Genomic DNA, 122300 nt, shown 5'->3' on the forward strand with positions numbered 1-122300 from the left:
ATTGTTCAGCCCTAATCAATACTGTTATCAAAGATTTCAGCAACAGAATGCAGTTAAATAAATAAATACAAAATGTCCAGGTCTCCCAGTGTAGACACGTCTGAAGCACTAAAAGGTCCTGGTTCGTGGGAAAACGTATATTAGTGGTCAAGAAAAACCCTTTGTGAAAGTTACACTCTGCCACAACAAAGGAAATAAGATTATCTGCCAACGGAATAATATTTTCGCACTTAAAATAGGAACAATTCATCTTCACCATCTTATTTCAAGTGCAGTACATCTAATTATGTTATTTTAAAAGGTCAAATTCTTATTCCATTGGCAAATAATCTTATTTACCTGTTCAGATCAAGGACAAGTACAATAATTTCAAGAAAACTTTACTGAAAATTTTACTGAACTGTCACTTGTTTAATATATTTGTACTAAAAGGGTGTATTGTTACACCTCCTAAAAGATGTGCATGAAGACACCAGTCTGACAGATAATCTAATGACGTAATCTGAATCTATAAAGAGGGAGGGGGGGGGCAGGGTGGAGGTGCTATGGTCAGGATCACGACTTCAGCTGACTGTCCTCACAATGGCACAGTCACTTTGCTATAAATATTACGGTGCAGCTTCAATTATCAGTTTGTGAAAGTGATCTTCTGATGCGACTTTATGGACCTCTACTAACTTTCCTAACTAACTTCATTTAAATGTGAACTTTGTGCTCCAGAAGGCTTAAAAACAGATTAACTTTGCAGGAAAACAGAAAAAATAAAAAAAACAGAGTGTGAACCTTGAACTGAAATGATTCTGCTCCGCTGCTCTATCATGATGAACTGAAAGACTGGAGTTCACTTTTGCATAAAGTAGCTAAAATAATGAGGATTTGTGAGGAAAAATAAGCTAGTTAGAAAAGATTCACAAAAGAGAAAAAGGGCGTTTTGTTAGTTCAGCCCAACAGCCGTCGGTGTCGCAGCTGCAGTGACGGAAAATGATAAGGATTATTTCAGCGTTGTGTGCGGATAAGACAAGGAAAGGCTGCTTGGCTGTCTGCAGCAGAGGCAGACATTCCCCTGTCTGTGTCGTCAGTGATAAGCAGCCTGCAGTGACATTCGCTATTCTTAGAAACCCCGCTTCACCCAGGGAAGATGGAGATGCCTGAAGAGTAATCATTCAGAGAACACTGGAGGAGACACTGCCTGCTACAGGTCAGAACGACTGTGACTGCGGCTGGGAAACCATGTAAGAGTAAAACAGGGAGCCACCGAGTCATAAACAGAACCGCCTCTACTGAGGAACAGTCTCACAGAGACTTTCTTCCCATGCTGAGTCATAAACCCCACATTTTCCTAGGGGATATGGCTCTAATAGCGTCCATTTCCCTGTTACAAGTTATTTTACAGTAATTTAATTTAAGGACTATAACACTCACAGGATTATAACTCAGTTTAAAGATATCTGTACTTTTAGTTACCAAAGAATATTTACAAAGCAATATTTTTTCTAATTCTGTACAGTACTGCAGCAGTTCCTGTTTGAAATGCTTAATATTAGAGCCTGTCTCTTTGTTCAGATTTCATTAACATATTTAATTTGAGTTAAATAATTTAACTATTCCCAATATTACAATGTTTAATGTTTTTTTGTTTTATCAATTCAATTCTCTCTTTTGTCTATGAGTATCAGTGATACTTGTATAAATGGTCAAATAAAAACTTTAAGAAATACAAACACGGATTCTTTATAAAATTATCATTATTATTATTATTAATTTTTTTTTGAAATTCTGAGTCTGGCACTATTTCAGGCTGTTACAGTAACTTACAAAAGAATTCATACACTTACAACTATTAATCCCAATTTTGTCAGATTACATCAAAAACGGTTAGGTTTTTATGAGGATTTCACTCAACATAAAATACGCTATACCTGTGAAGCAGAAGTAACATCATTTGTGGTTTTTAAAATGTTTTTACAAATAAAAATCTCACAAGTGTGGTCGGCATTTGTGTTCAATCTCTATGTTCTAATACCCCTAAATAAAACACAGATTAACCAATTGTCTTCCAAAGTCCCCTGATTAGAACCAGTCTCAGTTTTAATCCGGCTGTCTTGGTTTTTAGAGATTAGTGAACAAACAGCATCAAAGATGCAAAGACGTTTAAACCAGCGGTAGGCTGTGAAACAATATCCCAAGCTTTAGAAATTTTACAATAATCACCTTTATAATGGAAAGAGTTTGGCACAGCTGCAAACTGACTAAGACATGGCAGTGACCCAAAAACTGACATGCTATAGAAATGTAGCATTAATCAGAGAGAGTGGAGTGGAGGTTTGCCTTTCATAGGACAACACTAAGCGTACAGCAAAGACAAAGCTACCCACAATGATTTAGATCAAACTGTATTCATGTGCTAGCACGGCCCAGGTCTTCACCCAGTCTGTCACAACGAAGAATAGACAATCATTTCAGTGCAAACCCCAAACCAATTGCATCTGCAGCAAAAATGTGCAAAATAGGAGCTCACGTGAACTTCACTGTTGTGGGCTGCTTTGAGTTATTCTCCCACATTAAATCCTAACAAAATACATTGAAGATGCATTTTTGTACCATGAGATAAAACGTGGACGGGTCCAAGAGGCAGGAACAACTTTTATAAGCCTTTGTAAACAAAAAGTACACACAACCTCACAAAACATGCTCAAATACAGGTTCCCAAAAAAGATGGCAATTAGTTTTAGTCCTCTTGAGGTGCCTTGAAATTGGGGCCGGCCCACCAACATTAGTTTAAATAATGAACATTTGAAATCTGAACACACCATCAGTAGACAGCCGTGGGGCACAAATACTACGGCCCCAAGTTTGGATCATCCAATGAAAATACTGGAACTGCACACGTTACGTTTACGCTCTTGTTGGATAGTGTGCAGCCATCTAATCTTGGTTATCCTCGCTAGCTACCAAGATGGCAAAGAGTTAATAAAGTAGTAGTGACAGGAGCGCAGGAGCTAGAGAGTTGGCAGGTTGCTGGTTCGATCCCCCACGCTGACCGCCTCAGTCGTCGTGTCCTTGAGCAAGACACTTTGGCCAGTTTGCCTGCTGGCTAACAGCTCACCACCGCCAGGGTGTAAATGTGAGTGTGAATGACTGATTGTGGTGTAAAGCGCTTTAGGGTCGTCGGACTTGTTAAAGCGCTTTACAAGTACCAGCCATTTACCATTTCTGATGTAGGGCAAACATAGCACTTTGCCACCTTAACAAAAATTTTAGATTAAATGTTTAGGACCTCACCCGCTATAGCTGGAAGTCCACCGTATATAGTGAACTTTCACGTCCTCAAGCTGGGAAGGTGAAAACTCACTCTTTAAATACAGAGAGGTTATTAAACAGTTCGCCCGGATAAAAACCTCAACGTGCATCTGTTCTGTTCAAGAATTGAACAATTTCCCTCGAGTCATCACAGAAGAATTAGTTGCTGCTAATAGGAGTTTTTGTGCCCCGCCTCACTTATTATGGCAGAGACGAAGCAGGTCCTTCTGCAAATCACCCACCGAGTCAGGTGCTATTTACAGCCCAAATAGCAGGGTGGCGAGTTGATTTTACGCCGAAGTGGCTCCACTGCTGTTTGCACGTTTGATCACATTGTGGATGTGGGTGTAGGCGCAACGGGGAGGCTTTAAGAGCAGGATTAGTCTCCTGTCCCTGTAAGCAGATGGTCCAGATGGACCAGGCGGGGACAGTCCATGCATGTTAGATGACACAGAGCATGCAGCTTTCTTATAATGGTTCCTTCAACACAATGGAGCTCCCTGCAGCTTCACGGTGCTGGTACGAATCAAACACAACAAAACGGACGGCTTTCATAGACAAACTCGTCTGTCAGATGTCACAGGAAATGTGGAACTCATCGATGGCTTCATTGATCAGATTTTTTTTTTTTTTTTTTTACTTCCGATCTAAATGACACTGGCGTGAATCACCCTGCATCTGCATGAGAGGACAACCAGGCAGGCAGGAGCCTGGAGAAGAGGACGCAAACATGTGCGCAGAGCGTCCTCATCAAATACAAGCTGGAGCAGGTTAGAGATTGTTCACTCACTCACACACACGCACGCACACCACAGCGGGAGACGCGTCCCCGTCTGACACGGCGCACAGCTGGAGGAAACAACTGCATCTGAGGGCGCAAACATGCCAGCGCTGACCTGACAATGGGACCGAGCTGCAGGATGTGCAGCAGCAGGACGAGCGGTCTGTCTCTGCCCAGGTCCCGGTGGATGAAGGTGAGAGTCAGCTGCACCAGCACGGACGGGACGAGCGCGAAGAGGAGAGTGAGTCCCTGCCAGATCTGGTCCCCGGCGGAGCGGTACGTGGTGCTGAGGTACAGCGCTGCCGTGGTCTCGGCCGTGAACAGAGACACAGACACAAAGATGGAACTGGGGAAGCGCATCCTCGCTCACTCCACTCCGCCATCTGGGGGGATGCGACGCGCTGCTTCGCCCCGGGTCCTCGCGTCCATAACGGGAACCACCGAGCCGTGTGGACGGCGTCGAGCCACCATACGGGCACGCCGCCTCAGCAGCTGCTAATCAGCGAACCGGGGGAAGAAAGGTTTCCTCAGCCGAGGGGGCGTTCCGAGGAGAGGCGGCAGGGGGCGCTGCGCCCTGCACGGTGCAACAAGGCAGGCGGGATGCACACACACTGCAGTGATGTAGTCTGTTTTCTTTATCAAGAAAAAAAATCTACTAATTTAGGTTAAGTTTGAAAAGTAAAGATCTTTATTGGATTAATTACTCAGAGAGTGATGCGTCGTTTTGATTATTGTGGGTTACAGCAATGAAAACCCATATTTCAACTTAAAAAAATAGCATATTACAGAGGACCAGTAAAAAAGGAGTTGTATTACAGAAATGCGTACTGAAAGGCATCTGCATGTCAAAGCATGGAGGCATGATCATCCAAAGGGATGCGCCACCTCGAAAACTATCAAAACGGAGAAGCAGCGGCTCTACTCTGAGCTTCCCCAAGATGATGAAGTTTCTCGTCTCTAAGGCTGAGTCCAGCCACCCTCTGGAGGATGCTCGATTTGGCCGCTTGTTTCCAGGATTTCGTTCTTTCGGCCATGATTGTGACCATAGGGGGGAAAGTTAGAACGTAGACAGACCGGTAAATAGAGAGCTTGGATCTCTGGCTCAGCTCTTTCATCACCAAAGCAGACAAGAGCAGCTCCCACATTACTGCAGACGGAGGCCCCGGTCCGTCTGTCCATCTTCCGTTTCATCCCTCCATCTCTAGTGAACAAGACACTAAAGTACTTTAACTCCTCTGCTTGAGGCAGAGACTGACCCGCTACCCAGAGGGAACCGTGGTTAAGAACCATGGTCTCATAATTAGGGAAGCTGTCTGTCATCCTGGCGGCTTCACAGCAAACCCCGTCATCTGTGAAAAGCAAATATAATATAAGATTGTGAGGTTTGCCACTCCAGCTGTGCTGCTTGGTCCATCAGTGTTGCATGGAGAACCATGGAGGATGATGATGGTATCACAAATGTCTCTAGAGCCTTTAGAATATGTGACCTAATCTCCTCCACTCCTCTCATTTTCTTTTTGATAATACTCCATGGATTATCCATGAGGCGTTTGGTCAGGCCAGCTTTTTGGCCAATCAAGTACACCGATATCATGGTCTATAAATCAGTTAATTAATGGAGACAGTTTTCAAGAACTGCTGGAAAATTAAGTCCCCTTCTCCTTAAAGCTCGTCAGCCGTGCCTGGGTTACATCTGGTGAATGGTGGCTCTTTAAGCACAGACTCCAGCTTGAACCCACCTCTTGTGAATATACCCCAGACAGTTGAATGTACTTTACAACCATCTCAACACTGCACTTACACCGGTGGCTTTTGATTATATTCTCAGCCACTGTTTGTCCTTCCACTCAACTTTCCATTACAATGCTTGAACACAGCACTTTATGAACATTCATTAGAAATGGCTTTTGTGACTTATAGCCTCTATGCAAAGGGTGTTGGTGACCGACAGCGAGAAATAAATTTAAAGTAAAAAAAACAAAAAAACTCTTTTTTACATTTGCAGTCTTGCAACAGATTTAGACATTTTTCCACCAGTTTAATAATGAGGAAAGCCATAATCTTGTGTGTGTTTCCTTTCATGCAGAACTGTCTGTCTCTGACAGCAGTCTGAGCTAATTTTCTTTGCAGTCTGAGGTCCGCTTAACCCACACACTGAATAGATTCAGATTACACAAGAGCATCTACATGACTGGAGGGTCCTGGAGAAGGTGGTAAGGGCAGGAGAATAACTATCAAAACACCACTCCCTCTGATTCAAGAAAGTTGCACAAAGATGCAGCCTGACCAGAGCCCAGAATATGATCAAGGATAGCTCCGACCCCCGAACTGTTCTCACTCCTGGGGTCTGAGAAGAGACACGCAGAACAGCTAGGTTTCATAAATGCTGCTCCCACCATGCCATAAGATTGCCTAAAGTGCTTCTCCCTGTTGCTGGTGCACCTTTTTCTACTACACTTCTTCCTTCCACCCAATTTTCTGCTAATATACAGAACTCTGTTTACAACCAGCTTCATCAACAATGACCTGTTGTAGCTTCCCTCCATGTGAAAGGTTAGGGACTGTCCTCTGGACATCTGTCAAGTCAGCAGTGTTCCCCATGATTGTGTCGCCTACTGACTCAGAGGGAAAGAGCGTTTAAAGATTCAGGAAACCTTTGCAGGTGCTTTGAGTTAGTTACCTGATTAGGGTGTGACACCTTTATCACAGTATTCTAATTTTCTGAGAGAGATAGTATTTTTTTTTTTCATTATCTGTAAGCTATACTCATCAAAATAACAAGAAACAAAGGCTTGGAATATTTCACTCTATGTGTCATGATTGTCACATAGAGTGTCATCATTGTCATAATGTATGAGTTTCACTTTCTGAGATGACTGGGAAACGAATATTGCACTTTTACGTAATATTCATATTTTTTCTGCCAATTTATTGACAGCATTGTGCCTGAAGATGGCAAGGGTTCCTTTCTTGCTCTTGTTTGTCCTCAAGTTGCCGGTCATGTTCATGCGCCTGGATTGTTTTCACCTCTCCTCGCCCACGATGTACATCTACTTTTTTTAATTTTATTTTTTTAAAATCTGAATGTCTGGATGTTCTGATTCTTGGCCACCAATTCTGGTCTAATCCTGTTGTTCAGTATCCTGACATTTGCTATTCGGTGTTTGCCTGTTTGATGACTGCATATCTGAATTTTGTATTGTGCTTTAACTGTGGAGTCTGTTCAATGTACTGAACTCAAACTTTTTCTGGGTTACCTCTTCCGCCTTGGTCACCAACAGCTGTCATTGTCAGCATCTATTATGCTGTAGACTGAAAAGGTGTAGGAAAAATCTTCAGTTTAAATGTCTCCTCACCACATGATCAGGCTGTCACCCCACAGTCCCCCACCAACCACTGTTCTCTCTAACACCTCCATGGCTGCTTTAGCCTAACAACCATTCCTTTGTGAGCACAATCACAGCGGGTTATCTTGCTCCAAGAAAAGTATCTTTAGCTTTAGGACCTAAGGTGAAGAATACAATTCATGACCTGCTGGAAAAAAACAACAACAACACAGCACTCCTCTCCTGTAAATGTTTGCATATTGGATAACAGGATAGATTATTTACAGCTGAAACTACACATGCAACACATCCAACCTAGATTCACAGTCCTACAGGCTCACACCAGGATCATGACACTTTGGGATTCGAACCGAGAAACTGGCAGCTATCCTAGGACGCAAGTTCCTCGCCACTCTTATTTCTGACTAAGTCTGAGGATATACAAGCAAGTAGCATTCTTCTGTGTAGAAAACAACCAAATGAGTCTGCTGCAAAACCATTTTTTAGGCTGTGGTGAACAATTGAGTTAGAGAGCATTTATGACCTTAAAAACACTTCTTTCAGGGTAAGGGGGGCAATGAACCATTCACCATTTCTCTGCGTTAAAGACTTGGTTCCAGCTGTCTCAAAGGGGTGAGTTTATCATCTTCCTTCAAAGAAGCCCTTGCGAGCCTTAAATTCTCTAGTTCTCAGTAGGTTTGCCTGCAGTCGTCTCTCTGTTTTAGTTTTGTCCAAAGCTTGTGTCTGGAGAACATTCCCTCCAAATCCATCCGAGTACAGTATATCTACAAGTTGTTTTTGGAAATCAAAGTGAAGACACCAGATTAACCTGAGGGAACACTTCATAGGAAAAAGAAAATCTTGATGGAAAATGAGATTGCACCAGGACCAACCCAAGTGACCAAGAAAAGAAATTGGAAAAGAAGAGCAGTAGTGTAAAGCACATGACTAACAATAGAACTGAGATATATCCTGAACTTGAATTCAACAAGATTTGTGATTTGTCTATAATATTTTGGTATTTTTTGGCAATAGCTCAAATAGGGTCTTGCATGCTAACCAACCATCAACCATGAGATATTGACATATTAAGCTCTTCTATTGTCATCTGTAACACATGCATGATTATGATATATCAGAACAAAGCAAAACATTCAATGTATTTTGTTAATTTGTTTTCTGATCTGGACACTTAATAACAATAATCCTGTGGCTCTTTCGAACGTCTTGGACAGCAAACACAAAAACATTGAGTCACTCATAGAGCCTATAAATATTCAGCAACAGGCACACATAGCATCAGAAGCTGCTTTGGTTTGCTGTTGTTTACAGGCCTTTTTTTTATCTTTGAGTTGTTGTTTTTTTTTAACAAAGTGAGCCACTTGATCATACACTAAATGCTGGCCAAAGCATCTTCCTTAGTAATTACTTGCAAATGTTTCTGCAAGGCCACATTATAACAATTTATGAAAAGATTTCAATCATTGACTGTTACTCACAGAACTTGGAAAAACAATTATCTTCTTGAATCAACCTAGAAGAAAGAATATTGGGATACCAGGCTTTGCTCTTTTGTTCTTTTCTCACCACAAAGCTACAGTCTAAAACAGATTACTGTCATTTTCCACATGGTGAAACAAATCACAAAATACCAACACAGAGGCTCGCAGAGCTGAAAACACCCCAAAAAAGGAAAAATACAGCAGCCACACAGGTCAAACAGGTGCGCCATAACACTGAACAAAGAGAGTCGGTTACAAGTATTCATCTCAACACTTAACCGCTTTAAAGGATATCAATGACTCTGAAAGCTTACTGTCATCAATCAGTCTTTTATATTTATCAAATATTTAATGTTTTGACAACAGCAAATTGAGAGATGAAGCATTTTGTGATTCTCAGATGGTGAAAACTTTAAAGGCATCATGTATTTTTTAGATTTTAGTTTAAACATAATGCAGTTATGATTCCATTTACTTTATTCTGTCGATAGTGCACATGTCTGTCCTAGTCATAAGAGCAGCGTCCTGGAAGATTTATAGATGCACATTCAATAAGGGTATACAGACTTTTAAAACTTTCCCTTTCCTTCAGTGGAGGACCTTTTTGTGAGCTAAAACTCTGAAAGGGGCTTTGAGAGATAATTGCAGGAAGCAAATATAATAATTAAAAATGTTAATGGGGTTGGTGAGTATTTTTCAGCTGATAGGACATACAGTAGCCTATGTCATACAATTTATTAGCAGCATGTAATTTAACCTTTCATGCAACGAGCGTGAGACACAAATTTTCCTGACCTCACATGCAAACATGCCATATATGACATTCCTCATGCTAAAAGCAAAGCCCATACTGAATGGGCTGCGAATGATCCATTCAGAGCCCAGTCCAAGCTCTGCTTCCTACTGAGCTGCTTCAGCCTTTTTTCACAGCTTTGTGGGCCTCTGTACTTCCGTCTGCTACTGTTAGTGTTAAAAGAGTTAACAGAGTAATAGAAGAGCCGATGGCCGATTGTGTACATCCACACAAAACAAGGCCGTTCTCTACTGCAGCCGGCTTCAAATTTGATTCTCTAACCCCTAATTGAAACCCAGCTCTCTACTGTAACAATATTTATTTGTTTTTTTTATTTAAAGATCCCTATTAGTCCCTACCACAGTAAGCACTATTCTTCCTGGGATCCATTGTCATTATAAAAACATCAGCGAGGAAAAAAACAAACTGTTCATCTCATCCTAACACCAGGCTTACATCCCATTTAAAAACAAAGATTTAAGCTAAAAAAACCCAACAAAAATAAGTAAATATTTAACTATACCTACATTATTATTTCCTTACTAATTTGTGACTTCTTGAGATTTGTTTTGAAAGAAACATGATTATGTGTGTCAGTCTAATATCATGCTGCAAACTATTCCAATACAAAACAGCTCAGTATATAAAGGTACTTTTCAGTGCATTAGTTCTTGGTAGGGGCAAATTAAATGTCAGATTAGAGGGTTGCCTCGTGTTCAAGCCATGTCTGCAATAGGTAGGCGCTAATTTATAAAGCAGGCTAAATGGTTTGTATTGCGTCTGATCAATGGAATATTTCCACTCGTTTTAGCCACAACATTATTAATGTGTGTTGGATCAGAGCCATGACAGGCTTTGATTTCCTTTACTTGCTCTCATGATTGCTTACGCAACCAGAGTGTCAACTTTGTGGTTTCTCTTATAGTCTGTTTAGATTCCAATAGCATACATTTATAATTGTACAAGGTATAATTTAGAGATAAAACTCATAACATTTGTTCAGGTCAGGTGACAGTGCTAAGCTGGATCCATTCCATTCAATGAGGGAGGGAAGAAGCATTGAACACAATGGGTAAAAGGTGCAAATGGCATAGAGAGCCAAGAAAATCAATGAAATCTGTCTATATTTACAAAGCAATAATGCTACCTACTACTGCAAATACTATCAGCAGGTTTAGTTCTAACTGATGACAGCAAAAAAACATTCATCCTTATCAAGGGATAACACAAAGGCATGTCCTGATGGATAAATTCTAACTTTTTTCAAGACCTTTGCAACCTTGATACAGAAAAAAAGTTTTATTCTCATTTCTCCAGAGAACCAGTAACACTGCATTGTCTTTAGAGCAAACAGTTTCAACTTGTCTCCCCTCAAAAAAGTAAATTAAAAAAAAAAAAATATGATGAAAATGTAAAAATTTGCTGATTAGTTTTTCCTGCGTTAGCCTTTCTTGTTATGCTTTCATTAGCACAAGACTAACAAAGCTATAAAGCTTCACATTTAAGACGGCTTGATGTCATTACTCCTATGATTAAACATCAACATAGTAGTGTATAAACTCAAAGTCTCTTAAAAGATATTTTTTTGAACACATATTCATATTGATTTTAATACAAAAATATTTTTATAATGATGTATTATGGCTTCATTGGAAATACAAACCACTCATCCACAAAGCTCAATCTTCAGAGGCAATTGGGCTGATTACACAATACAGCCTCACAAACCCTCTTAACATCACAGCACAAAGCAACATTTAGGTTCCAAACGTACACAGAGTCAACAGTAGTTGCTTTTTGAGCGGTCTGTCTTGGAAAAATGAAAACATCATTGGCTTGCACTTGAAAATTAAGTTTAATTGTGCTGTTTTCTTTAATGTAGTGTAGTCAATTAATTTGTAGTGTGAAAAAGTAAAAAATAAAATGTAAAAAAAAAAAAGTTTAATAATTTTATATCTGATCTGATGAGCAAGCAGTTCCTAACATATTGGGGAAATCAATTTTACTGACATCTTTGGACACGACCCACACCTTTTTCATCTTACAGTACAGGTTATGGGCTGTGGACTTCAGCCCTATGGGAACCAGGGAAAATTATTGCTTGCCTTTGTGCACGGTTGAGGTACTCTGAATTGCCTGTGAGGCGATAAAGCAGGAGGAAGACGTCTGCTGCCCCATGACAAATGCCAGGCCCTTTCTTCAGGAGGCCTTTCTGCCAGACAAGCTCCCCACTGCGGATACACGTGTCTAGATGTTGTGGCTTTTTGTTGATCAGATATGCCTTTGCAAAAAGATACGCTACACCTGCAGGACGAAATGGAAACATTATAGTAACCGTGATATACAGCAGGGAACTTGATACTGTGCATCAATAACAGGGGTTGTACCTGGGGCTCCAAAACCTACCAACTGAAGTGATAGAGAAATAATTTAGAGAGTGGGACAAAATGACTTCTGGATATGTTTGGCAAGGAATAAGACGGGGGATTAAATATAGAACATTGCAACTAATAAAGGGAAAGGGAGGGCTTGATCTGCCTTGCCCTAAAATATACTGCTGAACGTATTATTGAATATGCGTGACCCTAAGGATTCAGCAAAATGGAAAACTGTTGATTAGAGATCATTAGAAAGAATTCAAATACAAGCTATTATATGTGACAATAAACTAAGCTGTTCATTAAAAAAGGAAAAAGCGCAAAGCTGTGAGTACCTCTAGATATTTGGATAATAATTGTTATGTTCGGGCTCGGCTGACTGCATGTGAACGCTATTACACTGAGATGATAAACTGGACTATCTATACTACCATATGGTCCATTCATGGTTGCAATACGTCCTGCTGCTACATGCACTATTCATTTTGTCTTACACATAAGTTTTCTGTATATATGGGGGAAAAAAAGTTGTTTGCTGCTACATTCCTGACAAATGACAAATACTAACAATCTATAATGGCTGTCTTTTTGTCTTCTATTTTTGTTTGGCGCTTAGCAACAAAATTTTGCTCAAATGTACATTGTGAATGTACGTTCGAAATACAATAAAGTTTGTCTGAGTCTTCCTGTCTCATTAGTATACTGCAAATAAATAAATATATAAAGTCAAATGGAGAGATATTGAAGTAACTTTAGATTAAAAAAAATCATGCTGCATATCCACTCTGATATGGAATGGTTAATGCTTTTAATGTGTTAAAAGCAAAATGATGCCGCTTCATTTGGTGAAAATAAAAATTATCAAACAATTGTGGTTTCACCGATTGAATTCTGAAACCTGCAGCTGTACAAAATTTATACTCAAAAATATTGACCGAAAACCTTGATAAATAAAATTATAGGAAACTCTTACGTTATTGACTATATATCAGCATTTTGCTTTATTCATGTACATGTTTAAACATGAACCCCACTTTTCTTTTCTTAGTGATTGAGAGAAAAATTCCTTTTTATATAAGTATAGGCTACTGTGTTCTGTACATTTTACTTAGTACTAATACTGTAGATGCCTATTTTGACAGTTTAAGGTAATAAATTCAACCCAACACATATGGGAGCAGTAAGATGGAAAACAGTTTACTATGTATGCAACCTCTTTTTCAGACAGATGCAATTCTTACTTGCCAATATATCTAAAGACAGACAACAAACAGGATCATTTACATCTAATGCTGCAAGTTTAGATCTTGAGAAGGAGGTATATATCTCCTCACTCACCACTAGGTCGCACTGTTTTACCGTTTAAGTTGATGGGAGCATTTGAACCGGGGCCAACTTTCACACAGCTGTTCAGGGGTGCAAACCTTAATTTTGGGCCCCGTGACAAAAACTCTCAGTCATATATATATATATATATATATATATATATATATATATATATATATATATATATATATATATTGCTTTTGAGATGATTGAGATTTTTTGTCACGGGCCCAAAATTCCTGTACATTCAGGTACTCTACAACTCTAGACTACAACTTTAGTCTAGAGCACATCTGCGTCTTGTCTTGCTTTCCGACCATGGAATTGCCTCATTAGCAATTTAATTCAATTTTATTTATATAGCACCAATTTAATTTATATAGCGCCATGATACATGTATTCTCAAGGCACTTTCCAAAGTCAAATTCAATCAGATTATACAGATAATCAGATTAATCAGATTTCCCAGATTATCTAAGGAAACCCAGTAGATAGCTTCAAGTCTTCACAAGCAGCATTCACTCCTTCTGAAAGAGCGCAGGGCCACAGGGAGAGTCATCTGCGTTGTCCATGGCTTTGCAGCAATCCCTCATACCGAGCAAGCATGAAGCGACAGTGGAGAAGAAAACTCCCCTTTAACTGGAAGGAAAAACCTCCAGCCGAGCCAGGCTCAGTGTGAACGGTCATCTGCCTCGACTGAGGTCTCCATAATTCATTAAGTAATCTTGATCAAGAGATGGTTTCTGAAGTAAAGGTTTAATAACAGCTACTTTAAAAACCTGTGGTACATATACAACTACTAAGGATAGATTAATCATGTCTAAAACAGGGGCATTAATCAAAGGGAATACCTCCTTAAATAACTTGGTTGGGATTGGGTCTAACATACAGGTAGAAGGTTTAGATTAAGCTAAAGTTTTAGATAGCTCAGAAAGCTCTACTTCTTCTAAACAGTTTAAACACAGATCAGGTTCTAAAGATTCCTCCAACTCTGCCTCATTTACTGAGGAAGGGGTAATCATGTTTGGGAGAATGCCAATCATTTTATTTGTAATGGAATCAATTTATTTATGAAGAATCCCTTAAAGTCATTACTGCTAGGAGCTGAGGCAATAGATGGATCAACAGAGCTATGACTCTGGGTAAGTTTGGCAACTGTACCAAAGAGAAATCGAGGATTATTTTTATTCTCCTCTATTAATGAAGAAAAATATCATAAAAGTTATTAGTTATGCATCTTTCCTGTTTTCTCTGTCTCTCGTCATGATCTGTTGCGGATTGGGCCAGCTTGCTGTTTGTACATTTGTAACATATTAAGAAGAATCCGTCTTTGTAAAGCCGTTCTAGAGGTTCTAGAAAGGTTCCCAGAACATAGCAGGTCTTCTTTATAAGCTTGTTGAGCTTCTTTGCTCAATAAACTGATGATGGCAGAGATCACACTCTGCAAAACAGACTTATATAAGATCTGCAGCATTTTGCTGCAACCCATGAAGGACCTAGGCCTCCTCAAGAAGTACAGTCCGCTCTGTCCCTTCTTGAAGACAGGTTCACAGTTGCATGTGAAACACGAGGAGTTCCCAAACGTGAAGTGCAGCAATAAGAGAATGTGTTTTAAAGGCATACTATGCAACATTTTTCAGTTAATTAATATGTTCCATACCGTTTTGGATGATTAAATGAGTCATTTCAGGTTGAACTAAGGTTTTCTCGGCCGCCCTGGTGGTCTGTACTTGGGTAAAGTTAGAAAGATATTCACAGATTCGGCTTTTCCGGATCAATAACTCATCGGCGGATGATTTATTCTACAAAACAGACACCTCTCTGTAACCACAGCAAGGCAGACAGTCAGCTACAACCGTAGTTTCCTCAAAACGAGTCTCCCACCGCGCAGGGAGAATTACATTGGACCCAATGCAGAGCTCGCGGCTCCGCAGATACTTAGGGACCGTGTGCAAGTTGCTACCCCAGAAACATAATCATAGAGAAATATTCAACAGCGTCACCAAGGAGAGGTGGATTATTATCAAATTCATTTTATATGTATCTGATCTCATGTATATCACACCACATTTATTGGATTTGAAAATAATACATTTTTTGAGGAATTTCCCAAAGCCTGAATGACAAATGGCACCTCTATTTTACTATTAGACTAAGTATAAAATGAGCAATGACTACACCTTATATCATTGTAGTGCCACCAAACTCATCATACACATAGATAACCTAATGTAGTTTATACTACAACTCTTACTTTGGGAAAATGTGCTAAATTAAATTTTTTAAGATTTTTTAATTGTTATTACAAGCATATAATAGCCAATAGGTACAGTATAGATCCTTGTAGTGCCACCAAACTCATCATACACATAGATAACCTCATCTAGTTCATACTACAACTCTTACTTTGGGAAAATGTGCTAAACTCTATTTTTTGCTATTTTTTTATTGTTATTACAAGCTTATAATAGCCAATAAGTACAGTATAGATTGTTGTAGTGCTACCAAACTTGTAGTATACATAGATAACCTCATCTAGTTCATACTACAACTCTTACTTTGGGAAAATGTGCTAAACTCTATTTTTTGACATTTTTTATTGTTATTACAAGCATATAATAGCCAATAAGTACAGTATAGATTATTGTAGTGCCACCAAACTTGTAGTATACATAGATAACCTCATCTAGTTCATACTACAACTCTTACTTTGGGAAAATACGCTAAACTTTATTTTTTGACATTTTTTATTGTTATTACAAGTATATAATAGCCAATAAGTACAGAATAGATCCTTGTAGTGCCACCAAACTCATCATACACATAGATAACCTCATCTAGTTCATACTACAACTCTTACTTTGGGAAAATGTGCTAAACTTTATTTTTTGACATTTTTTATTGTTATTACAAGTATATAATAGCCAATAAGTACAGTATAGATCATCGTAGTGCCACCAAACTTGTAGTAAACATAGATAACCTCATCTAGTTCATACTACAACTCTTACTTTGGGAAAATACGCTAAACTCTATTTTTTGACATTTTTTATTGTTATTACAAGCATATAATAGCCAATAAGTACAGTATAGATTATTGTAGTGCTATCAAACTCATCATACACCTAGATAACCTCATCTAGTTCATACTACAACTCTTACTTTGGGAAAATGTGCTAAACTCTATTTTTTGACATTTTTTATTGTTATTACAAGCATACAATAGCCAATAAGTACAGTATAGATTATTGTAGTGCCACCAAACTTGTAGTATACATAGATATCCTCATCTAGTTCATACTACAACTCTTACTTTGGGAAAATACGCTAAACTTTATTTTTTGACATTTTTTATTGTTATTACAAGTATATAATAGCCAATAAGTACAGAATAGATCCTTGTAGTGCCACCAAACTCATCATACACATAGATAACCTCATCTAGTTCATACTACAACTCTTACTTTGGGAAAATACGCTAAACTTTATTTTTTGACATTTTTTATTGTTATTACAAGTATATAATAGCCAATAAGTACAGTATAGATCATTGTAGTGCCACCAAACTCATCATACACATAGATAACCTCATCTAGTTCATACTACAACTCTTACTTTAAGAAAAGACGCTAAACTTTATTTTTTGACATTTTTTCTTTGTTATTACAAGTATATAATAGCCAATAAGTACAGTATAGATCATTGTAGTGCCACCAAACTTGTAGTATACATAGATAACCTCATCTAGTTCATACTACAACTCTTACTTTGGGAAAATACACTAAACTTTATTTTTTGACATTTTTTATTGTTATTACAAGTATATAATAGCCAATAAGTACAGAATAGATCCTTGTAGTGCCACCAAACTTGTAGTATACATAGATAACCTCATCTAGTTCATACTACAACTCTTACTTTGGGAAAATACGCTAAACTTTATTTTTTGACATTTTTTATTGTTATTACAAGTATATAATAGCCAATAAGTACAGAATAGATCCTTGTAGTGCCACCAAACTCATCATACACATAGATAACCTCATCTAGTTCATACTACAACTCTTACTTTGGGAAAATACACTAAACTTTATTTTTTGACATTTTTTATTGCTATTACAAGTATATAATAGCCAATAAGTACAGTATAGATTATTGTAGTGCTACCAAACTCATCATACACATAGATAACCTCATCTAGTTCATACTACAACTCTTACTTTAAGAAAATGTGCTTAACTTTATTTTTTGATATTTTTTCTTTGTTATTACAAGCATATAATAGCCAATAAGTGCACCATAGATTATTGTAGTGCTACCAAACTGGTAGAACACACAGATAACCTCATCTAGTTCATACTACAACTCTTACTTTGGGAAGATGGGCCACAGATATTTCTAATATTCTCCATGTAACATTAAGGGTAGAAACTATTATCCATCCATCCATCCGTCCATCCATTTTCTGACCCGCTTAATCCCTCATGGGGTCGTGGGGGGTGCTTGTGCCTATCTCCAGCGTTCACTGGGCAAGAGGTGGGGTACACCCTGGACAGGTCGCCAGTCTGTCGCAGATAAAGTATTACCATCATCCACAAAGTAAGTTTTATAAGTTGTAGGATGACAAAAATCACATCTACACCTTATCAGATTTATTTACACAGCAACACTTGGCTTGTGAATTTTGACTCTCAATTCTGAGGAATAATTTCACATAAAAAATAATACAAATCTTTCTCCATCGTTTTTATTAGCAGTACTCAGTTTGAACTGCAGGAATCTCGAAGCCAACACTCTTGCCCTGGAAACCATTTTCACAATTTTTTTTTTCTTTACAGGTATAACATTAACTAAAAGTCAACATGGAGTCTAAAAACATGACATTTTCATGTGTTGTCATTGATTTTTACTTTATTTCAAAGATGTTTGAGGTTTGGTTAGTTATTTCATTTATTTGATTAAATGTGCTGGTATTGAGTTTTTACCTCATGGCTGCCTCATGGCCACTGCCGTGCAACCATACCACCAGACACAATTAGACCAATTAGATGCTTAGTGTAATGAAGTCCCAGCCAATCATGATCAGCCATCAATTAAGGTCAGTAGAGCAATAATCTTTTACAGTTTAGCGGAAAAAGAGATTATGAGGAAGTTGAAATATGAACAGAATTTCCACGGTAAGTCAAACCATTTTTCTTTTCCTTGTCATTTTGATAGTTGTAATGAATGATACATGTTTATATGCCAGGTTAAATTCAGTTTCGATTGTGAGCTGAAGCTTTTGACCTGATTCAATGCTACATTAATTTAACCTTTCTTTAGCTACATCCGTAACTGTTGGCCATGTTAGACATTTTAGATTTAGACTTCAACAAGCTCGTTTTCGTTTCACTTGTATTTGGATAATATTTTTAGTAATATATATTTAGTAAAATATTTAAGTACTTTATAGTCTTTGATATCGTACAGCATTCTTGTAGGGCCTCAGCTTTGCATTTTACTTTCCTTATGTTACAAGCTTTGTGGACAATGGGTAAGTTAGGTTAAAAAAAAGGTAAGACTGCTGTAAATTTCTTTATGTCCAAAGTTTTACAATGACACACATGTTTATCCCGATGCTGTAGATTCAATTCAATTTCAATTCAATTTTATTTATATAGCGCCAAATCATGAAACATGTCATCTCAAGGCACTTTAAAAAAATCAAGTTCAATCATATTATACAGACTGGGTCTGATTATAGAGATTGGTCATAAATTTCCTATATAAGGAAACCAGTTGATTGCTTCAAAGTCCCAACAAGCAGCATTCACTCCTGGGGAAGCGTAGAGCTACAGGGAGAGTCGTCTGCATTGTCCATGGCTTTGCTGCAATCCCTCATACTGAGCAAGCATGAAGTGACAGTGGGAAGAAAAACTCCCCATTAACGGGAAGGAAAACCTCCGGCAGAACCGGGCTCAGTATGAACGGTCATCTGCCTCGACCGGCTGGGGTTACAGAAGACAGAGCAGAGACACAACAAGAGAGACAAAAAAGCACAGAAGCACACATTGATCTAGTAATCTGTTCTACATTAGATGGTAGTAGCGGGTGAGCCGTCTTATCATGCCGGAAACAAGAGATAAAGCGATATTCAGTAAACTATGTATTCTACAAGTTTGGTGGTACTATAATGATCTATAGTGTACTTATTGGTAATTATACGCTTATAAGTAGTAAGTATTCTCCCGAGCACCCGAGCCTTGGTTCTGTGTAAATATTATTTGGTTAAACTGGGTTCTCCAGTGGTTAACACCTCAGTGTGGGGACATGCTTGCACCAGTCGGAGAGCTAAAATCCGGGATTTTTGCTGTCTGAGCTCTAAGGGTCATGCATATGTCCGCCTGTTTTGGTGCAATTTATGTTTTATTACATATTTGATAAAAGCAGAAAATCCCTTCGGGCAGATGATTCCATACACTTTAGTGTGAATAATAATCTGCATGCTTTTCCACTAAAGCTACTTTGCAATAACATCCCAGGCTTTAAGATGCTTTTTTTTTAGTATGTTTGGTTCTTAATGACTAACATTTTGTTTCAATTTTGACAGTTGACTGGAGCAAAAAGCAAAACTTTTTAAATTATTGCATTGAAGCAAATCTTAAAAGAGCTTTAAAAAGGCTTCAAACATAAAGAATACATGGCCAGCTATTCTTAGTGTATTTAAAATGATTCATAATTGTGAGTTTCAGGTACTTTAAGCCTTATTGCCTGTAGTTGTGAATGAGTGAAAGTTCCTATACTGTCTTGTAGAAAGTGCAATACTGCATGCATACTTTCTGTTAATAGAAATGGATTTTATTTCCTTTTTATATAGGACATTTTTCCACCAATCTGTTTAATGTGACTCAATCTGATTGAATTTGACTTTGGTAAGTGCCTTGAGATGACATGTTTCATGAATTGGCGCTATAAAAAAAGTGAATTAAATTAAAATAATAACAAAGAAAAAATCTCAAAAAATAGAGTTTAGCACATTTTCCCAAAGTAAGAGTTGTAGTATGAACTAGATGAGGTTATCTATGTATACTACAAGTTTGGTGGCACTACAATAATCTATACTGTACTTATTGGCTATTATATGCTTGTAATAACAATAAAAAATGTCAAAAAATAGAGTTTAGCACATTTTCCCAAAGTAAGAGTTGTAGTATGAACTAGATGAGGTTATCTATGTGTATGATGAGTTTGGTGGCACTACAAGGATCTATTCTGTACTTATTGGCTATTATATACTTGTAATAACAAAGAAAAAATGTCAAAAAATAAAGTTTAGCGTCTTTTCTTAAAGTAAGAGTTGTAGTATGAACTAGATGAGGTTATCTAGGTGTATGATGAGTTTGGTGGCACTACAAGGATCTATTCTGTACTTATTGGCTATTATATACTTGTAATAACAATAAAAAATGTCAAAAAATAAAGTTTAGCGTATTTTCCCAAAGTAAGAGTTGTAGTATGAACTAGATGAGGTTATCTATGTATACTACAAGTTTGGTGGCACTACAATAATCTATACTGTACTTATTGGCTATTATATACTTGTAATAACAATAAAAAATGTCAAAAAATAAAGTTTAGTGTATTTTCCCAAAGTAAGAGTTGTAGTATGAACTAGATGAGGTTATCTATGTATACTACAAGTTTGGTGGCACTACAATAATCTATACTGTACTTATTGGCTATTATATACTTGTAATAACAATAAAAAATGTCAAAAAATAAAGTTTAGCGTATTTTCCCAAAGTAAGAGTTGTAGTATGAACTAGATGAGGATATCTATGTATACTACAAGTTTGGTGGCACTACAATAATCTATACTGTACTTATTGGCTATTATATGCTTGTAATAACAATAAAAAATGTCAAAAAATAGAGTTTAGCACATTTTCCCAAAGTAAGAGTTGTAGTATGAACTAGATGAGGTTATCTATGTGTATGATGAGTTTGGTGGCACTACAATGATCTATACTGTACTTATTGGCTATTATATACTTGTAATAACAAAGAAAAAATGTCAAAAAATAAAGTTTAGCGTCTTTTCTTAAAGTAAGAGTTGTAGTATGAACTAGATGAGGTTATCTAGGTGTATGATGAGTTTGGTGGCACTACAATGATCTATACTGTACTTATTGGCTATTACATACTTGTAATAACAATAAGAAATGTCAAAAAATAAAGTTTAGTGTATTTTCCCAAAGTAAGAGTTGTAGTATGAACTAGATGAGGTTATCTATGTATACTACAAGTTTGGTGGCACTACAATGATCTATACTGTACTTATTGGCTATTATATACTTGTAATAACAATAAAAAATGTCAAAAAATAAAGTTTAGCACATTTTCCCAAAGTAAGAGTTGTAGTATGAACTAGATGAGGTTATCTATGTGTATGATGAGTTTGGTGGCACTACAAGGATCTATTCTGTACTTATTGGCTATTATATACTTGTAATAACAAAGAAAAAATGTCAAAAAATAAAGTTTAGCGTCTTTTCTTAAAGTAAGAGTTGTAGTATGAACTAGATGAGGTTATCTAGGTGTATGATGAGTTTGGTGGCACTACAAGGATCTATTCTGTACTTATTGGCTATTATATACTTGTAATAACAATAAAAAATGTCAAAAAATAAAGTTTAGCGTATTTTCCCAAAGTAAGAGTTGTAGTATGAACTAGACGAGGTTATCTATGTATACTACAAGTTTGGTGGCACTACAATAATCTATACTGTACTTATTGGCTATTATATACTTGTAATAACAATAAAAAATGTCAAAAAATAAAGTTTAGCGTATTTTCCCAAAGTAAGAGTTGTAGTATGAACTAGACGAGGTTATCTATGTATACTACAAGTTTGGTGGCACTACAATAATCTATACTGTACTTATTGGCTATTATATACTTGTAATAACAATAAAAAATGTCAAAAAATAAAGTTTAGCGTATTTTCCCAAAGTAAGAGTTGTAGTATGAACTAGACGAGGTTATCTATGTATACTACAAGTTTGGTGGCACTACAATAATCTATACTGTACTTATTGGCTATTATATACTTGTAATAACAATAAAAAATGTCAAAAAATAAAGTTTAGCGTATTTTCCCAAAGTAAGAGTTGTAGTATGAACTAGATGAGGTTATCTATGTATACTACAAGTTTGGTGGCACTACAATAATCTATACTGTACTTATTGGCTATTATATACTTGTAATAACAATAAAAAATGTCAAAAAATAAAGTTTAGCGTATTTTCCCAAAGTAAGAGTTGTAGTATGAACTAGATGAGGATATCTATGTATACTACAAGTTTGGTGGCACTACAATAATCTATACTGTACTTATTGGCTATTATATGCTTGTAATAACAATAAAAAATGTCAAAAAATAGAGTTTAGCACATTTTCCCAAAGTAAGAGTTGTAGTATGAACTAGATGAGGTTATCTATGTGTATGATGAGTTTGGTGGCACTACAAGGATCTATTCTGTACTTATTGGCTATTATATACTTGTAATAACAAAGAAAAAATGTCAAAAAATAAAGTTTAGCGTCTTTTCTTAAAGTAAGAGTTGTAGTATGAACTAGATGAGGTTATCTAGGTGTATGATGAGTTTGGTGGCACTACAATGATCTATACTGTACTTATTGGCTATTACATACTTGTAATAACAATAAGAAATGTCAAAAAAATAAAGTTTAGTGTATTTTCCCAAAGTAAGAGTTGTAGTATGAACTAGATGAGGTTATCTATGTATTCTACAAGTTTGGTGGTACTATAATGATCTATACTGTACTTATTGGCTATTATATACTTGTAATAACAATAAAAAATGTCAAAAAATAAAGTTTAGCACATTTTCCCAAAGTAAGAGTTGTAGTATGAACTAGATGAGGTTATCTATGTGTATGATGAGTTTGGTGGCACTACAAGGATCTATTCTGTACTTATTGGCTATTATATACTTGTAATAACAATAAAAAATGTCAAAAAATAAAGTTTAGCGTATTTTCCCAAAGTAAGAGTTGTAGTATGAACTAGATGAGGTTATCTATGTATACTACAAGTTTGGTGGCACTACAATAATCTATACTGTACTTTTTGGCTATTATATACTTGTAATAACAATAAAAAATGTCAAAAAATAAAGTTTAGCGTATTTTCCCAAAGTAAGAGTTGTAGTATGAACTAGATGAGGTTATCTATGTATACTACAAGTTTGGTGGCACTACAATAATCTATACTGTACTTATTGGCTATTATATACTTGTAATAACAATAAAAAATGTCAAAAAATAAAGTTTAGCGTATTTTCCCAAAGTAAGAGTTGTAGTATGAACTAGATGAGGATATCTATGTATACTACAAGTTTGGTGGCACTACAATAATCTATACTGTACTTATTGGCTATTATATGCTTGTAATAACAATAAAAAATGTCAAAAAATAGAGTTTAGCACATTTTCCCAAAGTAAGAGTTGTAGTATGAACTAGATGAGGTTATCTATGTGTATGATGAGTTTGGTGGCACTACAAGGATCTATTCTGTACTTATTGGCTATTATATACTTGTAATAACAAAGAAAAAATGTCAAAAAATAAAGTTTAGCGTCTTTTCTTAAAGTAAGAGTTGTAGTATGAACTAGATGAGGTTATCTAGGTGTATGATGAGTTTGGTGGCACTACAATGATCTATACTGTACTTATTGGCTATTACATACTTGTAATAACAATAAGAAATGTCAAAAAATAAAGTTTAGTGTATTTTCCCAAAGTAAGAGTTGTAGTATGAACTAGATGAGGTTATCTATGTATACTACAAGTTTGGTGGCACTACAATGATCTATACTGTACTTATTGGCTATTATATACTTGTAATAACAATAAAAAATGTCAAAAAATAAAGTTTAGCACATTTTCCCAAAGTAAGAGTTGTAGTATGAACTAGATGAGGTTATCTATGTGTATGATGAGTTTGGTGGCACTACAAGGATCTATTCTGTACTTATTGGCTATTATATACTTGTAATAACAAAGAAAAAATGTCAAAAAATAAAGTTTAGCGTCTTTTCTTAAAGTAAGAGTTGTAGTATGAACTAGATGAGGTTATCTAGGTGTATGATGAGTTTGGTGGCACTACAATAATCTATACTGTACTTATTGGCTATTATATACTTGTAATAACAATAAAAAATGTCAAAAAATAAAGTTTAGCGTATTTTCCCAAAGTAAGAGTTGTAGTATGAACTAGATGAGGTTATCTAGGTGTATGATGAGTTTGGTGGCACTACAATAATCTATACTGTACTTATTGGCTATTATATACTTGTAATAACAATAAAAAATGTCAAAAAATAAAGTTTAGTGTATTTTCCCAAAGTAAGAGTTGTAGTATGAACTAGATGAGGTTATCTATGCATACTACAAGTTTGGTGGCACTACAATAATCTATACTGTACTTATTGGCTATTATATACTTGTAATAACAATAAAAAATGTCAAAAAATAAAGTTTAGCGTATTTTCCCAAAGTAAGAGTTGTAGTATGAACTAGACGAGGTTATCTATGTATACTACAAGTTTGGTGGCACTACAATAATCTATACTGTACTTATTGGCTATTATATACTTGTAATAACAATAAAAAATGTCAAAAAATAAAGTTTAGCGTATTTTCCCAAAGTAAGAGTTGTAGTATGAACTAGATGAGGTTATCTATGTATACTACAAGTTTGGTGGCACTACAATAATCTATACTGTACTTATTGGCTATTATATACTTGTAATAACAATAAAAAATGTCAAAAAATAAAGTTTAGCGTATTTTCCCAAAGTAAGAGTTGTAGTATGAACTAGATGAGGATATCTATGTATACTACAAGTTTGGTGGCACTACAATAATCTATACTGTACTTATTGGCTATTATATGCTTGTAATAACAATAAAAAATGTCAAAAAATAGAGTTTAGCACATTTTCCCAAAGTAAGAGTTGTAGTATGAACTAGATGAGGTTATCTATGTGTATGATGAGTTTGGTGGCACTACAAGGATCTATTCTGTACTTATTGGCTATTATATACTTGTAATAACAAAGAAAAAATGTCAAAAAATAAAGTTTAGCGTCTTTTCTTAAAGTAAGAGTTGTAGTATGAACTAAATGAGGTTATCTAGGTGTATGATGAGTTTGGTGGCACTACAATGATCTATACTGTACTTATTGGCTATTACATACTTGTAATAACAATAAGAAATGTCAAAAAATAAAGTTTAGTGTATTTTCCCAAAGTAAGAGTTGTAGTATGAACTAGATGAGGTTATCTATGTATACTACAAGTTTGGTGGCACTACAATGATCTATACTGTACTTATTGGCTATTATATACTTGTAATAACAATAAAAAATGTCAAAAAATAAAGTTTAGCACATTTTCCCAAAGTAAGAGTTGTAGTATGAACTAGATGAGGTTATCTATGTGTATGATGAGTTTGGTGGCACTACAAGGATCTATTCTGTACTTATTGGCTATTATATACTTGTAATAACAATAAAAAATGTCAAAAAATAAAGTTTAGCGTATTTTCCCAAAGTAAGAGTTGTAGTATGAACTAGATGAGGTTATCTATGTATACTACAAGTTTGGTGGCACTACAATAATCTATACTGTACTTATTGGCTATTTTATACTTGTAATAACAATAAAAAATGTCAAAAAATAAAGTTTAGCGTATTTTCCCAAAGTAAGAGTTGTAGTATGAACTAGATGAGGTTATCTATGTATACTACAAGTTTGGTGGCACTACAATAATCTATACTGTACTTATTGGCTATTATATACTTGTAATAACAATAAAAAATGTCAAAAAATAAAGTTTAGCACATTTTCCCAAAGTAAGAGTTGTAGTATGAACTAGATGAGGTTATCTATGTGTATGATGAGTTTGGTGGCACTACAAGGATCTATACTGTACCTATTGGCTATTATATGCTTGTAATAACAATTAAAAAATCTTAAAAAATTTAATTTAGCACATTTTCCCAAAGTAAGAGTTGTAGTATAAACTACATTAGGTTATCTATGTGTATGATGAGTTTGGTGGCACTACAATGATATAAGGTGTAGTCATTGCTCATTTTATACTTAGTCTAATAGTAAAATAGAGGTGCCATTTGTCATTCAGGCTTTGGGAAATTCCTCAAAAAATGTATTATTTTCAAATCCAATAAATGTGGTGTGATATACATGAGATCAGATACATATAAAATGAATTTGATAATAATCCACCTCTCCTTGGTGACGCTGTTGAATATTTCTCTATGATTATGTTTCTGGGGTAGCAACTTGCACACGGTCCCTAAGTATCTGCGGAGCCGCGAGCTCTGCATTGGGTCCAATGTAATTCTCCCTGCGCGGTGGGAGACTCGTTTTGAGGAAACTACGGTTGTAGCTGACTGTCTGCCTTGCTGTGGTTACAGAGAGGTGTCTGTTTTGTAGAATAAATCATCCGCCGATGAGTTATTGATCCGGAAAAGCCGAATCTGTGAATATCTTTCTAACTTTACCCAAGTGTGGTCTGTGGGGGAAATACCGCACTTGCAATTGCAGGAGCAGTCGGCCCGCACTCACAGGCTCAGAAGTCTCGTGTGCATCGCGAGAGTCGGTCTTGCTTTACGGCGAGAACTGCTACACGCCCCCAGTGAAAGGCATGCTCGTTGGTAGCGCAGTGGCGATATTTGTGCAGTTATCATGGCGGAACCAGCGAGAAAACAGCGAAAGCCCATGTTGGAGCAGGCAAGAAAGAGGAAAAGGGCTCTGGACAGAGAGAGGAGTCGTAGACGGGTGAACATAGAAGGCTGCAAGGCTGACGCGGACCTCGCGTTTCTGCTGATGCGATTGTAAGTAACATTGTAGGGTTTCCCTCACGCTACCGCCTCGCCGACATCCAAAAAAATAATAATAAAAAAATAAAACTAACTCGATATGCGCCTTGCTCCGCTCAGCCGGTCAGCGGCGCAAAGTTTGTCTCCCCCCCCCCGCTCCGCCGGTCAGCGGCGCAAAGTTTGTCTCCCCCCGCTCCGCTCAGCCGGTCAGCGGCGCAAAGTTTGTCCCCCCCCGCTCTGCCGGTCGTCCCAAATTCCTAGGGGAAACACTGCATTGGAATGGTTTCTCTCTCTGTGTGTGCATGTTCATACTTTCACTGTGTTAGTCATTGTTTGTACTGACGTTTTTTCGACTTTTGTATTCGTTGTGTTCGCCTGTCTGCTAAGCTCAAAACAACCGCGCCTGGCTTGACGGACAAACCAGGAGAACAGCTGAGCATATTTACGACAGTGCACTTTTACTTTCGCCCTCTGGGGGGAGCCTCGCTGGAAAATCAACCCCGGTTGCATAGTATACCTTTAAATGTGCTTCTGTGTTATATCTACAAATAGATGTCATAGCAGAGAGATTAAAGATTCTGGACAACCAAACCACAACCCACAGCGCAGCAACAGAAAACAGAAAAGCAAAGCAATACGCCTTACCGCAAACAGGAAGTCACAGAACTGTGACTTCCTGAATGGGAGCACACATGTTAGTATCATTTGAAACATAATTCAAAGGGCATGAATGCAGGGGCAATCTAAGACCCCTGCTTTGCTCAACACCTAAAGGAAGAACGAACCACTTGTATTAGTCTGACAAAGCAGGCAGACAAGATAGACTAATTGAAGTGCTCAGAATGATGGTCCCTGCGTTCTTCCTGTGGAGGCCGAATTTTCTGATTCTGCTAGGTATATTTCTGCATTGTGGTGAGTAGGACATTCCGTTGTTGTTGCTGTTGTGATTGTTTATGAAGTTATAAACAAATTTGTTGTTTGAACCAAATATGTATACCGTGCAAAGCTGACAGTTTCTCTATATCAGACACTTCCACAGTCCTCCCTTCACCTCAGGTCAATTTTGAGTGTCATCCTTGATAGGACTCTCGTTTACCTCTCACATCAATAATATTACTCGCTCCCTTTTCTTGCATAGCCTTGTCACCTCATATATGGATTCCTGTAAGTCTTTTCTCTTTAGTCTTACTCAAAAATCCTCTGTGAAAGTTTTGAGTGGTTCTGTCTTCAGCTGCTAGTATTAGATAGGCTATTACCAAAACCCTTCATTTCATCACATTACTCCACTCCTACAGCAGCTCCACTGGCTCCCTGTTAAATTTAGAGTAGAATACTACATCCTTCTTTAGCCTACACATTCAAGGCCATCCATAATCTTGCTCAAACCCTACCTGATCTCCTTTACATTGCAACTCCCCCCCACACACCCTTAGATGCTCATGTTCTATTCACTTTATTGTGGCTTCTGCTCGCCTCAGTTTCATTTTCTCCCTCTAACATCTGCAATCACCTACTGACGCTCTTTCCCTGTTCAAGTCTAAACTTAAAACCAACTGTTCAAGAATGCTTACTCACCGTGACTACCCTGGTACATCTAACTTGAAGGACACTTTTAAATAAGACATATATAATTATTATTAACAATTATTATTATTATTATTATTATTAGTATTATTATTACTAATATTATGATTAATATTATTATTACTAATATTATTGTTACATTTGTTCAACTAGAGGTCAGACTGTAAAAATACCCTTGGAGCTTTTTAGTAAGCTGTGAGAATAACTTAAATTGACTGGGTCCCTAGGTAAAAACAGGCACTCAAGTGGGCCTGATTTGTTGAAAGACATGTCCCCACTGGAAAACCATGCCTGAAACCTGAGACCAGAGTCAAATACAGAAAGCCTTTTCCTTGGGTGTGCTATTTTTGTCACTATGTTGATGCAAAAATTGTATTTTACTTGAGGCAAAATAAATAATCATTCAGTCTATCAAGTTTCAAAATCTATATATTTATAAAAGCTTTAGTTACTTGAGCCATAAAAATAATCCTAGTATAGTTCATCCTAACCTGATTTTGCCAAATTTTCATTTATTAAAAAAAGAAAAAAAAAGAAAAAAAGAATTGGTTTTGTGAGAATACATTTTAGGAAGTTTTTTCTGGACAGGACCTTTATAGTAAATCAGAAACAATGAATCAAACTCTTTCACTGTCACCACTCTAATTGCTCGATTTCTTTCTGTCTACAGGAGTCCCCACAGAAACAGCAGGTCAGTTTTTTTTTATCAAGCTGTAGTTTCATGAGAAATTAGGATTTTATCTTTTATAAATGGGTTTAGAATGGCTCAGGGGTTTTGCTAAATTGGCTCATTAACCCACCGAGTTTCTGCAGATGTAGAAATAGCATTTTAAGCAGATGTTGTGGAAATAAAATATGTTTTCTATAAATAATAAATAAAGAAGTAATGATTAAATTGGTTTGTGTTTAGAGTTGTTTTTTATTGAATGGAAGTCTGTGTTTATATTTATCACTCATTATTGTTGTCTTCTGTTACAGATGAGGTCAATGATGTTCCAGGTTTTGAAGGGGGCGACGTCCTTCTGCCATGCAACTGTGTGGATAGAGACTTGAAAGAAGTATTTAAGTGGCAGACTGAAAATCCAGCATCACTGATTTTCAGAATTGTACCACCTGAAGAAATGTATGGAGAAAACTACAAAACCAGGGTTGAGACCTTTGTGAATGAGAGCAGCAGTAACTGCTCTATCCTCCTGAAGAAAATCACAGAGGATGATAAAAACACCTACACATGCCGTTTTATAAGGAATGGAGTGCGCAAGGCTTATGAAGTAAATCTGAGTGAGTCAATTATTTACTCAGTAGTCCTGTTAATGTTAACGATTATCACTTAATTTAACATCGTAGTCTATCTTAATAGCTTTTCTCACCAGAGCTAAAAACTGTATTTCAACTCACCTATTTTTTGTAAATTTTCTTGACAAGTCTGCAAAGAAAAGATTCAATATTAATTGTTCCAACCAACAATGTATCAAAACTTTAACTGTTATGTTTCTGTTTCTGTTTCCAGAAGTCATCCAACGACCAGCTACAAGATTAACAGGTCGATTTTCCTCTTAGACTATGGATTTATAAAAGCTAGAGATATAGGTGTATAGGTCTGTTAGTGATACTATTGTAAATGAGTTTAAACAACAAACACAAACTTAGTACCTGCACCTAGTTTGTGTTTGTTGTTTTATTTTTAATTAACCTTTTAAGTGCAACTCCATGTCTGGCTCAAATGTTGGGTTCTGTCTGTCAGATCAGTACAGTAGTTATTGTATACTATTTTGTAACAAGACACTAAAAAGGTGGTGACAGGTGGGTGCATTGAATTCATATGTCTTGCAGCCACCGGGAGGAAGCTGTAGTTGAGTTCCTGTGTTCTTCATTTTATGCTCCTTAGCCGCCTGCCTCTGGGTGATTGTTTGTCAAACGATAGAATGCTGCAGTACTTCCTGATGTGTCTGAAACCCTCAATTTAGGAAACTCAGTTATTTTTTGGAGGGGTGATCAAATTACAATTCTGTTCGGTGTTGTAGGAATTCTAAATAATACCTGACTTGCCAGAGTTATTGAATAAAGAAACGGTGGAGCGATGAAGTTCCAGCACTTTTATTGAGAAACAGAGCAGAGAACACATAGATGGAAAGTAATCGCACCCCACAGCACCACCGCCAGCATGTCTGCCCTGTCTCTGAATCTGCCGCTTTACGCCTCTCCCCTAATACTCGACAGTGGCCTTGACTAAACAAAGACAGTCTATCGTAGGCAATCATCATCCCGCAGAGTAGCTACGCAGCATTTGGCCTTGGCAGTCAGAAGGGCCGTGCTCACATGTCCGAGTAGCGTGAGGCCATATTGACTTCATAATAATATTCCCATAACAACAGTCCAGGTAATCTTAGGCATTTTTATACGGTAGGTTGAAAGATATTTACTTACATGCCAAGCAGTCTTTTCTTTAACATGCATTTAAAGGCTGGTGAAGATTCTCAGTCATCCAGGTCATGGTCATTCCAAAAAAAGTAAAAAACAAAGTAACTGGACTTGTTTTCTGTAGTTGAAGACGTTGATTGAACTTGCATGTTATCTAAGCCATTACAAGGCCTTTGTTAGGTAAAGGTATAAAGCTTGTTACTCATCATTACTCCAGACTTTTTGAATTGAGAAAGCTTCCGGGAGAGGAAGCGGAACGTCTTCAACAAACAAACAACGTCACAGACAGTATATCGAACGTGTTTAAATCATTCCCTTATGCACACTGTCCTAATTCTTGCTACTGTTGTTTTTGGTTTATATTCAAATTCCTTCTTCCAGACCACTTCTCTACAGACTATCCAATAAATTACACTGAAGAACCACCAAAGCCTTTCAGGCAGTACTTCCCAATCATTCCAGTAGTTACTCTGTTTCTCCTCGTGGGTCTCCATGGACATTTTTATCTGTGAGTTTTGTTTGGTTTGTTTTGTTTCATACTATTTAGATGTTTATACACTGCTCATTTACTTGTCATGTATATTGTTGGAATGTATGTATATTAGTGTTTTTATGAAAAGGTTTTTACATCCTCCCTGTTTGAAGTAATACAATTTAGTATTTAACCTCCATTGTACTATTTAAAAAAAGATAAAACCATAGGCTTAAAAACTGTGCCTCAACTTCAGCACTTGAAAGTTAGTTTATGTCTGCAAAGGAAGCTACACTCATACACTACCATGGCTCAAGGTTTCAATTCAGTTCAAAAATACTTTATTAATCCCAAAGGACAATTAAATGCTGCTGTAAGCCATGGTTTCTAGAGATAGAAAAGTAAAATGATAATCACACAGAAGCAGAAGGGTCCATGGCTGAGGTGGAAGATATAAACAGCTGAGGGATGACACAGAAGCTTTGGAGGGCGGATTGTCTTTTTGGCTGTTGGAAGGAGAGGGGGAGGCCAACCTGTTGAAGAACGTGTTCAGCTCATTTGTTCCTTCCAGACGTCCTTCTGTCTGATCCTTCTGCTAGAAGCCTGTGATATTCTTCATCCCTGACCCCACATCTCTTATATCGTTCTGCTGGAGCTTGCTCTCCAGCCTCGCTGTACGTCTCCTTGTTGTTTCTGTATATTCATCATTCATTTCCTTCCTCCCTTTCTGAAGGCTTTTTTTTCCTTTTAGCTGTTCCTTCAGGTCAGTGGTGATCCAGGGTTTGTTCTTGGGAAACCATCTTACTGTTCAGGCGGGGATGGTGTTGTCCACTCAGAGGTTTATGTAGTCAGTCACACACTCAGTCATGGCATTAATCGCCTCTCTATGTGGCTGGCACATGCATCCCAGTCAGCTGCTTCAAAACAACCCATAAGGGCTTCATCGGCTTCCTGTGACCATTTTCTCAGTTCTCTTTATTGCAGGTTGCCTTTCAAAAATAGGCTTATATTCTGAGCAGAGAGTCACAAGATTGTGATCTGATTTGCCAAGAGGTCTTGCCTTAGAGATGTACGAGTCTTTGACATTTGTGTAAAATAAACCCAGAGTTTCTTTTTCTCTAGTAGAGCAGGAGACAAACTGTTAAAAAGTTTGAAGTGTGGGCGAGAGTGAGGCCCGATTAAATGAACCAGATATTACCACAAACCCCTTGAGTGACGTGTCTGTAGCTTAGCAGCAACTGAGCTGATGACGTTAACACGCAGTGTTGGCAACAGCCGATGGTGGAACGTAAGCGATTGCTTTAGATAATACTGCCTTCTGGGTAGATAATATGGATAAAAACGCACTACGCTTCAATTTCTGGTCTGCAGAGGCATAATTTCACAGTAACAAGTCCTGGATGACACCATCTTTTATTTACAAGCACTTCCAATCCACCACCTTTGCTCTCGTCCCTCTTCTTTAAATCTCTGTCTGCTCATGTGGTCAGAAAGTCCGGCAGTGAGACGCAGCTCTCCCTTCTTCTTGCTCCTGCTCTGCCTCCTCGTCACCTCCTTTACAGATCATCTGGCATTTGGGGACTCAGTTGCTTTATTATTTCAGCTTTTGAGATGTTAATCAGTAGGCTACGATATGGACTTTGAATGTTATCACAATATATTGCGGTACTATTGTGATAACTTTAAAAGTGATGATAAAATACCATTACCAGCTTCTTGTAGCCTCTTTAGGTAACTTTGTGGCTGTGACTTCATGTCAATTACAGCCACTTGAATACAAATACTGTTCTTAAAAAACACATTTAATAATGTAACAGTCATCAAAACAAAACTCTAAATATGTTGCAGGACACAAGTTACATAAGGAAATGCGATTATCATTAAACGGCACACAGTAATGACATTTAATTGTATTTTTGAACTTACTGACATTTATTAATGCTCAGCAGTGGAGAAAATAGCTAAAATAACCTATATGCCTCTAAATAATCTAAATGCCACTGAGAAGCTGTTTTAGTGCATCCTTAGAAATTCAGTGCATCGAGAAAGCTGAGAGCAGCTGAGAAAGTATTATTAAGTACTACTGAGGCATCGACTAGAACTGAATCAAGTGTTTGAAATGTTATTGTAAATTAGTTAGAATTAAAAGTGAAATGATTAATATTTATTTATACCTACACGAAAGGTAGGTATAAACATGTAGATACCTACACGTCTACCTTCACCAGACTATCTGTGTCTGCAAACATTGAGTTAAATTCTTATCTTCTAAAGCAATCAGATCTGTGGCATATTAACCACCGTGTGTTCTTGTCAGCCTGTTAATCTAGAGTCGCACAGTTTTTGACAACAGTTGTGGAAAGTTTTGACTGGTTGCAATAGCATCTGTTGAAATATGTCGTTAAAATGTATCCTTTTCATTTTTATGATCTACAGCAAACAGAGAAGGAACTGGGGAGCTCCTAACTAAAGGGAGACACTGCTCTCTTCTGAGGACGTTTTCTAATACAGTCGTGTCTTCGTTGCCATGACTGCAACAGGCATTTTGCAACCTGAACATTCACACATAAAGTGAAAGTTCAATGGCAGGTGTTTTCCATCTCATCACCTCACTTCAAACCTACTCAGACACATTTATTCTGATCTGCCGTTAAGAAGAAAACCACTAGCAGATAAGGTTTAATCACGCTGATAACATGAACATACTGCCTGGTTCTGACAAGAAGCCTTGGTCCCCCTGCAATCAGTTAAATGTAATCTTTACCTAAAACTCCAGTGCAGTCATTCTCTCTGAAGACAGCAGCACGACTTAAAGCTTGCAGTCATCTCCAGATGGTTTTTGCACTCATTCTGCCTTCATTAGGATTTGATAAAAAAAAAAAAAAAAAAAAAAAAAAATCATCCAGATGCATCTGGACAAACCCAATGAAACGACTGCCGATGCAACTCTCTACACACAGGAGGCAACAAGGCCTCTGCCAGCATCCCGCTGCTAAACATCTAATTTCTCAGAATTTTTGGGTATTTTTTCATGTCTCAAAAGATTGTTACACAGGTTTTTTTTTTTTTTTTTTTTAAGTTTTACAGCATTAAACTAAGCTGATACAGTAATAGCCAGGTGCAAAAATATCTAACTCTGAGCGTTGTAATGAAAATGTACATAAAGAAGAGAAATGTAAAACAAATCTATTATAAAAAAAAAAAAAAAAAAAAATTGCAGTGGGTTTATTTTTATCTGTGCATACATGTAAAAAATGTAATAGGCAATGTGTGACTATTGGATGATTAATGCTTTTTTCAGGCATTAAAGATTTTTGATGCCTTAAATTAATCCTCACTTCAAAAGAAGAACATTTGGATTTTTAATAATTTTAGAGAGGATTTTATAAATGGGGGGTTGGACTCTTCACAAGAAAACAGTAGATTAAAATGTTATTGCGTCATCAGGGTCATCCAATAAACTGCTGATTCAGACCATGGAGGGTTTTTTAATGGAAGTAGTAAAAAAATGGAAATAAAAGATCAGGGTTAGCAAAGTCTTGAAAGGGAGAAGCCCATCATGACTCCTGCTCAGCGACGAAGGAAAAATTACCTTTCTGCCCCTGAAATATTCTGTACTACGTTTCTTTTGTTTTTTCTTTCTTGTTTTCAACATGTCTCGGTGGCTGAAATCCCTGTATAACCTGGAATCCCTGTAATGTCCAGCTGTCACAGCATACTGGAAATAATGTTCTAATGGGTCCATAAAGCCGAGGAAAGGTGCAAATTAAGGTCCAGTTATAGAAAGTCTGACGACATTCAGCTCTCTGTGAGCAGCTGCGGCTAGCAGCTACAAAAAAAGTGCTGCGAGTCCATCCACCATTAAATGTGGTCAGACGGTTTTCTGTTCATTTCCTTGTTTGCAAGAATCTGAGACTGGTGTGATATGTGTGTATGTAAGCATATTTTTAATAAATGGTAATGGGAAAAAAATATGGTTACTTTTAATCTTACTTCCTTTTGCAATATTTAATTTCCTTTTTTATAAACCCACAAAACATACAGTAAGGAAAGAGTCAGATCCTTTATTAGGTGACACAAGAAAGACTTATTGGCAAATTGTATTAAAGCACCAAAATAAGTATTCTGCTACTAAAAGGTTTCACAGATCTCTCCTGTTGGGAAAATGATACACATATATTTATGGTCAGACTTCTTCAATCTTATACCCCTAAACATTACACAACACAATTATTTGCTGCCATATGTCTCCTAAATTGTAAACAGAGTCAATCTGTTTCACTGACGGCCAAACAAGCTTTAGATGCTGCATGAAATTTTCAAAACATTTCCCTTATGCAGCATCTCAGAAATACTTTGGTTGATTCTGTAAAGCTTGTGGTGGACTTTTGTCGCATATCTGCTTCCATAGAGAACAACTTTAGTGCTCTCCTTCATTCTCTGACTTGGTCTACATCTCTCTCTCCTGATGACCTTGCAGGACACAATGCTATTGTGGTAATAGTAATAGTTTCTAGTAGTAGTTCTCTTCATTTTAGATGGAAAAGAAAAAAACATCTTAACATTATAAGCAGGTATTTCAGAGGCATTCCTTGAGAAAAAAGTATAAAAATAGCATTGTTTTTTTTCTTCTAAACAGCAGTGACACTAAAACTGTTCACACATTTTATGTAAAAGTATCTGCAAGATGGTCACTTCTTTTCTCACCATTATTCCCAACACTTTTAAGTCTTTGTATTTCTTTTCCAAAAAAAAAAACTAGTTTGCCTTGCTACACCTTACAGTGTTGCATAACAATATATTTAGCTTTATTGATTCTCTAGCCTCAGTTAACTAATGTTTAGTCAAATCAAACAAATTCTATTTGCTGCATTTTCTCACAGATACAAATGAGTCCATTGAAAAGAAAGAGAAGGAGATGAATGTAAGCATTGCAGAGGATTTCTCCTTCAGCATTGAAAATGTTGCTGTAAGATATGGCCATGCCCTCCGTGGCCAATTCAAACTTACAGTTTTAAAGACTAATGCTGAAAACAGCGGCTTGTATTTCTGTGAGGTAGAGGAGAGGCTTTTCTCTGTTGCTCATGGGTAGAAGAAGCTTGCATTTGAAAAGTCTTGGAATCTGACTGGGAATATTGATACACAGGATAACCTCTCTCTTCACCGGTGCGACAGAGGTACAGGACCTAGAGAGTTCGTCCTGTAACCGGCGGGTTTGATCCCTCACTCCGACCGTCTCAGTTGTTATGTCTTTACCCACATTGCCTGCTGCCGGGGGTCAGAGGGCCTGGTGGCACGATCTATGGCAGCCTCACTTTTGTCAGTCTGCCCCAGGTTACATTGTAGCCACAGCTGCCGGCTCCTGCAATATCCCAGGAGCGTATAAATCTGCTGCTGCTGCTCCCCACTTTGGAGCATCAGCTCACATCTCGGTGGAGCTGATACCTGCCTACAAGCCACTGATCTGCAGAACCAGACCTGTCACCAAAACCATCCAGGTACTGAGAACTGGATGTCCCAAAAAATTCACGGAAGGTCAGGAGTAAACTGATCAGGTATGCTGTCAAGAGGCCTACAGCACCGTTAAGGGAGCTGCTAAAACTGGCTGTGTAATACATGTAACTATGATCTTAGTAGGTAGGGTGGCACGATGGAATACTTTTCTAATAAAAAAAAAATAAATAAATAACTAATATAAAAAAAACAACCACAAGTTTTTTTTTTATTATGCTTAAATGCATGTGGAAGAAATTGATACAGTCACAGATTAACCTTCTTGGAATTGATTTAAAACACATTTTTGGTGCAAAAAGAAACCCTGCGTGTTACAAGAAGAACACCATAACCACAGTGACGTATTGTGGTAGCAGCATTAAGCTTTGGGGCTGATTTTCTTTAACTGAAACTACTGCTTAGTCGATGCAGAGGGAGTTTTGAAGAGTCAAAGTCAGTACCAGTTAATGTTGGCACAACCCTTAGGCTTTGGAAAGAAAGCTAAAGATGAGGAGGAACGTCACCTTTCAGTGCAAAAATAACTAAGCACTTAAATGCAAATTAAAAACAATGGCTTCATCTGAAGAGGATCAAAAGTTCTGGATTGAACCTATATCCAATTCAAAATCTGCATTAAGAGATGCTCCTTTAACTTGACCAATCTGTAGCAATTTTGCAAAGAAGAGAAATAAAATACTATAAAATAAAAGATGTGGCATGCTGTTAGATGCCCACCTAAAACACTGAAAGCTATGTTAAATTAAAAAGGTTTCCAACATAATACAGGTATGCAACCCCATTGTTTTGTTTTTTATTTTACCTTTAATCTTCCAAAATTTCAGTCTTAATTAATTCTGCCCAGCCACATTCCCTTCTTAGTCCGATAAAAAAAATCTACTTGATCTGGGAAGTGAATCCCAGGCCAGCCCTTTTTTTCTTCTGTTGTGACAAATGTGACCTTCTGGGTTTATACTAGATTTGTATGGAGATGCTGCATATTTTGACACATACATTTACGTTAAAGGTAGAGTGGACGATTTTTCCAGAAATGTAGGTAAGAAATGCCCAAGTCCCTTTTTGAATAACTGCACACGCTCAAGACTGACCGCCTTACCATGTTCTTCCGCTCCTCAGGGGAATCGTGTGAAAGAATTTCCAGAATGCTTGTCTTATTTCTTTCTTCTCAGGTCTTCCTCTTCTTTCATAAACTTGTATGTCTGTGAATCAGACATCAGCAGCTTTCTCCTTGAACAAAGAACAGCAAGTGAGAAAACAACTAAGTCCAGTACAACTGGAGCCTGTTAAAATTAGGTGTGCAGAAAAAAATGACACAGAAAGACACTTCTATGTCACTAAAAGATGACTTCCACTAGACTATAACAGGCAAAATGGTAGACCCCTCTGTGATCCCAACAGAAAACTCAAAACCTCATTTAGCCCGGACCCCATCCCTGTGCTCAGCACCTTCAAATCACTTCACAGTGATATATGCTGGGCCCCAGTGGTAATTTTATCATAAGTGATCATTTTCGTTAAAGGTTTGAGCCCTCGATGGCAGATAATTATAAAATCTCTTTGGCAGAAGGAACAAAACGAAAAGGAAAAGAAACAGTAATAAACAAACATACTTAAAAGCCATAAATTGCCATGTAAAATCAGCCACTGTCACAACATTTTAATTTTCCCCTATATTATCCCCATATTTTCCCCTATTCTCGCCTCCATTCTACATGATCAGCTTCACCTGCTGTTTCTTATTAGGCTCAAGCCAATTTACATGTGACTCTGCCTATTTAAACCTGCCTCCCACTACCACTGTCCCCAAAAAATAGGAAGGGAATGGAATCTGAAAGGCTTAATAGGAACAACAGGAGAGGGGATAAAGGAAATACAATAAGATTTAAAATTTTGTAGGTATATATATATATATATATATATATATATATATATATATATATATATATATATATATATATATATACTGCTCCCATTGCTTGTGTGCCAATTTTTGTCTTATTTCTATTTTGGTTTGTCAATCATATAACTTAACCAATCAAACTAACAAGTGAAGGCAACATGGTAGCCAAATACAGCTAGAGGGGGGCAGGTCAGTCATATATTTGTAGCATAGCCTACTTATTCAGAGGCAGCTGTCGCTAGTTTGGCTGCTGCGGCATGGATAGTCAGACTTATTTCCAAATACAAGTGACTGCAGGAATCAGCCATTAATTTCTGCTTTAGACATAAGCACTGAAGTAAACTTTCAGGAGGGTTAGCTAAAGCAGCTAGCAGTGCTGCTCCTCCATGTTCTTGTTTGAGCTAACATCTGAAGAGAAATATTAACTCCTCAAAGACAAGAGGATATTACATATTTTTTCATCAATATGAAATTACGATAACATTACTTGTTACAAGAAATCTCCATGCTGAATAAATTAGGTTGGTAAATGTATAACAATTGGATCAGCTGCTGGTTTATATGGATGACTGAAAAGGTTTTGAGTGTAATAATCTGACTAAAATCGAGAAAGACAGAAACAATTCAGCGAGTTTGCATAAAATGACAAACAAATGTTTAATTTTCAACTCTACGACAAAAGTGTGAGTATAGTTTTAGTAAGTATATTTTTAATAGTCCTATTGATGCAAAATATACACCTGACACAAAGCAGTCAACAAAAACTAGTTGTTATATTAGTTTTAAATTAAGTTTTGTGTAAAAGGCAGAATGATAGAACAAAGAAGCATTGAACACATGAATAAAAAAAAAAAAAAAAAAAAAGCCCATTCATGTTTTTATTCGATGAACCGTACGGAAACATATTTTGACAACGGGATACCACAGCTTTTATATTCCTTAGCACATACACATGTCGCGTTTTAGATTACATGTCTTTTCAGGATAAAGCAAAGCATTCAACATCTTTTGCTCATTTGTTTTATAATCTGGACACTTAATAACAATAATTCTATGGATATTTTGAAAGTCTTGGACAGCAAACACAAAAACATCCAGTCACTCATAGAGCCTATAAATATTCAGCAACAGGCACACATAGCATCAGAAACTGCTTTGGTTTGCTGTTGTTTACAGGCCTTTTATTTTTTCTTTAAATCTTTGAGTTTTTTAAACAAAATGAACCACTTGATCATACACTAAATGCTGGCCAAAGCATCTTCCATTTTTATTTTAGACTTAGTTATTACTTGCAAATATTTTGGTAAGGCCACATTATAGCAATTTATGAAAAGACATCAATGACTGTTATTCACATAACTTGGAAACAAGAGTAACTTCTAGAACCAACTTGGAAGAAAAAAAATTAAGAAGCCAGGCTTTGCTCTTTTGTTCTTTTCTCACCACAAAGCTACAGTCTAAAACAGATTAAAACAGTCATTTTCCACATGGTGAAACAAATCACAATGTCTCACAATTGCAAAACCCCAACACAGAGGCTCACAGAGCAGGAAACACCAAAAAACAGCGGCCACACAGGTCAGACAGGTGCGTCATAACACTTAACAAAGTGAGACGGTTACAACACTTAACAAGTATTCATCTCAACAATTACCAGTTGTACCTCTAAAGGATATCAGTGACTCTGAAAGCTTAGTGTCATTAATCCGCCTTTTATATTTATCAATTATTTAAGGTTTTGACAACAGCAAATTGAGAGTTTATGTTCCTAAAGATGTAAACCGACTGCATTGTATGATGCTTAGCTGGTGAAAACTTTAAAGGCATTATGTGACAATTTTTTTTAGATTTATTTTAGAGTATGCATGACACAGTTGTGATCCCATTTACTTCATGCTGTCGATAGTGCACATGTTTATCCCTGTTATAAGTGCAGCATCTTGGAAGATTTAGATGCACATTCAATAAGGGTATACAGACTTTGAAACTTTCCATTTCCTTCAGTAGAGGACCTTTTTTGTGAGCTAAAACTCTGAAAGGGGCTTTGAGAAATAATAGCAGGAAGCAAATATAATCATTAAAAATGTTAGTTGCGTTGGTGAGTATTTTTCAGCTAGTATGTCAAGCAATTACTAGCAAGTAATTTATTCTTTTTAGTGGCTATTGTGCTTTACCAGTAATCTGACATAAAAAGCCTCAACAGAAAATGTTTACCAATTTACAGAGATGCCTTAAAAATAAAAAATGCCAACAGCTGAGACAGATTCTTTTTTAAGTCGTTTCTGTTTACGTACAGACTTGCGTTGTCACTGCAGCACAGCTAGCCTCTAGCTATCACTAGTTTTTTCTGCAATTATTTACATGCAGCCAGTGTTTGCAGATTGATTGCATTCTGCTTTTGGTATATATAAATATATTTAACAAGATATTTAGCTGTTATATACTTTTACAGAACGTTAGTGCTAAATTAACCCACAGACCGCCCTGAGAAATGCTTCTTCCTTTGTGCATGTCAGCTGCTGTCATTTTTAATGCTGAAGCAAATTTGATGAGAAATTTGATAAGCAGATTTCTACAAGTAGCTTAAGCTTCAAACGCTGTGAAAACTCGTCTTAGCTCTACACTGAAACGGATCAAGTTACAAGGGATACGGTAAATCTGATAACGCCCGCAAGGTGTTACATCCACACAAAACAAGACCATTCCTCTGTACTGCAACTGACTTCAAATGACATTTCTTAACCCCTAATTGAAGCCCACCCATCTACTGTAACAATAACAGCATCTGTCCTGGTTTTACAGTTTCTGTCAGTCTCTCTCTTGAAGGAATTTAGGGTAAAACTCATAACATTTGTTCAGGTCAGGTGACAGTGCTAAGCTGGCTCCATTCACACAAAAACACTGAACAGAGGGAACTCTGACTCGTCTGGCTGCAGGAGGTCAACCAGGAAACAAACGGTCCCAGAAAGGCCCTCGAACAGACTGTAGATGCTGGTGACCGAGAGAGAGCCTGCCTTAAACTCCTCGGTGAAGATGAACTCTGCAAACCTGTGAGAGAAAGAGAAGAACACAGAAACACATGGACGATGAAATGATTGGACTTCAACAGTAGTTGCTTATTGAGCTGTCCTGGAAAAATTCAAACATTATTGGCATGCTGTACCTCATTTTTAATATGCATGTTTTATTTCCTGTACATTTGAGATTCAAATACAGTTATGCTGTTTTATTTAATTCGGTTTATTAATTTGCAGTGTGAAAACAAAAAAACTACCTTCAAATCACTTCACAGTGATATATGCTGGTAATTTTATCATAAGTGATCATTTTTGTTAAAAGTTTGAGCCCTCGATGGCAGATAATTATAAAATGTCTTTGGCAGAAGGAACAAAACAAAACGGAAAAGAAACAGTAATAAACAAAAATACTTAAAAGCCATAAATTGCCATGTAAAACCAGCCACTGTCACAACATTTGCTCATTGTTTATGGTTATTTTGAGATGGCTGGCTGTTTTTCCCCTATTCTCTCCTCCATTCTACATGATCTTTACCTGCTGCTTCTTATTAGGCTCAAGCCAATTTACATGTGACTCTGCCTATTTAAACCTGCCTCCCACTACCACTCTCCCCAAAAAATAGGAAGGGAATGGAATCTGAAAGGCTTAATAGGAACAACAGGAGAGGACAATGAAATAAAAAATAAGAGTTTACTTATTTCACGATCCGATATGTTGAGCAATCTGCTCCTAACATATTGGATAAATCAACTTTACTGACATCTTTGGACACGATCCATGAATTTTTGATTTTGCAGTGCAGTTTATGGCTTGTGGACTTCAGACCAGTGGGAACCAGGGGAAAATTATTGCTTGCCTTTGGGCACGGTAGAGGTACTTTGAATTGCCTGTGAGGCGATAAAGCAGGAGGAAGACGTAAGCGCTGCCTGCTACCCCATGACAAATGCCAGGCCCTTTCTTCAGCAGGCCTTTCTGCCAGACGAGCTCCCCACTGCGGATACACGTGTCCAGATACTGGGGCTTCTTGTTAATCAGGTACGCTTTTGCAAAAAGATACGCCACACCTGCAGGACGAAATGGAAACATTATAGTAAGCGTGATATGCGGCAGGGAACTTGATACCGTGCATCAATAACAGAGGTTGTACCCGGGGCTCCGTGGCACCAGTGCACCAGCTCATTTTCCCTCTCGATGATAGCTCCCAGCTCTGCGGGCCAGTTGCAGTTCTGCTCCTGACTCATGAGGAAATCAACGCTCTGCCACACCAGGTCCCTCTCGGCCCCGCTGAGCATGTCCTGGTAGCTCAGCAGCATCTGCAACACCGAGGAGAGGCCGTGGGCTGCACCTGACAGGAGGCGGGACGGAGAGTGGGTCACAGATGCACCTTCCAAACCAGGCATGCAGGCCAACACCATGCCAGGCACACAGACACAGCCTTTTTTTTTTTTTTTAAAGATACGAGCACGAACGTTCACAACAAACTGCGTGTAGACTTCTTTTTTGCCTCTTGCAGCTCACTGACCTTGCTCAACACTTCTACCTGGCAGCAATTAGAGAATTTTGGAGAAAATCTGCGAGTGAATCAAGCACATCTGGCGTCAACATCAGAAACAACAGCTGCTACAAACAAATAGGCTGACAGCTGTTTCATTGCTGAAAAGCATCAAAGATTAATGTATTAACCGGCAATAAAATGATCTTGTGTCACACGGAGGCAACTCTTGTCTCAAGCGTCCTCTTGCAAACTGGAAGAAGGGACGTAAAGGACACCAAACCTTGTCTGTTCGTTAAGACAGAAAATTAAAGATGAATTGTTCGTTGAACAAGCCCCAGCAACTTAAGTGTATATGTTCAATATTTCAACTTCCTGTTCATAATTTTGTAGATGACCACAAAGTTGAGCCCAAAATTATTCATAACCCCAGGCAGATTTAGAATAAACAGTCATTTACTGTTTATTTGACCAAAATGTTTCTTCTGACTTGAAGAGGTATTAACATTTAGAAGAACGCCTTGCCTGACTTGAGTTCAATCCAATTAAATTTTCTTTAAAGAACACCAATTCACAACACGTCATCTCAATGCACTTTACAAAGTCAGATTCAATTAAATCATACAGTCAGATTGGTCAAAATGAGTCCTATGTAAGGAAACCCAGCAGATTGCATCGTGTGTTGACAGAATCAGAAAGAGAATCTGTGGAGGGAACTAAAGATTAGGGTGAAGGCAAAAAGTCCTGCCAACCTCAGAGACTCAGAGCTCATCACCAAAGAGAGGTTGTCTAAATACCAGTGGGAGCATTCAAAAAGCTGGTCAGCAATTATAAAAACACTTATATGGCAAATAAATATTTTCCTTCTGATTATACAGAAGTGGATAAAATATGCTCAGCAAACCATTTTAGTCAAGTGAAAATACTTACATTTTTATTTGATTTTCAAAATCAATACTAATTTGTCATTGCATTAAGATTGTTTGAAAAAGCACCTGTCTTGTTTCCTAAAAAAATAGAAAAAGAAGAAAAAAAATATAGATAGATAGATAGATAGATGTATTATTTCTTTCTTAGTTTAGTCACTGACTAACAAACAATTATAATGTTTTTTGTTTCAGAATTGAGCACCCTTACTTTTCCTTACTCACTTTTGTGTATTTAATTTAAAATAAATGCTCATTTACTGAAGGTGACTCTGACCTACAAATCCTAAACAGAGAGTCATAAACAGTGCCGAACACATGCAGGCCAACTCTGTGGGACGATCCAAACTTCATTCAGATCTGAGACCTGCACACGGTAAACGAGGAGCAAATGTTTCGGGGCAGGCAAAGTTGTACACATGCAGATCCTTAAACACGTGTCTTCATCAAACCAGAACTCAACTTTTTTCACCCCTTTGAGACCCATCGATGTTGAAACCATGCAGAGGGGACCAGCAGGGCTATGCTTACTATGAACTCTGTGCTTGTCTGTAAGTTACTGAGGATCTCCAGCCCTGATGCTTCTCTTCATCCGATGCAGTCAAGGAAAGCACAGTTAGCTTTACACATGTTAACACAACAGCTCTACAGCCAGAGATACAGACGTGTGAAAATTAGGACAGCCTATGCTAGCCTGTGTGTTTTATCGCACATCTGGATATTAGACAGCAATTTTAACAATGGCAAAACATTTTATTAATTTAATTTAAAATATGCAATTTCTGGGAGGAATGACTTCAGACATCCCCACATTTATTCCCACTTATGATGGATAAAATTATCCATACTCTATATTGCCAAAGGTACTCACTCTCCTGCCTTGACTTGCATATAAACTTAAGTAATATCTCATGTTTAATCCATAGAATTCAATATAACGGTGGGCCATCCTATGCAGCTGTAGCAGCTTCAGCTCTTCTGGGAAGGCTGTCCACAAGGTTCTGGAGTGTTTAATCACTGACTAACAATCTTTGACCATTATCCCAGAAGAACTTTTGTGAGGTCAGACACTGATGTCTTCACTTTAATTCATCCTCAAAGGTGTTCTGTCGGGTTGAGGTCAGGACTCTGTGCAGCCCAGCCATAGTCATCTACATCACACTCTCTCATCCATGTCTTTATGGACCTTATTTTTGTGTTGTGGTGCACAGCCATGTTGGAAGAGGACGGTGACATTTTCGAACAAAGTTGGGAGCAGGGAATTGTCTAAAACCTCTTGGTCTGCTGAAGCATTCAGAGTTCCTTTCGTTGGACCTAATGAGCCAAAACCAGCTCCTGGAGAACAACCCCACACCAGAAACCATGAAACAGATGCCTCCTAATCATCTGATTGTTTAAGTCAGGTGTGTGGCAGCAAGGAGACACCTAAAACATGCAGGACAGAGGTACTTGAGCACCATGGTTTAGAACCACTGCTTTACACCAATGTATCCAACACGTTGTGCTACACTTGATGATGTATGGCTTGGATGCTGCTGCTTGGCCATTGAAACCCTTTCCGTGAAGCTCTCTGTGCACTGTTCTTGGGCTAATCTGAAGGCCACATAGAGGTCTGCAGTGATTGATTCTGCAGAAACTTGGCGACCTCTGCTCACTATGCAGCTCCCTCCACTCATCAGTTTACGTGTCCTATCGCTGCGTGGCCCAGTTGCTGCCTCAGCCTAGAGGCCTGATTTTAAACTCCTGTGATCATGAAAGTGATTGGAATGTCGGATTTCCATTATTTGGATGAGTGAGTGAATACTTTTGACAATATAGTATAGGTGTATCACATTAGATGCACATGCTCATGGTATCATTATCTGAGGGTCTTTCTGAGATCACTGACAGATTACAAAAAAGCCCAACTCCCTGGAGGGAAGATAAAAAGAAATTAGGGGTGATCTAAGAATTTTGCACAGCACTGTTCAAGAGTGAATTAACCAAGAGAAAATGTCATGCTCTTACCGAGGTATTCTGTTCCATAGTATGAATACATGAGCGGGAAAGGCTTTCTCTTCCTCTTGGCATACTGTTTTCCTGACTCGATGATGGCCTGGCAAATATATTTGATCTGATCTGCGCTCAGGATCTGCAGAATGAAGATCACACAGATGCTAAATGCAATGGAGCCATTCATTATGATAAAGGCACGTTTGATCATTTTAATTAATCAGTCTGCAGTCAAAAGCTGTAAAGCACCACAAATGATTTGTTTTCCTTCTGCTGGTAAATTACAGACTGAAATCTGACTTTCTGATGCGCAAGATTAATTTAGACGAACTGATGGTAACATTCATCTTGAGAAGTCAAATCCAGGAATTGTCCCTGGAGAGACGTATCAGTACTGACTCAGTTTTCTGGCAAGACCAGAAATAGAAGAGAATAAAAGTGTCTGAGGTCACCTGAGGTAGCAAACTAACAGGAATGTCAAAAGTATACTATCTCTTGTCGAGTCAGGCTACAGGGAGGGGAAGAGATGACACTGAATCTCTTGCCCAACACAACCGCAAACAGAACATCTGAAGAAAACAAAGCTGCACAAAAGATTCTTTGTCAGATAAGAACTAGAGAAAAACACGGTTATTACATTAAAAATTGCTGCTTGTCTGTTGGAAAACTCAGTCCTAATTAAAACTAGTTTGTTTTCTTGTGATCATAAGATTAGGATGATGCGGAAACAACTGTACTGATATCTGGAAGATTAATAGCAGTAAGGTAAGTCTTCCATGTGAAAGAGCCACATGCTTCATGAAGGTACATTTTCAGCTTGGATTAGTTACACTCATAACAATGTCAATCCCTAAAAGTATTTTACACATTTTTTTTTCACTTTACAAATCAAAAACCTCAATGTATTTTGTGGGATTTTATGTGAAGTTAGACCAAGAGAAGACTATTTATTGTTGTAAAAAAAAACAAACAGAAAAAGGAACAAATGTGAAAGAAGGTCTACAATGTGATCTGTTTTATATTTATATGGAACATCCAGTCACTCTATGAAAGGGACAAATGCAGATTCCCGGATGTTACAAAGTGCTTTATGGACTCATCTTAAAGCTTAAAATTCCGTGTTTAGATTTTACTAATCGCGTTGTTTGCAAACTAAAAATCACAACCAAGAAATAGTTTTTTAGAGGAAAGGCAGTGGCGTGTCAACTCCATTTTACTAAACTTAAAAATGGGCTGTCGTTTACAAAGCTTAGATCACGCTGGTTTTTATAAAACATTGTTAGCAAATGAGACAATCCTCAAAGGCTTTTTTGAAATCAAAAATTACATCAGGATGATTGCTTCCCTTTTTAAACATTAGTGCAACACAGATATTGTTTTGTACTGATCTCCGTCTGAATTTAATTTGATGGAATGCTGTTTGAAGACTTGTTCGCATCAGCTATTTCATCTTTTAATATAACCCCTGAAGGTGTTGCAGGTGTGCTACAGATGCCCCATTACTTGTTGGCAAAGACAATGCATCCCTTGGGATAAGAAAATTAACACATTTAAGCCTTGAACTCTACTAAGGTTCTCACAGTAAAGATTTTTAACCACACTTCTGAAAATGTGACTCATTAAATCTTTTCACTAAGAATCATTTGTACACTTATGAATACACAAGACCATGAGTTTAATTGCAGCATACATCCATGTCAAAACTGGGAAAGGTTAAAGAGATGCTTTTGGTCACTTTGCTCTACTCTGTGTCATGTTTATACTAATATGTCAGCAACTGATCTCAAATGAGCCTCTTGAGACCATTTACCTCCCTCTAAAACCACAAGAGACCAGGTGTAAGTTTTTCCACCTGTGCAGTACCATAACTCAGGACCTGTAAACAACTGATGTGCAATAGGGGGAAAAGGTACAATACCTCCCTCCTTACACATTTCATTCATGTTCACATTTAGTATTAGTCAATGATAACCAAAGGTAAATAAAAAAATGCAGTTTTATAATGATGGTTCCATCTTTTAAAGGAAAAAAAGCTATCCAAACCAATCTATGTGAAAAGAATTGACCCCTAAACCTAATAATTGATTGTACTATATAACATAGTTTTGTATTTATCTACTCATATGGCAGTAATCAAGGTGTAGCTTGTGATTTTTTTTTACACAGCTATCCAGAAATCTGCTTAATCACAGTTAATGCATTACCAAAGGAAGCAATTATATTTTACAGATAGGGTCTGGTTGGTTAGGGTACAAGCTTTTTCACTGATAAATTACATCATCATATAAAAACTTTTTTTTACTTATTTATTCAAGTTAACTTTGTCTGATATCATTTGTTTGAAGGTCTGAAACATTTAAGCTTGATTTAAAGAGAGATACTGTTTTGCAGCGCTATGGCTCCTTTTTTAGAATCTCTGATCATGTTAAATTGGTGAATTTGGGTATATTGACACATAATTTGGGACGGGATACGTTAAAATCATTTCATAGCTGCCTTGGTTTGACGTCCACCAAAGTCACAGGGCAAACATCAGGTGTCATCACTCAGAGAGGAGTGGTCACCATCAAAGTTCAGAAGAACGAGAAACAGCATGTGCAGCAGATTCATCTTAATAGAAGGTTAAAAAATGTTGTATCACTGTTTTGCTACAAACAATAATGATTCAAAATGACTATCTATGCAACAAAAAAGTGTTATGTTAAAAATAAATTTTTGTAGAGCTTTAGATAAATGTAAATTCCCTCCTTGTCTCAAGACCAAATGGGAGATGATTAATAGGGACAGCATATTTAAGGTATTTTGCGAGCGCATTTAAAGGGGTATAAATTGAAACGGCTCACTGGTACACATACAGCCCGACTTCAAGTTGGAAATTAACACACTAGACCCAAATAGAACACATTTGTTTTCATCAGGTCTTAAAATGTTTCACATTTTCACTTCAGGCAAGTCAGCGTGTTCAATAATGAGACTGTCTGGGGGCTTGTTCACGTCACATAGTTATCTATTTATTACAGCGCTCACATGTGACTTTAGACCTTTTTTGATCACTTGCTCAGTCTTCCCTTTTTTTTTTTTTAGATATTCCTCAATCCACTGTAATGGAAGTTTTCATGCAAGTCTTTTTTTTTTTTTTTTTTTTTTTGCTTTTCTCTGTTTTCATAGGTCTGAGATCATTTTATCCGAGCAGCCGATGATTTTCTGCATTTCATAATATGTTTTCCCCTCATTAAATAATTTTTAATCAACTGTTTCTCTGAGCAATGTCTGCAATGACAACAGCCTGTTTTCCCAGAATGAATGGCCTCCCTAATCAAACACCACGTTTATATTACTTTGAACACCTTCAGAATCAGTGAGTTTCACAGAATCAGCTGCATGGATGCTGGAAGTGGAGAGGGTTTTCTATAAGGCCTACAGCACCTTGTAGGAAACAAATTACCACGTATAAATATAATGTCTACCTAAAGCAATGATGGATTTGGTTAATGACGTTAGATTACTGTTACTTGAACGCAACAAATACCACTGATATATAAGTAAACCTTTAAACAACAGCAGCTATGGGTTCCCCGTGTTTCTAGGTCGGTGTGTGCTATTTGTATTCAGTCTGGGTGTAATAAGGCATTTCATGATAATGATGATGTATCGCTTGATGGGGGAAAATACGTGTCTGTCTCACCTCGATGCCCAGCTTCTGTTTGAGGACCAGGGCGGCGCACAGGTAGCCCGCCCGCCCCACAAACAGCTCGTCCGAGCCGCACTCCAGGAAATTGATGGGCGCACACACCTCCCACAGGTTCCGAAACTTGGCCAGCGGCTTGACGAAATCGGCCAAGCCCAGGGACTTGTATATCATCGCGGCCACGGCGTAGATGCCCGCCCCGCCGAGCAGAAAGGCGGCTCGCATGTTCTTGTCGGGCTCCGCGTCCGCGTACCTCACCGACACGTCGATGATCTGCTTGGCCGTCTTCAGGTAGACGCTCCGCTGCTCGGCGAACAGCGGGCACTCGCTGACGTGATACAGCATGTAAGCCACCCCGGCCGGCCCGTCGTACAACCCCCCATCGCAGTCGCTGATGTCGACGGGGACCTTTTTTAGGATCCTGTCGATTTTGGCCACCACGGCTGGGATGACGGCCTCGGCGTTCTGGCCCGGCAGCAGCGCGCCTCTGTAGTCGGAGAAGCGGTTGGCGAAGCAGCGGGTGTTCTCCATCACGCCGATAGACGGGGCACCAGGAGCTGCAGGGCCACGGCAAAGAGGCAAAGCTGTGCTCTCCGGTCAAGGTGTCCAAGGATGTGAGAGGAAAAACACGCTGGCTGCACACCAGGTCCCATCAGGCCGCAGCTGATTGGATGCGACCAGTGATGGATGGATGGTGGGACGTGCATCCCGTCCGCCTCCCAGAGCTGCGCCAACCCTGGAGCACACAGGTGGAGGAGCTGGTTTACCAAAGGCTACACTCATTTATGAGACTCTGGAATATTCTAGGAGGAGATTATACACGGTTTTCATAAGTTCCCCATATAATTCCCCAACCCCTCTTTTGTTTCATGCCCCTAAATAAGATCCCGAGTCCATCTGTGTGCATATTAATCTACATGTAAGTCCAGCTGAGAAGGTCTTGGAGGTTTGTTACAGAACATTGGTGAACAAACAGCATCAGGGTACAAATTAAAAGAGGACGGCACAACAGCAAACTTAGCAAGACATGCTATCCATCTAAATTGATGTGTCAGGTGAGGAGACCATAAATCTGAAAAGCAGCAAAGAGGCCCAAGGTAACTCAAGAGCTACAGAGATCCACAGCTCAGTTGTGAGAATCTGTTTAGCAGGATAACTCTCAGTTGTGCACTCCACAAATCTGTCATTTATAGATGAATGCCCAGAAGAAAGGGATAGAAAATTGATGTACGTGAAGCAGGAAACATGTGGATGAAGGCACTCTGGCCATAGGAGACCTGAATGGCCCTTTGTTCTTGGCCTACATGTGCAGCAAAGCTAAAATCGCACGTCAACCTGACTTGGAGCTGTGATTGCAGTGAACAATAGATTCTACAGTTGAGAAGTATTGACTACAGGGGACAAAATTTAAATACACATTTTCCAGATTTTTATCTGTAAAACATTTTGAAAATCACACATCACTTTTCTTCCACCCAAACAATCATGCACCACTTTATGCGAAACTATTGCATAAAATCCCAATAAAAATACACAGAAATTTGTAGTTGCAACAAGAGTAATGTGGAAAAGTTCAAACGGTATAAGTTTTGCTCAGCTCTGTTCATCTGTGGCATTATTTCCTGTCCATGGGCCATCCTGTTAGAGTTCATTTATTTTAAGCTCTAATGCAAACTTGAACCTGCCACCCCTGGATGTTCACTCAGTTTGTCTTTTGTAAAGAACAGTGATCTGCAAACTATAGTTTTGTCCATCAAACTGAAACCAGTGAACCAATAAAGCCCCTACGTGACATTTGTAAAAGGAAGATCTTTTTAGAATACAATTCATCTGCCCAGAATTTCAGTAACGTTGTCCTTTCCACTCCGCTTTCTTTCTAGCATCTAACACAATTATAATTTTAGATAACCACACGTTTTCTTTTTAGACACACTACAAGTTACGGCTGCATTAAGCATTGTGAAGACCAGCAAATACAATGGCATTTGAAATATATCTGGGATCCCCAGCTGTAAGCTGCTTGCAACAGATCAATAACGTGTTTAATATAAGGTGTCTGATATTGTGGATTTTACTGCCAGTTGCCGTTGTCTCCCTGTTTTATTGTCTGTTGCACGTTTCTTTTGTCTGAGACCTTTTGCAGGAGTTTTTTTCTCCTGTTTCCTCAGTGAGACTGCATTGTAGCAGCTGTGGCTTCCCTTCACTTCTAACACCTGAACATACTCCATAAATTAAAACTTATTCTTAGTTAAACCACTTGTAAGTATTTTCCCCACTAACCAGTTCTACGATTTGCAATGTATTTTCTGTTCACATTCATGTTGTTTATTTTGTGTGTATGTATGAGGGACTCATTCTCCATTAGGTTTTGAGCTATGCTATAAGAAGATTTTGATGTATTTCTACTAAAAACAAATGATTCAGTTTCAGGTGGTCCCCTTTTGTTGTTCTTTATTTATTACTGTAATATAATAACGATGGTTTGAGTTGAATTTGTGTACATTTCTTGTGTTATTCTATCTACCGCAGCCCAAATAATAACCACCAGCCGGTGGCGCCAGAGGTCTGCGGGCTCGGCCTGCCGCTGTCCATGGTGCTGAATGTAAAACGGCTTTGTATGATCAAAGGGGGATAGGCAATTTTCTCCTAGAGAGCGCTGGGTCACAGCTGGACAAAATGTTGCTTTTGTATACTTTGTTAGATTTGAAAGCTACAATACACTTATTGAAACAGCATAAGCAATCCCCAATCAAAATATTCAATATTTCAAAAATCAATTACTATGCTCAAACTAAGCTCTTGAAAAAGATCGGATGACTGGTGTCGTCCCCTTTTATTCCACAATTGTGAAGCTTGAGTTTAGGCTCCAGTCAGCTTCGTTTGCTCAGTTATAATCTGTTCTCGTTTACACAGTCTTTGAAGTGAATGATGTCAAACTGAACTCTGAATAGTGCAGAGTACATGTTCCCTGCACCTCTTAATCAAACACCTATACTATAACAAACATGAAAAAACAGGGTTGCTCCCAGATAAACAAGTACAAAACAAGACAGCACATGTAAGGGGGGAGTTTTTAGAAGGCAAAGAGAATATCTCAATGACTTTGGATGTTCCCAATAAAATCACCTTGCGCTCAGAATGCAGATTAGATGTTATATTGTAGTTGTTAAGAGAAGAATGTCAGGCCTCTTGTTAATTGTGCTGTACTGTCTGTAAATGGATCTGAATCTGAATATGATATTGAACTGGAAGGAGTTGCCTTGATTTGAATTAAATTTAGACCAAACTGGATTCTAGTGATGATATCCAGGGATTTGGACCTGTTCATCTTGTAATTACATTGTGATGATATTTTTTGTGATTTGGTTTCATATAAACAAACTGTGATGAAAATAAAACTGAACGTTACTCGATTTGAAATTAAATATTTGCACTGAATTGGATTGACTATAGTTGCTGATTACTTTCTAAAGTCTTTGAAAAGGCTTTTCTTCTGAATCTCATTAAAGAGATAAATTAAATTGAGTGAACTTTACTTATTTTGACCCTGCACAAATAAGTGGGTTTAGATGATTGATTGATTGATCGATTGATTGATTGATTTTTGTCATATTCCAGTTGTGCTTTGACATTAATTTGTGGCAGCAGCTTTAACCAATAACTTTAAATTCTTTCTCTGACATGGGGATCTGTCACAAATGTTAAAAAAAAGTTGAAGTTCAAGCTGTTATGAAACATCTACTGTGGTATCTAAGGACCAAAAACAAATGTTTTATTTACCCAGTTAATTAATTTGGTACCAAATTAACCTAAATCTCACCCAATATGTAGCCCTGATCTAAGATGACAGTGAGGCTAAAAATGTGAAATGAAATAGACTAAAATAAGCGCTTCTCATCATAAATTAGCATATTAATGCAATTAGATTTTGAACTGCTTCTTGTGCTGATCACTAGACCCTTGTTTTGAATGCATTTGTGTAATTTTTACTGAAAGATTGAAATTAGTTCTTCCAGTTCTTAAATATAATTTAACCCCAGTGCTGCCATCGTGATACTTATTTCATGTACATGAGATCATCTGTATGTCATATATTTCTCAGAAGAAGTTTTCTGCAACTAAATTATCTGATATTTCTTATCAAGTTGTGTTTGTTTTCAATAACAATTAAAAGGTTTAAAGTTTCCACACTTTCCTTGCTCACTGTATAAACGTGGTTCCAATTATTTGGCCTATTCAAAACCAACCTATAACACTAATAATACAAGGTTTATTTGTGAAAAATAAATCTGAGAAACATTTTAAGGTAATTTTACAATAGCTTTCGAAGGTTTTCCTACCATGAACATTTATTCCATATTGCAATCACAAACTAGGGATATGTATTTTATGGGATAGACCCACAAAATCTGGTGTATAATTGTCAAGTGGAAGAAAAAAGATGTAGAACTTTGTACAGTTAAAGAAATAAAAAATGTGGCATGTAAAAATATTCATCCTGAGAGGAATCTTTGAATTAGATACCAGCATGAAGTCACATGGAAGCCAAACGCATTAGGACGTATATATACACACTCATTTCTCTGGCGTCCCACACCACAGTAAAATCAGGAGGTGTACACAAAATAAATAAATAAAAGGAGTGGAAATGCTTAAAAAAAAATCAAAAGTGAGAAACATTTTATGAGTGAATCCATGTGATAATTACTTTTTACTTTGTGATTTATGTTTACTTTGTCTACTATTTCTTTTAGCAATCTTGATGGGGGCGGTGTTCTAATGCCCCCTTTTGACAATCTGCCACTAGATATGACTTTATGCAGTTTGGATGTCTAGAAATTATGATCCTAGTTCTTCTTTACAGAATAGGATGGATTGAAAATATGTGCATCAATTTATAAGTCTTCAGTGGATTTAGATATGGACATTGCACTATTCTGATACAGGAGTATGCTTTGATCATCATCATTCTATTGTAGCTCTGACTGTGTATTTAGGCTCGTTGTCCTGCAGGGAGGTGAACATCCACACGATTCTCCTGATTCTTTAAGTCTCTAACAGGTTTTCTTTAAGGATTGTCCTGTATTCAGCTCCACCCGTCTCCTCATCAACTTTGGCAAGTTTCCCTGTCCCTGCTGAAGTATCCCCGCAGAATGATGCTGCCACCACCATGTCTCAGTGGGGTTTGTGTTGTCAGTTACACGCCGCACAATGTTTTGCATATACAGCAAAAGTTTCATTTCGATGCCATCTGACCAGAGCACATTCATACACATTTGCTGTATCTCCATCTCCCATGTGTTGCCATGGGCAGGTTTAACAGGACTCCTTATGGCTTGCCTTCATCAATCACCTCTTAGTCATAAGGTGTGATTTATGAGGTGTATGACCATTAGTTGTCATGTTAATATATTCACCCACCTTAGCTGTGAATGCCTGCAGCTTCTCCAGAGTTAGCATTTGCCTCAAGACTGCGTCATTTATTAAGGTGGACAGCCATATGTTGGTACTACCACAGATAGATTTTCACACAGATGGCACTGGATTTTCTGGATGCAAAAATGTGAAAAAATTGCAGACCTCTGCAAGACGCTGCATCTCACACATTATCCCGTTGAACTTTTATCCTAAACATACAGCAATCAAATAAATAAATCAGGGTCTGTTGATCTTTTTTGACTAACAGACAACACATATTCTCAGTTATTACAACACTTTGTCTCACTCTGCCTTTTCCAACATGAATCTATCTGAGCCAAAGCTATGATTGTAAGAGACGCTTTGAACATTTTAATTTGAAAGCAGCTTCTGTTTGAAAAGACAGCGATATAAAAGGAGAGGATGAATGCCATGCTGATATAAAGGTGTTGGCAAAGGTCGCCGTATGAATACAGAGGTAATTACAAATTTCAAGGCTAAGTGCAATTTCTCTGCTCCAAAAATGTTACTTTGCAACAAAGCAATTTAAAGAAAGAGTATTTATGAAGTTCTTTCTGAGAGCTGTAGTTTTGGTTATTAGTGGAAATAAGTGGCGGCGGATCAGCATCAGTTTCTGAGGCGTGCCACCATTTGTCAATTCAGATGAAAATCTCCTTAAAGTCTTACTTTAATGCTTCTCTCCCCTCAGACTCACATCCAAACAAGTTAGAAATTTTCACTTTTCTTTGAAATATTATTATTTTTTTTGGCAATTGTGAGTAAAAAGTTCTCAGATGTGGCCAACAGAGTCGGGCAAATTTAAATAGTTGGAGTCATGCTTGGAGATGCGTGTTTTCGTCGGTCTTATCTGCAGTGATAAAAAAGAAGAAAAAAAAAACTAATTTGCATTTATATGAGAAAATGATTTGGGACTCAACTGGACCCATCTGATGCTGCAGAAAATAATGCCTATACATGCCTTCGGTTTGAGATGCACAGGGCTCGAACAATGTGAATGTAGACGGAAACATGGGAGGAGTGATCTGTTTCGGCCGTGACAAAACATATGGATGGAACAAATGAGGAAACTAATTGGGCTGTTTCAAAATAAACCTCTGATGTACAGTGTGTTGCGTGAATAATCACATCACTTTAGTATTTTGCATTTTGCTACATCACAACCACAAACCTAAATGTATTTTACTGGGATTTGACACATAGTAGCGCATACTGTATTTGTAAAGTCAAAGATTTTGTTACAAATACAGAGTCAAAAAGGTGTACTGCGCTTTTCTCTTTACCCCCGTTTGCTGATTCCCTTACCCAGTTGCCTTCAAAAGACACCTTATTACTAAGCAGGATCCATCAGTGTGTAATTTAATCTCAATATACCCCCAGCTGTTCTCTGAAGGCCTCAGAGGTAATTACAGAACATCAGTGAATAAACAGCATTGTAAAGACCAAGGAGCACAGCAGACACGCCAGGGAGAAAATAAAGCTGTTTAAAGAAGAGTTAGGTTCTAAAACAATATCCAAAAACAAGTTATAGAGATGGCCATGGTCCGCATTAACCAGAGCAGCAGCCAATAGGCCCATGGGAAACTCTGGATGAGCTGCAGTGATCCACAGCTCAGGTGGGAGAGTCTGTGAGCCGGACAGATTATTGGTCATTCACACCACAAATCTTTCCTGTTTGCAGTTTGGCAGAAATGCAAACATGTGGAATGAGTTGCTCTGGTCAGATGAGACTTAAATTGAGAAAAATACTCAAAAGAAAAAGCATCTTCATGTTGAAACATAGAAGTGGCAGGTAATGCTGGCAGGTTATTTCTCTTCAACAGGGTCAAAGAAGTTGATAAGAAGGTGGATAGATCTAAACATAGGGCAAACTCAGAAGACAACTGTTAGAGGTGACAAAAGACATGAGACTGTGACATTGTCTTGGGAAGACTAAATAGAAACGAACCCCACATTTTCCAGATTTAAAAAAAAATGAAAATATGTCCTTTCTCTCTCTCTCTCTTTATATTTCTGTTCTACTGTGTGTTGGTCCATTGCAAACAAATTGTTGACATATGGGGTGCAACTAAATGCGAAAATGGTGAATGCTTTGCAAGGCAATGGATGGCAAAAAACGAATTGGTTTATCAGCTCATAATTTTATGCAAGTAAGGATAACAACGATGTAATTAGTTTTGATATTTTGACATAAAAAGCTTCGACAAGTCCAACTATGTAAATGAGATTGATGTAGAGGGAGAGTGCTCGCAGACATCAATGGATGTTGTTGTTGTTGCAGCTGGTTGACTGGCAGAAAAAACACCACCCCAGCAGGAGAGCTGTCGGTTAAAATGTAGGAAAGCATCATGAAACTCCTTCAAGAAGGTCATTCAGCATGAAAGCCATGGTGGAACATGTTAGCTATTCCCAGACAGCTGTCTGAAATATGGAGCGTGTGACAAAAAAAATTAAGATAAGAAAAATAATCCTACAATGGTAAAGATGTCAAAGTGTTAGAACAGAAAACAGAAAGTACCACACTTAGAAAGTAAGCTTAAAAAGAAAGAAAACCAAGTTTTTGGAAGGAAGACAGATAAGAACTTCAGACAGAAAAGAGAAATATTTGCCATCAATAAGAGCCAAGCAAGAGTAAAAATGACAAACGAGAAGCAGCCATGAACTGTGAATCATTGGAAAGAGAATGAGTCACTGCTCTGCATGTTGTGCGGAGATGATGCCAGAACATAATAACGACAGTCTGGAGAAAACAAGAAGGTCTCAACAGTCATTGATGAGTTTGCAGACAAGGTAAACCAACAGAGCAGATGGCCTTCATTAACTCTGCAATAAATCAACATGCATTTGGCAAGTCTCAAACATTTCTTTCTGTCATCGTGAATACACAAAGCAACCCGGACATTAATTGATATATTAGGTAGAGACGATATATTGTAGCAGTTAATGGGAGTGGACTTCCTGTTATTTCCCAGGATGCATCTGTGTCCTCTGTGGCACCATGAGTGAGATGGAAATGTGATATGGAACGGCCTCTTGGGCACTGTTAGAGTTTTCTGTTTGCTGGTGTCATTATTGATCCTAACCCACACGTAGTTATAATATATATCATGTATTGTTGTGCCAAAGTCTCTCATTGAAATCTGCAGTAGTAAAAAAATCCCACTGTAAGAAATGATTGCAAGCTCTGCTGTAATACTCTGTAATTGTGAAGCTCCACATCTGCCTTGCGTGAAAGGCAAAAATAAGTTGGTTTATCAGTTCATAATTTTATGCAACATTTTAAAATTTTTCCCTGTATTTACCCATATTTGAAAGTGATTTATGTTCCTCTTAGTCCTCTATATATCAAGGGAAACAGAAAGACACTGTTACAATATTAATTTTAAAGAGCATAAATGATTATGGCATTTCAGTAACATTTATTCATGGGCATTCAAACTCACACATTTATTCAGAAAAGAATTGTTTTTAATATGGGACTTTTAAAATCTGACCTTTTTAAAATGCTATTACAATAAAAGAGGAGTTTAGTTTTAGGGCTTTTTACACATTTATCTTCTAGTGCTAATAATTGGGTAGGATGATGCACAGACAAAAATTCTAACCCACTATAAAGAGTGCTCAGAGAAATCTCCCACAAATAGGTAGAATACACTTTAAATACTATTATAATAATGTTATATACAGTGATGGTTTCCTGGGAAATTAATTTCTAAAAGATTATCATTATTTTCTTTTTTTCTTTTTCTTGTTGTGTCATTTTTCTAGAATCTACACGCAAATTTAGAACAAAATCTTCCATTTCAACATCATGTTTGCCCTGGGCATACAAATCCTCTGAAGCAGAGCTGGAGCTAATCTGAGGCTTCTGAGAGCTCGACTTTGCCAAATCCTCTGGACGTGCTCCAAAGTGACAACCTGATTTGATAGAAAATGACAACAACTTGCAGGCAAAATGTCACGACACCTGTTGGAGAGGAGAAGCGCATGAAGGCAAGGACCCAGATTACATCCTTTACAATTGTTTTCTGCCTCCTTTCTTCAGCTTAGTAAGAAATTCAGGTCCAGTGAAGATCTTTGTGGTCTTTATGAAATCTTATTTTTTTTTTTAAAGAAACGCTCCCAAAACTGATGTCACGTGTATATGGAAGTGTTTCTTTAAGAAAAAGTGGCTGAATCCCTTCATTAATTCTGCTTTAATGTAAGAGACAAGTTACACTTTAAACACATCACTAAACCGATTACTTCATGCAGAATTGATAAGCAAATGCTCCTCAAGCCATTCAGCATCTGGAATGGCTCCACAAGGGATCCAAATGTCTTTTTATTTAAGAAAACACAATAACAAACTCTAGTTCCCAAATGCTCACAGAGTCCTGTTAATATCAAGATGCTGATGTTAAATATCAAGATAATGATGTTGTATGAGTCAATATTTATTGCGCATCCGTCTGACATCTGTGGAGCAATATATTTGCCAAAATCATAAATTTATGTAAAATAACACAAAGACTGCTTTACTATAGTATGCTAGTGATTTCTATTAAAATTCAATATATATTCTTCAAATGGCAATCTTGTATTTGTTTATTGTGTTTGTTTCTATTGTGTTATTGTGATTATGTCACCAGTATTTACTTTACAGTTTGATATAATAATTTAGTAATTTATTATCACATTAAAATGTTTTTTTTTTTTACTACTATTTACTGCGTTCAGTCAGTTCAGGCAGTGAGCTCATTTACTCTGTGAACAAACAGGGGTCAAACAGCCCGGCCGTATATAAGGACAGAGGCAGCAACTGTCGTACATGCTGGCTATCGTACTTTTTTTCTTCTGAAAACCTGAGTAAAGGTGCTCCTTCCAGACACTGTTTGGAAGAATAGTGTATGCCGATTCAAAATATATACACACATAAGTGCAAACAAAAAATAATAAACTGCTTTGCTAGAAGCTCTTTTAGTGGGCGCATGGTAATGCCTCGTTGTTCAGCTGAACGCTTCAGAAGCTCTTTTATTGCTGCTGCAGTGCGCTTTCATAAAGATGGCTTTGTATGATCTAACTTTTCATAATGTTATTGACACTGGTGTTGTTATATCATAATGTTGTGGCACTTTTGTTGTGGTCTATAGCAGAGTCCATTGTTGGTGTTTTTCGCCTGTATAAATGTTTTTTTACATGTCAGTGGCAACTCAATTTCCCCCTTGGGGATTAGTAAGGTAAACCCTTAACCTTAGAATGATCTCAAAACCAAGAATACTAGAAATAAAACAAAACTACAATTAAAATTGACCAAAGATTAACCAGAATTAAGAAGGTTTAAATAAGGTCTAGGTTTCCAGTGAGCAGTGGAAAATATAAAAGACACCTATGAGAAGTCATGCTAGAAATGTCTAAGACCCCACTGTTACAAAAACAACATTAACACACAAGAATGAACATATTTTTGCTGTTGTATAGAGAAACGGTGCATCATTTTGTGGATCGATAAAATAAAGATTGTTCTTTGTGGGTCTTGAGACTGCGGGCAGTTTTTTCGGACAAGCCCCAATTACTGAATCAAAGCCACATCTCACTGTGATGCTTGGGGCTGACTGGGGGATCATGGTATGCAGAGTTTCTCATTACGTTTTGGCTATTTGTCACATACCAGGGATTAGGTCATGTTGCCTTATGCTGAGGGGGAGATGCCCTTGAAATGGACGTTTCAACGAGATGATGATCCTAAACACAAGAAGCAGCATCTTGGTTCTAAACCAGCAACATTGAACTGTATCTGTCGGCAGAATTTGTATTATTGAGTCGATTTCAGCCTTGTATAGTTCGCTATGTTATCTATTTACTATTGTTTTAGTGAGACAAAATTTACATTTACAGGGACAACGGATGAAAAATAACCTTTTGGCTAATTCTGCTGAATTTACCAAAATGTTAATTAATGTCCATTGTCCATGCCAAATAAACCAATAATTTAAATTAAATAAATGTTTATGGATTTTTTTTCTAGATTATCCACTAAACATTTGCTTGCGAAAAAATTAAAATTTTTTAACAAGTTTATACTCTGTTGCTTCCCTCCTACTTTTAAAACCTATAAGTCATGACTTATTTTCAGCTTGCAAATATATCTATTTCTAAATTTTTATCTGGTGTCTCTTCTGACTCAGTTTCGGTTCAACTTATTCACAGCAACTCCTGAACAGGAATGGTAAAATAAGGATGTCTGCAGCAGCAGCTGGTTACAGATTTGTATTTTCATTACGAGGGTGCTGAAGGAGGTGCGGCGGTAAAGTTGTTAGCTCGGATAAAAGCAAGAAGGTCCTGGGTTTGAATCCTGGTCAAGGCTTTTCCACATGCAGTTGGCATGTATGCGGTTTCTTCAGGTAACCTGGCTTCCTCTCACAGGACTAATTCGACACTTTAGTTTGTCCTTGAGGGCGTGACTGTTTATCCTGTATGTCTCTGAAATAGCCTGGTGACCTCTCCTATACCTCGCCTATCGCCAAATGACCACTGATGACAGACAGCAGCGTCCTTTCAGCCTTCAATAACTCAGCAGGCATGGAATCAGGATGAAGTGTAGTGCATAAAGAAAGATCAAAGCTGAAACTCCATGTTTGGTCAGTCTACCTTCTAATTTCTGCTGTTTCTCATGAAGTCCTGGACTTTTTCCCCCTAACTGAATCATGTTGAAGGCACTGAGTTCATCGCAGGTAAAGAATTTCATGTGATCTATAATAAAACATTCTAATTTTACTCTCAGCTTTGGGAAAAATTCTGTCCACAGGGAAATTTCAATTTAAAAAAATGCATCAGCGTAATGTTTATATTAGTTTGTGACTCTGGTAATGTATCTTTGCCACTCTCATGCCCAAATTTACCTATTGTGGGACAACGAGGGTATTTCTATTCTATTCTATTCTATTCTATTCTATTCTATTCTATTCTCCACTCACTGTTGCTATGCTTTACTCAACCACATGTGTCCCTAACATAAATGATTCTAGAGACACTTTTATCCAGCGTCTATAAGTGTAACAATGATAGTCACCTCTGGAGCAGAAATAACTATATCTCCCCAAAAGCTGACAGAATTGTAGTTCCTTCATTTACAAATATGCAAACGTCTCTAATCAAGCTGCCAGAAATGCCTAATGCACACAGAGAAATTGACATTATGAACTAACACTGCAGTCGGAGACTTTTCTATCAGTTTTTTTTTATGTTGGGTATTGATGCCAAGTCTGATGTTTCACTCATACAGTAACTCCTCATTTGGCAACTCTGCTTTGTTCTTGGTTTCTTTATATTATTTGTTTTTTTTAAACATTTCTAAAGCCTAAACAATTGAAAAGCAAAAAAATATTTGATATGCCCAAGCAAAAAGCATGTTTCTCAAAGTAGACTTTATAAACTCTTAAATTACAGGTTATATATATTATGCTCAAAAGATAAAGGGAACACTCAAACAACACAATGTAACTCCAAGTCAATCATATTTCTGTGAAATCAAGCTGTTCACTTAAGAAGCAACACTGATTGACAATCAATTTCACCTGCTGGTGTTCAAATGAAATAGACAACAGGTGGAAACTAGAGGCAATAAACAAGACCCCCCAATAAAGCAGTGGTTCTGCAGGTGGTGACCACAGACCACTTCTCAGTTCCTCTGCTTTCTGCCTGATGTTTTGGTCACTTTTGAATGCTGGCGGTGCTTTCAGTCTAGAGGTAGCATGAGACGGAGTCTACAACCCACACAAGTCGCTCAGGTAGTGCAGCTCATCCAGGATGGCACAGCAATGCCAGCTGTGGCAAGAAGATTTGCTGTGTCTGTCAGCGTAGTGTCCAATTCATGGAGGCGTTACCAGGAGACAGGCCAGTACATCTGGAGATGTGGAGGAGGCCAACAACCCTGCAGCAGGACCGCTGCCTCAGCCTTTGAGCAAGGAGGAACAGGAGCACTGCCAGATCCCTGCAGAATGACCTCCAGCAGCCACAGATGTACATGTGTCTGCTCAAACAATCAGAAACAGACTCCATGAAGGAGGTATGAGGGCCTGACGTCCACAGGTGGGGGTTATGCTTACAGCCCAACACCATGCAGGACGTTTGCCGTTTGCCAGAGAAAACCAAGATGGGCAAATTTACCACTGGCGCCCTGAGCTCTTCACAGATGAAAGCTGGTTAACACTGAACACATGTGACAGAGTCTGGAGACGCAGTGGAGAACGTTCTGCTGCCTGCAACATCCTACAGCATGACCGGTTTGGCAGTGGGTCAGTCATGGTGTGTGTGTGTGTGGGGGGGGCATTTTCTTTGGGGGCCACACAGCCCTCCATGTGGTCACCAGAGGTGGTCTGACTGCCATTAGGTACAGAGATGAAATCCTCAGAGCCATTGTGAGAGCATATGATGGTTCCTCCTAATGCAAGACGATGCTAGACCTCATGTGGCTGGAGTGTCAGCAGTTCCTGCAAGACAAAGGAATTGATGCTATGGACTGGCCCACCCATTCCCCAGACCTCGATCCAATTAAGCACATCTGGGACATCATGTCTTGCTCCATCCACCAACGCCACATTGCACCACAGACTGTCCAGAAGTTGGCAGATGTGTTAGTCCAGATCTGGGAGGAGATCCCTCAGGAGACCATCCTCCACCTCATCAGGAGCATGGCCATGTGCTGTAGGGAGGTCATACAGGGACGTGGAGGCCACACACACTGCTGAGCCTCGTTTTGACTTGTTTTAAGGACATTACATCAAAGTCCTGTGTTTTTCCAATTTAATTTTGAGTTTTACTCCAAATCCAGACCTCCCTGGGTTAATAAATGTGATTTCTATTGATAATTTTTGTGCGATTTTGTTGTCAGCACATTCAACTATGTAAAGAACAAAGTATTTAATAAGAATATTTCATTTATTGTTATTTATTGTAATGTTTTTTTAGTGTTCCCTTACACACACACACACACACACACACACACACACACACATATATATATATATATATATATATATATATATATATATATATATATATATATATATATATATATATATAAAACTTTGGTCAACAACCCTATACCACTGTTAAAATCCTTAATGTGCTCAGATAATTAAGGATATCCATTTCAAAACTGGGATGACCGGCTTTATTAGCATTTTAATTTGTAAATCGGGTTTTAGCTCTTTCAGTCTGAACAAAAGAATGTGATTTAGGTTGAGCCATATTTGCTCCTAAATATCTTCAATCCATCTCTTCTGCATTCCTCTTGCGCTCCATGGAGTGACGCACGACCCTGTAGGAGGGCAGATAGTTTATAAGGCTGTCAGAAAACCATCAGCACCCATCAGTCCGTGTCCTGCACTCCACAACTGTTATGTCCCTGGAGGATGAGTTCATTTTAACCCTGGAGGACAGCAGAGCTTTGCCCCGCAACGTCTCCAAGGCGCTGTGGGACTCCGGCGCGGAGCAGCACCAGTACGCGGTCTGGCTGCCCGGCATCGGGATCGCTGCCGTCTACGGGATCATCATCGCCGTGGGTCTGGTCGGGAATGTCACTCTGATGAAGACGTGTCTCCTGGTGAAGTCCATGCGCACCGTGCCCAACCTGTTCCTGTCCAGCCTGGCTCTGGGGGACCTGCTGCTGCTGGTGACCTGCGCCCCGGTGGACGCCAGCCGGTACCTGGTGGACGAGTGGCTGTTCGGGCGCGTCGGCTGCAAGCTGATCCCTTTCATCCAGCTCACCTCCGTCGGAGTCTCCGTGTTCACCCTGACTGCGCTCGCTGCTGACCGGTAAACCTGCTGCACAGACAGGAGCAGCCGAGGGCTGCGTTGAGTTTACAATATTCTCCTGCATGACGGAAATGTGAAAATGTACAACATCAAAGTAAATATTATTAAGGCAGCAGAATTGGAGGAACGCCTCCAGAAAGTTTTGAGATGGACAGATGAGGACGAGATTATGGGTTGGCAGTGGCACACCAAAAGCCTGAAGGCAGGATTTCAGGTTCATGTTGGTGTGACTGAACTTAATAATAATAATAATAATAATAATAATAATAATAATAATAATAATAATAATAATAATAATAAATACAGTGTGGCAAATATATATATATACATATACATACATATATATACATATACTATATATATATATATATATATATATATATATATATATATATATATATATATATATATATATATATATATATATATATATATGTATATAAATATAAGAATGTTACTTTTGGACCCAAAGGACGTGTGAGTTATTTAAAAAAAAAGCAGGAAAACATCCTTGAATTATGTGTAATTTAACCTCCTAAAATTAAACATCAAAATAAAATTGTGCTAAAGAAACTGGACAAATTTGACAAGGATGATTAAACATCTACTAATAAAGGGGAGATGTTGCAACCTTTCAAGGTTTGTCCACTCCTCTCCTCAATGCATGCATAAATAATACAGTTCTATGCATATACAATTACAGCATTAAACATGGGGGAAATCTTCCACTTTTCTGAGCCCCTGGCCCCTGCATCCGTCCCCCAGAGCCCCACAGTAGATTTGAAGATTAGCAGACTCATATTCATCTGCAGTCCCTGGCAGGGTGGTTATTATTAATCTTAAAAAAACATAATGAACAAATTATTTGATTTCATATCAACAACGATCTCACAGAGACCTCATTAAAACACAGAAAAAAAAAACGTAATAATCTCTGTTAAAATACTGCAATATACTTCCACTGGTTTAGAGATTTTATTACCACTGAGCGGACAAATCCAACCACCCGAAGGTGCAAGTTCTTCCCTGGGTTTTACAATCCCCTCTGATTACAGCTCTACTGGTAAATGTTTGATATTGTTCAGCAGAAATCGTTCAATGTTAAAGTTCCAAACATTGCAGAAATCTTCTAAGCAAATAAAACTTGCATATTTTTTTCATGCATTTCCAGGTTACAAACTTTGTTCTGCTCAGATTTCCGTAATGATCATATAAGTTTGACTTTGTCTAACACTTTTAGATTCATCTCATCTATTTCTTCTTGTGTCCAATTGGTCCAACAATAATTTATTTATGCTGTTTAATCTGTATTGTTGTGCCTGTTTTAAATACACTTTTACTGAAGATGATCTCTAAATTACGATACTCTTTAAACCAAATCAATTAATTGGTGATCCCAGATCAAACTCTCAATGATTTAATCTTTTTTTATTCAGTTGAGTTCAGGGTATCTTACTTATACAGTAACAGCTTACAACAAATGCCATCTCATGGCACTTAAAAGACAAACAAATCCACTTATTATCCAGAAATAGATTGCCATATCAAACCAATCCAATCTGTATTTAAATGAACCTTAATCTATACAGATTAAGATTCAATTAAAAACATCCCAGTCCAATTCTAGTTTTAACACCATGTTGTCAGATTAACTTTACCATGCCTATTTGTAGAATGTTATCTATCAAAGGAAGCCCAGCTAATTGCAACAAGCCATTTCCTTTGCAGCAATCCCCTATCATGAGCATGTGGTGAGTGGAAAGGAAAGAGTCAGATCTAACTGGAAGAGACCTTCAGCAACCAGGTGGCTTTTGGTAGTGACCGACTTTTCTGTAATGATCTGGTGAATTGTTAAGATTCATTCAGGAGTACTTTCCGTCACGATGTGAAGGACTTCAGAGGTTTTTATTCATTAGGTCTTCCAGTTTAGTCCTGTATTTGTTCTATGTTTGGGTTTTCTTGTATTTTCTATCAGGCTTTGTTCCTCCTGTTTCCGTCTGTCCAGTTTTGTAATCTTACATCTGTTGCCCTCATCCATTCCTGTAGCTACGTTTAGATGTTCATTTACATTTGATAATAACAAGTAAAAGGTGATTGATAATGTGTCTCTGAAGTTTGACTTATAGGCAACCAGACATCAGATTTTCTGTTCTAAATGGTTTGTTTTCAATGGACATATATGTGGTTTAATTAGCCAATCCCAATTTTTGTCAATATTAACATCATAGAATTGTTGTAATGGGAGGGGGAGTACTTCTACTTTAATACTTTAAGTAGTTTTATATCTGGTACTTTATACTTTTACTTGAGTAAAAGGTTTGAGTTGATACTTCTAATTCTACAGAAGTGTTTTCATACCCTAGTATATATACATCTACTAGAGTAATATTTAGATGTGAGTACTTTTGACACCTCTGGTGACAACAATGGGAAGTGTTATAAAATAATTCAACCTTTACTATTAAGACTGCTGCTTAGTTTGGGATTCTGTGGTTCAGAAATACACCATCGATTTACAAAGAAGAAAAGAACGGTGAGTACTTGTTTACTCAAAAAAAAAAATAATTGAAGAGTACAGTTTGGTGCTACTTTGAAGTATCAAGTGCAGAGGTAGATTGTGGATTGTGGAGTTCAGATGTGGAATGAACACACGCATCTGTTATGGCAAACAGAGAGGATACAGATAGAGCTTTTAGTGGAGATAAATGTCAATAATGTGTCAAAAGCCTTTAGAGTTTTCAAGCTTTGATTTTTTTTCTTTTATTTATTTGCCATTTTGTGCTCTTGAGAAGAAAACAGCTCAGATATCAAACTGAGCGTAGTAGGTGTGTTTGTGTTGGACGTTTAACAGCATTCATGATTAATCTGATGATCTCCACATGTAGTTTAGATAACCCACTGTTCCCTTTCGTTCAAAGCTTGCTTTGATTTTTGTCTGTTGTGAAGTCGAAGTCTTCAGAGACGTCCATGCTTACAAATGAGCTCTCCTTCTTCTTTGGTGAAATACCAGTTTTATGCTGATGTTTGGTTATGTTATGGTTGCGTTTAGAAAGCCTCCTTCTCCTTCCGGCTCTGATTACATGCACAATGAAGAAACCTTCAAACTGTAATGCATGCAAACATCTCATATTTGATCTTTAAGGGCCTCACAACATTGAACCTGAGGGTTTGTACTCGGAGATGTAAGGCTTGGATGCCATGGAAACCGACTCCATGAAGCTCTTGATGCACTCTCGAGTTAATCTGACTCTGTTGAAAGTTGGTAACCTCTGTACATAATGCAGGTTCAGATGGTTCGGATGCTTTGAAATGATTTTCCATTTTGGCTCTCCCCTCTTTAGTGAAAGTAGGTGTTCCAACTTTGAACTAGTCAGTAAAATCCTGCTGTTTAGCATCCTGAGACCCACATAGATGTATTAAACATAGACTGCTTGCCTTGGATGTTTGTTTTATCTAAATAATTATCAGTGGATCTTAACGGGACCATTCTACTTCATTGTTCGTTTTATCGATCGCTATCTCTCATTGTTTGTTCTTATGATTTTCAGTGTGAAGGTGAGTTTTCAAATGAATTATTAATAGCTATTTGCTCTGAGAGATGTGCAGAAATTCCCTCACTTAGTTTGTGTTTTGTATTTCTTTACTGCTCATTGCAAAGGTCAAGAACATTTCTGTAAGGCCAGTGTTTTCCATCCCTGGTGCTCAAGGCACGCTGCCTTGCATGTCGGAGATGTTTCTCTTCTTTAACGCACCGGATTCAGATAATTGAACTTCGACAAAAGCTTGTTAATCAGCCATCGACTGAAATCAGGGAAACATCTAAAATATGCAGGGCAGAGTGACTTGAGGACCAGGGTTGATAAATGATTTTGGATAAAAACAGACTGATTTGGTTACGAGCCGTCATACCGTTTATCATAATCACACTACAAGACTTCTTTTTTTGTTTGTTTCTCAGGTACAAAGCTATCGTCAGACCGCTGGACATCAACAGGTCAAAGGCAACACTTGGCATCGGCCTGCGTGCGGGGACGATCTGGCTGCTCTCCATCACTCTGGCCGTTCCCGAGGCCGTCTTCTCCGACCTGCACACCTTCACCACCAGCTACACCAACGAGACGTTCGTGACGTGCGCCCCCTACCCCCACGCTGGGGAGCTGCATCCGAAGATCCACTCCACCGCCTCCTTCCTGATCTTCTACATCATCCCCTTGCTCGTCATTTCTGTTTACTACTTCTTCATCGCTCGCAGCCTGGTCAGGAGCTCGGCGGACTTCTCTGCAGAGGGACACCCGCATCTTCAGAAACAGGTGTGGTGGGTAGGACGCCACGATGAGGCTGGAACGGTTAGATTGATTTACCACACCAAAACAATATCCAGAATAGCAAAACAAATACAGTTCTCTCTTTCGTTTCTTGACAATACAACTCCCTATATAACAGATACTGACAACTAACAGGAAAAAAGTAAGTCTTTCAGTAATAAAAAAAAGCTTGTTCAGAACTTTCTTGATTTACACAACACAAAGAAATAAACACGTAAGACCCACTATAATAGACACTCTCACAAATTTGTTCAAACCCCTGACAAAGGCTTATATAGATAAGACAATAAATCCCTGCGTTCACCATCTTGTCTGCACTCAGACCCTTCACTCACCCACACAACATGACAACGACTTGGTTTTCTTTATGGAAATTCAGCAACAAAAAATCTTTCCTGGTGCTTTATTTTGCATTATACAGGTCATATAATTAGAATATCATGATATAGTAGATTTTTCTTCAGTAATTACGTTCAAAAAGTGAAACTTGTATATTATATTCATTCAATACTCACAGACTGATATATTAAATAAGTATTTCTTTATATAATTTTGATCATTTTAACTGGCAACTAATGAAAACCCCACATTCGGTGTCTCAGAAAATTAGAATAATACTTAACACCAAGACAAAAAAACAGGATTTGCAGACATTTTGGCCAACTGTCAAGTATAAACATAAAAATAATGAGCACATACAGCACTCAATACTTTAGTTGGACCACTCAGCAGCAGTCCAGTCCTTTTTGTCTTTAGCCCGGACGAGATGCTTCTGACGCTGACTCTTGTTCCAGAGTGACTGGACACCAGGAAAGCGGCAGCTGAGACCATGTCCTTCATACGTCTGTCTGGTGGTTCTTGAAGCTCTGACTCCAGCTGCAGTCCACTCTTTGTGAATCCCTCCACAACTTTTAATGTGTTTTGTTTCACAATTCTCTCCAGGGTTCAGTCATCCCTGTTGCTTGTACACTTTTTTTCTACCACATCATTTCCTTCCCTTCACATCTCTATTAATGTGCTGAGCTCTGTGAACAGCCAGCCTCTTTAGCAATGACCTTCTGTGTCCTGCCCTCCTTGTGCGATGTGTCAATGGTCTTCTTTTGGACAACTGTGAAGTCAGCAGTCTTCCCCATGATTGTGTCGCCTACAGAACTAGATGAAGAGGCCATTTCAAGGCCTTTGCAGGTATTTTGAGTTAATGATCTCATTAGAGTGTGGCACCAGATGTCTTTAATATTGGACCTTTTAATAATATTCTAATTTTCTGAGACACTGATTTTGGGGTTTTCATTAGTTGTCAATTATAATCATCAAAATTAAAAAAAATAAACACTTAAAATATATCAGTATGTGTGTACTGAATGAATATAATACACAAGTTTCACTTTTTGAATGGAATTACTGAAAAAAATAAAACTTTTTCATGAAATTGTAATTGTATGACCAGAACCTGTATACCCAGTTAAATCACCACAGGTCCAGTTTCATCTTATCTTAAGCTGTTTAGAGACCAAGCAGGTCACCAAATTGCCCTTTATTGATTTTTGAATGACTGTGTATTCAGCAAATTAGTGAAAAACTAAAATACTGAAGGAAGAAACTACAAAAATCACCATGTGATGACACAAATCGGACTAACCATGCACATATGATATAAATATGCTGCCAGGCGTATACTTTTTTTTAACAAAAAATAAAACACAAGAAAAAAAATGAGTATTGAAAATCAAGTTTTTCATACTTATCGAGACCTAGAAAATAGGAAAATAATCAAATCCCATACTTTCCCAGATTTTTCAAGACCGCACAGGAGCCTAGAGTGTGAGATTGTGCAGCGGGAAAAAAAACAGATAAATTCATTTCAAACAGCTTTGTCAGATAAATAAATGTGATAGTTTTCATTCAGTCAGACAATCCTGCGGCTCTTTGCACAGCCTCTTCCCTCCTTATTATATAAAGCAGCCATAAATATGAAAATATAAACCTCCAAGGTTTAGCTGCTTGACTCTTTTGTTATTGAGTTTGAACCCTTCTGTGGAGTGGAGCTACTTCTTTAAATACTTGAAAATATATATAGTCTTAACTTTACTGCAGAGAAGAGTCCTTTCCCATAAAAACAAGCCAATTATAATAGAAGCATCCGCTAGATGAATGCAGATTTATCTGCCTTCTATTAGCAGTGCAAGAGTACGGTTGATCATACAAAAGAAACAACTCAATACAAAACAAAATAAAAACGGATGTCTAAAAGAAAAGGTATGTCATTCTGTTTTTTGATTTTTATTTTTTATCTCATTTACCAACAGTGAAACTCAGATTATTTACTAGCACTTTCTGACCAACAATACCTATTTAACAGCTAATCAATAAGGATTAGGAACTGTTTTATTTTACTTATCAGTGATAACAAACAATGCTTTTGTCACTGTATTTTGTATACAAATGAGGAGATTATGGGCATTTTCTTATCATTATAGCATACCTAAATTACAAATCTAATAAAAGGAAAGTATCTCTTAGAAATAGTCCTGAGAAATTTCTATTCCCAAGGTTATCTCTGTCAGGGTCCTTTTAGTGCTCTGGTTGCTCCACAACGCCCCTCAATCTGAAAGGATCAAGGTTAAACTGCATTCCTCTTTATACTCTTGATTATGTATAGATCATACAAAGACGTCATGATGTCTCATTTCTGAAGGTGTAAAGCAGATTTGGTCGTTTTTCTAAGCTATATCACTAAATCTCTCTATTGAAGAGCTGTGAATAAATTTGTCCCCTTTCAAAAACCTGCATGGCATTGGCCTGTGTCTTACTAACAATATACTTTCCGGTTGTAAATAGTAGTATGAAGAGGTAATTACCTGGTACAGCCCTGTTTACATCACTTGAAACTTTCCACAAAGGTGTCCCTTTAAAAATGAAAGCTTTGAGTATTATATTGGGACTTTCTGTGACAAACCATCACAAAGTAGGTAATTGTGAAGTGAAAAGAAAATAATATACGTGGTTTTCAAATATATTTTGAAAGAAAAACCTGAACATGTGATGTACATATTTTATTCACTTTTCTGAGTTCTAACTTTGTAGAACCACTTTCACTGTAATTATAGGTAGCTCCGAATCAATTGGGGTATGCCTCAGCTTGCTCTACTGCTATGTTCCTCCAGACCAGGGGTCACCAACATGGTGGCACCAGGTAGCCCCAGAGGACCACATGTGGTGCTCACAACCCTGTTGAAAAAAATAGCACAACCCTCCAGTGAGCTGCCTTTAAATCACTATTTTATTTAGTTGCTCTTCCTTTTTAATCATACTTGTATTTACATATATTCTAAATGACAAAAGCATTAAGAACATATTTATGTTACATAAAGTTAAGGTGAGCCTGGACTCTTGCTCAAAGGTCAGTACTGGAAGCCCTTCGTATGACACGGTACCGATGAAGTAGCTCTCCGTTTGAAAAAGGTTGGTTATCCCTGCTATAGAGACTGAAAGTTCGGCCGTTGTTTTTTTCTTTTTTTACATAATCTCAGTCAGATTGGAAGAAAAGCATCTGTAAACATCAGATTTTAAGCCTTACGGTGTGTTCTCAGTAGAGTTATCAAACCCATATATCTTCTTACACACTTCCTGCTAGGAGGTTACTCTCTGTCCTTTGTGTCCTTGGCCAGGTTTTATGCTGCACCCCCCCCCCCCCCACCCCATGTTTGAGACTTAGACTTTATTGTCGCTGAACTGCACATTCACAATGTACATTTAATGAAATGTAGCACCAAAACATGGCAAAACAAAAAAGAAAGTACAGAAAAGTTATGTTTAGGACAATAAGATTAGTGCAGGTGTACCGTAGCAGCAGGATTCATTGCAACAATGAACAGCCCATATGATAATGCAGATAGTACAGTTACTCAGTGCAACAGTGTTCAGTGTCCATGTAAAGAGACTAGTGTATGTGTGTGTGAGCGGGGAGTATTAAGAGTTTAACCTATTAAAGCTGTTGTGGGCAGCAGGGTGAACAGTCCATTTTGTGGGACAAAGGGGTCTTTTGTGGTTGTCTGAGCCCTGGGCATGCAGTGTCTGCGAGCAGTGTGATGGATGGAGGGAAGGGCTGTCCTGATGATTCTTTCCTCACTACTGTCGCTACACATTTCCAGTCTGAAGCATTGTAGGCCCCAAACCAGACAGCAACAACTTGGCTGATTTTTCCTGAAGTCAACAGGGATCTGTTTTGTTTAGCTGGCATTCAGGATCAGATTGTTTTTGTAGCACCAGTCCACCAGATGTATCACCTCCTCCCTGACCACTGACCACGGAGGACCAGTTTGCTCACCAGGTGCTGGGGGATGACTGTGTTGAATGCTGAGATAGCAATCCCTGTTGAATTCGAGTTTGCATTTGAATTTGGAAATGGTAATTTCCATATGATATGCGGTTTCCTGCCTCACCAATTTTTTTTATTTTATTTTTTGCATGGACGCTGAAACATTCTTTAAGTTCATTATGACCAAGAAGAAGAAACTATGTGGTAGCATTTTTATCTACTTCACAGCCTTGATCACCTGGTGTAAACTTAAATTGGCATGAATTTATAGCCTATCTTTTGGAGGAATGCTCGTTCACGTTGACTTCAAAATCAAGGTCAAATAAAAATGTTCTATCAGGGGGTCTCCTCGAGAGCTGGAGGACATCAGGAAATTAAAGTTTTATTCCATGATTTGTGAATCACTTTGTGAATTACTTATTCATCCCTTAAAATTGTACATCAGGCATAAAACACTTTCCTTTGTTTGATTTTCAGAGAAATAATGTGGCGGTGTTCTTGAAATTAAAATAAATTACCCCAATTTTCAGCAGAGTGTCATCTGGGGTTTACTAGTATTTCAGTGAGTTGGCAAATATTTAAACGTAACTGATTAAATCTAAATTAGCACACTTTGAGAAGACATTTAAACGTAATTTCTCCTTTTTCCTGTTCTGTCAGATCAAGTCCAGGAAGCGTCTGGCCAAAACCGTGCTGGTGTTTGTCGGCTTGTTTGCGCTCTGCTGGCTCCCCAGCCACGTCCTCTACCTGTACCGCTCCTACCACTACGACCAGGTGGACACGTCCCTGGCCCACTTCATCGTCAGTGTGTGCGCTCGCATCTTGGCCTTCACCAACTCCTGCGTCAACCCGTTTGCCCTGTACCTGATGAGCAAGAGCTTCAGCAAGCACTTCAGGAACCAGCTGCTGTGCTGCAGATCCCCCAGACGGCTGAACGGCCAAAACAGCGCCAACACAAACATGACGTCCGTCTAAAGAAATCCTGCCTCACCCAAACACAACGTGGGCTTCACAAGGGCTCTGCTACATTGGATCACATTGGACATTTCTGCAACCTGTTCTTAGTTTAGTGGAACAGAAGAGTGATGGGGATGTAAAGCTCATTTTAGGTGATGATTGGTAATCTACAGATTATGATGGGAATGGACCATTTTTGTTTGGTAACCATTCTCTACATGTTAAATATAAAATCGTATCTAACATCGTAGTTTGTAACAATCGTGGTTTCATGGGAGATTTAAATTATCTAAACTCCAATGCATTGCTCAAACAGTGTTAAAACAGTATGTAGTGATCATGTAAAAAAGCTTAAAGTGCATTTTTCAGCTCCTGCCTTGTTGGAGCCTGAATGTAAATATTCTGCTATTCTGAACCCTTTCCTCCTCAAGATTCATGGCCGCTCACAGTTTGCACGTCCCAAAGACTGCGCATATATCCATCACTCCAAGGATGATCTTTGCTAAACTGCTCATATTTAGGGGACGATAATCACAAAATGATCTATATTTTCCAAATGTGGGTGATGGAGTTGATGATTTATGCTGGGAAAATTTGCAGGGGAGGTTCAAACAACTTTGGGATGAGATCTTTTTATTTTATATATATTTAAATGTTTGCAGTTACTTAGAAAAATCTCAATTAAAAACAAGAATAAAAACAGTATATGTCTTTCTTCCTTGCAACTGAGATGTAGTATTCATGACTATATGTTCTGTATTTTAAAGCTGACCATTCTGGACCAATATTGTGTGGCGGTATATGATGTTGTTGTTGGCGTTGCTTCTGTACATATAGTGTATAAATCTTCTGAATAATTTGTCATTTCTGCATTCGATGTTTAAAATAACACATATTAATAATTTTTCATTTGATGTGAAATAAAAAAAAAAGACATAAAAAATGCCTGACTGATATGTTGGTTACACTGACACTAATAAAGGTAATCATGTAAAAGCACATATATATCTTGAAAAAACATATAATTCGGTAATACAACAGAGTGATAAATTTAAACCATATGATCAGCCTGACTGAAAAAAATATTTGATGGTCTTACAGCTTGGTGTGAGAGTGGGGATGGGATAAAGGGGTGATAAATGCTCAGAAAATCCTCTCGGCAAAGCTGTTAACTGCTTATGTATGCCTAATTTTTAAGGAAAGGAGATTATTAACATCTGAAAGCAGTTATTTAAATAAATTCAATCTACTATAGTGTAGTCTGGAAATACATCCTTTCAGTTTGGAGCACAAATCTTCTCAAAAACACATTTATGGAAGAAAGCTGAGACATTTTAGATTTGCATTGCTCAGGTGATATTTCATGCTCAGGGATTTAATGTTTATTTGTAAAGCACCATTCATACACAAAATGCCTGAAGGTGCTTAACAGGACAATAAAGACCAGAGATACAAGACTCACACACACAAAAAAAAAACATGAGCTATGTTGAAAAATGAGGTTAGAAAAACACTCAATACACAAGTAAGAAGCCCTATATTAAAACAATAAAAACTACATTTAGAAATGACCTGAAACCAGCATCTCACAGGGTGTCAAATGCCAGGGTAAAACGATGGGTTATCAGAAGATACTTAATACACACCGGTGTGATTCCCAAGGGCTGATTATGCCACAACATGGGAGCTGCTACAGCAAAAGCAACGATCTCTCCTAAGTTTATGCTCAGGCCTAGGTACCTTGAGGAGCAACTGGTCAGCTGACCTAAGAGAACGGGAAATATAAGGCTGCAACAGTTCGGCGAGATAGGATGGGGCAAGGCCATGTAGAGCCTTAAAAGACAACGGTTGAATTGGAAAATGAATCCTAAAAATAACGGGAAACCAGTGAAGGGAAGCTTAAAGTGGAGGAAATGGGCTCAAACTTGTGAGTGCCTGGTATGCAGCATTTTGCACTCTTTGGAGACAAATGATGGAAGAAAGCACTGACCCCCACATAAAGTGCACTAGAGTAATCCAGCCGAGTGGCAACAAATGCGTTGATAACGGTCTCAAAGTTGCAGCTTGGAGAGAAATGGTTTTATTTTAGCCAGCTGCCTCAACTGGAAAAAGTTTGATTTAACAACGGGCTTAATCTGAGCGCCAAATTTAAGGTTGCTTTAGGGTTAAGATTGGCGACAACCAGCTTATTATACTGGACCAGGGAACCTATAAACCCATTAGGGGTCTCAGTGTGGTTACCAAAAACCAGAACCCTTTTCTCTTTTTCTAATTGAATTTTAAAAACATTAAATGCCATCCAGGCTTTAATTTGATCAAGACATTGAAGTGTTGGCTGCACAGCGTATGTGCCTTTTTTCTCAAGAGGGATACAGATCTGACACCCATTTGCAAGAAAAAAAAATGCAAGGCCTTGTTTTGTACATATAAAACCAAGTAGGAGCAAATACATGGAAAAGATGAGCGAGCTTAGAACTGAACCCCGTGGGAACGCACAGCAGAGAAGCAGAGGAGGGCAAGTGGTCACCGAGACTGACGCAAAAACTTGTCCTTGATGCCCACCCACTACTGCTTACAAGAAAGTAAAATGGCACGATCCACTGTACTAAATATAGCTGTCAATTCTAAAAGCACAAGAACAACTCAGTCACCATGATCAGTAAAAAATAGGCCATTAAAAACTTTTAAAAGGGCTGATTTGGTGCTGAGCAAAGATTTAAAGTCATATTGTTAAAAACATTTTTACTTTCCAGAAAGGCCATTGTTGGCTGTGTACTTTGAATGGAAAACATAGTTTGGAGATAGGCCTGTAGTTAGCAAGAACTGTGGGATTAAGGGGTGATTTTTTAATAAAAGGTGGAACTACCGCATGTTTGAAAACCCTAGAAACTCCTGACAAGAGTCTATGATTCACCTGAAGCAAATGTCCAATTGTGGGAAATGTTCAATTTATCTCTTTAACTAGCTGAAAAGGGGCAGCATCATTTAGTGACCTTGCAGGCTTCAAACAACCAATAATCTCTTGTAGTGCAAAGAAGGTCACAGACTCAAACTTGTCAAAGACAGGCAGAGTAAGAAAAAAAAACTGAGGGATTGTGAGCAAAAGGAGAGTTTAGAGCTCCAGCTGAGGAGACCTGAACACAAAAGTGCAAAAAGCCTTCACAAGCTGCAGGGGAGAGATGCAATTAGACTGTGGTAGATTCAGAGAACAGTCTAAAATAAAACACGTGGATAGTGACAGCTGGACAGAACAATGTACAGAGAAGTGCTTTAACATCTGGAAAGTCGCTCGCGCTCAGCTGTCACTACTGATAGTTCAGGTCGAGTCGTTCATCCATGGCTCAGGTTTTGTTTTAGGCTGTCTGGGTTTTGATGAAGCCACAATGTCCAACTAAGTCTGACACATTGAAGGAAACCATAAACTAGGCTCCTCAGTCAGTTAAAAACACAGCTACATTCAGCAGCGGCCCGATGTCTAACTGTGGTCATTATAGTGTGTACAGTCGTGTCACAAGTCAAGACCGGCAAGTTGCAAGTCAAGTCCAAGTCCTGTGATTTAAATTTCAAGTCATTAATCTTACATATTTCCCTTTATAGTCCCACAGAGGGGAAATATGTCTCTGTGTTTATCCCATCCCTTAAGCGGTAATGCTGCAGCTCTGTGTTTGTGTTTTTTTCATGCCTGCTCTGTCCCTGACTGATCTGCTCCCTCGTTAGCTCCAAGCAGCAACACTTGTCCCCACTAATTAGAGGTAGTGAGGGCACCTGCGCTCCGCCCTATACATACCCGTCTATCCCTGCATGTTGGTGCCAGATTCTTGAAAGCCTTCTGTGTAAGTAGACCATCCACCTTGCCTCAATCGCCTTCCTGTGCCTGACCCAATTTTGTTCTGCGGATTACTGCCTGTTTGCCTTGGCCCAGTCAGACTCTCCCTCTGGCTTCTGATTCTCGACACTGAACCTCCTGCACGGTACCTGACCAAGCCTGACCGCCTAGCCCTCTGGTACCTCCGTCCGACTCTGATACACCGTGTATGACCCTGGACTGCTCCTCGGACGGCCTGCTCACTGCTACACAGCTTACCAACAGAGCCCATTGGCTGTGCTTCCACACATAAGCACCAAGCAGGTGGAGACCTTGGAGCCACGGATCGGATCCAGTCACCTCTCGGATACTGAGGTCAGTGCCTTTTATTCAGCGCTCTCCACATTACACTGAGTTTATTACAGCAACTAACCTTACTCTCTCTGTTGCAGTGGTTTCTGAGTGCTCTCCAGCCTGTTTCCTGCCTTTAAACAAACCTTTTAAACCTGCTCCTGTGTATCGGCTGAATTATCGGGTCCACTACTTGTTGCATTACACAGGGAGCAGAATGCTGAGTGGCGCACGGGGAGCAATCTGTGGTCAAGGGTCTTGCTCTGGGACCCAGAGTGAGAGACAGGTCATGATGAAACATAATGCGGCAGGAGAGTATGGACGGATGAAGGAAATCATAAAACAACATCTGAATACCAATAAAAAAGCATTTCTTAATTGTGCCATTATTCCAAACACCATTAACTATTTAGAGAAACAGTAAAATGCTTTCCCAGTGTTTATTTTCAACCTTTTGTTTAGGTCAAACTATAATCAGTGACCCGTCAACGCAAAAGAAAACCATGCTTCAGCTTTGCTAGAAACAGGCAGTCCTAAGAAGCCATACAAATTTCAACATGAACTAAAACATAAATGAGAGATAAGTTCTGAAACATCGATCAACACTATTTGTCACTGTGTGTGGATGAGATAGAACACCTTTTAAATTTAGTAAAAGAACGCATTTAAAGATTCACTAAACAGCTTGTTTGTCTTTTCTTTCTTTTTTTTTTAAGAAAAAACATTAATGACCTGAGGGCAAAATGGTGCAGATTAATCTTATCTTTACTATCATTATTTTGTGTGGTAATTTTTTTACTTTACCACGAGTCATTTCAAGTAAAGACCCTCAGGTCACAAGTTATTAGTATTTAACTAAAGGTAAAGTTGGAAATTTTTTCTAATATAACCAAATCAATTCTCAAGTCATCAAATCTGTGTCTGACTTGAGAGAGAGATGACCAGGTAACGGACTTATAAATTATCCATTTAAACAATCTTAGTTTTAGTCCGTTCTTATCTAATTAATGATAGAGTGAACGTCGAGCATATATTGACAAAACGGTTGCCTTTCTCAGAGAAGGCAAAGGAAGTGCCAACAGATGCAGAGGGCAGGGATTCCTAAAGTATTTGACTTATTACATCTTCCACAACAGACGGGAAAAATGATAGGGACTGGATGATAAACAGCAGCTCAAAAATGCTCTATTTTGCCTAACATGCTGGCAATTCTATTACAAAATCGAGAAAAGCTAAACTAGTGCAGTAAATTACAGAGAATGTATCCAACATAAAACATAGAAAGCTTTGTGAGAGATTTCCAGAGCAGGAAAGAAACCTTGGACTCAAACATTGTGTTTGTGTGTGTGGTGGTGGAGGAAGGGGCCCAAAAGGACAGTGTTGTCCTGGGCCCTAACAAAGCTGTCGGCTGTGCAAAAAAACACATATGAACAACAACAAGTATAAAAAATTAAAAAAAAATGAAAAGTTGAGTCTAAAAATGTCCCAGATTACCACTAATTCATTCATAACTTCAGCATTTTGAGGATGGGCCTCCAGGCATTTCCAGCGTTGAGACCCACACATGTGGAACAAACAGAGTAAACACTTAAACCGAGGTATCCAGGAGGTTCCCTTGAGCAGATCCCTGAACCGATGCAAACAGAACCACAGTAAAAATGTAGCGTGCAGGTTCCCAAACAAACCACCCTACTCTTGGTGACTATGTATTGAGATCCTGTCCATGCACATCATAAGCAAGATGAGAAGTTGTCTATCCACTGGAGTCCAACCTGAACCTAGAAAAAGTTCAAATATGTGCATTATATATTTTGTATGTATTTTTCTTTTTTTTAATTCATGTTATTTACAGAATTGATATTACGGCCTGATTTTTGCTCTTATAGTAAGAGCAGTCTGATTTAATATAATGAAATTTCTGTCAAATTTAACTTTATTATTTTTGAACTGTTGTTTTTCACAGAAGACAGGCCCTCAGGCCTCTTGTCTAATCTTCTCCAACAGAGAAGCACATCTGAATGGATTCGTAAACTAAAGAGTAAACCCATTCTTGGGAATAAAAATGGCACACACTGACTGGCTGGACCTTCTTCTTGTTACTACCATCAGGGTAACCTCTCTGTGAGAGGTACGTAACACCCTCAAATTGATTTGAGCCAACAGTGAAAAGCAGGGCTTTTTGCTTCAAATGCTATTCCAGCAAAGGTTACAGAAACAGACACACACACAGAAACACATAACATGGCGGTGTATATTTCTTTCAGACAGTTCTTCTGAGGACTGAGGTTTTTCTTCGCTGTTTAGCCAAAGCCTTGTCCATTCAAATCTGCCCAGACAGCATTTTTTAGGTCTCTGCTGAGGTGACCTTTCAGAGTGGCATTTGGAAATTAATTCCCCTTGAGCAACACCAGCCACCGAACGCAGCACATCCAAACATAGTCCACCCTTCACTTCTTTATAAGCATTACTCTGGTTTCTGATTCTTCATTCAGAAATCTTTGTTAAGGAAGGTGGATCTGAATAAAGCCATCAGACATCGGAGAGGTACCAGGTCTAATGAGAAGACGGCATTTGAATTTTCACATCTCATGAGACAAATAAATGAAGCAGGGGGAATAAAGCTAATTGCATTACTAAACTGGCCTTTACTCTTTTTAAGTTCTATGGTACCTTAAAAGGTGAATTATAATTTACTCAGTAAGTGGAAATATGATAAATATTATCTGATAATAATGTAGAGCCTTGCATTTTTTTTCTTGCTGAAATCAGAAACTTCCAGTTATTATTATTATTTTAAGTGATATACCAGCACAACATGGTGAATAATGGAGGTGAAAGGATGTTTTACAAATAACATTCTGAAAAGTGTGGAGTGCATTTGTTTTATGCCCTCCTCTGTCATTAGATCGTAGAGCCGCCTAGCTGCAAGCCTTTAGAACACGTGTCAAACTCAAGGCCAGTGGGTCGAATCCAGCCCTCAAGGCAATTTATCCGGCCCTCAAGCTCCATAATAGGCATATCATGTCATAAAGTAGAGGCATATATCCTTTTAAATTGTATGAAAAGATCTCTGCTTTTTTGTTTGTAAAATGGGTCAGGACCAGTCAGATTGGGCGAACAGCAACTGTGAACAGAGGTTTTCAAGCCTTACCACAGATTCTTTCTTGGATTTAGGTTTGGACTTTGACTGGGTGATTCTAACTCATGAATGTACTGATCTACACCCTCCCATCGTAGGTCTGGCTGTAGGTTGAAGGTCGCTGTCCTACTGGAAGTCTGACCCAGTTTCAATGCTTTTGAAGCCACTAAGGCTTTTTTCCAGGAGTATCCTTTTATTTCACAATCCAACATTGTGTTTGTCTATTTCCTACAATCCTGAGGAACTGCATTAAAGGTTGTAAGGTGACAAACCTGGAAAATGTTTCAGACCATGGGAATACTTTGAGGGACTGTTCATGTAGTCAAACTGATCTGAGCAATAAATCGTCATCCAAAGCTTTAGACTTGTTTCAGACCTTTCCTAATAATAATCCCTTTTAGATTACACCTCTACAGTCCAAAACAGCCAGAAAAACTTTGTTTCTTTCTGAATTTACCCTTGAGACATCACCCACCCATCCATGTTTAGTTAGATCTAATTTCATTTCTTAATAAATGGAGCAGCCTGTTCCCAGACTACAGCAGCAGCACAATTAATACCCAGAAAATTAATATTAATCACATCTGTTTCTGTCCAAAAACACCATATGCAACAAGAATTTCCTAAAATGGTTGGTCACACCAATACAATAACCGGCTGCTGAGGGTTTCAGTCGATCCCAAGGGGAAAAAGAAAACTTCATGACTTAGACTTGCATACTTTTATTGCACATTTGTCGTTTGACAGGAATGTAGCGGCAAACCAAAAAGGACATTGTATATGTACAGAAAGGTTGTGTCAGTCAGCTTCACATGATGTTTGGCTCTTGTCAGAACTCTGATTTATTCCCAGAATTTCATTGTTTGGTTTAAAAGCTCTCCTTGGTTTGGCTCTGAGGCATTGAGTCAAGTCCCTTTCTGACAGACCTCAGACATACAGATTTCCATCCCTCCCTCAATCATTGTCAACCCTTTCAGGTGAATTTGTGTGAAAGGTCTCCGTTTTCTTCTCCTGCTTTTACTTCTGTGTGAAGGGCTGTAAGGACCACATCAAACATATTTTATGACCCATTATTTAATGTTATATGTAGAAACTTTTATTGAGCTTTTTAGAATCTTTTTACATCTGATTGTATAATTGTATTGTTGCGTTGGTAATTTTTGTTTGGAGGTGTTTGCATCCTATCCAAACCCACATTTATTACTGAATTTAACTGCCTGTATACTCCAGTATGGACAGCACTTTACAAACATGTATGTATTAGTTCTGTTATACTAACCTGTGTATGTTGTCTGTAGATACACCATTTTAGGTCAATACTGATCCAAGCTTTGTTCAATTCTGAGAAGATATAATACGTTATGTTCTATCTAACTAAGCCAGGCTTCTACGGCTTTAAAAGAGTAAAACCTTTGCAGCTCAGAGCCACCCTATTTGAAGCATACAGGTACAGTTGTACAGATTTTATGTAAATACCTCATAATTGCTGCAATTATGAATGTACTTAATATCAGGTTACACTATGCAGACGCTCCCACTGCCCCGATGAAGATGAAAAGTTGCTGACATGGCAGCGGAGTTCAACTTATTTTCTGATTAAAACACTTATCTCTCGGTTTGGGGGCACTCATACATGTATTTTCTTATGAATAAAGCATTGAACCATTCAGCCCAAGCTGGTCAAGCAACAGTAAAGCATGAAAGACAAATGAGACTGCGACAGTGACTGTTTCTTTTTTTGGGGGGGGAGGGGCGGGGCTTGCACAACAGTGGCGCAGTGGGTAGCAGACCCCTTGCATCTGACGTCACGGTCACGTGATCGGGGGTGCGCGCCTCCATCTTGGTGGGCAGGCTAGCCTGACAGCCCGTCTACTACATGACAAAACGGGTGATTTAGATCGTACTTTTAGTTAGTTTATTTTTGGAATCTAAACAATGCCTACGACTTGTTGTGCTCCCGGTTGCACAGAGAGGCATTCCAAATCGTTGGATGTACGTTTCTGTCGTTTACTGAAGGAGGAAGGACGAAGAAAGAATTGGATATTTTCAATGAAAAGAGCGCAGGCAGACCCTCCCAATGGACTGGGGGAGCCATCATACTACGAGAGAATTTGCAGTCTACACTTCATCTCCGGTAAATTACAACTTAATTCTGCTCTAGTCATTGTTCTACTTAAATAGCGGCGGAGGGGAGGTAGCTATCGCTACACAGGCCGGAGAAGCGGCCCGTGTAGCGATAGCTACCTTCCCTCCGCCGCTCTCTGAAGCAGCAACAGCGGCTTCTCCGGCCCGTGTAGCTGTTGCTGCTTCAGACAGCGGCGGCTCTCCGGCCCGTGTAGCGATCGCTACACGGGCCGGAGAGCCGCCCGTGTAGCTTCAGACAGCCGCCGCGACGGCGGCTGTCTGAAGCTACGACGGCCGCGACGGCCGCGACGGCCGCCGGCTCTCCGGCGGCGGAGACAGCGGCGGCGGAGGCAGCAGCCGCGGCGGCGGAGGCGGCTCTCCGGCCCGTGTAGCGATCGTTACACTGGCCGGAGAGCCGCCGCTGTCTGGAGCAGCACCCGCTTCCTGCTGCTCCAGACAGCGGCGGCTCTCCGGCCAGTGTAACGATCGCCATCTCCCCTCCGCCCGTTCATGGGCGCTAGTACTTCTGTGTTTACGCTGCAATGTCGCCGACACCCCCACCCATTTTAACAAGACAAAAACACCTAAATAATCCGTAGTGAGTGATGTTTTTTTAACCTACCGGGCGGGTCTTCCTCTCTGCTTTGTGCTGTTGCACAAACATGTCTGAACATCCATCCATCCATTTTCTACTGCGGTCAAGTGAGCCCTCACTTGATTTTGTTGGTCTCGCAAACACTAAGGATTACGGCAGAGGCGGCTGAGACTACTTTTCAAAATAAAAGCAGTATGTTCGCGGTTTATCGACCACGTGTTTCCACACATGTTTAAATATATTAAAAATGTTTCCATGCTTAATGCAATACTTTATGTGACACTCTTTAGCCTAAAAAACTCTCAAAACACTGTTTTCTTTCACAGCTGACTACTTTTACTTACAGATGACAGATGATGTTCTTCAGAACTTATTCATCAAACTGCATCTACATCATTTGTGTTTTAAAAATAAAGGCATTTAAAAATCTCTAGATTGACTACATTTTTGCTGTTTTATACTACCATGCTGAACACCTCAGCATGGTAGCAGAAAACCTCCAGATGTGGCTCAATAAGTTTCAGACAATTCTGATGTGGCATTTCAAAATAAGAGCAATTTGAAATTGCTATATATTAACTAATTATTAACAAAGTTGCTGCCACTGCAGCAACTAAACCGTAGATAATCAGTGGATGCAACCACTTCAGCATGACAGTAGAACACCTCCAGATGTGGCTCAATAAGTTTCAGACATTTCTGATGTGGAATTACAAAATAAGAGCTAATTGAAATTGCTATATATTAACTAATTATTAACAAAGTTGCTGCCACTGCAGCAACTAAACCGTAGATAATCAGTGGATGCAACCACTTCAGCATGATAGTAGAAAACCTCCAGATGTGGCTCAATAAGTTTCAGACAATTCTGATGTGGAATTTCAAAATAAGAGCCATTTGAACTTGCTATATATTAACTAATTTAGACCAAAGTTGCTGTAGCTGTAGCAACTAAACCGTAGATAATCAGTGGATGCAACCACTTCAGCATGGTAGGAGAACACCTCCAGATGTGGCTCAATAAGTTTTAGACAATTCTGATGTGGCATTTCAAAATAAGAGCCATTTGAAATTGCTATATATTAACTAATTATTAACAAAGTTGCTGTAGCTCTAGCAACTAAACCGTAGATAATCAGTGGATGCAACCACTTCAACATGATAGTAGAACACCTCCAGATGTGGCTCAACAAGTTTCAGACAATTCTGATGTGGCATTTCAAAATAAGAGCCATTTGAAATAGCTATATATTAACAAATTATTAACAAAGTTGCTGCCAATGCAGCAACTAAACCGTAGATAATCAGTGGATGCAACCACTTCAGCATGACAGTAGAACACCTCCAGATGTGGCTCAATAAGTTTCAGACAATTCTGATGTGGTATTTCAAAATAAGAGCCATTTGAAATTGCTATATATTAACAAATTATTAACAAAGTTGCTGCCAATGCAGCAACTAAACCGTAGATAATCAGTGGATGCAACCACTTCAGCATGGTAGGAGAACACCTCCAGATGTGGCTCAATAAGTTTTAGACAATTCTGATGTGGCATTTCAAAATAAGAGCCATTTGAAATTGCTATATATTAACTAATTATGAACAAAGTTGCTGTAGCTCTAGCAACTAAACCGTAGATAATCAGTGGATGCAACCACTTCAACATGATAGTAGAACACCTCCAGATGTGGCTCAACAAGTTTCAGACAATTCTGATGTGGCATTTCAAAATAAGAGCCATTTGAAATTGCTATATATTAACTAATTTAGACCAAAGTTGCTGTAGCTGTAGCAACTAAGCCGTAGATAATCAGTGGATGCAACCACTTCAGCAGGTAGGAGAACACCTCCAGATGTGGCTCAATAAGTTTCAGTCAATTCTGATGTGGAATTTAAAAATAAGAGCCATTAGAAATCTCTACATATTAAGTAATTTTCACCTAAGTTGCTGTCACTCTAGCAACTAAATAGTAGATAATCAATTGATGCTGCCACTTTAACAGGACAGTAAAACACCTCCAGATGTGGCTCAACAAAGCTCATTAAGATTTGATGTGGAATTTCAAAATAAAAGACTGTTAAAACCTTAAGTGCATTGGCCATACACTATATTGCCAAAAATATTTGCTCACCCGTCCAGATTATTGGAATCAGGTGTTCCAATCACTTCCATAGCCACAGTTATGTAAAATCAAGCATCTATGCACATAGACTGTTTTCACAATCATTTGTGAAAGACTGCGTTGCTCTCAGAAGCTCAGTGAATTCCAGCGTGGAACTGTGATAGGATGCCACCTGGGCAACAAATCCAGTCATGAAATGTCCTCACTCCTAAATATTCTTCAGTCAACTGCATCACAACAAAATGAAAGCGTTTGGCAATGACAGCAACTCCGCTACGAAGTGTTAGGCCACGTAAACTTTCAGAGCGGGGTCAGTGGATCCATCCATCTATCCATCTTCTGTCATGGTTGGCCCTATTGGGGCCAACCATGACAGAAGGAACAATCTGCAATCTACTGTAACAATCTGTAGTATACAAACGTTTACTGTTATTTTTCCTTATGAATATAAAATATTTAGTTTTTTCGGGTAAGTTATCTTTTGTAGCAACCACTATTGTCGTGATTAGTCTTGATGAACCTAGACAGAGCACACACACACTCAGAGCTTATTTCTGAGAGTTTATTGAAAGAAAGATGAGTAGCGAATGAGCAAACCAGAGAGGCTGTACTGGACTGGAACTGGAGTGTAGATGGGAGCAGGAGCTGGAGGACCAGAGAGAGTTCTTGAGATGTAGGGCTGCTGGAGCACAGGGGTAGCAGACAGTCCAGCAACAGAGCAGAGAGCAAACCTGGGGCACAGGGGTAGCAGGCAGTCCAGTTAGCAGAGGCCTTACATATAGCAGAGAGGTAGCCTTAAATCCAGCAGCTAGCAGAGACTTCACTTGAGACACAGAAGTGGCAGGAACTCCAGCAACTAAACAGGGAGCAAAGTAGGCTGACAGACGTGGAATGAGTGGAGAATGATGACGAACCGGCGGGGAAGAGAAGACTGAGGGAAGCTTATGTGGGGAGGCTGGCAGGTGGAGTGAGTTCTGACTAATTAATGTCTAACAGGTGACTGTTTGCTGAGGGAGTGGAAGGTGAGCTGAGTGAGAGGAAGAGGAACTGGAAAATAACAGGGAACAAAGCCAGACCCAAACTAAACCATGACAACTATTAATTTTGTTATTAAGAGTAACTGTATTGCACTACCCCTCCCCTGGACTGCCACCTTATCACGGTGGAGGGGTTTGAGTGTCCCAATGATCCTAGGAGCTATGCTGTCAGGGGCTTAATGACCCTAGTAGGCTCACCCAAGGCAGACGGGTCCTAGATGAGGGACCAGACAAAGAGCAGCCCAAAGACCCCTTATGATGAATGAAACTAATGAACGCAATGTTCCCTCGCCCAGTCGCAGGTCACCGGGGCCCCACTCTGTGGGCCTATCTGGTGTACACCGGTGATGAGGAAAGCTGTCAAGCTGTCTGGCTTTCTGGCCTGTGGGACTCTGGAAGCAGCTGATAGGTACCAGCAGTCCAAGCAGCAGGCGCCAGGCTGGTTGCTGAGGCAAAAGCTCTGTACCAAAACTGTGTATAGAGGGGGTGATGTGCTGCTGACCTACCCAGGCCAAATCTCAATGATAGCTTTTATGTTAAAATTTTCTCTGAAAACGTACACAAAAGTAGCAACCTCGACAACAACTTGGTTCAGAGTGACTAAATGATGACAGCAACTTTGGTCAAAATCACTTTATATATAGAGATTTAGAATGGCTCTTATTTTGTAATTCCACATCAGAATTGTCTGAAACTTGTTGAGTCACATCTGGGGGTGTTCTACTATCATGTTGAAGTGGTTGCATCCACTGATTATCTACGGTTTAGTTGCTGCAGTGGCAGCAACTTTGTTAATAATTAGTTAATATATAGCAAGTTCAAATGTTTCTTATTTTGAAATGCCACATCAGAATTGTCTGAAACTTGTTGAGCCACATCTGGGGGTGTTCTACTATCATGCTGAAGTGGTTGCATCCACTGATTATCTACGGTTTAGTTGCTGCAGTGGCAGCAACTTTGTTAATAATTAGTTAATATATAGCAAGTTCAAATGTTTCTTATTTTGAAATGCCACATCAGAATTGTCTGAAACTTATTGAGCCACATCTGGAGGTGTTCTACTATCATGCTGAAGTGGTTGCATCCACTGATTATCTACGGTTTAGTTGCTGCAGTGGCAGCAACTTTGTTAATAATTAGTTAATATATAGCAAGTTCAAATGTTTCTTATTTTGAAATGCCACATCAGAATTGTCTGAAACTTGTTGAGCCACATCTGGGGGTGTTCTACTGTCATGTTGAAGTGGTTGCATCCACTGATTATCTACGGTTTAGTTGCTAGAGCTACAGCAACTTTGTTAATAATTAGTTAATATATAGCAATTTCAAATGGCTCTTATTTTGTAATTCCACATCAGAATTGTCTGAAACTTATTGAGCCACATCTGGGGGTGTTCTACTATCATGCTGAAGTGGTTGCATCCACTGATTATCTACGGTTTAGTTGCTGCAGTGGCAGCAACTTTGTTAATAATTAGTTAATATATAGCAAGTTCAAATGTCTCTTATTTTGAAATGCCACATCAGAATTGTCTGAAACTTGTTGAGCCACATCTGGGGGTGTTCTACTATCATGTTGAAGTGGTTGCATCCACTGATTATCTACGGTTTAGTTGCTGCAGTGGCAGCAACTTTGTTAATAATTAGTTAATATATAGCAAGTTCAAATGCTTCTTATTTTGAAATGCCACATCAGAATTGTCTGAAACTTATTGAGCCACATCTGGGGGTGTTCTACTATCATGCTGAAGTGGTTGCATCCACTGATTATCTACGGTTTAGTTGCTGCAGTGGCAGCAACTTTGTTAATAATTAGTTAATATATAGCAAGTTCAAATGTTTCTTATTTTGAAATGCCACATCAGAATTGTCTGAAACTTATTGAGCCACATCTGGAGGTGTTCTACTATCATGCTGAAGTGGTTGCATCCACTGATTATCTACGGTTTAGTTGCTAGAGCTACAGCAACTTTGTTAATAATTAGTTAATATATAGCAATTTCAAATGGCTCTTATTTTGTAATTCCACATCAGAATTGTCTGAAACTTGTTGAGCCACATCTGGGGGTGTTCTACTATCATGTTGAAGTGGTTGCATCCACTGATTATCTACGGTTTAGTTGCTAGAGCTACAGCAACTTTGTTAATAATTAGTTAATATATAGCAATTTCAAATGGCTCTTATTTTGTAATTCCACATCAGAATTGTCTGAAACTTGTTGAGCCACATCTGGGGGTGTTCTACTATCATGCTGAAGTGGTTGCATCCACTGATTATCTACGGTTTAGTTGCTAGAGCTACAGCAACTTTGTTAATAATTAGTTAATATATAGCAATTTCAAATGGCTCTTATTTTGTAATTCCACATCAGAATTGTCTGAAACTTGTTGAGCCACATCTGGGGGTGTTCTACTATCATGTTGAAGTGGTTGCATCCACTGATTATCTACGGTTTAGTTGCTAGAGCTACAGCAACTTTGGTCTAAATTAGTTAATATATAGCAATTTCAAATGGCTCTTATTTTAAAATGCCACATCAGAATTGTCTGAAACTTATTGAGCCACATCTGGGGGTGTTCTACTATCATGTTGAAGTGGTTGCATCCACTGATTATCTACGGTTTAGTTGCTAGAGCTACAGCAACTTTGGTCTAAATTAGTTAATATATAGCAATTTCAAATGGCTCTTATTTTAAAATGCCACATCAGAATTGTCTGAAACTTATTGAGCCACATCTGGGGGTGTTCTACTATCATGCTGAAGTGGTTGCATCCACTGATTATCTACGGTTTAGTTGCTGCAGTGGCAGCAACTTTGTTAATAATTAGTTAATATATGGCAAGTTCAAATGTCTCTTATTTTGAAATGCCACATCAGAATTGTCTGAAACTTGTTGAGCCACATCTGGGGGTGTTCTACTATCATGTTGAAGTGGTTGCATCCACTGATTATCTACGGTTTAGTTGCTGCAGTGGCAGCAACTTTGGTAATAATGTGTTAATATATAGCAAGTTCAAATGGCTCTTATTTTGTAATTCCACATCAGAATTGTCTGAAACTTATTGAGCCACATCTGGGGGTGTTCTACTATCATGCTGAAGTGGTTGCATCGACTGATTATCTACGGTTTAGTTGCTGCAGTAGCAGCAACTTTGTTAACAATGAGTTAATATATAGCAGTTTCAAATGGCTATTATTTTGAAATGCCACATCAGAATTGTCTGAAACTTGTTGAGCCAAATCTGGGGGTGTTCTACTGTCATGCTGAAGTGGAATCATCAATTGATTATCTAGTATTTAGTTGCTAGAGCGACAGAAACTTATTTAATAATTACTTAATATATACTGATTTCAAGTGGCTCTTATTTTTCAATTCTACATCACATTTGGATGTAAGTTGTTGAGTAACATAAGGAGGTTTAATATTGTCAAAACTGGTTAACTTGAGTCAATGTAAGGGTTTTTAAATGTTTTTATTTTTAAATCACAAATCATGTAGATGGACTTCTGGAGATCATCATCTGTCATCTGTAAGTGAAGGTAGTCACCTGGAAAAAATAAGTTCTTTGAGGCTCAAGAGTGTGACCAAAGTATATATTTCCATTTTCACCAACAGGCCAGAATAATGGAAAAAAATGACACATGAAGCATGAATATAAATATATCATAAATGATGTAAATATGTGTGAAAAGACGTAGTCGATAAACCGCGAACATGCTGCTTTTATTTTGAAAAATAGTCCCAGCCGTCTGTGCCGTAATCCTTAGTGTTTGCGAGACCAACAAAATCAAGTGAGGGCTCACTTGACCGCAGTCATTTTCTGACCGCTTAATCCCTCATGGCGTCGCGGGCGTTGCTGGAGCCTTTTTCCTGATATAAAATAATTGCAGCCGTCCAGTGGTTTCAGGGGCTTTCGTGCTCTCTTGTCCGTACTGGCCTGCGTGTTTATAAAGCAGCTGTATGTCGCGGTAGAAACCCTTGACCAGCATTTCACAGACTCGCTCCGTCCCTTCAGGCTTTTGCTGTGTGGATCTGGCAATCTGATACCATCAACCATCAACTTACTCTTAAAACGATCTTGTGATACGTTATCTAAAGAAGAAAAATACCTGGAGAACTCGTCATTTCGTCAAATGGCGTGCCAACCAATATGGCCGCCACGCAAGGGGTTCTGGGTAACGGAGTCACGTGGTTGCAAGGGGTCTATTGCCTTGGAGCAACAAGGTTCAGGGTTCAAATCCAACTCTGGGTCTTTCTGCATCGAGTTTGCATGTTCTCCCTGTGCATGTGTGGGTTCTCTCCGGGTACTCCGGCTTCCTTCCATCATCCAAAAACATGACTGTTAGGGTAATTGGCCTCTCTAAATTCTCCTTAAGTGTGCGTGAATGGTTGTTTGTCCTATGTGTCGTCCTGCGACAGACTGGCAACCTGCCCAGGGTGTACCCCGCCTCTCGTCCAGTGGATGCTGGAAATAGGCACCATGGTCTCCATGAGGGTTTAAGCGGGTCAGAAAATGGATAGATGGATTCACAAACAAGTGTGGCAAGATTAGTAACAATGTGACTGTAGCATTGGTTTCCTGTGTGCTATCTATTGTGATTTAGAAAATGTAACTGTACATTTATATTGTCTTAAAACATAATAGAGAAACATTGCACCTTCTGGGAAGTTTACATAACTCTTGGAAATTTTAGTGAAATGTCCAGAGTTGAATTTGATATGAAAAATTACACAATCAGAACTGCAAAGCCCTCTGATATATCTTTCAATTGTAATTGCAATGCATTTTAGAGGGTCTGATTACAAGCCTGACCTGACTTGACCCCTCTTGCCCATTGGTTGTGTCTTCTAAGCTGATGTCCCACTATGGCGTGAGTGTAAACATGAGGAAATTAAACAGATTTAGTTGAACATCAAACCTTGTCATGTCCTTGCTTGCTTCTTTCTCTTCTGTTATAAACAATAGTGAGAGCCTACTGGGATCAAGCGTGTGGGATTCACAGCATTCTGCTGCGTCCAGACCTGAATTTGGGGCAAGTGGGGCCAGGCCCATCGCTGTGGAGCTCTATGTTCACAATAATGAGTGGGACAGGGTCGTTCTTAATAGAGCAATATTGTAAAAAAAATAAATAAATGAATAAACTCTTACCAAAAAAATTCTGCTATAAACACTTGTGTCTATATATCTAAGTCTGCCAGAAAACTGACAAGCTCAGTGGCTAAATCCTCTAGAGGCGCCTTGATATTGGGGCCATACCACCAACGTTTGTTTAAATAACGAACATCTGAAATGTTGCTCATGCCCATACGGCCCCAAGCTCAGATCGTCCAATATAAATACTGGAAATGCACATGTTACGTTTACGTTCTGCTGGATAGTGAGCAACCGTGTAGTGTTGGTTGTCCTTGCTGGCTCGCTGAAGGATTGATGTGAATCTTTCCTGTTCAATAAATTAACAATATGAGTGAGTCTTTATTTGTAGTTTTGTGTATAAATATGTTATTACATTTAGCTTTTATAAAATAGCATTTCTAGTGTGTTGGTTTATGCTAGTTTATCTGTTTCATTTAACATTGATCAATGTCAGGTTGTATGCATCACAGAAAAAAATTGTTGCTACTAAATAGGTGTTGGGTTTTTGTGCCCCACTTAACTCATCAAGCCAGAGACACCACTGGTCCAGACAGAGAGACGTACCCCTGCTGTGATGTCACCATATAGTTCTTTTTTGTTTCTTTTTTTAGACTTAGGATTACTTGACCACCTAGGAAAACAACGATCTATTTGTTCTACCTAGTAGTGAGTACAGACGTCTAGTATGCCAAGGTGAGTGAAGCATATTTTAGCACCAAAGTATTGTGTCATCGTTGTTTCACTAGCTGTTTTCTCCACTGTGTACTCATAGTGACGTGCGTCCCTCACGGAAGACAATTTTTGACAATTCTGCAGCAACGTTTTTTTCAGCATATCCAAAAAGATTTTTAACAAGTCGGCTTTGTGTGCTGCAGAGTTCAATGTGTAGGAAAGGGAGTGTTATGGATGAGGTGTTACTGACCTGTCCCGTCTTCCTTTGTCATTGAAAAAAAGCCAGACATGCAGTATTCTAAAGTGTTACAAGGGACAGCAAACTGTAGGAATAATACATATTTAATCTAAAAAGTTTGTACTAATGTACTTTAGCCAGTGATATATGATAATGATCTTTCATTGGAGCCCAACCCTGGCACAAAGTGTTTAACTAGCCCGAGTTATGAAATTGCCGCACTGCAGATATAACATAACTCTAAAAGCCTCACTTCTGTAAAACTATGCAAACAGTTTATGTATTTCCTTTTTCAGAGCTTGTTCTCTTCAGCCACAACAGACTGGGATTTAAGTGACATCCACACAGCTCCCTGTGGCGCAACAAAGGTTTCAGAAAACAGCTAAAGGGGGGGGGAAAAAAAACAACATTCAGACATGCAACTGATTGTGTTCGCCTTTTAAAGGTTTTACAAAGAGATAAGAGTTAAATGGTCGTCTTTACATAAAGTACAAAATTACAAAGTCTGAATCATTAGGAAAATTGGACCTGTCAGTACAACTTGAATGTCGAAGGTCATGATTTTACCAGCAGTTCTGGTCTAGTTCTAGCAGTTCTCTTCTTTGTGAGAATATGTTTTATTCCTTTGTATGTAACGCAGAAAGAACATCTGTGATGGGCGGTTGAATTTATGCAGCAAACAGACGTGTCAGTGGTAGAGGAGGAAGTTCTTGATGCTGTGAGGAAGGATGAGGCTGGAGGCTCTGTGAAGACGAGGTCTCCCAAGACTACGGCGAATGCAGAAACGACAAAGCTGAGACAGAGAGCAGGGACCTAAAACACAGAGAGAGGGAACGACATTCAGCTTAAAGCCGAGGGACACAATAATGGCGAGTGGATCGTGCCACAAACCTTTTCTCTGCAGAGCAAATCGAAGCGCACTGTCTGGTGCCGACAGATCAAGAGGAGTCTCTCCCTCTGAATTCCTGCAGGCTCTTTCTGCCCCGAAGTCCAGCAGAAGTTCAACAATGTTTGCTTCTCCAGCACGAACCGCAGCGTGCAAAGGACTGTCCTGCCCACATCCGGAGCCAACATCTGCACCTGTACGTAACACATACAAAGAAAATGAAATATCAGAAAGAAGTGGGGTAACAAATCATTTAGAAGAACAGGCAAAACCACCCGAGGTTTCCGTCTCACTTCCACCCTCTGGGGTGAGAAAAATGAAAGCATGAAAGTAATGCAGAAGTTTAAAAAAATCAATACTAATTAGTGCTATAAATACGACGTTTAATGTGTTCTTGTTACATCTGAGAGTTCTGCAAATTAGAGCGGCCAGAAAAGCGGTGAAACGTATGCTGCTGTGAACTGTGAAGCGCTGCTTTCTGTTACCATGGAAAAGGCAAGCGGGGGGGGCAGGGCAATTAGACGGCATAACGGCGGAAAACCACCCAGGCAGCAGTGGGGATAAAGCCGCAACTGACTCTGAAGTTTTGTTAGACGGCCACCGATAGCCGGCTACTTTAGGGATTTAATTTCAAAGTGGTTTCCTTAATTTGGCAGCAATTCATGATTGTCTTGGGAAAAAGGACAAAATTGCACTTTGCTATAACTTAAATCTAGAACTATGTTTTTTTGTGACTGCGTGTCTGTCATTTTGTCCAATCAAAGTTGTAAAACGAAAAACTAGATATGTCAATTTTAGACTAAAAAAACACAGCTGTTTTATTTTAAGGAAGAAAAAAAGGATTTCAGTGATCAAGGCAACTAAAATTATTTAAGATTTAATCATTTGTATAAAAATATGGAGAAAAGAAACAGCTGCAGCAGTTGAGAATTAATGAACAGAAGTGAATGCAATTAAGCTGCAAGCAAAAAAAAGAAAGGAAAAAAAGAGACAAATAAAATAAAACAGAAAATTGCCCCACAGATTTGGTTAGGATGAAAATTTGTGTTAAAAACGTCTGTGTTTCAATCTGATATAGCAGAGTTCGCTTCAACAGCTTTAAATGTAGATTATTTCTCGCCAACTACATCACATTTTGCTAGTGCTCACTCAAAAATGATGCTTTATCTTAAAAGTTTTGTAACAGAGGTGGCTGCTAAAGTTTTCTTAGGCTGACCATGTGTACTCTCTTTGATGTTCTTTCCATAGAAAGTACTCCTGACCCAGTGCTTCCCTGTTTTGGCTAGGTTTCTTTCCTGGGGAAAAAAAGCCATCGACACAGAAATCCCTGCCATTAACATTGTGTTCTCATGGTTTTTTTTGTGTTGCTAAGTGTTTTTTGTTTCCTGTAGTACAGAAAGCCCTCCTAATTCTGTTTCTCTTTCCTAGACAACCAGTTTACAAAGCTACCATCACAGCCTCTTTCATAAGACGTTTCAATCACATTCACACAAAAACGACACTGGAGCTCCCTCTGACCATTCCTAAATCCCAAGTGAATTTGGCGATATCCCGCATTGCTGTATGTTTTTAAAAAACAAGCAAACATGGCAGGATTAAAGGAGGTGTAATGTGGCATTGAAGCCAGCAAAGCACATTTAAATCAGCGCCAGAAGTCTTCCCAGACCTCTCTTCTCAGTGTATTGAAATCCTGATGTAGGCTTCTGATTTTAAGTTCTTTATCTCACCATCCTCCTTGGAAATGATTTCTGGGCCTTTTTTTTTTTTATCATTGCAATCATCTGGTCTTCCTAGACATGTAGAAGAGCATCTAAGATTGACAGTTTGTCCTATTATTTGCATTGAATTTGACAGTATATCAATAAATCTGAATTCGGCAAAAGATGCAGCTGCACTGGCTTGAACTGATTAGGAAACTAATCTTGTAATGGGGCGTGCAATGAAATTTCTTTGGTGCATATACATTAACCCCATATTAGGTCTGGGATTTTCTGGGTATCGTCCTAATTCCAGAAAAATGTTTTCCAGGGTCACTGGCTCCTTAGAATATGTATAGGAGATTAAACACATAGTCATAAATGGATAAAGATGGTATTGTATTTTTTTTTTTAGAAACTGTGTTTCTTTATGCATATCTTTATTAGAACCCATCTTACACTTCAATTAGCAACCGTTGGTATCAGTCTCCCTACCCATCATTATTTTGTATGCCTCTTCCTTTTTTAGGCGTTCGAAGCACTTAATAATATCTGATTTGCTTTGTTCTGATTTTATAAAATATGTTTTGCTTCACTATTCATGACCCAAAAGACAAACTAACACCAAGGAGAAGTTAAAAAAAGAAACTTCTGAGGCCTTGACTGGGAAAAGATCCGTCCTCCTCACTTGCAGCTACCTGAACGCAGCAGCAGCTCCACGCACTCCGCTGCAGGGGCCCTGCAGGCTGCGTACAGCGGGGTCCCCACACCCGGCAGCTCCGCGTCAATCTGAGCTCCGCAGGACAGCAGCAGCTCCACACACTCTCTGTGACCTGGAGAGGATGGGACACGGCTTTACAAACCTGCGCTAAAACACGTCGCACCTTTACACCTCATCGCTTTTAACACCCCACGCACCTTTTTCGGCAGCCCGGTGGAGGGGTGAGGCCAGCTGGTGGTGGGTGCTGTGGATGGAGGCACCGTGCTGCAAGAGGAGCCTGACGCACGCAACGCTTCCACTGCTGCAGGAGTTAAAGAGAGGCGTGGCGCCATCTGCTGACGCTGCGTGGGCCTTACAAGGGAAAGGAAACGATTTAACACCGTTGCAGATTTGCAGTATAATCATATTTAAATCCACCAAATGATAGAACCGACGAAAACCCTTGAAGTTTGTTGAAAATTTCAGTTTTGGGAATTATTTGGAGGAGACAAACAAGCTTTGGTTTGTATAAATGTATCTTTCTTCTGCCAAAATGCATCACAAAAATGGCAACAAACACTTCAAGTTTAAAATTTTTCATGTGCAGTTTGACCTTTGTTGTCTTAAAAGTTGTGTCTATGCGTATCTAAAGTTAATGTTTGAGGTCAACAGAGAGTGAGTGTGATTGAGAAACATGGAAAGAAATATTTACAGGGAAGATGTTTATTTGTTTAGCACTCTAGAAATAAATTCTTGGATCAGATGAAATTCAGTCACTTCAGTTACTCTCAAAATGGGCACGAAGGCCGTTAATTTGATGCACAACCTCAACCTCGTCATTTAAACTTGTACAAACATAGACCCTTTACAAATATGGCAGAAAACAGGCAGGACATTGAATTATTTGTCATGGAAGAATAGGCAGAGCTCATTTGAAATGATTGATTTCCTGTCAGGAACACAGATTTGAACCAGAGTCCACAAATCTTAGATTAGGGAAGGCTATTTCAGAGGTTAATGTTAGCCTGCTTTACTTATTGTAAAATAAAAAGATGTTCAAATGCATTATTTAAAAGCCGCAACCTATTATGACCTTCCCAGTAATGATGAGTGCGTGCAATCATGTGACCGGACCTGGAAACTTAAATCTTTCTCCAACTTTTAACAATCTGCAACCGCATCTCTGATTTGAGCATTCTCCGTTTGCACAAAACCATGATGTTCAGCTCTGCGGCAGCTCGGTTGAATAAAAATGTAAAACTTGAGCTTTCGAGCGTTCTTACATTTGCACCGTTTTCCAAGAGGAATTTGGCACAGGCGTGACGGCCCCCGAGACACGCCTCATGGAGAGGAGAGACTCTGTCCATGGTGAGAGTGTTTACATGGAAGCCCTGCAGACAAAAGATTAAATCTGTCGAGTTTCTTTGGTCTCCCAAACGGTTGAGAGGAAAAGTAAAACCGGCTCTGCTGTTTACCTGAGTGGTGAGAGCCATGACCTGAAGGAGTCTGCCCTGATAGGCCGCCTCGTGCAGAGGAGTCCTGTCTGAACAAAAGTCTGAGACGAAGCAAACAAACAGAGAATGGAAAGTCCTTAATTCTCTGGCTCTGAAAAGCGCTGAAGTCGTGAAATCACTGGAAAAACATCAGCCGTGTTTTTGCAGAGCCAGTCAGTTCATTTCAGTTCATTAAAGAAGACAAACACCTACCAGCCATCAGCGCGTTGCATGGCAGGCCTCTGTAGATGTGCAGATGGTTTTGCAAAGGTTGGGACCTCATGGAAATGGTGGCCATCATGAAAACCAAGCAACAGCAGACTCCTTCCGGACTCTCCCAGGAAACACAAACCTGAAGTCGGCCTTGCTCCCCCTCTTATCTGTGTCCTTGGTCACCTCCCCCGCTTCTCTACTCCCCAGACAACCTAGTCTCAGGATACTGGTCCAGTAAGTACATAACAATAGCAGCTGCAATGGTCCTGAGAGCACCTCTTTAGACCAAAACCCTTCAGTACATGCATATGAAGAGAGAAACGGGCGGGCCTGGTAGGGTGACAGATGAAGGTACAGCTAACAGTACACTGTGAAAGCTTTGGGAGTGGGGGGTCCAGCCTGAAATTAACTTTATTTTTCAAAAACACATCATTGCATAAAGACTTTTTTTAATTCTTGGATCCATTACAGTTGAGAGAATATTACCAGAAGGCAGGACCCGATGTAGGAAGGCTGGCAAAAATAATTACAGATTGGGTATAAAGCTCTAGTTGTAAGTTTAGGTTCACTGTCCTGCTGGAAGGTGAACCTCTGACCCAGGTTTAGGAATGTTGCAGCCTCCATCTTGCTTTAGCCATCGTTGCATCAACTCTGACCAGCTTTCTCCTGCTGAGAAAAAAAAAATCCCCTCAGCATGATGCTACCGCCACCATATTTCATTATGGGGACAGCATGTTGATGGGGATTTATCAGTTATCCTCCACACTCAGCGTTTCACGTTTTTGGTCCCCAAAAGATAGTCTGGTCTGATCTGATCAAAGCTCCTGCTGCTAAGTTTGACCCATCGGCCAAACTCTGGATGAGGCTGACAACACAACGGTCATCGCCCTGCAGACGCCATGTTGATCAGCCGGCTCTCTGCTGCCGCCAGAACAACCTGGAGCTTAACACATTCAGAACTATGGAGGTGATCCGCAGCTTTGAGCCTCCACCCCCACTCCGCCGCCCATTACCATACTCAACAGCTCTGCGTCTGCTGTGGAAACCGTCAGGTTTCTGGAGCTGCTGATCCAATAATCCACATCCATCACCCAGTCTGTCTTCTGATCATCCATCACTATGTGGTTTGGATCTGCCTCCAAAAAAGGACAGGCCCAGACTCCAGCAGGCAGTCAGGACAGCGGAAGAGACAATCGGTGCCGACTTGCCCTCCATTCAAGACCCGTAAATTTCAGGAACCAGATAATAAACATCACTTTAGAGCCATCTCACCCCGGTCACAAGTCAAAACTTCTCCCCTGTGGTAGACGCTACAGAGCTCTGTATGCCAGAACCAACAGACTCAGGAAGTTTCCTCCCATAGGCCATCACTCTAATGAATAGCTGACTGACAGAAAAAAACTCCTGTGGAATAACCCAGTATCTCTGCCTCTATGCACCCACCTTGTTTACTGGCTATAGTTTTCCAGTTATTCAGACACTATTCACCATTTTAGTGCTGTTCATGCTGTATACCAAACCTACCTCATGCACATAACACCGTATATAATACTCACTGCCTGCTCTCATCACACTGTGAATATGCAGGTTTGTATATGAACCTGTACATAACAATGGAAATGAGATTTACTCCTGCATCCTACTTAACACCACTGCATTATTCTCTCAATCTATCCGCTTGTTCATGTTTTCAATACTGCAACCTGTTTAATTTTTATTACTGCATTATAATTAGCAAGAGTATCGTCAGCATTGCATAGTCTGGAGTTGAATTGCCTCGTATGCGCACAGATATCCGTGTCCCCTACATGGTTCGTGATAAACTTGAAACGGACCCCCTGACGGCCTTCTTCCTGTCGCTCTTCCACAACAGCCAGAATTATGAAGTTCATATAATGCTTGAACAGATTCTCCAACCAGTACAGCAGCTCTCTGCAGCTCCTCCAGAGTTACCAAGGACTTCTTGGATTTCGTGTGATTCTCGGAGAGGTGTTTAAAGCTTAATATACTGTTTTCTAACCAAGCCCTGCTTTAAACGTCTCCACTGTAAGTGAAAACCTTCCAGGGGCATGGACACATTTGCAACACGCTGTAAAACGTTATCAACCTTGAAAACATGTTCCACTTTTCAAAACTTTTTGTTTCAGGTTAGTGTTCCTCTTTCCTGAAAGATATATCTTAAAAAAACAACAACATAACATCGGCAATAGTTAAGTTCATGAGTGCCTCGGGTACAGCATCTACGGATTTTAAAAGATAAAACTTTAAAAACAAGAGAGGCAAGAACAGTTTTTAAGTTTAAAAGTACTTTTATTTTCCCGACCGACTTGTTACTAAGTCAAACAATCACATGGAAAAACTCCCCATGATATACAGCTCTTTACAGAAAGTACATTTTAAAAGTCGTAGCTCAAGGTCCATCAGTAACAGAAGAGAAGATACTGCAGCTTTTTGGCTGTTCTTTGCATATTTAAATACTCTTTCCACTCCACTTGTCTGTGTGCAAAGAGTGACGCTGTGCAAACGTTTAAAAGCTTGAGTTCTTTATACTTTGCTTCCTTGGGGGGGGGGGCACAATCTCAGTGTCTTTGTCTTGGTCAGTAGTTCTCAAGGCTTTCTGAAGATCCGTCAACAACCTCCTTTGGATTTTTCTCTGCTTTTTTTTGTGTGTGCGTGTTTTAAGTCCAGTACTTATTCTTGACCATGATATCAGACAGAATATGTTAAAAATGAGTGACTTTAATCATATGGAGGACAGAAAATAAGGATAAGAAATAATCTGCCGAGCTGTGGTGAGGACACTATAGAAATATTCCACTGAAAATGTCTGGAGGACTAAAACCCGATACCAAGTAAAAATACAACAAGATGGTCTGCCTCCTAAGAAGTTAAGTATAAAGCAATGAGGGTAACTCCATTTATGCACAGTGCTGTGTGAGTGTATAAATGATTAAAATGTGCAAAAACCTTCTCCAGATAAAACACAGTCCCTTTTGTCAATAAACTGTAAACACATTCTCCTGAGCTTATCGAGCCTTAAGTAGAGATCATAACAAAGTTGACTGCGCTCCTACAACTGTCACAGGAGCTGAGGGTGAGGCAATTTCCTGTTTTTCTTTCCTCCGCCTGCATCATGACACATCAGCAGCCGACGTCACTTCTCTGCCTTTTTCTGTCTCCACTGTCCGTCGGGGCCCGTGGCGTCCACAGCCAAGTCCATGTGCCGGTCCGGCACCAACCACTGCAGGAGCAGCAGGAAGAGGAAGTCCAGCACCGCCACGAAGGCGAAGATGGAGCCGGCCACGGGGCCGCAGTGAGACCGGAGTCTCCGCAACCTCTTCTCCAGCGGAAGCACCTCTTCTCCAGCGGCTCTGTCGTACACCTGAGGGGGAGGAAAGCGATAATTACCACAAACAATTTACTTTGACCCGTACAAGCACCTGCACGCACAGGCTGTGAGAACACAAACAGGCGGTATTTGTAATGACATCATCCATCTAGCGTGATTGTTTCAGCCTGCGGGGGGAAAGCTATGAATGAACAGGCTCCGTCGGTTTAGCAGTGAAACTTGTTTTGTTTGTAGGAGGCAGGCTGCATGTCAGAGCCTGTCTTACTAGAAAAGACACGTAAACATACTAGAATACGAAATAGAAACTCATGTGGCTCAGTAGAACTTATAAGTCTTATAAAGTCCTATCCTTTATTGGAAAAATGAAAAATAAAAACAAATGTGACATTTAAATGTGTTCAGACTGAGAAAGGTCTCCCTGCCGCAACTACTTTGCAAAAACGTTGCAGCTTTTGTTTACTTTTGGCGCAAAATCTTTGTTTTTTTTTTAATATATTTTTTATAACTCATTTAATTTTTTTATATTGTTGTTTCAGCAAAAATGTATCAATTGCATCCGACACGAGCGACGACGCATCAGAATATAATCCCTGCAGTTGAGAGAACGCTTGAGCGCAAAGCTCCCATAATCTTCTAATCCTCTTACTTATTTCTATTGACTGTAAATATAAAAAAACACTTCGGTAAGTATCTGTCGCTGCTTCCTAATCTACGAAGTTCAACACACATGTGCCTCACTTGGATGTGGCGTTCTCTCCTCTTTCCTGTTTTGAGGAGTCTTGTAACAGAAATGGGCCTCTGTTAAAAGGAACTTAAAAATATATAAAAATATGAAATGCAAACTACAAAAATGATTCAATCACATTTATTTTATTGATAGAAGAGGATTTTTTTTGTTATTAAATGAAAGATTAGTTTATTTTCTAAAGATTATAAAGTGAGATTAAGATACTGCAACAGCAAAAGGTTGCTGCTGTATATGGCCACGGCAAAGTTGAAGCAGCAGCGAACTGGCATGCCTGCTAATTTCAGCAAAATCTCACATCCATCTCTGCCTGGTGTTTCACTCGTATGATGGGAATATGCTCTGTTCTACCTTTGTGACCATACCTTTTCCGTCCGCTCCGCCACGTTTCTCCAGGTGTAGAGGTTCTTCACACGGGCATGGATGGAGGCGGGTGAGGGCACGGCGCCAGACCTCTGCTTTGCAATTACCTTCTCTAAACCGCCGCAGAGGGAGCGCACGGTTGGTTCACATAGCGTGATCAGATCCTCGGGCAACACCTCGGGAATTCCACCCACACGGGTGCTCACCACCTTATGGAAAAAGAAAACCCCGGAAATGTTCAGAACGTTTAATCTATTTATATCCCTGACGTTATTAAGAGTCATTAGAGTTTGCTCATTAAACACTGCAGGGATTCCCCTCAGAAGTCGTGCCACACCAGCAGAGTGGAAAGGTGTGGCATTAAGGCCCCTTGACCACGACAATCCTAAATATAATCCAGTGCAACCAATTTCCCTTCAGAAATAACCAAACGTCATGGTGATTTAATCTAAGTATTAACCCAGCTGCTTAGTTGGGGCCTCAGAGGGTTGCTAGAGGACATCAGTGAACCAACAGCATCAGGAAGACCAAGGGACACAGAAGAAAGGTCCGACACACAGCGGTGGTGACGTTTAAAGCAGATCATAAAACAATATCTCAAGCTTTGGACATCCCACAATCAACCAATCATCATTTGAACAAGTATGCGCCACTGCAAACCTGCAGAAAAAATGTCCGTCCATCCAAACTGACAGGCTGGGCCCACTGTTACTCTGGAGGAGCTGCATATATCCAGAGCTCAGGTGGGAGAATCTCTAACCAGGACAACTAATGGTCATGTGATCCACAAGTTTTACCAAAATAGGCAGAAAGAAAGCCATCATTGTTCAAAGAAACTCTTAAAAAGGCCTGCGTTGCCACGTAGGAGAGAGACAGCAAACATGCGGAAGAGGGTGAGCTGGCCAGAAGGGGTCGAATGTGAAGATGTCCGTCTGTGTGCAAAACACTTTGTGTGGTCGAATAATATCACTGCACATCTCCCTAAAGTGGAAAACGATGACTGCCGCAAGGCAAGGTGGGTTTATTTGTACAACACATTTCAGTAACAAGACATTTCTCATCCCAGCGCCTGTTCCTGCGGGTATTTGAAATCCTTTTACTCCAGCAGGGATGCGGGAGCCTTATCTTGGGAAGCTGGGTGGAGGAAAAACGGGAAACTCCTGGAATAATACCAGTAAGAGATTGCAGGAGGCCACCGGGGCGGATGTTCACGGTCCTGTAGGACAACAATGTAGCCAGAGGAGTGGTTTAGATGAAAGTATAATGAAAGTCAAAGTCCTGCGCTGAATCTAAGAACGTGTTAAAACTTGAAAACTGATGATCACAGATCAATCTTACCAATCTTGAGCTTTTTCGCTTTGAAGAATCATGTCAGTCTGTAGATGTCTAAATCCGGTGGAGACGTACCCCAAAAGACTCGCAGCCATTTGTGAGAGATAAATACTAAATACTAAGTGGCGCCAGAGTGCAGATTTTTTTTTTTTAAATCCATAACGAATACAAACATTTGTGTTTTCCCCCCAACTTTCCAATTACATATTACTGTGTGATGTTCTATTCACAATCATTACTATGAAGACAGAAAAGCTGCCAAGATAAACTGATGAATACAAAAAGAAAACTAGCCTCTTGTAGATCTTACATAAATCAGCGTTTTTTTAATCTCCTGACCGATCTTTAGAAAACTAGTTTCAGTTTCTTGCCACATAAGCCAGTCTAAACAACACACGTTAAACGCGTCTAGACACATTATTTGGAGTCAGGCACCTGATTCTGCAGAAGTAGATTTATTTCTCACAAACTCATCAAAGGTATTTGACAGGTGCCTCCGATAGTTTAACGCGTGATAAACAGGTAAGCCGATGATGTCAGTTTTAACCATTATACTGGAACTTTCATGTTTCTTTTCATGTTTTTTTTTCCCCATTCGGTGTGGCCTGTTTTCTATTGGAAGCTGCCCAAACATGGGTGGCTGCTGATAGCATTTTTCCATTAATGCGCTCCAGTTTCAGAGACTTGGCCTGTAAGTCTGATTCTGAAAGAGGCGCCAGCATTTGTGTACAAGCTACAACAGACTATTGTTTCCAGACAGAGACGGCGTTCCCATCGTCAGCTGCATCATGTAGCCCTTCATCCTCAGCGTGTGGATGTGTGAGTGAATGGATGAATGACAGAACACCGTGGAAAGCGCTTTGGGGTCGTTATACTTGATAAAGCGTCATTTACCATTTGCAAGCAGATCACCGCAGACCTTCTCTATCTACTCACTAAGACTAAGAAAGTAGAGAACATCACCCCAGTTCTAAAGTCCTTACACTGGCTCCCTGTATCTCAGAGAATAGACTTTAAAATACTTCTGTTAGTCTATAAATCCCTGAATGGTTTAGCACCTAAATACATCACAGACTTGTTATCAGTGTATCAACCCTCCAGACCACTAAGGTCTTCTGGTTGCAGCCTACTCTGCATACCTAGAACCAGAACCAAACACGGAGAAGCAGCATTTAGTTCCTATGCTCCACTTATCTGGAACAAACTTCCAGAAAACTGTAAAAGTGCTGAAAGACTGAGTTCCTTTAAATCAAGATTAAAAACACATTTGTTTAGGATTGCCTCCGACTGTTCTAGTTAAACTGTTCTACTGAAATATAATTAGTTTACTTTGTATTACAACTGTTTTTACTTGTTTGCTTTTAATTTTTATTTTCCCATGTTCTATTTTGTTTCTGCATTTTATTCCTGCTTGCTTTTATTCTGTTTTATTTTCCTATATTTTAATCATGTAAAGCACTTTGCGTTGTTTCTGTACTGAAATGTGCTATACAAATAAATTTGCCTTGCCTTGCCTAGAGCGGTACGGTAGTTTTGTTTTCATTAACGTCTTTTTGATTTAACGAAGCAGCCATAGTTTTTTCCTGCACTTCTTCATATGGCGTCGCCTCTAGTCAACTCTTTAATCAGAGCAGGCTATTCTTCAGATTAATATCTGGAACGATCCATTTTACTGAGATTCATGGGGAGATACACACTGTACAGTGCCTTGAGATGACATGTTTCATGAATTGGCGCTATATAAATAATATTGAATTGAACCAGCAGGTAAAACAGCTGCTGCCTTTCCTTCTTAAATCTTAGCATCACTATTGAATCTGTTGCTCTCCTATTACTCTACTACACCTACTAGTACAGTTACCCATGCAGGAATATAATTTCTATCAAAAACAAAGACTGGTGTGGTTGGTGTTGTAGGTCTGCTATTATTTTGAACATAACTATTTGTTGTCACTTCCACTAATGCCATATTTTGTACAGCCCTGCTAAGTTCCAGTGCTTAATATGCATGAACCTTATTGCAGCACATTATAATTCACTTATTTCTTCACTTATTTATATTCAAACTTTACATATTGCTATTCCATTGTTGTTATTACTTTAACACAAAGACCCTATGGGCTTGATACATTATTTACATTCACTTTGATTTTTGTGTTTACCTAAATCGTGGAGTGTCACCAGATCCTTTGATGTACAAACATGACCTCTCTCTAAAGAGAGGAACTGAGACTTTCTCAGATGCTGCTTAGTGAGCGAGTCACATGTAAGGGCAAGACTAGCGAAAATTTCACTTCCATTGAATGTGGAATTGATTTTTCTTTGAAGGATTCCCTTCCCGTTTGAAAGTGAAACGGCTTGTTGTTTACGCTGTTTATTGCATCTTTGAGCCGACATCCTGAACAAACTTTGTATCATGGCGCACCTGCAGTCCACAGCTGGCTCCCTCTACGATGGCCATACAGAAGGCCTCGGTGAGCGACGTGTTGAGGAAGATGTGACCCTGAACCAAGACGCTGCGCACGTCTTTATGTTCCAGAGCGCCGAGCAGACGCACCCTGCAGGAGAAAACAAAATAAAAAAAACACAGATTTAAGACACATCTCATAGGCTACATTCACACTGCAGGTCTTGATGCTCAATTCCGATATTTATGTGAAATCAGATTTTTTTTGCGTGTCCGTTCACATTAATATATATGCGACTTGTATGTGATCTCCTGTGTGAACTGTATTCATACGCCTAAGTGTCCTGCATGCGCAGTAGAGGACGCGATGACGTCACACGTAGCAAGCGTGGTCATTGTTTGCGGACGTAAACATGGATTGTAATGCTGCAGCGTATCTTCCGTTCTTTACGTTATTCTCCAACCGGAGCCGGCACATTACCAACACAATCTTTTTAAGAAGATCGAAAAGGAGAGCCAAATTTTTGCGATGTGAGCGGTTTTACTGATACGGACTTCATTCATAATTTTCCAATGACAAAGGCAACCTTTATGTGCGTCTGAACGGATCTCTTTAGCGCTCTCACGTAAAAACATCTTCGGCGGCCATAGCAGCGAGTAAACGCGTTGCTGTGGGGCTGTATTGACTTGCAACAGGTGCTTTTTACCGCACAATAGCCAACTTCTTTTTCTTTTTCTTTTTTTTTTTAGCCAACCTCTTTGGCATAGCCAGGTCCACCGTTAGTGACGTTTGTCAAGTATCAATGACGTGTAGGTCGGATGAATGCGACCCGGCCGTACAGACACAGGTCGCATTTGAAAAAATCCGATCTGTGTTGTTCACACTGTCATGAAAAGATCAGACCCAGGTCGCATATGGGCAAAAAAAACCCGGAATTGTGTCACTTGAGGCTGCAGTGTGAATGTAGCCATAGTGAGATGACTTGGCTATACTATCAGTCTCACTGAAACTTGCCAAAAAGAAGTCAAAGTAGTCTTGTGAAAATGTTTGCTTTGATTATTTGCCAAAAAGCAGAGACAGCTTTAAGCTCATAAAAGATTTAATCCGTTACAAAGACAGAACAGGTCTGACAGGCAAAGTGTTGCAATTTTAGATGTTTCTTTTGCCTCTATATAGTGCTGCTATGATTTATTTTGACAGAAACTGTGTCTTTAAAAGACACATTACATGTTGCTGTATGCTTGACGCACGTATGCTCCGAGCAGAAATGAGACGCGCGGACACAACGTCTGCTGCATTTATGCGCCATAAAAGCTTTTCTTCCAAAGTAGCACTATTCTCCTAGACTCTAGAGGGCAGCATTATGCTCCTACACCAAGTGTACTACACCCCCCCACTACACGCAGAAGTAGAAAAGTTTTCTACATTTTAAAGCATCTATCATTTTTCAAAGAGTGATGGCAATTTCTGTCCAGGAATTGTTAGCAATTTGTTGATTACTACGATCTTTATGGGCCGAATCATAAAGATGTCTACATTTACGAATCTCTGCCAGAAGGAACACTTTCTCGTCTACCACGAGACTGTCCATGTAGTTAGAGATTTTCCTAGGTGAGCGAGGCGGAAACTTGTGGCCACGTAGAAGGGCATGGTAGCCAAAATGACGTGTAGATGTTTGAGTCTGATCCCCCTCCATGTTGCTGCATTTACTTTACATCAGATTTCTGCGCATGCTGACTGTTTTTTGTACTTTGTTGTGTCAGTGTCACAGAGCCAACAATGGACCCGGCCTACCTACTAAAGCGCTTTCAGTAGTGCTGCATCCTCTCACATGGATGCCCATTTATGCCTAATCGCTTATGAAAATTTACAGCGTTCGTCTTCGTGTGGACAGGGTCTAAGTGAACGTTTGTCCCTGGATATTGTATAGGCTTTATAACCATCCAGCAGTAGTACCTGTCATGAAGTTGGTATTTTTCTCTCACTTCCTCCAGCACAAGTCTCTTTGGCCCCTCACCGCCGATTAGGAAATGTAGATCGGGATGTTTGAGGCAAAGCTCCGGGATTATTCCACCGAGCAGGTCGATTCCTGAGCAGACAGAGAAGACAAAGGATGTCCTAACAGTTAAAGTCATCCAGCTCTGTATATTCACAATTTATGAGGCAGATATTCAGTCATATTCACTAAATGAGGATGTACATTCACAAGGTTCATTTAACAGATTAAAAGCGCCTTTTGAAAATAATAGCCTATAAGTAGGCTATAAACGTATTTTTTCGTTACGCCCACGTTTCTGTAATACAAATTGTTTTTTTGTTGGTCTTGTGTAATATTCTAATCCCGAATGTTATTCTTTTCATTAACTGTAAGCAGATATTCATATTAACTAACACAAATAAAGGCTTGAAAACATCAGTCTCTGTGTAACTAAATTAATTGAGTTAATGAAATAAATGAACTTTTTAGTACGGTAATATAATAATTGAATGACTATGACTGCAAAGTCCTTGCTTTGCAAAGGCATTAATTTCCATTTAACTATTTCTAAATGTGTAATGTTGTAACCACCAGATTTGACGTACCAGATTGTGATTTTATGCGACAGAGCAACCCAAGGTAGAGAATAATAGAGAAGTGGAAGGAAAATGGTACAAATGGACGTTCTATCAAAATATCAGCATGATATTAGATACGAGTCTAATAGCAGCATTTGTCAGGTTTTTATTTAGCTCCATCCATCTTCCCATAGTCTCTAGCCAGTTTACATATTCCTTCAGAAGAAACGCATTCCCTTGACATGATGTTGCTGTTACCGTGTTACACTGTAGCAATGGTTTGCTCGGGGGAATGAAGCTTTCTGCCAGACGAAGCGGTCTGCAAATATGCCATGAAGTGTCTTATGCTGTAATCTGACTACAGCACCTTCGCCCCAATGTTTCTGTCATCTATATTGCTTGTGGCAATGTTTCGTTTGTCTCTTTTCCATTAATGCCGTACTTGATTTTACATCAAGTACAAATACCTGAGTATGTAACGAAACTGGCACAGCCAATGGAAACAGGCCAGTTCCAGTAGTTTTCGAACATACAAGTCTCTTCAAGCCTCAAACGAAAAGCTATGCGTGATTTGAAAGGTGAAACCGATCTTTTCAGCTGTTTTTAACCAAACACTTGATATGATAGCTCACTAGGAAGAAAAACACACTCATAGCTTCTGGTGTATAGTTAATCCAACACTAAAACTATCTGAGCCATGAAGATTGATGACAGATAGATAACTCCAGGCATCTGAGCAGGAGCAAATTACCAAGTTGCTTTCTACAGCTTCGAATACTGGATTAGAATTACACAAAGTGCAGTGAGCTAGTGTTGAAGATGAAAATACCCGATAAAAGATGTGGATGAACTGTACTCAAAACACAAAAACAAAGGTCAATTGTGATTAAACAGAAATCTGATTAGACAGAAAGGTTGGAGATAACAGATAAAATATGACTATTGAAGTTTGTTCTTGACAGTAACTTACAAGGGTGAGGAAAACCGACCTCAAAATGCTGCGATTGCTTTATAAAAGCGTCTGCTGTCCATGCCGTGACTTTAATGGGGTGTAAAACACCAGTCAATAATTTGTTACGAGCATTGGCAACGTCACAGTGCATGTCAGATCAAGAAAAGTCACACATTCACAGCTCAATAAACCAGGAGTTCATTACTTAAGGGAAACAATGATTTAAAAAATATATATATTATGGACCGTATAAGGCATAAAATCACTCTTTCCCTTCTTGGCCATTTGGCTCCACATGATACAGTCATTTAACAAAAATAATAAACCTTATGCACTCCTATGAGGGTTCCTACAATTTTTTTCATGTGACAGTTTCCTGACTCAAGGGAACAACAGAAAGGAAGGAGACACAAAGAATAGAGCAAGTTAGACAGATTGAAAGAAAGCAAAATAAAGGAAGAAATCACACAAAGGAGGACATGAATGAAAAAAGGAAGGATGAAAGCAGAGAGGAAACAAGAAAGAAAGTAAACAGGGAAAGAACTGAGGGAAGTGAAAGGTCAAAGATGAAATGACAGAATAGGAGAGACCTAAGACTTAAAGACATCAGGCAGGAAGGAAGGAAGGAAGGAAGGAAGGAAGGAAGGAAGGAAGGAAGGAAGGAAGGAAGGAAGGAAGGAAGGAAGGAAGGAAGGAAGGAAGGAAGGAAGGAAGGAAGGAAGGAAGGAAGGAAGGAATAAACGACAGAGAAAAAGAAGGGGGAAAACAACTAACATCTAGAAATATAAATACCTTTCCATACTCCTAACCTTTTCCCTGCTTATCCAGACCTGGAAAATACTGAAATCAAATTCCACATTTTTCCAAAGTCCACAGGACAAAAGGACTTGTGGCTCCTCTGTAAAGTTCTAAGGATCTATCCTTGGTTATTTCTGCTATACCAGCTCAACATACTAAAGTCCACTGTGTTAAATGTTTGCACAAAACAAAAACGCATCTTTCACAAATAAATTAGCTCAGGAGGCGATGCTCTGCAGCAGAGGGCTCACCATGCAGCCAGCAGACTGTCCACTGACAGCAGGTTTTCATGGCAGAAAAAAAATATATATATATATCACCAACTCTACCATTAAAGGGACAGTGTGTAGCTAATTTGGCTTTTAATTAGGAGGAGTAGAAAACAAGCAACGACGACCGTAGATCATTCTATTTTCCGTTTTATGTTGAAATGGAGGACCATCCATACTCTTTGCCCAGCGAGAGGGAAGAGAAAGTAACCAAGAAAAGAAAAAGTAGTAATAATAAACAGGAGAAAACATCAGTCTATGTCAGCACAGCTATTATTACCAGGTGGAGTTATTCTTGAGGGAGTGTGGACTTCAAACGGATGCGGGGATTGCAGGATTTCTGCTGGACAGCCGATAAGTTAATTCAATATAACAGTGAAGTTTATTTTTGACGTTAGTCCAGTAGCTTCTGTCTCCTCCCGGCAGGCAGAGATGGCTCGGTTGTTCGTCTCCCTCTATGTGTGTACAAGGAGAGGCGGGGGGATATCAGCCACTGTCTGTGAGCAAGACCGGGTCTCTGTACTCGTCTTTATAGTCGCTTTTTTAGAGCCCAAATAAGCGACTGCACATTCAGAAAGCATTAAATCAAAACCCAAAATGGTCTATCCCACGTATTACTTTTACGTCTGGACTTTTAAAAACTAAATTTGGAGAATGTTTCATCCGCTGCCCTATGAATCACTTCCTAGTTTGATTTCGCAATGCCTAAACAAGTCAAGGCACCATGCTGCCGAGGTAGAAAGAGCTCCAAAGAGTATATCGTTTTCCACACTAGGAATGGTGCAACAGGGCACAAATGTCTTGGAAAGGTTCCAAACCGTTGACGGAAAGATCAAAATCTCTGTGGAGGCGGCTCAAGCAGCTGGGGCTTTCCATGTTCTCTATTCTGTTATCTGTCAAATAAAACTTTATTTTCTCTACACTCATTGTGTTGCATCACGCACACGCTGCAAAAGAAAGACAAAGACAATCTGTAACCTTAAACTCGTTCATCCAGTACCAGCACTTGCTACTCTGATAAGCCACGTGGCAAAGGCAGAAAAAGCTTAAAATGTAATAATTTGTCATATTTTAAAACAAGCTTCAGTGAATCTGATGCAATCATTGTAAAGGTTTGGAAGAAACTGTTCAGATTTTTATCTTTTTCCACCACTAACTTTTAGTCATAACAAAAGAAATAAACATGGCAAAAACAAAGTATTTCAGCCTCGAAGTTGGACATTGCAGTAACTTTGAGAAGCCAATAATCTTGGCAAGTCTTTCATTTTTATATCACACTCAAGGTAGTTTGAGACTAAATTATAGTCATGGTGTGATTTATACTGAGGCTTAAACTTTCTTACCAACTTTAACTGAGTTTTGGTTCCTCGTCTAAACCGCACAGCCGCTAAAACTACAATCAGGAAAAGCAGAAACAATCCCATGGAAACCTTTTCAGACCCACTGTACCTTTGCGGTAGACAAGACGGCTGATGACAACGATCGTGATCCGGTCGGGCGGACGCTGTGAAGGGTCCGGAACGAAATCTGTGGGGTCGACGGCGTTGGGAATAACGGACACGATCTCTGGGTTGAGCGTGGCCCGCAGAACCGTGTTCTCCTTACTGGTGTAAGAGACGCACACGATGTGGTTGGTGTCGCACAGTGACACCGTCAAAAGCTTGTTGGTCAACACAGAGCTGACGTCGGCAAAGCCGAACAGAGAGTGGTCAGTGAACACCTGCAAGAAACACAAATAAAGAAAGGCCTTTTAGGTCCTTAACAAGAGATGCGATGAGAAAAGTGTGAGGCTGGCTTTTGTAACGCGTAGACCCGCCATTCCAGGTTTTGGCAGACTCTGATTTCTCTTTGAAAACTACAACAACCAGGGATCAAAACATTCCTCTCCAGCCTTTCTGTCATTAATAAAACCTTATTTATCCTAGAAGCTGAGGTGACAGCTCATCTCATGGGAAAGAAAGTTACATTTGCACTCTTAGAAATTCAAAGTACACAACAAAGTGTCTTTAAGTGCCAAAAAAGTGGATTTTACATCACGTCCCCTTTAAGGGAAAAGGGTCACCAACATGGTGCCCCCGAGGACCACATGTGATACCAATGAGCCTGTTCTTAAAGTACAACCCAGTGATCAGGAGGGCGGGGGATGTTGTAGGGGAGGAGCTGGACACTCTGACTGCAGTGGCAGAGAGGAGGATGCTGTCCAGGCTTCAGTCCATCTTAGACAATGTCTCACACCCTCTCCATGACACACTGACCCAGCAGATGAGCTCTTTTAGCAGAAGGCTCCTCTTACCCAGATGCACCACTGAGCGCCACAGGAAATCATTCCTGCCTGTGGCCATCAATCTCTACAGCGCCTCCCTCAGTTATTCTGACATCCCGCCTCTGTAACTGTCATTTATGCATTCTCGGCACTGTTCTTGCACAAGTCACCATCACTTCACTGGGATTCCCAAGGTGAAGTGATATGAGTATTGTGATATGGTAATACCTGGTGTGGAATGTTGTAAATATATATATAACAATGTGTGCATTCTGGAGCATGTAAAAAAAGTAATTTCCCCCTGGGATCATTAAAGTAAGCCTGAGTCTGAGTCTGAGTTATGGAGATGACACCAAAAAGGTTCAGCATCTTCTTCTAGTTATTAGCTTTAGGTACAGGAAACAGCGGTCTCACTGTATATTCCATAAGAAATGTCGATCATTAAGCAGAGAGTATCATATCTAGCATGTCCAGAGGTTTGAAAGATCAAAAGGACAAAGTAATGGAGGTACCATCTGCTTAAGTCACCTTCAGGTCAAGTTGATGAACCAAGACGGGTACAAATCGATGTACCTGTGGCAGGTCTGTGCCAAAACAACTAGAACTACGAAAGTATGAAATGGCCAGAAGCGAACGCCTAAGTGAACAGACGACATGCCTCCATAGTATATAGAGCAGGGGTCACCAACCTTTTTCAGACCAAGAACTACTTCATTGATGTTGTGTCTTTCGGAAGGCTGCCAGTACTGACCGATGAACTAGAATAGTCAGAGTTTACCTTAATGTTATGTAAAATAAACATATTTTTCATGCTTTGTTATGGATATTGTCGTTTTTAAATCTATACAAATGCTAGTGTGAATAAACAGGAAGAGTAATGGAATAAAAAAAAGTTTTAGATGCAGCTCACTGCCAGGTTGTGCATATTTTTTTTTTTTTTAGAACAGGCTCATTGGTACCACATGTGGTCCTCGGGGGCACCATGTTGGTGACCCTTTTCCTTTAAAGGGGACATGTGATGTAAAATCCACTTTTTTTGCACTTAAAGACACTTTGTTGTGTACTTAGAATTTCTAGGAGTGCAATAAAGTTTAATTTAGTCTGTCCAGGTGCTGCGTGGATATCTTTATGTTCTTTTTGGGTCATATTTTTGAAGCTGTTCGGTTTTCTATGTTTTTTATTAAGTTTTTTTTTTAACTACTACATCACAGTATTTGCTGCGCAGCTGCTAAACAAAGTCATGGGCTTCAAGCTCACCAGTCTCACAACTCTACCATTTTTATATCTCTGTGCGATTTCGTAGTCCAATCTGAAGGATTCTGAAGCTACAAGCAGACAAGTCATAAAGTTTGATTGTTCATTACACCGTCCCCCAGCATACTAGGAAGTGTCTCCTTTAGATATAAAAAAAAAAACAGCTCCAAAAAGAGTTGTTCTCAAACGCACCTCAGAACAGGGGTTCAAAGGGCAGAACATGGGGCAAAATTAACGAGGAATTCAGACCAAAGCGTTGCAGTTCCACTTAGACCACAACTGAATGAATTCAATGTGAAAAGGAAGAACTGAAAAGCATAATATGTCCCCTTTAAATATCTTCTTACATGATTTGTGCTTTTTTCTGTGATCCTTTTAAACACCTTGCTGATACTACACATATCTTAGTTTGATTGTTCTTCCCTTAGTAAAAACTTCCATACTGAAGAATGTTTTTGTCAAAGTGACCAGGAAGTAGGACTGAACAATTAATCACATTTTCAATATAATCATGATTTTAAAAAAAAACACAATTTCCAAATCGCAGAGGTCTGCAATTTTTGGCTATGTAACAATTAGGTAATCAGACGCATCCTTTAGTTGTCAGTAAAATGTTTAAAGTGGGTTTGCCTCCACATGAAAGGGAAGAGAGTTGCAGCAGTGAGATAATCTAATTTTATTACTTGTTTTAGAGTTTATATAATCATACAAAGCATTAAGTTCTGGTCAATCAGTTTAATACATAGACTTGCTTGTTGGTTGCACTTTATGTTCAACAAGGATCGATGTCCACTTAAATTAAAAGCTGAATAATATTCTGATAAATAGAAACATTACAGGTTCATATTTAAAATAGTCTTTGTTTACAAACATCTTTATCTAGAGGCCATTTCTGTTGCTTGTGGTTAATGCAGAGAAAAGTCAATATTGCAATTTTGGTTGAAATATATTGTAGGCAGAACGCAATCATTACTGCTCCGAGTTTAGATGCTGTGGGTCTTTTAGCAACTAATCCACACGGCGAGGAAACAAATTAATTTATCATGTGTTTTAAAATATATATACAAACAACAAATCAAACTGGAAAAAAATCGCATTAAATTGCAATATTAAGAAAAAAAAAATCGCAATTAGATTATTTTCCAAAATCGTTCAGCCCTACCAGGAAGTGCTGAGTGTGTTCACTGACTGGAAAAATATCACAGTTTTCCATTTCCGAACCCCCGAATCAATAAGGATAAGGACACATTAAGACAAAAACTGCAGCAGGTTGGCTTTCTTTTAACAACAAATCATATGCAACAGGTTACCGTACCGTGTTCAGGCCCATCGTCTTGGCATGGAACAGTGCATCGTGGCCCATGGCAGAGAAGGAGCTGTGTGCGTGCACCACGGTGATGCGCTCCCTGACAAACACACAGCGCAGCAGCGGGAGACTGTGGAAGCAGGTGGTGGCTGTGGACTGGTTGTACATCACCTGCAGGGGCAGGTAGTAGACCTTCAGTCCGTTGGTCAGGTACCTGACACCCTTCCTCCTGCCATAGGCGTGCGTGGCGATTACAACTTTGTGTCCCTTTTCAATCAGGCACTGGGACAGCTGGTAAATGTGACTTTCAACTCCTCCCATGTTTGGGTAGAAAAAGTCTGACACCATGCAGATGTTGTGCTTCCGGCTGTGGACCTTGGAAGCGTCCCCAGAATCCCTCTGAGACGAGGGCGTATGTGTAGCTCCAACTCTCCTTCTCTGACCCATGGTTCAGTCGTCCCTCTGGTTTGAACTCAGTTAGTCCTGAAATAATGAGGGAAATGACAAATTAACCTTTAGCACCTAATAGAAATCAGTCATTGAAAAGGAAATTTTAACATAGCTAATAGAGTTCAAGGAAACATAAAATACACTTAGTTCATAAATAACAGCACAAAAGCAAAATTAAAAGATAAGACTTGTGGAACTAGTATTTTATCTAAAAGATGGCGTCCCGTTAGCCAATATAACTACAAGCTCAATCAAAAAAGGAATGTCTTCAGCCTAGTATTAAAAGCAGACAGTGTGTCTGCCTCAGGGACTAAACCTGGGAGTTGGAACCTCAAGGAACCACCAGTAAACCTGCAGACTGAGGGCAAACTACTCTGTTAGGAACACTGACTGCTTTTCAAATGAGTTGTTCATTCCCAATTGTCTTTGATTGAAGGAAACTCGATCTCTCAGTTGGATTTTCTAATTTATTTAGTCATCTATGTCTTCTTTTGCAGAAAGGATTATTGTCATGTCCTGAATTACTCTGAACCCAGGCCATCAATTGTTTTACAATATTTGTAACGCATAAGTTTAACTAAATTCAAGCTTACCCCTTAATGATTCATAGTCCAATCTGTCTGTAATTCTTTATTGCCTAAGTAAGGCCATTTTATCATTGATTTCCAGGGTTTTAGTTAAGAAGCCAACTTTGCCGGAATGTTTACATCGTCTAGTAATGACATAAAATTGAATTCCAGTTGTTGATTACAAAATTGCATTTATTTTCAATGCATAAGTAACTTTGAGATTTATGAATATATATGAAACATTTTAATATGAAAAATGGCAAAAATGTAAGTTCTCAACCCATATATGAGCATTTTTTTAATTGAAACAAGAAATAAAAATCAGTAAGAATACAAGGAAGATACAGGTTAGGCTCGACTCTGCATCAACCCACCACAAACTGTAAGAAGATGGATGGATGGATGGATGGATGGATGGATGGATGGATGGATGGATGGATGGATGGAGGGGAGATAGATGAATGAATGATATCAGAATCTGCAAAAAATAGACACTGTATGGAGATGGGATGGATGATGGATGGAAAGACTGATGCTTGGATGGATATCAACTTCCATACTTTTCCAGACTGAACACCTGAGATCCCTGGATGCATTATTGGGATGTCTATGCAAAACAGCCACTTCACTGGCTTCACACACTTTATATTAGACATTAATAAATATGATTTTATATCCGTGATAGAATTGAAAACCATTAGTGACTAATATGCAATTTTAAGCTTCTTTTAGATCTCAGTAGGCAACCTGTCAGATCTCCACACTTCTAGCAGCAGCTTCTATCTGCTGCTGCTATGAAAAGGATATTTTTTTTAAAGAGGGTTCTCCTCCTACACGACCTGTCCACGAATTTAACAACAGTGGGTCCTTATGGCTACAAAAAATATAGTTTATAAACGAGTAACAACACATTTAAGGTTAAAAAACAAGCTGTCTACAGTTCTCTTCACCTCTCTGTGATTTGTTCGCATTACCACCGACCGTCCTTTCTTCACCTCTTGGCTCTCCCGACGTCACGTTTCCGGGATCCTAACAGACTTACCTTCGGCATGAATGTGAGTCTTGCAGAAACTTGTTAAAAAGCATACATCTGGGCTTTTGCTCTGCTGTCATTTTGAAACTGTTGGCTCCATGCTAATAAGTTAGCTACCGAAGCCACTTCCGGATCATGACGTCACGTCTGACACGGAACAACATCACTACGCACGTCAGTCTGCCGTAAAAAAAATAAAAAATAAAAAATCCCCGACCTTCGAGGACCAAATTGGTTTTGACTTTATAATTTCTCTCTTTTTTTATTAGTTTTCTTTGACCTTGCATATCTGTTATCTGTCGTTCCTGTTTTCTATGCTTCTTCTAGATAATAAAGTTTGTTTAAAAAAATACGCACGTCAGTGACTACAGAAGCTGTGCCAAGTTCAGAATACCGTGTGGAGTTTTATTAAATAACGTTAATCTAGATATGCTGCTGGTGCTGAGACACGTTTTGTTTGATCTGAGAAGTTTTGGTCAGAGGTCCCAACAACACAGAATGTAAATAGTGTTTAGACGATCTAGAAATGAAGTGTTGTTCAGTAACCTCAAATGTGTTGACTATCTCACCGCAATCATATTAGAAATTAATAAAGCTGCTATTTACGTCTCATGTGTCAAAATAGCATGTTGAAGATACACATGGTTTCAATAATTTTGTGTACTATGTTGTTCCTTTGCAGTAATTTGGAGATTGTTCCCGAACCCCTCCAGATAAGAAAAGACTTTGGAAAATTTAGATTTTTTTTGCTCTGTTAAATGGAAGTTAGTTTTGTGACTTTGCATATGCTGCCTCTTTGGTAGTTATGGATTCTGAGAGTAAAACTTCCTAAAAAAAATATTGACCTCAGTCTACTTTTTATTTTTTGACAGAATAAGGCCAGCAAACACAACACTCAGCTTTTCAATTGAGGGCATGGACCTTATGTGCATATTTATTATAACTCCAAAATATAATTTTTCTGTGGTGTCAACATGTTTCTGTCCATGCACTCAGTACCTGTTTGGGCATGCTCTTCCATGTATTACTGCATCAGTACGGCACGGCATCTAGGTGATCAGCCTGTGGCTCCTCTGAGGTGTGATGGAGGCTCAGGTTGCTTTGATAACATCCTTCAGCTCATGTGTCTGGCGTCTCCTATCTTCCTCTGGACAATCTCAGAGATTCTCCGAGAAGTTTAGGTCACGCCAATTTGCTGGTAAATCAGGCATGTTAAAAATCAACGTCACTTTGGCAGTGTATGCAGGTATAAAGTCCTGCTGTAAAATAATACCAGCATCTCCATACAGCTTATCAGCAGAAGGAAGCATGAAATGCTCTAAAATTTCCCAGAAGATGACTGTTTTAACTGTGACCTTTATAAAATCCTGCCACCACAAATTCTCACTTACAGTGGAAATGTCACAAAGGACTTCAAGCAACGTGAATTCTGAACCTCTCCGCTCCTTCTCCGGACTCTGAGACGTTGATTTTCTACTGAAGTACTTGAAGCCTTCAGTTTCGACCTGAGTAACAAGCCTTTTCATTTTTGCTTAATTTGGAGCCCATTCATGTTGTGTATAAGTCATGACTGTTTACAAGCAATGTCAAAAGGATTGCATGGCCTGGCTTGATGTGCATAAACGTTTGCTGTCTGTGTACATTTCGGTTAATTGCTTAGACTATCATGTACTGAGCTTTTCTGTATCCTGTGGTGTGCTTTAATGTTCTATAGAGTGCCATGACCTGTAACCTTGCCAATCTTCAATTTCTTTTTTCTTTTTTTTCTTTTTTATTTCTGTTCTTGTAGATGTTCAGATCCAGTTGGCATATTCATATAGTAGAAAGCATAATTCAGTCTCCAACAGTGTTTTGGATCATCTGTCTGTAATTATGACGGCATATCTTTTATTTTATTATTTTATAAAACGAGAGAATAGTGGAGTCTGACTTTGAATGCTGGTGAGTTAATCAGGGGTCAGGGAGGGATCTAAACATATAAAGCCTATTTAAATGCTGAAACTTGGACTTCCTTTAAACCAAGGTTGTTTAGAGCTGCCCTTTACTGATCTACTTAAACTAATAACTAAAACATTATTAATTTTTAATCTGTAATTCAACTTTTTTTTTTTACTTTCATTTGTTATGCGACTGCATTATATGCCCGTTTTTGGCCCGTCATGTGTGCTTGCTGCCACATTCATCCTGCACCTCTCCAATCAAAATTATCTGATGCACCTATCAGCCACTTCACTTGGCAGCTCAATCAAGCAGATCTCCTTCTCTTGATCATCTGCCTACATGTACCAGACTTCAGCAGACAGAGTTCTCTCCACCAACAACATCTTAACTTGCTCCTGCTGGGGGTTTCCTGCCTGCTCCAGGTGTTTTCTTTATAAACACAACACAGAGTCTGGCTGAATATCAGGTTCTCTTCCAGTATGTCTAGTGTGTTTTCTCTTGGATGACAGTTTTATGCAACCGTTAAAAACAATTCAGGCTTTATCCCTTTTTACTTTCTGATTACATACTTTTCAGAAATGTAATCAGATGTTGTGAAGAAACACTTACTAAATACCTTCGACATAACTATTTGTATGACTGCTTTTACTTAAATAAAAATATGGTGTAGTCGTGTGACCTGAGCAGAATTTTCTGGCAACCCTGCCTGCCTCTGCAGTAAAGTGACAAGAAGGTGAATTACTAAAAAACAGAATACGGAATGTCAATAAAACCTAAATAAATATACATAGAAAAAAAGAGTAAAACAAAAGTCCCAGAGACAGGCAGAAACACTTTTTGTTTTAGCAAACACAATCAAGATGTTGAATAGGAGCCCAGTTCCTCACAAACTCTGCTTTCTCTGTAATTGACCACAGACTGATATCATTAACTATGTGCTGACCCAAAAAGAGCAAAGCGCAATCACAGGGTTTGCTTTTCAAAATAAAAGCCCATTTCCAGATTAAACCTCTACCTGTACATTAATACTCGAGGGCAGCATTAAAACAAATCAACCTAAGAGCTAAATAATGGAAATGATCACATTCTGCTGCTGTGTTTGTACCCTTTCACCGGTTATTTAATTTCTAAAGCCGATGCAGATAAATCTAAGATCAGAGAACATGAAATTGGAGCCTCTTTAGTTAGCCGTCCTCTGCAGATGTTTGAGAAGTGAGTGGGAGGATGTCCAACCCACTGCAGTCAAATTATTGGTACTGGTGAAGGATGGTTTTGTTTTACTTTCACTTTTACTGACTTAAAATACACAAACATGAAATTCCCCCTGATTTCAGATGTGATGAA

The 122300-nt window shown here is 39.0% G+C and overlaps 5 protein-coding genes and 1 long non-coding RNA gene across 7 annotated transcripts in view; 2 read left to right on the top strand and 4 right to left on the bottom strand.

Annotated features, from left to right (window-relative positions):
* xk (X-linked Kx blood group (McLeod syndrome)) overlaps positions 1 to 4631 on the bottom strand; it is a 13858-nt gene extending 9227 nt beyond the window's left edge. Inside the window, exon 1 of the mRNA XM_012864410.3 lies at positions 4197 to 4631. Within this exon, the coding sequence (XP_012719864.2) occupies positions 4197 to 4441 (245 nt within the window). The 5' untranslated portion in view covers positions 4442 to 4631. The remainder of the gene's footprint in view (positions 1 to 4196) is intronic.
* A 35345-nt stretch (positions 4632 to 39976) lies between these two features.
* LOC105934884 (lanC-like protein 3) lies at positions 39977 to 53871 on the bottom strand. The gene is made up of 5 exons (XM_012875060.3): positions 50321 to 53871; positions 46651 to 46774; positions 43373 to 43570; positions 43082 to 43289; positions 39977 to 42255 (listed from the first exon to the last, which is right to left on the bottom strand). The coding sequence occupies exons 1-5, from the start codon at positions 50852 to 50854 to the stop codon at positions 42096 to 42098; spliced, it is 1224 nt and encodes a 407-aa protein (XP_012730514.1). The 5' UTR covers positions 50855 to 53871; the 3' UTR covers positions 39977 to 42095.
* Positions 53872 to 65141: 11270 nt separating this feature from the next.
* Positions 65142 to 76078, top strand: LOC105934893 (gastrin-releasing peptide receptor). Its single transcript, XM_012875068.3, has 3 exons — positions 65142 to 65557; positions 69516 to 69867; positions 74861 to 76078. The coding sequence occupies exons 1-3, from the start codon at positions 65142 to 65144 to the stop codon at positions 75173 to 75175; spliced, it is 1083 nt and encodes a 360-aa protein (XP_012730522.2). The 3' UTR covers positions 75176 to 76078.
* Positions 76079 to 85270: 9192 nt separating this feature from the next.
* On the top strand, positions 85271 to 85604 carry LOC118563610. The gene is made up of 2 exons (XR_004931301.1): positions 85271 to 85363; positions 85498 to 85604. It is a non-coding gene; the product is annotated as an uncharacterized LOC118563610 (long non-coding RNA).
* Positions 85605 to 93896: 8292 nt separating this feature from the next.
* On the bottom strand, positions 93897 to 100240 carry asb11 (ankyrin repeat and SOCS box containing 11). Its single transcript, XM_012875090.3, has 7 exons — positions 99369 to 100240; positions 99138 to 99217; positions 98946 to 99053; positions 97881 to 98034; positions 97661 to 97795; positions 95271 to 95459; positions 93897 to 95192 (listed from the first exon to the last, which is right to left on the bottom strand). The coding sequence occupies exons 1-7, from the start codon at positions 99454 to 99456 to the stop codon at positions 95068 to 95070; spliced, it is 879 nt and encodes a 292-aa protein (XP_012730544.2). The 5' UTR covers positions 99457 to 100240; the 3' UTR covers positions 93897 to 95067.
* A 1417-nt stretch (positions 100241 to 101657) lies between these two features.
* On the bottom strand, positions 101658 to 119154 carry piga (phosphatidylinositol glycan anchor biosynthesis, class A). 2 transcript variants are annotated; one of them, XM_012875088.3, is made up of 7 exons: positions 119025 to 119154; positions 116973 to 117446; positions 113590 to 113860; positions 109522 to 109654; positions 107583 to 107715; positions 103828 to 104034; positions 101658 to 102750 (listed from the first exon to the last, which is right to left on the bottom strand). In XM_012875088.3, the coding sequence occupies exons 2-7, from the start codon at positions 117408 to 117410 to the stop codon at positions 102523 to 102525; spliced, it is 1410 nt and encodes a 469-aa protein (XP_012730542.2). In that variant the 5' UTR covers positions 117411 to 117446; positions 119025 to 119154; the 3' UTR covers positions 101658 to 102522. The 2 variants fall into 2 exon arrangements, with proteins under 2 accessions (XP_012730542.2, XP_035995062.1); XM_036139169.1 differs by having other exon boundaries at positions 118933 to 119154.
* Positions 119155 to 122300: the final 3146 nt, after the last annotated feature.

The sequence above is a fragment of the Fundulus heteroclitus genome, chromosome 7 (genome assembly GCF_011125445.2).
Source record: "Fundulus heteroclitus isolate FHET01 chromosome 7, MU-UCD_Fhet_4.1, whole genome shotgun sequence".
Classification (NCBI taxonomy): Eukaryota; Metazoa; Chordata; class Actinopteri; order Cyprinodontiformes; family Fundulidae; genus Fundulus; species Fundulus heteroclitus.

What these genes read in the sequence shown, in the direction of transcription:
- LOC105934884 (XM_012875060.3), bottom strand. Translation starts at nt 50,854, where the DNA reads ATGGAGAACACCCGCTGCTTCGCCAACCGCTTCTCCGACTACAGAGGC. An exon ending in CTGGTGCCACGGAGCCCCGG is followed by an intron (nt 43,290 to 43,372) that starts GTACAACCTCTG and finishes TTCGTCCTGCAG; the next exon opens with GTGTGGCGTATCTTTTTGCA. An exon ending in TACCTCTACCGTGCCCAAAG is followed by an intron (nt 42,256 to 43,081) that starts GCAAGCAATAAT and finishes TTTCTCTCACAG; the next exon opens with GTTTGCAGAGTTCATCTTCA.
- LOC105934893 (XM_012875068.3), top strand. Translation starts at nt 65,142, where the DNA reads ATGTCCCTGGAGGATGAGTTCATTTTAACCCTGGAGGACAGCAGAGCT. An exon ending in ACTGCGCTCGCTGCTGACCG is followed by an intron (nt 65,558 to 69,515) that starts GTAAACCTGCTG and finishes TTTGTTTCTCAG; the next exon opens with GTACAAAGCTATCGTCAGAC. An exon ending in ACCCGCATCTTCAGAAACAG is followed by an intron (nt 69,868 to 74,860) that starts GTGTGGTGGGTA and finishes CTGTTCTGTCAG; the next exon opens with ATCAAGTCCAGGAAGCGTCT.
- asb11 (XM_012875090.3), bottom strand. Translation starts at nt 99,456, where the DNA reads ATGATGGCCACCATTTCCATGAGGTCCCAACCTTTGCAAAACCATCTG. An exon ending in ATGCAACGCGCTGATGGCTG is followed by an intron (nt 99,218 to 99,368) that starts GTAGGTGTTTGT and finishes GCTTCGTCTCAG; the next exon opens with ACTTTTGTTCAGACAGGACT. An exon ending in TCTTGGAAAACGGTGCAAAT is followed by an intron (nt 98,035 to 98,945) that starts GTAAGAACGCTC and finishes TTCCCTTGTAAG; the next exon opens with GCCCACGCAGCGTCAGCAGA.
- piga (XM_012875088.3), bottom strand. Translation starts at nt 117,410, where the DNA reads ATGGGTCAGAGAAGGAGAGTTGGAGCTACACATACGCCCTCGTCTCAG. An exon ending in GAGCCAGCTGTGGACTGCAG is followed by an intron (nt 104,035 to 107,582) that starts GTGCGCCATGAT and finishes TTTTTCCATAAG; the next exon opens with GTGGTGAGCACCCGTGTGGG. An exon ending in TGGCGGAGCGGACGGAAAAG is followed by an intron (nt 102,751 to 103,827) that starts GTATGGTCACAA and finishes CCTCCCCCTCAG; the next exon opens with GTGTACGACAGAGCCGCTGG.